Below are 137839 nucleotides of genomic sequence, written 5' to 3' on the forward strand. Positions count from 1 at the left end.
TCTCTAAGGAGACAGTTTGGTTTCCAAGGGGCGTGTCCTATGAGTTTGATGGTTTCTAGAGGGTGTGACCTATGGATTGATGACTTCTAAAGAATTGATTTCTAGGGGGCGTCTGTCTGTTGGAGGTGGATCTTGTATTTAAGGGACAGGGTCCCATTTACATGAGATTTAAATCACCTCTGATTTTAAAGGTTGTGTACTATCTAAAGGACTCGAAACTTCTCGGGAGGAAGTGAGGATCCGTTTCTTTTTCGAAGGCCTGTCTTAAGTCAGAGAGGGAGAGATCCCCACCCTCCTGGAACCAAGGATCAGAAAATGAGACGGCAGTGAACTGACAGGACAAGGTTTATTGGGGTCCTGGAGACATTGGGAGTGGAACGAGAGGGTGAGGTTGAGGATCACAGGGGGCAACCCCCTAGCCAAGTTCCCCCTTCCTCCCGGGGTTGGAACACAGAGACAGACAAACCAACAGAGATGGAAAGACTGACAGGTACTACAGTAGAGGGGGAGGGAAATCCCAATGTCCACCACCTCCCACTCAGACGAGTTCACAGGATGAGGAATGACGTAGACTGGTCCACACTCTACAGGAAAAGGAGTGTCTGCCCTATTCACTCTAAGGAGGGTGAAGCGCAACCTGGACCAGCCTGTTCCAAGTGGACAGGGGTGTGTGAGCATATGGATCAGTCCATCCTACTGGGCAAGGGGATTTTGGACCAGTCTATTCTAGTGTTTGGGGGTGGGAGAAGATCATTAGGGTGGATCCATTCTGCAGTAGGTGAGGGAAACCTAATTAGAGGGTCCGGGGAGTTGAGTGCAGGGGGCATCTAACCTGGTCCTCTTTCAGCATAGGGAATGAAATGGGGGAAAGGCAGATTTTGGCTATATCCATTTTCTGGGAGCACCAGTGATTCTGGTGGGTAGCATTTGGAGGGGATCCAGGAAAATTGGGGGTCATGGCTCCCCCCATTCTCCAGATCAAGGTCGTTGGGAATGACTGCTCTCTGGGAGTGGGGCAGTCTTCCCTTGGGGGTGTGTACATGCCCATCTTTTATTATTAGGGCCCTCAAGATGACAGGTACCTGTGGAGGCCCATTTCTCATTCCTAGGTCCCCACATCTTAGTGGCCTGTTGATTTGGAGGTGCCCACATGTATTCCAGGAGTCCCAAGTTCCGGTGTGTCTCCGTAGATTTAGGGGCCCACAACTAATATGTTCTTGGACCCCTTTGCTGAAGAGTCTCTCCGTTTATCTGTGGTCCTCCAGCTCAGAGGCCTGTATGGGTTTTTGGTGGCCCCCCTCTCTCCAGTCAGGGTCTCCTCATCTCAGGGCCTTTGTGTGGACTGGAAGGCCGGGGCCTCACTCACAGTCCTGAGGTCCCCTGGCCCGGGCCCTGAGTCCAGGTGGTTGGGTTTAGGTTGGGGCTTGGCCTGGTTGTGTCAGTCCATGCCCCGATGCAGCTTCAGGTGCCTCGAGAGGTTGCTGAGCGTGATGAAGCCCTTGCCGCAGATGTGACAGGGGAAGGGGCGCTCAGTGCCATGCAGCAGCCGGTGGCGCTTGAGGTAGCACTCGTGCCGGAAGAACTTGCCGCACTCGAGGCACGGGAACGGCTTCTCACCTGTGTGCACCAGCACGTGCCGCTCCAGGTCCCGTGGTGAGCGGAACAGCTTCTCGCATTCGGAACAGCCGAAAATCTTCTTGCTGCGGCCCGAGCCAGACGCGGGCTCCCCAGATGCTGGCTCTCCCTCCGGGGCCGCCGTTGCCTCCTCTTCGCCACCCTCACCGTGGCTGACCCTACGGTGCTCCTCTAGGGCCCCCAGTGCTGCGTACAGCGCTCCGCAGTGGCCGCAGCCATAGGTTGCTGGGCCCGAGTGCGCCTCCAGGTGGCTGGCCAGGGCAGCGGCTGAGGCGAAGAAGGTCCCGCAGTCGCACTGGTACAGGGTGTCTTCCGATGGCTCAGCTGCTGCTGCAGGTGCTGGGGCCTCCCCGCCGCCCTCAGGGAGCAGCCCCCCTAGCTCAGGCACGCTGCCCCCTGAAGGGCCCAGGAGCAGCCCACCGTCCCAAGCCGGTGGAGCATCAACCCCCTCTGCAGTGCCACTCTCACTGACTATCTCCGGACCAACGCCTGCCCCCGAGGCCCAGGCCTGCGCTGGGGGCGCACCCGCCCCTTGCAGGTCATGTGTCAGCTTGTGCCGCTCCAGCAGCGCAGGCGCGTTGAAGTCACGCTCACAGCGCGGGCACTTGAAAGGCTTCACGTCAGTGTGCGCGGCCCAGTGGGCCGCCAGCTCCCGGCCATGATCAAAGCGCCGTGCGCAGGCTCCACAAGCAAATGGGGGCAACGAGGCCGCGGCTGCAGCTGCCGCCTCTGCCAGCCCCCAGCTGCCTGGGCCTGCGCCTGCACCCTCTGGGCCCTCTCCACTGCCAGCCCCTGTACCCCCGCACACTGAGCAGGGCCCTACGTTGCAGCAGACGGAGCATGGCCCGCTCAAGGTGGGCAGGCCCGGGCCGGGCTGCAGTGGAGATGGGAGCACCCCGCGGTGCTGGCGCTTGAGGTGGCGGCCCAGACTGGAGCGTGAGGAGAAGCGGAGCTCACAGACCAGACAACAGTAGGGCTTCTCACCAGTGTGGACAACCTGGGAGCGCAGAAGGAAGAGCACAGAGTCAGAACTGAGGATTTAGCACGCACAAAACACTCCTGGACTCCCAGAGGAATGAGGCCCAAGCTTCCTGCCATGGCCTACAGGGCCACAATCTAGCTTCAAACCTCTCACACTTGCGCTCTGTTTTGACCACACTGGCATGCTTTCAGTGCTCAAAAAGGCCAAGTCCCTTTCTGCCACAGAACCTTTGCACGTTATTCCTTCGTGCTGGGAAAGTCTTCCTCCCACTCTTCCTGGATAACTTACTCATTTTCAACAAGCCTATTGAGGGGATTGTGACTCAACAGGAAAGTGGTTAAGGACAAAGGCTCCGAGCACTGGCAGACCTCGGTTCAAATCCCAGCTCTGCCTTCTACTCTGTGAAAGCTTGGGCACGTGACTTTGCATCTCTGGGCCTCTGCTTTTCTCCTCTGTAAAAGGGGCACCATAAGATGGGCTATCTCACATCACTGCTATAGGGGTAGAGTGAAATCATCATGAAATAACTACTCATTTCATGGAAACTAAAATTATTATTAACAAACTTTTCTGTGTCCCACTGAGGTCCTCTAAACCAAACCAGTGTGTATGTTTGTGGGGCGGTGCGGGGAGGCAGAGAAGGGCTTTAATAATCACCTAGGGTGGGAGGTGGCTTTTCAGGGTACAAGTTGAACCATCTAGAGCAGAAATGTCCAATAGAACTTCCTACAATGATGGAAATGTCCTATATCTGTGCTGTCCAATATAGTAGCCACTAGCTATACGTAACTATTGAGCACTTGGAAGATGACTAGTGCCACTGAAGAACTGAGTTTTAGATTTTATTAATTTAAATTGAAATCACCACCTGTGGCTAATGGCTACCATACTAGACACTGCAGATCTAGTCAGAGAAGCCAGCCCTGGGAGGTGGCATCTTCCCCATTCTCAAGCCCTGCTATCAATTATTGATAGCCCTCAGGTATAGCAGGGCAGAGAAGTGGTTCTGAACCAAATCTGGTTGCTTCTTTACTAATACAGATTCAGGAAATCTAGGGAATTTGAATCTCCAGGGAGGGAGTCCAGGAATCTGTATTTTAAAGGCATAGCCAGGCTTGCAGACTGGGTGAAACCATGCTTTACAGAGGTCTCTACTGATATTCAATCTTCTGGCTGACTTAGAGTCTTGGAATAGCAGAGTGAGATTTTGGAGTGTAGAGTACTATTGATTGGTAATGTCTGCCTGGAAGCCTGTGGGGAGAAGGGCTGTGAAGTTGGATGAGAGTGCAGTGCTTGATTAGTAATTTCTGCCATGGGCATGGACCTGAAGAAGGAACACAGAGTGCTAGCATTTGTCATTCTGGCTCCAGTCGTGGTGATGTGACCACATACAGTGTGGTTGCAGAGAACTCTGTACTCTTTGTCACTAAACTTATTTTCTCTCCACTCTTTCTAACACAATAAGGTTGTGCTGGTCTCAGGGACTTTGTACATGATGTTCTTGCTGCTTGGAATGCTCTTTCCAATGATAGGCACCTCCCTTGCCCTGTAAGTCTCCATTTATCTGTCAGCTCCTCAGAAACCATTCCCTGAATTTAGCCCCCGAGCTCATCATGTGATTCTCTCTTGTCCTCTCCCTTCAGAGTTTATCTCTCGAATCACTCGTAGTACCTACATCTAAGTTGGGTGTTATCTGTCTCCCCCGCAGGTAAGGATGGTGAAAATAGGGACTACATTGGTTTTGTTCAGGTGCCATGAGACCGGCAGACTCTCTGGCCTCCTCCAGTGCCATTCTGCCCCTGATTCTCTGTACTTCAGCCATACCAGCCTTCCTCCAGTTCCTTAAAAGCCTGCCTTGCTTCCTTGAAAGTGCACATCCTGTTCTCTGGACCTGGAAAGCTCTTTCTCTCTGCTGCCATTCCTTCTCCTTGTTAACACCTCCTCATTCTTCACAGGCAGCTCATTCATCACCTCTTTCTCAGGACAACCATCCCTGACCTCATCCCTGACCCTGACTATTTCAGATCTCTCTTGTATTAGCTTCAGAATACTATTACCTTCTCTTCTCACAAATCTTGGTTGCAGTCTGATATTTATTAACCTGATTGTTCAGTTAATGTCTCCCCGACTAGACTGTTGGCTCTGGGAGGCTATGAAAGGGGTGGACTGTGTTTTGTTCCCCTGATTTTTTTCCTCAAAGATCTAGCACTGTGCCTGCATGAATAGGTGCTCATTAAATGGTTCATTTGAATTATAACTTACTGATGAGCAGTGGTGAGGCCTCAGAGGGTTGTGAATGTCACATCAAGTTAAGGGGTTCCCCTGTCATTCTAATGATCAAGGGTTTTAAGCAGGGGTACCAGGTCACTCTGTTGACGGATGCAGCAGCTGGATGTGAAGGAGGGAAACAACACATAGGAAGACCACTTAAAAAGTTGGGGCAGCATCCAGGATGTGAGGTGCTGAACCAAGACAGATACCATAGGACAGAGTGTAGGGGACAAGCATGAATGAAAGACCATTGATAAACATCAGGTTTTACTTACCTTTGTAGTGTATCTGGCACACAGACATAGTGTTCACTTAGAACAAAATGCCAACTCCTTACAACAGCTGAAAATGTTGTATGTGACCCAGCTACTGCCTACCTTTCACCACGTCTCCTTCCATTCTGTCCCAAGTCTGCTCTACCCCAACCACACAGTCTCCCATCACTTCCTTGAACACACCAAGCTCCTTCCCACCTCAGGGCCTTTGCACTTACTGTTCCCTCTGCCTGGAATGCTCTTCCCATGGTGGTCTCTTTCTTATACTTCAGGTCTCAGCTGAAATATCATCCTGCCCTGAACTTCCCCATGCTGTCTGACATAGCCCATAGCTCTCCCCTCTTTGCTTCTACACATCAATTTGTTTTTCGTTTTTGAATTTCCTTCCCAACACTTCTCCCTTTCTAGAACATTCTTGTTTGTGTATTTGCTTTCTTGTTCATTGTCTGCCTGGCTACTGACTACTTCTAATGAAATATAAGTTCTCTAAAGGCATGGTCTTTACTGATTATACCTTGGCAACCCAGGTGTTCTATTCAGGGAAAGCATTCAACAGGTAATCACTGAATAAAGGAATTAAGTATACATGTGATAAACCTGTTTTTTTAAATGGTAAGGAAGGGAATGATAAATGCAAGATTGCAGATGCTAGTGTGCATAGGGACTATTAGCAGAGGAGTGAGAGAGGGGAGGAACATATAGGTGGAACATATTTACTATGAATGTTCTGGTTGGTGGGTTGGGTGGTGATTGAAACAGAAACACCACATGCTTAGACTGGTCAGGGCACCTTGGCAGGGAGGAGGGAAAGAGAAATTTTCTAAGAGGAGGAGGTGGGTGACTGGGCCTTGAGCTGGCTACTTTTTGCCCACAGTGAAGTAGGGCCCTGGGTATCCAAGGTGTGTCCAACCCAGGGAAGCCAGCCTGCAGGACTCACCTGGTGGTGCAGCAGGCCAGTGGAGTCACGGAACCCCTTGGGGCAGGCAGAGCAGCGGTAGGGCCGCTCCCCGGTGTGTGAGCGCAGGTGGTTGGCCAGGTTGAAGCTGTGCTTGAAGCCCTTGCCACAACGTGGACACGCGTGGGGTTTGAGCGCTGTGTGCCGGGCGAAGTGGCGCCGCAGGTCTGAGCGGTAGCGGAAGCTCTTGCCACATTCACTGCAGTGAAATGGGACCCGGGGGGCAGCCGCGGGCGGTGCCGGTGCTGTGGTTGGGGCCGGGGCCGGGGCTGGGACCAGGGGAGCTGGCAGCGGGGCGTCATCCATTGCGGCAGGAAATGCAGCGCTGGGTGGGGGCTCTCTCTAAACGTGGGAGGAGACACAGGAGCAGGTGAGGGGGTCACTCCTCACCGGTTCTCCCCTCCCAGGCCCGTTGTCACAGACCACCACTTGTCCCCTGGGAGATCCTCCACTATTAAGCCACGCCCACCCCTCCAAGCCACTGTTCTTTAAACTCCTCCCACTCTTACAAAACCTCTCTTTTCACTCATCTGTCAGCCTCCCTAATCACTTCCTAGTTGCTTCTACTCCATGGAGTGCTTTTAAGGCTCTCCTTCTCTTTGTGAATGGACGCTTGCTCCACTCTAAGCCCCTCCCACTCTTGCTTAGGTCCCGCTGACTTTCAAAGTCACTCTCACACTGTTCCCTAAGCATCTTGTATTCCTTGTGAAGCCCTTCCCCTCCTAAGCCCATCTCACTCCCCTCTAAACTCCTCCCACTTTTCTCTGAAGATGCTTAGTGAATGGGAAGACAAAGATTTGGGGCTAAGCACACTGTAGGCATCCTTTCAGGGAGACCAGAACTAGTCCTACAACCTCAAATAAAACCAGCTGAAACTCTTTTCATCTGCAAAATGGGAATAATAGTCCTTACCTCGTGGAGTGGGGTTGGGATTAAGTAAAATTGTGGCAATGTGTGCTATGTGCTTACTTAAGCCGGTGCACAACAAAGACATTACGATTATCATTCAAGTTCCTCCTAGTTTCCTCTTTAAGTCCCACCATGCTTTCTAAGTTATTGGACTTCTCTAAGCCCTTCTCTCCTCCACTAAGACTCTCCTCCAAAACTCCATCCAATTTTTCCTTTAAGTAAGCCCCATCCTTTCCTAGACCCCCCTACATTCAACTCCTGTCACCTTCTCGGCCCTTTTTTATACCCCTCCCCTCCAAGCCTTTTCCACCTTCAACAGAAGACCCGATATTTTCAATAAAACGCTCCAAATTACGCACCAAATCCGACCTCCTCACTATGCCTACCCACATTCTCTAAGGCACACTCCAGCCAAACCGCACCTCTCTTCTACTCTGAGCTCCTCCCGTCTTCTTCCTGAGCCCCATTTCCCCACTAAGCCTCTAAACGTTCCTTCTACCCTTCAACCTAGGACCCGCCCACATTCTCTTCTGGCCACGCCCTTTTACCAAACCCCACCCCTTTGCCTAGGCCCCCTCCATTTCCTACCCGCAGTCCCTCTCCCTCCACCAAACCTCTCCTATTTCCATCCTAAGCCCCGCCCCTACCAGGCTCCTCCCAACCCTGCTCCGCCCCAATCGCCACTAAGCCCCACCTCCTCCACCGCGCAGCCGGAGGAGCTGCACCCCCCCCCCCCAAGTCCGCTCAAGGACCCAGGCCCCGAGAGCCGGCCTTTTGTGCCCCTCCCCCTGTCCCTAAAAGGTGCAGCCCCGGGCGCCCGGGGCGGGGGTAGGTCAGGCGAGCCCCCGATCCGGTCGAGTCCACATCGCTCGTGAGGAGCGGAGGTCGTGGAGACCTGGGGCGGCCCCGGGAGGCCGGGGAAGTCAGTCGGCTTTCCTCTTTAATTACTTACACCTCCCTCTGGGCGCCGACATTTTGGGCAGCGGGGGTAGCGTCACTTCCACCCAGGGGGCCCCTCGACTTCCGCCTCGGCCCCCTTCTCCCTCTCGCACTCCCCCTTTCGCCCGCCCTCTTGGCTCCCTTTCCCCACCCCCACTCTTCTCCCTCTTTCCCTTCCCTTTCTCAGCCCTGTAGGTTAGAGAAGCCAGATTGGCACCATCTTGGGTGAGGGCAGAGGGCGGGGCGAGGTTTAAGGTTACCCACGGCGCCATACAGACTAAGGGCAATGAGCTCAGCGCGCCGCATTTTCTCCTGTGGCGACGCTAGTTGGTGCTAACGTAGATGAAGGCAGATATGATTATCTTTTTCCAGCCTCGGACTTCTCCCGGTAGGATGCAGAATTGCTTCAGGAGAATAGAGAGAAATTGAAGTGGCCAACTGCGAAATAGGGATAGAAAAGACCAGGCACCATCTTATCAGCTTAGCCCTGTTTTGGGCTTCGAAGCCTATCAAGCGCCATATTAGTTACGGGCAATGAACAGCCATTTTCCCCTTTCTTACCCATTCCGTACCTATCTTTGATTGGGTCACCTGGCTGAGTGCTTTGTGGGAGAAAAGACTTTTCGACGTGTTTGGGGATGTGGTGGTGGGTTATTTTCCTCTAGGGACAAACAAGGACAACTGGTACGCAGGCGTAGTTTGCTTGCGCAGAATGTGCGGGGTCCTTAGGACCCAGCGAGTTCCCTTTGTTCCCCGCAGGCGCGCGGACCCGGCGGGGGAAGGGAAGGGAGGGGCCTCCGTGCGTCCGCTCCGAGGGGCGGGGCCAGCCCCCGCGCGCCCGCGGCCGCCCCCGCCCGCCGCCGCCGAGGGGCAGGGCCCCCTCACCCCCACCCCTTCCCACGCGTCGGCCCCGTCGCCCCCCGCGCGCGCGCGCGCACACACGCGAGCCCAGGCGACATGCAAATGAGGTACCCGAGAGGCGGGGGGCCCGGGCGGGGGGAGGGGGACCGGAGGAAGGGGAGGCCCGGGGCCGCGCGCTCCTGGAGCGCGCCCCCCAACACCTGTTCCTTCTCAAGTGCTTGCTCCAACGCGCGCGCGCGCGCTCCGACCTCGCGCCCCGTGGAGCCGGCCCGGGCGCGCGCGCGCAGACCCCCTTCCTGGCAGCTCTCGCCGTCCTGGGCCCCAGCGCAGCTCATTGGCCGCCGCCCCCACAGGGCCCGCCCTGCGCGCGGGCTTAGCCTCTCGGGGGGCGGATGGGCGCGCGCCTGCATGCGGGTGTGGGGAGGGGTGAATTGAGGGATCAATCTCCCTCTTTACTCCTTTCCATTGACCTGGTTTCTGGTTAGGGTGCGCCACGGGAGCGAACCGTATGATCGTGGAAAGGTGATCGCCTCTTTCTGGACCTTAATCTATGTACCTGTTAAAAAGGGGTGCAGGGGCACCTGCAGCACCTGCTCCTAGCTGCATCTGTGCCTCCCCGCCCCCCCCGCCTTTATACCCCATTCCAGTGCTCCCAGGATCTGAGTGAGCACTGGGAAGGTGATGATGGCTGTAGTGGTAGTTTATCGAGTGCTTACTATGCACCAGGCAGTGTGCTAGGGGCATTGTAAAGCCCCTTATCTCATTTGATTCTCCCGACAACACTGGCATATCCATTTTAAATAGAAGTAAACCGGCTCAGAGAGGCAGAGTCACTTGTAAAGTCAGTTGCTAATACAGGCAGAGCTGGATTCAAACCCAGGATCTCATGATGTCCCCTTGTCTCTTTGGGTCCATTTCTTCTCATTCCCTGGGCCATTGGGTCAGCAAGACCTGGTTTGAGTCTTGGCCCTGCCACTTACTGATAGAGGGAACTTGACTTTCTTGTCCCTCGGTTTCCCTATTTGCAAAATGGGAATGATGTACCCTTCCATCATTCCCATTGAGAGCTGCCAGAGAGTTGGGTCAGAGAGTTGGGTGAGGCTTAACTATTCATGACGCTAATAATAGCTATTGTCTTCTAACTGCCTCTTTGTATGAACACTTTATGTGTATTGTCTTATTGGCATTTCTGGGTGAGTAGGTAGAACTATGAGACCCATTTTGCAAAAGACTTAACTGAGGCTCAGAGAGATGAACACCTTGCCCAAAGGCCACACAGAGTAAGTGACAGACTTGGGATTTGAACTCAAGATGTCTGACTCCAGAGCCAGACTGTTAACAACTCGGATATATTTTCTCATCTGCGAATCAGGGTCAAACATCACCTGGAACCAGTCCCTTTCTTCCAGCCCTGGACCCCTTCCCCACTTCTGCCAGTCGAGGGAAGGGGAGGACATTTCTGAGACTTCTATGGCTCTGAAGATTGATGGGTTCTCTCACTACCGGCCTGCACCCTCAGTTGGACTCTATCCCCCTAGAAGTTTTTTCTTTATTTCAGCTCACGTTGACCTTGAACTTCTAGATCCAGGGGAAGGGTTAGGGAGGCATGGTGGACACTAGTGGGGCTCAGGGCAGTGCCTGTTTACCAAGTGGTAGAAAGTCTTCTTGCTATTGTACCCACTAGCATGGCTATAGTTGTGCGTCTGAGTGAATGTCAAGAGACCTGGAGAGAGGGATGGGCAAGGTGTTGGGGGGACACAGGGGTGCTCTAGACCCTGCCTGCACTGACGCTGCCCCTCTCTCCTCATAGCCGGTTCCAGTGCTCAGACCCAAGTCCCCCACTGCTCAATGGACACCCCCAGCCCAGACCCGTTGCCTTCGCCTTTGCCTGGGGAGGAAGAGAAACCTCTGGCCTTACCTCCTCCTGTTCCCCGGGGCCGCCGAGGCCGACGTCCAGGGGGAGCCACTTCCTCGAATCGGACGCTCAAGGCCTCCCTCCCTCGCAAGCGGGGCCGCCCGCCCAAGTCAGGGCAGGAGCCCCCGCTAGTGCAGGGGGTGACAGCCCCAGTGGGCAGCGGTGCTGGCAGCGACTTGCTGTTGATTGATGATCAGGGTGTGCCCTATACAGTCTCTGAAGGGTCAGTGGTAGGTGGGCCTGAGAGCTCTAGCCCCAAGAAGGCCCCGCACTTCTGCCCCGTGTGCCTGCGGGCCTTCCCCTACCTCTCTGACCTGGAGCGCCACAGCATCTCGCACTCAGAGCTGAAGCCACACCAGTGCAAGGATTGCGGCAAGACCTTCAAGCGGTCCAGCCACCTGCGGCGGCACTGCAACATCCATGCGGGCCTGCGGCCCTTCCGCTGCCCGCTCTGCCCCCGCCGCTTCCGCGAGGCAGGTGAGCTGGCGCACCACCACCGTGTCCACTCTGGGGAGCGCCCGTACCAGTGCCCTGTGTGCCGGTTGCGCTTCACTGAGTCCAACACCCTCCGGCGCCATTCCAAACGTAAGCACCCGGAGACCATGGGGGAACCCCTATGTCCCCCGGACCCAGGGCCTGAACCGTCGTGGGACGACGAGGGCATCCCGGCCACAGCAGTGGCTGATGAAGACGAGCCGGAGGGGAAGGAACTGGCTTCACCTACACCACCGGCCACCGCTTCCTGGGCCAGGTTTAGAGCTGGGAATTCAGCTGGTGCTGGGCCTGGGAAAGGAGGCCAGGACACTCATGTTTCTGGCGGTCTTCCCGTTGTGGGAGGGGGTGAAGGGTGGGGACCTAAACTTCTGGGTCCTGCTGCCTTCTGCCATCCTTCCCCGGACTAATAGGCCCTTGGGGGCAAGGGCAATGGAAATAAATCTTTGCCTACTGGCCTCCTGTGTGTGTTCGGTGATGGTACTAAGATGACTCTCCTCTTCTGCCTTCAATTGTTTTCCCGCGGCTATACGGCCCCGGATGGGGGTGCATGGAATTTGAGAGGATCTCATGTCCTGTGCCTCAGTAGCGTGATGCCAAAGAATGGCTTGGAGGAAGACTTTGGCTCTCTCCTGTCGCATTGAACCTTCTATACAAGCTGACTCTAGGTCCGTTCCCCCTATATCCCAGCCAAATTCCCAGAAATTCTGCCGCCGACATTTTGCCCACCTCCTCTCCTAAGGACCCACAGTTTGGAAGGAAGAACCGAATGGAGGGGTTTCGTATTCCTGCACTGGCCAGCAGCCAAAAGTACACAACACAACAAAACAAAGCAAATTAAAGTGTGAGCAGGACTGACTGGACGGGTTTACAGAGATAAAGGGTGTGGCTTAAAGAGAGGGCGGGGCTTAGGCAGGTTTGGGGGTTGGCAGACCGAAAGCGAGAGCAGTTTAGAGGGAATGAATAGGGTTTATCTGAGGGGCGGGGAGAGCAGGGTATTAGAAAAGGTGGAACAAGGGTCAGCCCGTGGCTCACTCGGGAGAGCGTGGTGCTGATAACACCAAGTCAAGGGTTAAGATCCCTTTACCGGTCATCTTTAAAAAAAAAAAAAGAAAAAGGTGGAACAAAATTTAGGAGAAGGTGCTGAGGTGTGGGCATGACTGCTGTGTAGGCCATAGAGAGGAGGAGTAAATAACGAAAGTCTTTGAGAGGGGAGTTTAGCAGGAAAGGCTGAATAGGACTGGGCTTAGGTGCTTTGTTTGGGCGAGGTTTATAGAATTACTTGAGAGGGGCAGTGTAAAGTGTGGTAAAGCTGTGGTTTTCAACTTCAGCTTGCATCGCAATCACGTAAAGTGTATTTTAAAACACAAGAGATCCCTAGGTTCCACCCCCAGGGTTTCTATTGTAGGGCCTGGGGCAGGGAGCCATTGCATTTCTGCAAGTTCCCAGGTGGCGCCGATACTGATGCTGCTGGTCTCCTAACCATACTTTGAGAACCACTGATCTAAGAGAATGTTTTAGAGGCGCGAGGCAGAATTATCACTTAAAATTTATGAGAGTTGCAGTTTAAATGTTATGGGGCGTGGAGGCAAAGCTAAAATGCAAGGACCTTGGTTCAGCCTAAGAAGCGTCTAGAGGCGGGGCTTGGGAGAAAGAGGCGGGGCTGAGGGGGGCCCTAGAGGAAGGTGTGGAGTTCTAGGGAGTATGGGCTTGGAGACAGGGGAGAATCGGAGAAACTTCGTGGGGGCGGGATTAAGGACGGATTTTCGGGTGAGGGGAGGAGCTTATAATAATTAAGCTCTGAAGTGGGCGTGATTCAGAGCCAGGGGGCGGGGCTTAAGTATGAGACCTGAGCTAGGGGTATGGCTTAACCGGATGTCTGGAGCAAGTAGAAGGTGCCCCAAGAAGAGGCGGGCGCACAGAGCGCAAGCACGCCTGACTCAGTTCGCCCACCGGAAGCAGTCCAGGCGTTCCCCGCCCTCGTGCCAAAGCCAGTGCGCAGGCGCACTTCCCCGGCCCGTTGCCGCCGCCTTCTGTGTCCATCCTCCACGGCGGCGCTTTAGAACGGGCGCGACTTCCGCTTCCGGGCGGGCGGGAGGTGCGGGGCTGCCGGGGAGGGGGAGGGGGCGGCACTTCCGGTCGGGCCCTCGGGTCTCCCCGGACCGGCGGCGCCTCCTCCGCCTCCTCGGCCTCCTCCCGGCGGAGACCCCGGCGCCGGTGAGTGACGGGGCGCGTGGCCCGGTGACCCGGGTGCAGCGGGGGCGGGGGGCCCTGCTCTGGCCCGCTCTAGTCCACAGAACGTCCCTCCGCCAAACGTCAGTGCTTCTCCCTCTGGGCCCTTGCCAGGGGACCCCTAATCACTGCTCTCCCATCAGAACACTCCAGATATTTACCCCATGAACGCCCACAGGTAGGACGGATGCCAAAGCGGCTTCGTTTATGGCGATCCCCTAAACTGATGCCAGGACCCTCCACTAATGTTTTCTCATAGGATCCCTTCCACATAGCCCCCCATCATTGCTTCCTCCAGGACAGCTCCCCAAATGCCACCAGCATTGCCACCCCCATGTAAGGCAGCTGCTGTGAATCCTCTATTAGTACCTTCTACCTAAAGGATTGTCTCCAGAGTATTGCGTTAGTGCTTCACAGCAGACACCGACCCCATTACCTCTGTCCACACACAACAGCCCACTCCCAAAACTCCTAATCTACCCCCCCCACACATACCCTGCTCCTTGGTGTAAAAATACTTTGTATTCTGGGCAGCACCAAAAATGCCTTTTTTCCCCTCCTGCAAACCCCCTAGTGATTCCCCTTAAGAATAGCCCTTTTCACCCCCACCCCCATGGAACAGCTCCCTCTAGAGTTCTGCTTTCACGCTCGTAACCTCTCCCACTTCAGGTAGAAATATCTGCTGCTTAGGTCCAGGCTCCCATGAAATACTCCTGCTGGGCCTCCTCCCTCACCCTCATCCTGGTCAGTTTCTGCCTTCAGTACTTCTGCTACAGAACAGCTTCTGGTAGCCAGGCTGTGAAGCTTTCCCTCTGACAATTTTCCTCTGGCATGATAACCCTTGTCCCGACCTGTAACTTCTCGCCCAGCCTTCATGCCATCCTCCTGGACTCCCTAGAGAAGACCCCTAGCTCCACTAGGGTGTGACCTCTTCTTTCCTAGGCATCCATTCTTTTTTTTTTTTTTTTTTTGGCGGCTGGCCTGTACGAGGACCTGAACCCTTGACCTTGGTGTTACAAACACTGCTCTCTAACCAACTGAGCTAACTGGCCAGCCCCATTCATTTTTCCCTGGACGAATATTCACTGTTCTAGGTCCAGGTCATAGAGTTGTGAAGGAGAGAGATGCACACAGCCTTTCGTCTTGTGGGGTTTTACAGTCCACTTGAAGAGACAGATCAGAAACAAGTGAACAAATAAACAAGATAAATGCTGTTCTGTGGGTCCTCTGGGAGCCCGATGAGCTACTTCAGAGGTGAAACCTGAATTATGAGAAGTGACTTAGCCATGAAAGATCTGAGTGTACAAGCAGAGGGAACAGCAAGTGCAAAGGCCCTGAGGTGGGCCGTGACTGTGGTGAGTGGAAGAACAGCAGGGGAGGCCAGTGAGATTGGAGTGAAAGAATTGAAAGGAGGAAAGGTTTGATCTCAAAGGGCCTTGGAGGCGAGGGAATTGGGATAAATTATCTGTCCTTTGTCCACTCTACCAAGCCCAGAATGTTCTTCATTCATTCATTTCTTCATTCATAAATACTTATTCAACAACTGTTTAATAGGCACTTACTTCACACTGAGGATGCAACAGAGAACAAAACAGACAAAACTCCCTGTCCTCATGGAGTGGATATGCTAGTTGAGGGGATAAACAATTAAAACAAAATATATACGAATGTGTGTGTGTGAAGTAAAATACAGTGGGATAAGGGGATAGAGACATGGGCTGTAGTGAAGGCTCTCTCAGGAGATTCCTATCCCTTGCATCTTGTCTCTCCAAAAAGCCACACACCAAAAAGTTACATCTGATTGTAAATTCTCCTCTTTATGGACAACTGTGGCCCACCAGGGGACTGCTCTTAATATTTCCCCCACCTCAGGAGTGAAGTGATTATGAAGATGAGCCTTGTGTTCTACTAGAGTTCTTATCTTTGAGCAAACTACTCCCTCTTTTCCTAGCCTCATTCATTCACGTACTCAACAAATATTTGTTAAGCCAGGCACTGTTCTAGGTCCTGGGGATAGAGCAGTGAACAAAACAGATAAAAATCTTTATCTTCATGGAGGCAATGACCCTCTAGAGGGGGAGACAAGACCAACAAAAACAAGACAAACAATATATGATATATTAGATGATGATGAGCAGTAAGTAGAAGTATGAAGCAGAGTGAAAGAGATCAGGAGTGTGGGCCTGAGTGGCAAGTAATAGTGGTTGCTGAGAGCCTCACTGATAAGATGACAATTGAGCAAAGACAGGACGGAGGTGAGGGAGTGAGCAAGGTGGATATGTGGGAGTCAGAGCATTCTAGGCAGAAGCAACAGCCAGTGCAAAGGCCCTGGGGCAGGAATGGAGCCGGCACATTGGAGGGGCATCTAGGAGACCATGGGGCATTTAGATCATTTTAAGGACTTTGGCTTTTACTTGGAGATGGGGTCATTGCAGGGTTTTGAGCAGAGGAGGGACATGGTTTGGTATTAGTCCTGTCTGTGAAATGGGAATAATAGTAATACTTACGAATTTGCTGTGAAGTTTGAATAAGACAAGCCACCAAAGGCACGTAGCACAATGCTTGTTAGAGTTCAACAAGTGTTGGTGGCTTTTCTTGGAGTTGGGTCAAACCAAGAGACTTGGGGTTAGGTGGCAGGGAGGTCGGTGGGGCAAAGCATTTTATAGTATAAGGTGGTATGGGAGATCTTCCTTTAATTTGGAGGGTGAAATATTGAAAGACAGCTTGTTGTGGGGGTAAGAGCACGACTGGAGCCCCATCACCTGCTTTCAACTCCTAGTCCTGTTGCTTGTTAGTGGCGTGACTTGGGGAGATTAATTTACCTCTCTGGTCCTCAGTCTCTTCCAATGTATTTGAAAGTCGATAATTGTAACCATCTTCTAGGGTTATTTGGAGGATTCATTTAGTCAATACATGTGCAAGATTTAGAAGAATACTTCGCTTGTAGAAAGTACTCATTCAAGGGATGGCCTGTAGCTCACTTGGGAGAGCGTGGTGCTGACAACACCAAGTCAGGGTTTAAGATCCCCTTACCAGTCATCTTTTTTTAAAAAAAAGGTACTCATTCAGTGTTATATGTTACTCTATGTTACTGTTATTAACAGACTAGAATTTCATCACAAGGTAGCTTTATTGCATCAGAATGGCTCACAAGTCCTGAAATCTGAAAGTCATGGAATCAAATACCTGCTTTCCCTATTACTGGTTACATGATCTTGAAGGAATGACACTCCCCCACCCCCTGCTCCTCAGTTTCCCCACTTATAAAATGGGACCTTAATGATAGGACAGTTGTGAGGCATCAAGGCAATGGTGCATATCAAACTGGTCAAACAATAAATGTGAGCTGTTAAGACAGTTATTGCAGTTGCTGTGGGATTTCTGCCCCTCGCAGGGCATTGGAGGGAAGGTGTCTCTCCACATCATGTTTCTCTCTTCATAAAACCCTCCTGTGACTTTTCCCCTTAGAAAGACATCGTTTTAAGGCTTGAGTCCCCTGAAAGAGGAAATGTCTTATTTCCCAGTGGAAATTATCATGAGCTTGATCAATTCTCTTTCTCATTAAGACACCCCTTTCAGCATCTGACCACTCTGGCCTCAGTGCCCTCTTCATAACGTCACTGTCCCCAGAATTCCTTCTCCAGCGGGATACCCTCCCAGATGTTAGTTTCATTTCTGCTAAGTATCTTTCCCCCTCCCCCATTCTAGGGAGTTCTGTTCAGCTTAGTCTTATTCCTTCACTCATTCTGCAAATATTTATCAATATAGGCATTTCCAGCTATATATTTCCCTCTGGAGCACTGCTTTGGTGGCATCTCCTAGCTTTAGTATGTTGTATTTTCAGTTGTATTTATTGCAAAGCATTTTCTAATTTGTGATTTCTTTGTGGACCCATTGGTGATTTAGGAAGGTGTTGTTTAATTTCCACATATCAGCAAGTATTTGTCAAGCACTTGCTCCATGCCAGGCTCTGTGCTAGATGCCAGGAGCACAGTGGCAAACAAGATGGGCCAAGTCCTTGCTTTCTTAGTGAAGGGCCATACAGTAAACATAGAGCAAACAAATATAGTTGGTGGTAATAACTGAGATAAAAAATGCTGCTGCATGAGGGCCTAGACAGAGAGAGGGGGTGGGGGGTTATTTTAGCTAGGGAGTGCTTAGTAGAGACTTGAAGGAGGTTCAAGAGGGAGCCTTGTTGAAATGTGAGGAAGAACATTCCAGACAGAGGAGACATTAGCCACCATCCCCTCCCACCATGCCCCTTGTATAAACACCCCTCATAACCCAAAGAGCACCTACTCCAAATAAGGCTCCTACACCCACCTTCCTCTACTCTCAGAGAACAATCTCTGGTAAAATGCTCCTGTGGGAGCAGGATAAGAATGGGATTCAGGCAATTGATCCAGACCGTTGCTGTGTGACCTTGGGCAAGTCACTTGGCCTCTGTGCCTCATTTTTCTCATTTTCCCAATGGAGATAATAATTGTCCCTATCTCATAGAGTTGTGTTGGGTATTCAGTGAGTTAATATAGGTAACCTGCTTAGAACAGTGGCTGGCCTACAGGGAATGCCCAATCAATAATGGCTATTACTTATATGTGCTCTAATGGAGGTGAGCCAGGGCAGTGGCTCTTTCCCCATACACCTTCACTCCCCCACACCCTAGCACCCTAAATTGCTCCCCTGCTCCCTGCATCCTTATACCATGTGCTTTCTTCCCTGTCCACTCAGCCCCCTCCACAGCTGTCTGCCCAACTTAGGTTCCACCTACAGTCTTCTAGTTGCCACCCCAGCCATGCCTTTGCTCTTTCTGGAGATCAGATTAAATGGAGCGGGTGGGAAGGACATGGGATGTTGAGTTTTATCCAAGGACAAGGACACCCAGAGCTAGAGACTAAAAATATCTAAGTCTGGGGTGGGGGTTGGGGTGGAGGAGACACCTTTCACCTGTGGGAGGAGAGAACAAGCCAAATGGATAGAGGATGAAGGGCTAAGGCCTCAGTAGGCCTCCCTAACCTCCACAGTGGGCTGGGCCCTTCTCCCACTGGCTCTCCTCTGATTCCATGGAGGTGTTTCACAAGGCTCCCAGGTGGGTCTAAGAACTTAGAGATCAACGATGGGAGCTGAGGTATTGGTGGGGGAGGTGAGGTACAGACACAGACAGCTGCAATCTGGAACGAAAAGCACTCTAAAGGAGCTACCAGAGAATGACTGCTGGCGTGGAGGGGTAAGGAGAGTTCCCCATAGGGGCGAGGACAGGAATTCAGGCTCCCTGAGCATTTGTTGCTAGGCTTAGCCCAGGTGTGCAATGCCATTGATGGTAGAAATAGCTCAGGAGATTGAATTCACTGCGCTGATGCATGTTTTCATTACATTCTATTTCAATTGTTTTAAATACCCCTCCAGTGTAGGGGTTACCATCCCATTTTAAATATAGAGAAAATGGATCCCAGTGGAGATGGGAATTTGAACCCAGATCTTTCCCATCCCAGGGCCCATGTATTTTCTGTTGTATCAGGCTGTCTGTGACTAAATGCCAGCCACCTTGCTCCCTTGCTGTAATTTATTTCTCCCAGGCAAGCAGATTCTCATTCTACCTTGTATTAAAAGAATGCACCGCCTCCCAATACTGACTTCCTTTCCAGTTCTCTTGGCTTGTCCTGACTTCTCTCTTTCTACTATTAGTGGTGACAGTAATAACAATATAATAGCTTTTATTTATTGAGTGCTTACGGAGTGCCGGGAACCATCCACCTTAAGAGCTGTACACATATTAATTTGTTGGATCCTCACAACTCTGTGAGGTAGGGATGTACTTTGTTATCTCCATTTGTAGATGGGGAGATGGAGGCACAGAAAGATTCAGTGATTTGCCCATGGTCACACAGCTAGAAAGTGGCAGGCCTTAGATTTGAACCTGGCATTCTGGCTCCGTAGTCCACTCTCTTAATCACTCTGATATAAGCTATTATTATCCTCATTTTACAGAAGCAAAACCTGAGGAGATTGAGAGCAGAGCGCTGGTGTGTGTTTGGGGGGTGGTGGGGATGTCAGGAGTAGAGGGAGACACAGCAGAGGGCCTGGGACACAGCAGAGGGCCTGAGAGGGTTTGAAAGAACTGAGACCAGAGGCCCCTAGGGTGCTGGGAGAATTAGACTGAGAAGGAGAGAAAGTAGAAGGCCTGTAGGTGGTATTGAGGAGAGGGTCTGGGGATAGTTAGAGGAGGTGTGTCAGGACCAGAAAAGAGAGGAAGAGATGGAAGGAATTAGACAAAAGGGAGATGGAGGGGTGGGACTTGAGGACCAGAGAGAAGAGTTAAAGGTGAGTAGGAGAGGCCTGGGCCTAGTGGAGCTAAGAGGGAGAGCTGGCTGCTCTTCGGGGTGGAAAGACAGAGGAACTAGATGCAGAAGCCTAGAACATGAGGGAGTAGCTATCCAGCAAAAGGAAGGGGTATGAGTCTTGGCACACAGCTCCCTTTGCTGGCTAGGGAGATCAAGCGCCCTGTCTGGTTTCCTCAGCCCCATCCTCTTCTTCACAGGGTCTCCCCACCCGCCAGAGATGGAGGCAAACCCAGCGGGCAGCGCTGCCGGGGGTGGTGGGAGCAGCGGCATAGGGGGCGAGGACGGGGTCCATTTCCAGAGCTACCCTTTTGACTTCCTGGAATTCCTCAACCACCAGCGCTTTGAGCCCATGGAGCTGTATGGGGAACATGCCAAGGCGGTGGCAGCCCTACCCTGCGCCCCTGGCCCCCCACCCCAGCCCCCGCCCCAACCGCCTCCTCCCCAGTATGACTACCCACCCCAGTCTACTTTCAAACCCAAGGCAGAGGTGCCTTCCTCATCTTCGTCGTCGTCATCGTCTTCTTCCTCCTCTTCCTCGTCATCATCCTCCTCCCAAGCCAAGAAGCCTGATCCGCCCCTGCCACCTGCCTTTGGGGCTCCCCCTCCTCCCCTCTTTGATGCTGCCTTCCCAGCCCCACAATGGGGCATCGTCGATCTCTCGGGACACCAGCACCTGTTTGGGAACCTGAAACGAGGGCCAGCATCTGGGCCAGGGGTGACGCCAGGACTGGGCACTCCCACGGGGACTCCCGGGCCACTTCCCACCCCCTCGCAGACTCCACCAGGACCTGCCACAGGAGCCGCCTGTGACCCAACCAAGGATGACAAAGGCTACTTCCGCAGGCTGAAGTACCTGATGGAGCGGCGCTTCCCCTGTGGGGTGTGCCAGAAGTCCTTCAAGCAGTCCTCGCACCTGGTTCAGCACATGCTGGTGCACTCGGGGGAGAGGCCATATGAGTGTGGTGTCTGTGGTCGCACCTACAACCATGTCTCCAGCCTCATCCGCCACCGCCGCTGCCACAAGGATGTGCCGCCGGCCGCTGGAGGCCCACCCCAGCCTGGCCCACCGCTCCCACCGCTGGGCCTTCCTGCACCCGCCGCCAGTGCTGCTGCCACTGCCCCCACCAGTGTTTCTTCTGGCCCTCCAGCCACGTCCACGGCGCCCACCGCCTCCTCTGCAGATGGGAACGCGGCCCCTGCAGCCCCTACTGGTGTTGGGGTGCCTCCTCCAACAGGGGGCAGCGAGGGCCCGTTTGCCTGCCCGCTCTGCTGGAAGGTCTTCAAGAAGCCCAGCCACCTCCACCAGCACCAGATCATCCACACGGGCGAAAAGCCCTTCTCCTGCTCCGTATGCAGCAAAAGCTTCAACCGGAGGGAGAGCCTTAAGCGGCACGTGAAGACACACTCGGCCAACCTCCTGCGCCTGCCGTGTGGCATCTGCGGGAAGGCTTTCCGCGACGCCTCCTACCTCCTCAAGCACCAGGCGGCCCACGCCGGGGCGGGGGCCGGGAGTCCTCGGCCGGTGTACCCCTGCGACTTGTGTGGCAAGTCCTATTCAGCTCCGCAGAGCCTGCTCCGGCATAAGGCTGCCCATGCCCCGCCTGCAGCCGCCGGAGATGCTCCCAAAGACGGGGCAGCCTCGGTCCCGCAGCCCCCGCCCACCTTCCCTTCTGGCCCATACCTCCTGCCTCCTGACCCTCCTGCCACAGACAGTGAGAAGGCGGCGGCGGCTGCAGCAGCTGTGGTGTATGGCGCCATGCCGGTTCCGCTGCTGGGAGCCCACCCGCTGCTGCTTGGCGGGGCTGGGACGAGCGGGGCGGTAGGCTCTGGCGCCACAGTCCCCGGAAAGACGTTCTGCTGCGGCATTTGCGGGCGCGGCTTCGGGCGCCGTGAAACCCTGAAGCGCCATGAGCGCATCCACACTGGCGAGAAGCCCCACCAGTGCCCCGTGTGCGGGAAGCGCTTCCGTGAGTCCTTCCACCTGAGCAAGCACCACGTAGTGCACACGCGCGAGCGGCCCTACAAGTGCGAGCTCTGTGGCAAGGTCTTTGGCTACCCGCAGAGCCTCACTCGCCACCGCCAGGTGCACCGGCTCCAGCTGCCCTGCGCCCTGGCCGGGGCTGCTGGCTTACCAGCCACCCAGGGTGCGCCAGGGGCCTGTGGGCCAGGGGCCTCTGCCACATCCACGGGGCCAGCTGATGGGCTGAGCTATGCCTGCTCGGACTGCGGCGAACACTTCCCAGATCTCTTTCACGTCATGAGCCACAAGGAGGCCCACATGGCGGAAAAGCCATACGGCTGCGATGCCTGTGGCAAGACCTTCGGTTTCATTGAGAACCTCATGTGGCACAAGCTGGTCCACCAGGCTGCCCCCGAGCGTCTGCTCCCGCCCACACCTGGCGGCCCCCAGCCGCCAGATGGCTCCAGTGGCGGCGATGTGGCCAGCGTGCTGGACAATGGGCTGGCTGGAGAGGTGGGGGCGGCCGTGGCGGCGCTGGCAGGAGTGTCTGGGGGTGAGGATGCAGGCGGGACAGCGGTGGCTGGGGCCGGCGGGGGTGCCAGTTCCGGCCCCGAGCGCTTCAGCTGTGCCACGTGTGGCCAGAGCTTCAAGCACTTCCTGGGTCTCGTGACTCACAAGTACGTGCACCTGGTGCGGCGGACCCTGGGCTGCGGCCTCTGTGGTCAAAGTTTTGCTGGCGCCTATGACCTGCTCCTGCACCGCCGCAGCCACCGGCAGAAGCGGGGCTTCCGTTGCCCAGTGTGCGGGAAGCGCTTCTGGGAGGCAGCCCTGCTGATGCGCCACCAGCGCTGCCACACAGAGCAGCGGCCCTACCGGTGTGGCGTGTGTGGCCGAGGCTTCCTGCGCTCCTGGTACCTTCGGCAGCATCGCGTGGTGCACACAGGGGAGCGCGCCTTCAAATGCGGCGTATGCGCCAAGCGTTTTGCCCAGTCATCTAGCCTGGCGGAGCACCGGCGGCTGCATGCTGTGGCCCGGCCCCAGCGCTGTGGCGCCTGTGGCAAGACCTTCCGTTATCGCTCCAACCTGCTGGAGCACCAGCGGCTGCATCTGGGCGAGCGCGCCTACCGCTGTGAGCACTGTGGCAAGGGCTTCTTTTACCTGAGCTCGGTGCTGCGCCACCAGCGCGCTCATGAGCCACCGCGGCCCGAGCTCCGCTGCCCTGCCTGCCTCAAGGCCTTCAAGGATCCGGGCTACTTTCGTAAGCACCTGGCGGCCCACCAGGGCGGCCGGCCCTTCCGCTGCTCTTCCTGTGGTGAGGGTTTCGCCAACACCTACGGCCTCAAGAAACACCGCCTGGTGCACAAGGCTGAGGGCCTTGGGGGAGCTGGAGCGGGGGCAGGCACCTTGGCCGGGAAGGATGCCTGACCAGGGGGGCAGGTTCCTATCTGCCACTTCAATCAGATGTCCTCTTCCAGACTTACCCCCTTCTGGGGCTGCCATTTAGACTCTTCCGCTCCTTGTCTCCCCATCCTTAAGAACGTCAGACGGACTAGTCTCCTTCAGGGCCCATGCCCTACAAACTCGAGACTGAATCACTCCCATCCTGGACCTCTCTGGCTCTTCCCTCATCCCCTCATCCCCTCAGACACTGAACTTGATCTTCCGTCCAACCCTTTTTTGTAACCCTCATCAGCGTCCTCCCCCAGCCCCCAGCAGCATTCTGTTCCCAATAAGCTTTGGTGAAGATGGGTCTGAAATGCCTTTCCCCCTTCATTTGTAATCGGGCTGGACAGTGGAATATGAGCTGAGTTGGGAGGGCACAAGGTAGGGAGGGGGAGCTGGGTGCTCCTTTGGATCGTGGGGTGGGGGGTGGGGTGGCAGACGCGGCTTGTACAGAGCGGAGAATAATAAATCTTATCAACAGGGCCCTGGAGACCTTCCTTGTATCCCAGGAAGAGTGAGGATTAAGAGATGCCAAAACACATGGTTGAGAACTTTTGTTTCCCTTGGGAGTTTGATTCCCCTGCACCCTCTGTTTCACTCACAATCAACCCATATTTACTGAGGATTTACCATACTCCAAGCGTTAGTCTATGAGTTGGGCAAATGGAGAACAAGATAGGTAAGTCTCTGCTCTCAGGAACTGACTTAACATGCCCAGACTCCCCTTCATGATGCTTTTTGTACACTCGGCCACCATTTCCTGAAGCTTCCTGTCTGCCAGGCCCTGAGCTGGGCACTGGGTAAACCAGTGAATTGGACGTGTCCCTCGCCTTGTCGAGCCACTGCTGTATTGCAGCCTTGTGCAGACTTGTGTTTATTATACAGCTCGCTCATATCGCCTGACCCTCCAGGATAGTAATTTGAGAGATTCAAAAGCCCTTTAACAGCTCTCATTTTAGTTCTTGGAACAGTGAAATATATGCACTGCAACGTGTAATTAGTTTTCCCATTTGTCAGAAGAGGAGACCTGGGTCCTGGAGAACAAAGGAGCTCCAAGAACACCTAGCAAATCCACAGTATAATTGGGACTCCAGTCCTGGGGTACCTCAATACTGAAACTTGGAAGATGAAACTGGGTAAGAGGGCACTGCCTGGGCAAGTCCAGTGTGCCCCATGGAAGGGAGGCAACCCAGTGTGGACACTGTCCTAATGCTGAAGACTCAGTGTGAGACAGATGTTGTGCCAATGCCCCAAGGTTCAAAAGTTACATGGAAGTCACTGGGGGCTGAGGGAGCACAGAGGGGTCACCCTATCAGACGGGTGGGTGGGGACTAGGAAAGCTTACTGAGGAAGATGATGATACCTGAACAGTGACATAAAGCAACAGGAACTTGCCAGGTAAAGAACTGGGCAAACTAGATTTCCAGGTGGAGGATTTGGCGTGTCTAACTAAACCTAGATATTCTGGAGCATTTCAAATAGATTAGTATAGCTGGAGGTTGGGGCTGAGGGGTTGGGGCTGGATCCTGAGAGGTCTTGAATTCCAAATTATGGAATTCGAATGATTTTATAGGCCAGAGACTGGATATGGCCCACTGACTCATTTCATTGAGTTTGTGCTTTCAAAAAAATAAAGTTTGACTTAGTTGCCAACATTGGAAAATCAAAAGATTTTACATAACATGAACTAATGGAACGTCTGAAAAATTTGGAGGATCTAGCAACCCAATCTAAATGCCACCCCCACCAGAGTAGCCATTACCCTCTTCCAAGGGGTGTGCACTCTCCAATTTGCCACCAAGTCTCACCTCTCCTTGTTGAATCCCAACACTGAGCCCAACTATCAGTCACCATTTCACCTCACTGGTATTTTTCCTTCGAACTTGGCCAACTTACTCATATATTTACATCGCCACCCAGCTCCTGTAGACATTTGCATTTGTGATCCTTTGTCAAAGCCAGAAAGAGCTGTGGGTTGATAACAAGGATCCATGTGGCTGCAGTATGGAGAATGAAGAGGGCAGGGCCTGGGAGTTGGGATGCTGTACAGTTATCCAGATGTTGGCTCGAACTACAAGAGTTCAAGAGTAGTGGTGACAAAAATAAGTGTTCAAATTCCAAAGACATTTAACTGGCTCAACAGGGGGACATTGATAAGGGACTAGATATGTGGATGAGGGACAAAGAAGGCTTAAGGAATCTGGCCAGGTTTCTAGCGTGGGTAGCAATGCCAATGAGATAGGAAACAGACATTTCTTTGGGGGAAATGGAATGAGTTCTGTTCACACTATGAGTTGTCTATGGGTTATCTCATGGGGAATGTTGGGTAAACATGAAGGTGTGCAAATCAGGGACTCTCCCTCCTCAACGAGCATGCCAATCACAGGAGTCCCTTCATTTTGCTAAACTTCCTTGACCACCTCTCCCACAGCTGAACCACATAACATCTCTGAATAACCACAGCCTATTCACCTCCACTCTAAAGATGAGGAAACAGAGGTCTGGAGAGAGGTATGATGCAACTCACTATTGGTGGCAAGACAACAGTGTGGCTCTTTTTCCCCCACCTCCCAAAAGCAGACAACCCAGGTACAAGACTGACATAGAGAAACCCTTCAGAAAGTCCTTTAATAGGAATAGAACTGGAGATTTCCCATCTCCAGCTCCCAAGTCCTCCTCTTGCCCCTCCCCACCACAGTGACTCATTCCACACTCCATGGCCAGCCCATCATGCTGCCATCAGCCAGTCCGTCCTTGGGATTGCCTGGGACTAGGCAGTAAACTGTTTGCTTCAAATCGGGACTGGAGGGAATTAAAAGAAACCTGAGGCTCCTATGTAGATGTGGGGACCATAGACTCTGAGCCCAAAGAATAAGGAAGGGGATATTAGGTGGCTGCTTGCTGTCTGTGTTCTAAGCTGCGTTAGAAGAGGAGTCTAGATGGGTTAGAGGGACTGCCAAGGGGGCAGGGGAAGCAGCTCTTGGAGTCAAGATCCTATGGTCAGGCTTACATCCTTGAGGCTCAAGTGCTCTCAGCAGTGACTTGGGGACTCCGGCTTTGAGGTGATGGGATCCCAGAGTCTCTTTATAGACGACCTGGGGGGCGTCTTCTGCCTGAGGGTGGGTCAGCATCCCAGGTCCAGTGCAATCCAGTGAGGTAGGCAAAAGATTCCATCCTGGTCAACCCTAGGGAGCCCCCAAGATAGTCCAGAGTCCTGTAGATGAAGGACTAAACCAGGAACACTATGATGGACCCTGATTCTCTCCCTTCCACACAACCTTGATCCCCACTCTGTAGCACCCAGGCTATGTTGTGACAGGCTGTGTCTTGCACAAGGATAACCCAACGAGGAGGCAGGTAGGGTAGTGAAATCCAGCCCATAGCCATGCATTTAGCTGGGCTTCCAGAGGGCTGCATATGTCCCTTGCTCTGAGTCTCACAGAAGTGGTGTGTGGGTCTGTGGGAGTTCCAAACCTGGTTCTCTCCCTCTGCTCTCCAACACTAGCTGTGTATGGTAATCTACCCCAAACTCCCCTCATATGTCCCCTGCCTTTTTCTTTCCGCCACCCCCGTCCCTTGCAATCTACTTCCTACATCCCTGTTAATTTCCCAATGTCCCTGCTCTTCCAGCCTACTGGTCAACCTCCATCTTCATCTTGACTGTCTTCCCACATCCTTCCATAGTGTTTCCTGCCCCACTCTCTGACCCTTCAGTCATTGATGATCCCAGCTGGCCTCCAGAGTCTCCCAACCCAGGCCCCGGCCCGTGAAAATGGGTGCGCTGGTGCTTGCGGAAGTTGGAAGAGTTGTTGAAAGTGCGATCACAGAGCGTGCAGCGGAACGGGCGCTCGCCTGTGTGGATGCGAGCGTGGCCGCTCAGCACCGAGGACTGGGTGAAGCCCTTGCCGCAGATGCTGCAGTGGTATGGCCTTTCGCCTGTGTGCACCCTCTCGTGGTCTCGCATGTCTGAGGAGCGGCGGAACGGTTTGGCGCAGAACCTGCAGGCGAAAGGCTTTCCCACTGCTGCGCCTGCCGCCGCCGCTGCCATCACCACCTCCGACCTCTCCTGGGTAATCCCAGGCCTCTGTTCTCCAACCGCGACTGCCTCCGGAGACCTCCGAGAGGTCGCCGGCTCCACCCCATGTCGGTGCTGGTGCCGGAGCAGAGGGGCTAAGGCCTTGAAGGCCCGGGGGCAGAGAGGGCAGCGGTAGGGCCGCTCTCCCGTGTGCAAGCTGTAGTGGGCACGGAGGCTGGCGGGACCCGGACAGCTGTGGCCACACACATGGCACCGGCTTGGGTCCCCACCCTGCTCGCTTCCTTCAGCCCCTGCCAGGTGGCCATGTTCGTGGAACAGTAGCTCGGAAACCAGCCGGAAGGCAGCTGGGCACAAGGCACAGTGAAAAGAACCTGGCTCCGGGGGCTCAGGTACTAGTGTGGTGTCTGTCACCTTCACCACCTGGATCTCGATGAGGTCACCTGGGGTCGTGGTGGAGCGGCCATCATCAGGCACCAGGACCTGGAGAAGTGGGAGAAGAAAGAGGAGCCTGTGGACCCTGCCTCAAGACCTCTCCACATGTCCCCATTTATTAAAACACACAGCTCCTTTGTAGCCTACTAGGCCCCTCGATTTAGAACCTGTTCTCCATACTCCAGGATTCTGAAGTATCCCCATTGACACTTCCCCTCCATCCAAAATATATCATGGATTCACACTTTTCTCCTCCTAAAGGGTGTTCCTTTTAGGTAACCTCCTAAATCTCTGTTCCTACTCTTGCCGTTTTATAAGCCACCTCCCTAGAGCAGTTTGAATGGTCTTTTGAAAATGTAAATCAGATAAAGTTATTTTTTCCCACTCAAAACACTCTAATGGTTCCGACTGCACTTAAAATCCAAAATCGTCACTGTAATGTCCACCACGATCTGGATCCTGCTTATCTCTCTGACCTCAGAGTAAATATAAGCCTGCACCCAGCTGACTTCTCTTATCTAAATTTAGCTCCCCTCCACCTTCACTCTATCAGCTCAATTTTTATTTCCTTTATAGAACATACCACAATAAATCTCGTTTATTGTCTCTCTCCCTTCATGAGACTGCAAGCTCCAAGAGAACACAGTCCTTATCTATCTTGGTCGCCTCTCTATTCTCAGAGCCCAAGTAAGAGTTCAGTAAATGTTTGCTGAATGAATGTCCTTAGTTACCTCTCCAATCCTGACTGGGGGACGTGGAGGAGGTTCCAAGGTCACGTGGAACACTCATTTTTCCCCTAAAATCCTCCCTTGGGCATTCAAAACTCATCCTTTGCAGAATCATCCTCCCACCCTGGATCATAGCCTTGCCACCTTTCCGGGTCATCTTCCCAACCTTCTACCCGAGTTCACAAGCCCCAGAATGGCCTCTCTGAGGCCCCGTCCCTCTGAAGGATCCACCCTCTAATTATGCAAACACAATCCCCGGGACTCCTCTCCCTGGACCCAACCTCACCCCCATAGACAACTCCGTCCTCAGGCTCCGCCCCTACCTATGGCCCTCCCCTCCCATAGGCTCCTCCCAAAGCCCCGCCTCCCGCTCAACCCCAAGAAGCCCCGCCCCCTGGGCCAGAGTCCTAAATACCTCCTCCGCCCAAACCTTATAGGCCCTGCCGCACCCCCGCCACCTTCCCTGTGACATCCTCCTTCCTCGAACCCTTTGCCCAGGACCCTTCCTCGCCCGCACCAGCTCCGGCGGCTCCGGGGATCGTGACTCCGGTGTTGGTGAGCTTGGACTCGGGGGTTCCAGGCGCGCTGCAGCCATCTTGTGCTCAAGCCCCGCCCCCGAGGCCAATGGTCACTCTGGAAGGGGGCGGGACTCGGGCTGCGTGAGAGCTACTACGCAGGCGCACTGCAGGGCGGTTCGGGGGAGAGTCGTGTCGAGGAGCGTGGCGGAGGCGTGGCGGAGGCGTGGCGGAGGCGTGGCGGAGGCGTGGCGGAGGCGTGGCGTTCCCAGGGAGCCAGAGCCCTGGGAGAAAGTGATCGATTCTCTTTTCTGATTACCTGTCGGTCCACCGCGAGGAGAGAGACTCAGTTCGGCTCTGGGATGTCTGTAACGTCCTGGGATCAAATTCGAATGTTCATTTTTAAACCAACACAAGCGGCTTGGCCAAGTGGCTCAGTTGGTTAGATCCTGGCGTTTGATAACCCCAAGGTCAAGGGTTCAGATCCCCTCACCAGCCAATCCCCCCCGCCGCCCCAATGCAAAGGTAAGCCAGTACAAACAGACCCGAGGCTCTGGCAGCCAGTGGAACTTCACCAGAAACGAAGAACCTTTCCTTTCTTCACAGTAAACGTAACGTTTTTGTCGTTACCTTCTCTGCATGGCTTACGATAACGCAGTGATGCGAAGTTTATAAATGTAAGGTTTTTGAAAAGTCGGTGTGAAAAAAAAAAAAGTAAACAGCAACACGGGAGGGTGCAAAAATTCTCAAGAAGGCGTGATGTTTGGGAGGAAAGAGCTCGAAGATGAGGGTTTTCGGCAGCACCAAGGACAGGGTTCTTCTTGGCCACCCAATTTATTCATTCCATGGATTAGTTGTGTGATCTTGGATGAGTCACACACTTCTCTGGACCATTCCCTTTTCTTCTGTATGGAACTGTAGAAGTGTTGTGAAAACCCAGTGTCAACAGAGATATGGAAGAGCGTTGGAACATCCTTATAAATTGTTTTTTTGGAAGAGCAGGGTAGGAGATGCCTAAACATTATGATCATTTGTAAATTTTCTGTTTATTCTGGAAACATGATAGGATTGTACTTTCCTTTGAAGTTAGGTGTGGCCACTTGATTTTCTTTGGCCAATAAAATATAAGTGAAAGTGATGTGATTCACCTTCAGCACACATTAAAAGCCATTGAGCCGTTCACAGCCTTCCATTTCTAACTTTTTGTGATGGGGAAACATTAATTGAAGTGAAGTTTCCATCAGCATGAGTTCCAGGGTGACTGCAATAAACATAAACATGGTTCTGGCCCACCTTGGACAAATAGCATTTAAAATAAACGTTAGTTGTGTTGAGCCACTGAGCTTTGAGGTTGTTTGTTCCTGAAGCAAAACTTATCTTGACTGTCACACATAGGGAGTCTTATTTATAAACCTGCATCGGTGCTGATCTGAATTGGATATATAGCCTTTAAAATAAATTTTTGTTGTGTTAAGCCACTGAGCTTTGGGGTCATTTGTTACTGCAGCATAACCTATTCCATATTAACTGATACACATGGAGAGCCTTTATTTATATTTTTAAGTTACAAACTATTTCTCTAAACAAAAGGTATACATAATAATGTAAATAACTCCTTGTACTCATAAAAAAATCCTTAAAATATACATTACAGGTAGAGTCTAATCCCCTGGTGTACCCCCTTCCCTTCTCCTCCCTCACCCAAGGTTATTAGATTTTGTATTAAAAGCAAATTCTTTTTAATTTTGCTTCATATATAAAATGATATGATGTTGTTCTGCATGTTTTAAAATTTTATAATAAATTATATCACTTCAATGTGACCTTATTTTTCCTTTTGACTTGTTTTTATATTTATTTACACACACTGGTACGTGTAGTCCAGTCACTCATTGGCAAAGCTGATGTGATATCCCACTGACGATTATGCCACATTGCATTGATTTATTCTCCTATTGATGGACATTAGGTTGTTTTCAAGTTTTTATTATTGCAAACAATACTGCTGTAAACATTCTTGCTTATGCCTCTTTGAACCCAAAGGGAGTTTTGTCTTGACTATATACCTGGGTGTCAAATTGCTGGATTAAAGAATTAAAACATCTTCAATTTAAATCTTAAATTTAGTAGATATTGCCCAATTGCTTTTATAATAACTCGACAACTTACTAGCTGTGAGAACTTGGGTAAGTTATTTAACCTCTCTCTGTCTCCAAGGTTGCATTGTGACTTTCGTGGGTCCTGGCACTTATGACTTTGTGGGTTTTTCACCATAAAAATATACTAAAAATTATGTTTTGTGACTATATTGGTATAAAGATGAACACAACAGGCTGGATTATATTCTTTTTTTTTCTTCTAATTTTAAAATAAATAAAAGCATTTTTGTGGGTCCCTAAGAGTATCACGGGCACTAAACATTGCATATATCTGATGTGTCTATGAATAACTCAGCCCTTTCTTTCCCAGTTTTCTAACTTACAAAATGACTCTTGCTCAGACCATTCTTGCCATGTGGTACCCTGGTCACCACTGGACTCTGTAGAGAATTCCAACTGAGAAGAAGGCCCTCACTGGATTTCCCCCCTGGACTGTGGATGTCGCAGCCTCCAAAATTGTAGTCGTCATGGAGTGGAGGATGAAGAGATACCTTCCAAGCAGGGTGTTTCTTTCTTTCTTTTTTGTAAATAAAAGATGACCGGTAAGGGGATCTTAACCCTTGACTTGGTGTTGTCAGCACCACACTCTCCCAAGTGAGTTAACTGGTCATCCCTACATAGGGATCCTAACCCGTGGCCTTGGTGTTATCAGCACCACACTCTCCTGAGTGAGCCATGGGCCCTGAAGCAGGGTGTTTCTGAGGAAGGAGTGTCACAAGTCCTCAAAGAAGGTCCTTCCACCCAGAAGACCCACCCCTGTGATATGCGTGGTCCGATTGTGAAGGTCATTTTACATTTAGCTGAGCACTGAGAAGTAATACTTGGCTAGAAACCATACATATGTGGGTCCTGTGGGAGAGGCTTGTAGCTCAGTGCAAAACCTCATCAGCACCCATCCTTCAGTAATAATAAATGTTAGTAACCATGACAGTTAAAAAGAAAAGTACCTACTTCACACAGTTCCTATGATAATTAAAGCAGTTATTATATGTAAAGTGTTCTGAACAGTGTATAACACAAAGTAGGTACTATGTGTTAGCTATATTTGTTACTGCCAATTTACACTTCCATCAGAAATGACTAGGGGTTACTTTTGCTCAACATCCTTATCAATAACCAATAGTCAAACTTTTAAATTTTTGCCAATTTGTTGGCTATAAAATGTTTTCTCATTGACAATCTTTTTATTAAATTAGATTCATGGCACACACATCTCATTATCTGATCTCCCTTTTTCGAGGGCTAGGACAATTGTAGCCTTGCATCTCTACAGAGAAGGCATGTAAATGCCTCACTGAATATATGCTGAATGAATGAAAAAAAGAATGAATGAATGAATGAATGAATTCAAATAGAAGAATTGGGTACCAGAGCTTGAGACTATTAAGTGTTTGAAGAGGAGAGCATTGTTCAGTATAAAGACCATAGCTTTCCATTCAGGGAAACGTGAATCCAGATCCATTTATCCATTTGCTATGCACCTTTGGGCAAGAGATGCCCCTTTCATTTTCCAGTTGACATTTACAAAATGGGCACCATAGTGACATTTGGCAGAGTCATAGTGAGAATGTCACAGACTGAGAATGCTAAGGATCTAGCATAATGCCTGGAACCATGTGGAGCTCAATAAATGGGGTTCCTTTCCTTTCTCCCTGTTCTCTGTTTGCCTGAGTCTCTCAGGATCTGGCATGATGCTCTCAGTCTATTGTACAACCTAAGGCTGGATGTCTGGCTACACAGAGCTACTAGAAAATAAATGGTAGAAAGAATCCTGGACTTAGAATCAAAAGATTTGGGACCTATTTTTGCTTATTTCTGTCCCTACCTTGCTGTAAAACCCTGAGCACATCACCTCGCCTCACCAGGCATGAATCTGCTGCCTTTTAAAAATTAATTGGTTGACAGAGTTACCATATGGCCCGGCAATTCCACTCTTAGGTATGTACTCGAGAGAAATGAAAATATGTGTCCACAAAAAAGGTGTAAACAAATGCTTATAGCAGAATTTTTCATAGTAGACACTGTGCAGAAACAACACAAGTATCCATCAATTGACGAATGGATAAACAAAATGTGGTATATCCGTACAATGAAATATTGTTTGGCCATGAAAAGAAATGGAGTACTGATACCTGCTACAACATGAATGAACCCAAAAATATATTAAGAGAAAGATGCTAGATACAAAATAGCACATATTATATGGTTTTATTCATACTGGATGTCTAGAACAGGGAAATCTATGGAGACAAAAGTAGATTAGTAGTTGTTATGAGTCAAACATGTCCCTCTATGTTTTGGAAATTTGCCCCCCACTGTGACAGTGTTAAGAGCGTGGGAAATCTGATTATGATATTTGGAAGGTGGGGCCTTTGAGAGATGATTCGATCATGAGACTGTGCCCTTATGAATGGATTAATCACATGGATTAATGGAATAATGAGTTATTATGGTAGTAGACTGGTGGCTTCATAAGGAGCACATGAGAGAGCTCTTCTGACTTCCTTGCCATGTGATACCCTATGTCACCACAGGACCTGGTAGAGAGTTCCTACCCAGAAGGTCCTCAGCAGATAAGCCCCTTGGACCGTGGACTTCTCAGGCTCCAAAACTGCAAGAAATAAATTGTATTTGTTTATAAATTACCCAGTTGCAAGTATTATATTATAAACAACAGAAACAAACTAATAAAAACTGTGGTACCAGAAATGGGGTGTTGCTTACCATAAATACCTGAAAATGTGGAAGTGGCTTTAGAACTGGATAATGGGCAGAGGCTGGAAGAATTTGGAGGAGCAGGCTAGAAAAGGCCTAGATTGTGGTGAGGGCTTAGAACTGTTTTTTTTTCATTGTTGTTGTTTTGTTTTTGTTTTTTGCAACTGGCTAGTATGGGAAACTGAACTCTTGACCTTGGTGTTGCATTTCCCCCCACGGATTTGTCACCCCACTTCCCCTGGGTGATGGAGCAACAAGGGATTACTCAAAGCCCATCTCTTCTGAGCAGTGAGAAGTCCCGAAGTGGTTAACTTCCCCGAAACCCTTAAGCGAGAGGCATCCCTTCCTTGGGAAATTAACCACGAATTGGGGTTCTCTTCCTGCATTTATTTTCCAGACCAGGAAATTATAGGAAGAAAAATAGGTGGGGTGATAGTTTAACACTGTTAAGTCTCAGTGAAACAAGCCAGATGACATTCCGTTAAGGCAATTAAGTGGTCCTATCAACAAAAGCTTGATCTCAGCAAACATTCCCTTCTTACAGCAATTTCTCAGTATCTTTACATCTCAACCAGTAACTTGTCTGTCCTTGAGCCAGCAACCTTGCTGTGCCACAAATCTTTATCTTACACCAGAGACTTTATAGCCTGAGGAAAACTTCCAGTCCTCTGCAAGGTCAATATTTGAAACTGCAAGGCTTTGGAAAACCAGGCCCTGTGAAGTACATTTGCTTTAAGAATCCTCTGCACTTGGCATTATAAGGCCACACTCTAACCAGCTGAGCTAACTGGCCAGCCCTATGGTGAGGGATTAGAAGACAACGGAAATTTTGGAACTTCTTAGAGATTGGTTAAATGGTGGTAACCAGAATGCTGATAGAAATATGGACAGTAAAGGCCACTCTGAGGAGGTCTTAGATGTAAATGAGAAAGAGCTTATTAAAAAGTGGGGACAGCCAGTTAGCTCATTTGGTTAGAGCACAGCATTATAACACTAAGGTCATGGGTTCAGATCCCCTTACAGGCCAACCACTGTGGGGAAAAAGAAAGAAAACTGGAGCAAAGTTCACTCTTTACTCTTGTTATGATCTGGTGAAGAATTTGGCTGCATTGTGTCCATGCCCAAGGGTTTTATGGAATGTGGAACTTAAAAATGATGAACCAGCATATTTGGTGGAAGAAATTTCTTTCTTTTTGTTTTTTGTTTGTTTTTGTTTTTTTTTTGGTGTCTTGCTGGTATGGGGATGAACCCTGGACCTTGATGTTATCAGCACCATGCTCTAATTAATTGGGGTAACCAGCTAGCCCTTGGTGGAAGAAATTTCTAAGCAGCAGAGCATTCAGGCAGCTGTATGGATACTTCAAACAGTCTATGCTGAGTTAAGGCAGTAAAGGCATAACATAAAGGCAGAACTTATATTAAAAGGTAAACAGAAGGACTGGAAAACTTTCAGCCTGGCCATATAAAGAGTGAAAAAGTGTGTTCCAGAGAGAAAATCAAGTGTGTAGCCCAGTGAACATTTGCTAAAGAGATTGGGACAGAAAGAAGGAATCATCAGGAGAATGGAAGAAACATTTAAAAGCATTTCAGAGATCTTTGAGGCTGCTTCTTCCATCCCAGGCCCAGAGGACTAGGGAGACAGAACAGTTTCAGGTAAGAGGCTTGGGGTGCCCTCCGTGATTTTGCTACCCAGGGCTGCTTCAGGATGCTACTTCCCACACACCAGCTGCTCCAGCTGCTCCAACTGTGACTAAATTGGCCTCAGGTGTGGCTGCACCTTCAGCTTCAGAAAATACAAGCCAGATGCCCTGGCTGTGTCTATGTGATGTTAAGTCTGTAGGCTTGCAGAATGCAAGGAGCTGTGGAGGCATAGGCAGTCTCCACCCTGATTTCAAAGGATGTACGGAAGAGCCTGGGGATCTGGGAAGAGATTTGTTACAGGAGCAGAGTCACCACAGAAAGTTTTCACTACAGCAATGCTGACCAGAAATGTGGAGACAAAGTTGCATCAGAAACACCCCATCAGGGCCATGCCTAGAGGAGCCATGGGAGTAAGACTATCACTGAGACCCCAGGATTGCTGAGCTACCAGTGTGCAATATCAGTGCATGGGCTGAACCCAGGAGAGCCCTAAGATTAGGGCTGCCCAAGGACTTGGGGGCCCAACGCCCACACCGGTGTGCAGAGGATGCCAGACATGGAGTAAAGGGTGATTATTCTCCAGCTTTTAAGATTTAACACCTGCCCTGCTGGTTTTGGACATGCTTAGAACCTGTCACCCCTTTCTTTTGGCCCATTCCTCCCTTTTTGAACAGGAATATGCACCCTGTGCTTGTCCCACCATTGTATCTTAGAGGTAGATAACTTGTTTGATTTAGGTGAGACTTTGGACTCGAGCTGAAACAAGTTAAGACTTTGGGGATGGAATGAATATATTTACATGTCAGAAGGACGTGAAATTTGGGTGCTGGGGCAGAATGTTATGGGTCAAATGTGTCCCCCCAAAGTTCATTTGTTGGAAACTTGACCCACACTGTAACAGTGTTAAGTGAGTGGGAAATCTGATTATGATATTTGGAAGGTGGGGCCTTTGAGAGCTGATTGGATCATGAGGACTGTGCTCTCATGAATGGATTAATCCATTCATGAAGTAATGAGTTATCATGAGTGTGGACTGGTGGCTTTATAGGGAACCCATAAGAGAGCTCTTCCAACTTCCTCACCATGTGATAGCCTGCATCACCATGGGATCACTGTAGAGAGTTCCCACCCAGAAGAAGGCCCTCACCAGATAAGCCTCTTGGACTGTGGACTTCTCAGCCTCCAAGACTGTTATACATAAATTTTATTTCTTTATAAATTACCCAGTTTCAGGTATTCTGTTTCAAGTGACAGAAATGGACTAATAAGAGTGGTTCCTTGTGGAGATGGAAGGGGGCAGTGGGGAAGGGATGGGGGAATAGGGGAATGATAGCTAAAGGGTAAGACATTTCTTTTTGAGGTGATGAAAATGTTCTAAAACTGACTATAGTGATAATTGTACACATCTATGAATATACTAATAACCATTAATTGTACATTTTAAATGGGCAAATTGTACAGTATGAGGATTATATTTCAATAAAGCTGTTTTAGAAAATGAATTGGCTGAACACGATGATCTTTTAGGATCAAACTGTAAATGATATTTGAATTTGGATCCCTGAAATGGCCAGCTGCCAAAAAAAAAAAAAAAAAAACCTGCTTGGTAGGTATATAGATAATCATATGCAAGTCTTTCAACTTTTCTCTATGTTTGAAAATTTTCATATTTCAATGTTGGTGTGTGTGAGCCTGTAGACAATTTTTAAATCTAATTTTTGAAAATCTCAGATCACTTCCATGTATAATTCTCATCCAACTGTAAGCTCTGTGAAGGGAGAGACCATGTCTATATCATTCTCTGCTTTATCTCCAGCACCCACACTATTGGTCTGGGATATTACATGTATTCAATAAATACTTATTGAATTAGTGAATCAAAGCCAATAAGTGAATGAATAAGTAGCTGTTTACAATACCTGTCTGAACTCCTTAGCCAATAGTGATCCTCAAAGAGTAGATCATCCTCAAACTTTCCTGTTGGTTCTACAAATGACAATAATATTAACAATAATAACTAACGTTCATTGAGAGCTCATTGAGTGTGAAGCATTTGTGTCCCATTTGGTTCCTGGCTGAGTAGTTTTGAGTGAGTTCTTTCCCTATTCTGGGCCTCACTGCGTGAAAGACAAGAATGAAGCTTGTACAATTAAGAAAAAGAGTAAAAAATTGAAAATACAAAATAAGATATACACGTGAACATTAGTTAGTATGAGAAAATATATTTCAACCAATTACATTTAAAGGGTGATAATTACCACATACAAACCCCAAATTTTAAAGCATACAAAATATTTTTATTAATTTACTGCCTGACACAGCTCTATAATTTTTCTTCAGCATTTTTTGATCTGCTTTTCGTTTTTTTTTTTTTGATCGGTAAGGTGATCGCAACCCTCGGCACGGTGTTGTCTGCACCACGCTCAGCCAGTGAGCGCACCGGCCATCCCTATATGGGATCCGAACCCGCGGCCTCGGCGCTACCAGCGCCGCACTCTCCCGAGTGAGCCACAGAGCCGATCCTGATCTGCTTTTCATACAACCATTTTGTAATACCATTTTCTATAGAGTATAGAAAATTAATTCCATCTTTCCCTTCGTATGGTTGATCAAAACTTTTGATTATTGATAGTTTAGTGAAGTTTTATTTTAGGTTCATAACTGTTGTAGTTTTAGTGTTGTCAAGTTTGGGGAAATCCTGATGAAACTTCTTTCACGTATGAATTTAAGGTTACAGGGCATTGCAAGGTTTTTTGAGCAGTAACTAATCTTTACTTTTTGAATTGAATTGTTGGCACTCATTACTCAGGGAGGGGCCTGTGCCAGTGAGGAACATCCAAAGCTTAAGCTTCATTAGCTTCATGGTAAAACCACCTTAACAGTTACCCTTGACTACTTTTTTTTTTTGTCTTTTTCGTGACCGGCACTCAGCCAGTGAGTGCACCGGCCATTCCTATATAGGATCCGAACCCGCGGCAGGAGCATCGCTGCGCTCCCAGCGCCGCACTCTCCCAAGTGCGCTACGGGCTCGGCCCACCCTTGACTACTTTTAAGGGACAGAATAATATTCACTTTGTTGCACATAAGGCAGAATCCTGATAGATAAGGCTGGGACTCAGACTGTAACCTGGTAGGGCCCTGCATGCTCCTTAGGAGCCTTCCTGTTACTATCTACTTCAGCTATTTTAACACAGGAAAACACTGAGGTTCTAAGAACTGAGAATCCAGAACTGAGACACTTCTGTCTCATTTGGATCCTGGCTGACTAGTTTTGAGCGAGTCCCTTCCCCATTCTGGGCCTCATTTTCCCCAGTTTGTGTAATGAAGTGGGCATTTCCCGATCTTCCTGTCTGTCCTTGGCAATGTCAGAACAAAAATGAAATGAGAGGGCGTGGCAGGTTAGCTCAGGTGGTTAGAGCTGGTGTTGATAACACCAAGTTCAAGGGTTCAGAACTGGTACAGGCCAGCCGCCACAAAAAAGAAAGAAAAAGAGAGACAGGAAACTACTCTGCGGAGAGTGATCTTTTCTGGGGATCTCACTTATGAGAGGGGGTGGAGCAGCCCAAGGGGAAAGCGGACCCTCGCTTTCTGTGTCTTGTTTCCAGCCGGAGCATATTCGCAAAGGCCCCCCCCCCCCCCCCACCGACACGCCTCTTCTTTCCAGGGTCTCTTCCTAGAAATTACAATCACTCTTTCACCTGGACCTTCTCTGAATGCGCTCTTTTACTGACCGCTGTTTCCGCTCCGTCGGACCAGAGAGGTAGCCCAGATAATGTATAAACGGGCGCAGGAGGCAGATGGCCCCAATATTGAGGAGCTCAGAAAAGGGCCGGATATAGCAAGCCAGGGAGTGGGAATGGAAAAGGGGGAAACCATAGAGAGGTTGGCGGCGAATAGAGGGAACAGGGTGGGAGGGAAACGAGAGGAAGCGTGTGAATAGATAAGTAAGGACGAAAACCATAGAGGGGCTGGAGGCAGCTAGAAGGGCCATCGTGGGCGGGAAAAGGAGGAGTCGGGAGGGAAATTGGCTTCAGAATGCAGGAACGGAAGAACTGGTTGGGTTGAGGCATGAGTGTGTTGGAGGGGCTTTCGTCTTGGTCTGCGACTACCAGCGTGCCTTTGAGCAGTAAAAGCCCTATCTGCGCCTCATAGTAGTCTCATCTAAAGAAGGAATGATTCTGTTATCTCTCAGGGTAATGAAATAAAATCATGTATGAAAGTACCAAGCATAATGCCTTTTTATAATATATATAAAAGAGAGAGGGGGAAAAAAAGCAAGCATAATCTCTTTGCACAGCCAATATGGAACACATGAGAACTAGTGCTATTGTTATTTTCTTATGTTGAAGTTATTTCTGCAGGCCTGAAATTCTTCAGGACATTAAAATCAGGCAAATAGTTCGTTAAAAAAAGAGATCTGAAGATTCCCCATATAATCGCTCTTGAGGTCTCTCAATCTCCACCACCCCTTCCTTAGCTCAGACCTTTCTCTCTCATCTGAGTTACAGCACTAGCCTCCTACCTAGTCTGTCAGCTCCACGAACATATGCAGACAAGTTTTCTAAAACTTGAATCAAATCCTGTCCTTTCCCAGCTCAAAATCTTTCTACAGCTCCCTCTTGACTCAAGCCAAAAACTCATTTCCTCAGCCTAGCGTTTGAGGCCCTTCATGAGGTAGTGCCAGCCAAACTCTCCAGCCTCATCTCTCACCACTTTGTGTTTTGGCCAAATGCTACATGACACACACACCTCCCTGAACATCCTCCAACTTTCATATGTCACCTGCTGAGTCTTGGGCTGTTCCTGCTGCCTGGAGTAACATTTCCTATGTAACCTGTCCAGTTTTTCAGGACTTATTTCCTCCAGACAGCCACTTCTGACTCCCGCCTACATCCAGCTTCCAGGCTGAGTAAGGCATCCCTTTGGCTTCTCTCCTTTGCTGTCTTTAGGCCTCTAGTCCCAGAGGAATCCTTCTGATGCCTTCATGTAATTGCATCCTTGTGCAGCTCATCCCTCTCCCTCTCATGATGTTCTAGTGCCTGCAGCACAAAGTACAAGTTCCTCAGTCTGGTACCTGTAGATGACTTCAGCCAGCATCATCCCTTGCTGGACACATTGTGTATGCTCACATGTTCTGGAAAATGAACAGTTCTCTGTGCTCTTTCAGTCTTTGCTTTTACATCCACTGTTCATTCAGCTTGGAACTACATTCACTGTTCCCTTACCTAGCTAACTCTTGTGCGCACTCAAAGACTTAAATGTCACCTCTGGAAAACCTTTCCAATTCTACTTCCCCTCCTCCAGTTGGGTTGTGTGCCCCTCCTGGCCTCTTGGAGCTATCATTGCACTTATGACCCTGAAGTATAATTGCCTGTTTGTTTACCTGTTTCTTTCTATAGACCTGTATGTCCAATATGGTAGTCACTGGCCACATATGGCTATTGGGCACTTGAATGAGGTTAGGCCAAATTGAGACATGCTTTAAGTGTAAAATACACACCAGATTTCCAAGGCTTAGTATAACAAAAATGAATGTAAAAATATCTCAGTAATTTTTGTACTGTCAAAATAATAATATTTTGAATAGATTGGGTTAAATATGATGTTATTAATATGCATTTAATCTTTTTATTTTACTTTATTAATGTGGCTACTATTAGACAGAAATAGTTATATGAGAATATGCATATTTACACTAGTATATACATAGGTTAGTCACATACGTATATTTCCTTGCTCTGTCAGCTGAAAAGTTCTAGAAGTAATGACACTCCACTAGCAACAAGCACACCCAGTGCCCAGATCTTGGTTTCTAAAACCATTCTCCAATAAAAGGAACCAGGCCTCCTTGGGGAAATGGATGATTCTAGGACTGGGGCAGGAAATATACAAAATGAGCCTGAACCATCTTTTTTTTCCCAAAAAGTAAGGAAGTTCTCAAGTAAAACCCCGAAAAGGATGGAAGTGTGTCAAAGAAGACACAGGAGCCAACTGCAAGCCATCCCAGTGGCTAAAGCTGGAACAATTTGAAGAACAAAATAAATAAAGTAATACCTAATTATAATACAAAATATAAAAGAGATATCCAAGGGCCGGCCTTTGGCTCACTCGGTAGAGTGCGGTGCTGATAACACCAAGGCCACGAGTTTGGATCCCATATAGGGATGGCCAGTTAGCTCACTTGGGAGAGCGTGGTGCTGACAACACCAAGTCAAGGGTTAAGATCCCCTTACCGGTCATCTTTAAAAAACAAACAAACAAAAAAACCAAAAACAATAGCCAAGATATAGAGTCAATCTAAGTGTCTATTGACAGATAAATGGATAACAGAAATATGCTATATATACACAATGTATACTTTTATACTTAGCCATAAAAAAAGAATAAAATCCTGTCATTCATGGCAACATGCCTGAAAGACATGTTAAGAGAAATAAGACAGGCACAGAAGGATAAAAACCCTATGTTCTCATTCATACAAGTTTGTGGAAGCTAAAAATGTTGAGTTGATAGAAGTAGAGAGTAGAAGTGTGGTTACTAGAAGCTGGAAAGGGTGGCGGGGGGGAGTAATAGGGAGAGGTTGGTTAATGGATACCAATTTACAGCTAGAGAGGAAGCACAAGTTCTAGTGTTCTACAGTAGTGCTAGGCATCTATAATTTACAACAATTTATTGTATATTTTTAGGTGACTAGAAGAGAGGAGTTAGAATATTTGCAACAGAAAGAAATAATAACTGTTTGCAGTGATGGATATGCTAATTGCCCTGATTTGAACATCACATATTGTATACATGTATTGAAATATTACTCTGTACTCCATAAATATGTATAATTATTACATGAAAATTTAAAAAAATTAAAGCTAAAAAGAGAGACTCTTCAACTTAAAAATGAGCAAAAATATTTCAATAGACATTTCACGAAAGAAAATATTAAAATGGCCAATAAGAGCAGGCAAATATAGGTTGGACATCATTAGGCGTTAGAGAGATACAAATTAAAAGCACAATGAGATACGACTTCACTTTCAGGAGGGCTGAAATTAAAAAGAATATCAATATCGAGTGTTGGACATGGTGTGGAGCAAGTGGAACTCACATACACTGCTGACAGAAAGGTAAATTAGAACAATCACTTTAAAAACTGTTAGTACCTAGTAAAGCTAAGTAGGCATATATTACTAGTATCCAGCCCTTCCTTTCACAGAATAAATAAAGTGCTTATATCCAAGAAATGAGATGTGTAAGAATATTACTAATAGCTTTTTCATAATAGATAAAAACTCAAAACAAATGTCTATCTATAGTTATATTAATAAAGATACAAACAAATAAATTGTGGAATAGTCATGCAATAGACTCTATACAACAACAAAAACTATTGATACACAACAAAATGGGTGAACTCATAGACATAATGTTGAATGAAAGAAATCAGACACAAAAGAATACCTACAATATAATTATATTTGTATGAAATATAAAACTGGGCCAAAGTGATCTTTGGGAGAAGTCAGAATAGTCGTTGCCTTGGTGGGGGTTAATGATTGATAGAAGGCATGAGGGATCCTTCTGGGGTGCTGGAAGTATTGTCTAGCCCAATCTGGGTGCTGGTTATATGGTTATGTACATATGCAAAAATTCATTGATCTGTAATATTAAGGCTTGTGTACTTTAATCTATGTAACTTATATCTCAATATATAAAAATAAAATGGGGGGGGGAAAGAATGATGGCCTTTACATGACAGATGGGGAAACTTAGTCACCAAATGGGGAATGAAGTCACACAATGCTTCTCTGATCCACCTGGAGAGACTTGAGGTCTGATTCTTTTGAGACCAGAATCAGGATTCTATCATTTCTTAAGCTGCTTCATTACAATCTGATTTTTGCCATGAAACCCTGATGGAATGCCTTCCCCTTCAGGACAGTCAGCAATGAGGCAACAAGGCAGCCTCTTCATAAATTTGCAGGGTTCTGGGTGAATGGAAACTTAAAGGTCCCATGTTCTGGCTTCTCCTTGACTTTCTTTGCCAGCACCCACACCCAGCATGTTGCTGACCAGCCCCAGACAACTTTCTTGAGGGCTGGGAGATTCACCCCCTCTGGGGCCTCTGTTTCACAACTCTTTTTCCCTAATGAAGCTCTCCTAAACTTTCTCCACAGCTTAACCCCTTCTACCCCTGAGGGGCCATAGAATAATTTTTTTTTTCTAAAATGAAGATACTGGGATGAGAATGTGTAAAGACCTCCTCAACTTTGGGTTCCAACCCTGACCCTGCCATCCACTGGCTGTATGACAATCAACATTTCACTTAAATGTTAACACTTCACTTAACTCTCTGGACACACAACTGCCTTGATTTGCAGAGAGAAACACACAGAGACCCTGGAGAGTACAGAAACCCAGAACAGCCAAATAGTGTACAAGAGAAAATTCCCACCACCAACCCATCCCCCAACCGAGGGAAGCAAGGACCAAGGAGAAGCCTCAGCCTATAGGAATGAGGAAAAGGAAACTACACCAAGGGTTACCCATTCAAGTGGAGGGGACCCAGTATACCCCACTGTACCCCTCAGGGGCACAGGACATTAGATAGGGAGCCAACAAGCCTGCCAAGGGTCACCCATCCCAGCAAAAGAGTGACAAAGCACCCAGGCACTTCACCCAAGAATGTGAGATCTCACCCACATCCACATGACCCAACATGGAGTCATTCACCATAGTAAGGAACCAGTAAGTGCCCCAGTGACTAGGCAATAGAGACACTCACATACAGCTCCAACACTGAGTATCCACATGGAGACTACACTATTGTGTCTACCCAGAACCCATACTAAAACATCTTACTCAATGGCCAATACAAAACACATCTACAGGAGGGAGTCTCTCTCCTTAAAGCCTACTCCAGAGTAACAGAAGCAACTGCTCTACCAGATGAACAGACATCAATGTAGAGATACTAGAAATATGAAAAACAAGAAAATATGACCACCAAAGGAATACAATAATTCTCAAGTACCAGATCCCATAGAACAGAAAACCCTTGAAATGATTGAAAAGGAATTTTGAGCAATAATCTTCAGGAAACTCAATGAGATGCAAGAAGACTCAGTTAGATGACACAATGAAATGAGAAAAACTATCCAGAATGTGAAGGAGAAAATTTACAAAGAGATAAGTACTGTAAAAAAGAACATAACACAATTCCTACAACTGAAAGATTCATTCAATGAAATTAAAAAAAACAGAAGAGCTTAAGAAGCAGGCTACAGCAAGCAGAAGAAAGAATTCCGGATCTTGAAGACAGTATTTTTGAAATAACCCATGTGGGCCACCTCCCCCCCCCTAAAAAAAAAAGAGAGAAAGAAAGAAAAAAGAATAAAACAAAAGAAGAAAACCTATGAAAGCTATCAGACAACACTAAGTGCACAAATGGAAACCAAAAGTGAGAAGGAGCAGCTGTTGTTACATTGGATAAAATAGACCTTAAACCAAACACCATAAAAAGAGACAAAGAAGTCCATTATATAATGATAAGGGTATATATCCAGAAAGAAGACATAACAATCATAAATATATATGCACTCAAAAGTGGAGCACCAGATATATAAAGCAAACACTACTAGACCTAAAGAATTAGATAGACCCTATTACAATAATAGCTGGGGATCTGAACACCCCTCTCTCAACATTGGACAAATCGGGCCGGCCCATGGCTCACTTGGGAGAGTGCGGTGCTTATAACACTAAGGCTGTGGGTTCGGATCACATATAGGGATGGCCGGTTAGCTCACTGGGTGAGTATGGTGCTGACAACACCAAGTCAAGGGTTAAGATCCCCTTACCAGTCATGCTTTAAAGAGAAAAAAACCAACAAAAAACAACATTGGACAGATCATTTAGGCAACAAACCAATACAGAAACACAGGATTTAAACTACACTTTAGACCAACTGGACTTGGCAGATATCTACAGAACATTTCATCCAACAATTACAGAATATACATTCTTCTCATTAGCTCATGAAACACACTCCAGAATAGACCCCATGATAGGTCACGAATCAAGTCTTAACAAATTTAAAAAATTGAAATAGTTTCTAGTATCTTTTCAGATATATGGATTAAAACTAGAAATCAATCATAAGTGAAATTTTGGAAACTATACAAATACATGGAAATTAATGCTCTTGTAGGTCCACAGAGGAAATTATACAGGAAATCAAAAAACTTCTTGAAATGAAAATAAAGACACATTATGCCAAAACCTATGAGATACTGCAAACTCAGTACTGAGGGAAGTTTATTACAATAAGTGCTTACATCAAAAGAATAGAAAGATTTCAAATAAACAACCTAATACTATACCTCAAAGAACTAGAAAAACAAGAACAATCCAATCCCAAATTTAGTATATGGAAAGAAATAATTAATACCAGAGAAAATAAATAAAATAGAGACCCAGAAAATGATACAAAAGATCAACGAAACAAAAAGTTGGTCTTTTTAGAAGATAAGCAAAATAGGCAAACCATTAGCTAGCCTAACTAAAAAAAGGAGACAACACCCAAATAACAGAAATCAGAAATGAAAAAGGAGGCATTACAACCAATACCACAGAAATACAAAGAATCATTAGAGACTTTATAAACAACTATATGCCAACAAATTTGAAAACCTGGATAAAATGGATACATTTCTGGACACATACAAACTACCAAGACTGAACCAAGAAGAAACAGAAAATCTGAACAGACCACAGCAAGCAATAAGATTGAAGCAGCCATTAGCAGTTTCCCAACAAAGAAAATCTCAGGATTATGAAGCTATAGTAACCAAAACAGCATGGTACTTTAATAAAAACAGACACTTGGACCAGTGGAGGAGAAGGGAGAACCCAGTAATCAAACCACATGCTTACAGCCAGCTGATTTTCAACAAATGTACCAAGAACTTACATCAGAGAAAATACTGCCTCTTCAATAAAGGATGCTGGGAAAACTGGACATCCACATATAAAAGAATGAAACTAGAAACATACCTCTCACCATATAACAAAATCAACTCAAAATAGATTAAAGACTTAAATATGAGACCTGAAATTATAAAACTCCTAGGGGAAAACGTAAGAGAAACAATTCAGGATGTAGGAGTGGGTGAAGACTTTATGAATAAGAACCCAAAAGCACAGGCAACAAAAGAAAAAATAAACAAATGGGATTATATCAAACTAAAAACTTTTAGACCTCAAGGATAAACAATAAGAGGAAGAAAGAAGCAAAGGATACACAGAACGATCAGAAAACAACTAACAAATTGATAGGAGTAAGACTTCACATATCAATGATAAACTTGAATGTAAATGAATTAAATGCCTCAATTAAAAGACATAGATTGGATGAATGCATATAAAAACGACCCATTCATATGCTGTTTACAAGAAATGCATTATACTTACAAAGACACTCATGGACTGAAAGTGAAGGGATGGAAAAAGATATTCCACACAAATGGAAAACAAAAGTAAGCAGGAGTAGTTATACTTACATCAGATAAAACAGGCTTTAAATCAAAATCTGTACTTGAAATATAAGGAAGAGGTATAAATAATGATAAAGGGATCAATACAGCAAGAGGATATAACAGTTATAAATATATATGCACCCAACTCTGGAGCACCCAGATGTATAAAGCAAATATCTGTAGATCTAAAGAGAGAGACACCAACACAATAATAGTTGGAGAATTTAATACTGCACTCTCAGCATTGGACAGATCATCAGGACAGAAAATCAACAAGAAATATCCATAGACCAGACGGACCTAACAGATATTTACAGAACATTGCATCCAGCGGTTGCAGAATACACACTCTTGATCAGCACGTGGAATTTTCTCCAGGGCTGACCATATATTAGGCCACAAAACAAGTCTCAATGAGTTCAAAAATATTGAAATCATATCAAGTATTTTCCTGACAGCAATGGAATAAAAGTAGAAATCAATAACAATATGAACTTTCAAAACTCCACAAATATATGTAAATTAAACAACATGCTACTGAGGGACCATGGGGTCAAAAAGGAGACTAAGAAGGAAATCAAAACATTTCTGAGACAATTGAAGACAGAAACCAGCATACCAAAACCTGTAGGATACAGCCAAGGCAGTATTAAGAGAAAAGTTTATAGCAATAAATGCCTACATAAAAAGAAAGAAAGAAAGAAGAAAGGAAGATTTCAAATAAATCATCTAACAATGCACCCCAAGGAACTAGAAAAGCAAGAACAAACCAAACTCAAAATAAGTAAAAGTAGAGAAAAAAAAAATCAGAGCAGAATGAATGAGACCAAAAACAAAAACAAACAAACAAACAAAACACAATACAATACAAAAAAACACAATACAATACAAAAAAACACAATACAATACAAAAAAATACAGTACAAAAAAAATACAATACAAAAGATCAATCAAATGACAAGTTGGTTTTTTGAAAAGGTAAAATTAGCCAATCATTAGCTTAGACTAACCAAGAAAAAAAGAGAAAAGATTCAAATAAATAGGATCAGAAATGGGGCCAAGGGCCTCAGTCACATCCTGCTGACATCTGCATCCAGCCCAGCCAGACCAAGTCACTGCTGGAACGCTGGGATGGGGGTGCTGACACAGGCCTTGGCCACGCCCCCTCCCCTTCCTCGTCCTCCCATCCTACCGCCTCCCTCTTCTTCTCTCCCCCCTCCACCCCAACTGCTCCACAGCAATACCTTAGAATGTAAAATAATAATAACAATTAATAAATTAAAAGAAATCATAAATGTAAAAGCAGACAGTACAACTGATACCACTGAAATACAAAGGATCATTAGAGGCTATTATGAGCAAGTATACACCAATTAATTTGAAAACTTAGAGGAAATGGATAAATTCTTGGACACATATGACCTACCAAGACTGAACCAAGAAGAAATAGAAAACCATAATAGACCAATAACAAGAAATTAGATTGAATCAGTAATAAAAATTCTCCCACCAAAAAAAAGCCTACGACCAGATGGCTTTAATGCTGAATTCTACCAAACATTTAAAGAAGAACTAATACCAATACATCTCCAACTATTTCAATAAAGTTGAAATGGACAGAATTTTTTCAAACTCATCCTATGAGGCCAGCATTACCCTGATACCAAAACTGGGCAAGGACACAGCAAAAAAAGAAAACTACAGGCCAATATCCCTGATGAACATAGATGGAAAAATCCACAATAAAATACAAGCAAAGCAAGTCCAACAGCACATCAAAAATATTATACACCATGAGCAAGTGGAATTTATCCCAGGTATGCAAGGATGGTTCAACATATGCAAACCAATAAATGTGATATATCAGCAACAAAATAAAAGGAAAAAAGCCCCATATGACCATCTTGATAGATGCAGAAAGAGCATTTGATAAAATCCAACATCCCCTCATGATAAAAACTATCAACATATTGGGTGTAGAAGGCAAGTATCTTAATACAATAAATGCTTTATATGGCAGATTCACAGCTAACATCATACTGCAACAAGACAAGGATGCCCAACTCACAACTTTTATCAACTTTTTTTTTTTTGAAGGAGACCCATAAGGGGATCTTAACCCTTGACTTGGTGTTGTCAGCACCACACTCTCCCAAGTGAGCCACGGGCCTGCTCTCAAATGAACATTTTTAAAAAGAAGACATACAAATGGCCAACGGGTATATGAAAAATTGCTCTATGTCACTAGTCATCAGAGAAATGCACATCAAAACCCAAATGAAATATCATTTCACCCAAGTTAGAATGGCTATTATGAAAATGACAGAAATGACAAGTGCTGGCAAGGATGCGGAGAAAGGGAAATTCTTGTACATTGTTGGTGGAAATGTAAATTAGTATAACCATTACAGAAAACATTACGGAAGTTTCTCAAAAACTACAGATAGAGCTACCTCACAATCTAGCAATCCTACTACCGGGTATATATTCAAAGGAAAAGAAACCAACATGTCAAAGGGACACCGGCAGTCCCATGTTTATCATGGTTCTATTCACAGTAGCCAAGATGTGGGTCCAACCTAAATGGTCCATCAATGGATGACTGGATAAAGAAAATGGTATATATGCACAATGGAATACTACTCAACCATCAAAAAGTATGAAACCATAAAAAAGTGCTGCCATTCACAGCAACATGGGTCAGCTTGGGGAAAATTACAAGTGAAATAAGCTGGGCATCTATAGAGAAATACCACATGTTTTTACTCATATGTGGAAACTAAAAAAGCTGAGCTCAGAGAAGTACAGAGTAGAATAGTGGCTACTAGAGAGTGGTAAGGGAGGAGAGAAGGGGATAAGGAAAGGGTGGTCAATGGATATGAAATTGTAGACAGAAAGGAAGAATAAGATCTAGTGTTCCTCATGGTGCTGAGAACACCAAGGTCAAAGGTTTGTATCCCATACTGGCAAGCCACCAGAAAAACCAAACCAAACCAAACCAAACAAAAAAACCCCCAACACCCCTAGTATTCTGTAGCAATATGCAGAGACTACAATCAACAAAAAATTACTGTAGGGCCGGCCCGTGGCTCACTCGGGAGAGTGTGGTGCTGATAACACCAAGGCCACAGGTTCGGATCCCATATAGGGATGGCCGGTTGCTCACTGGGTGAGCATGGTGCTGACAACACCAAGTCAAGGGTTATGATCCCCTTACCGGTCATCTATTAAAAAAAAAAATTACTGTATAACTTCTAGTAGCTAGTTGAGAGGATTTTTAATGTTCCCAGCACAAAGAGGTGACAAATGTTCGAGGTGATGGATATGATAACTACTCTGATGATTATTTCACACTATATAAATGTATGGCAATATTACATTGAACTTTATAAATACATACAATTATCATGGGTCAATTAACAAAAATAAATTAAAAAGAAAAAAATATCAGAAGTAGGTTAGATGTTACCAGAAACAGAGCAGAAGGAATCATAAGTTATTGGTTAATGGGTAAAAAGTTTATGTTTAGGATGACAAAAAAATTTTGGAAATAGATAGAAGTGGTGGTCACACAGCACTGTGGATTTAATTAACTCCATGCAATCATATGTTTAAAAATACTTAAAATGGGGCTGGCTGGTTAGGTCAGTTGATTAGAGTTTGGTGCTGATATCACTAAGGTCTAGAATTAGATCCCTGTACACTCCAGCCGCCAAAAATAAATAAATACACAAATAAATAAATAAAATTAAAATGCTTAAATTGGCAAAACTTATATCTGTGTGTGTGTGTGTTTGTGTGTGTGTATAACCACAATTAAAAAAAAATGTAGAGAACTATTAAAAAAATCTTTAAAGGGCATCCATTTTTCTTAATAATGTAAAATAGGATAGCTGTTTGGCTTGGTTGGTTAGAGCTTGGTGTTATAACACCAAGGTCAATGGTTGAGATCCCTACATTGGTCAGCTGCCAAACAAACAAACAAACAAATAAGTAAATAGGGCCAGCCCGTGGCTCACTTGGGAGAGCGTGCTGATAACACCAAGGCCACGGGTTCGGATCCCTATATAGGCATGGCTGGTTAGCTCACTTGGGAGAGCGTGGTGCTGACAACACCAAGTCAAGGGTTAAGATCCCCTTACTGGTCATCTTTTTTAAAAAATTAAAAAATAAAAATAAATAAATAAATAAATAAATAAAATAATGTAAAAAAGACTGCATTATCAGGGTTAAGTTTCCAGGACCCTCAGTTCTTTAGGGATGGACTAAATGGCTGCTATGATTGCTTACAAAAGTGTCTTTAACTTGATGGAGGTTATGTTGAGAAATAAAGTTTATATTTTTAATTATTTTAATTCCGTTTTTGCACTAACTTTTTGAAGTCTCCTTGTAAGTTTCCTTTGTGAAACTGAATGTATCCTTGGCCATCTTTGAATTTGAGTTTTTGCAAGCTGGAGGAAACATTGTCTTACCTACCTGCTTGTCCCTGGTGATGAGGTGCGGTGAGACATTTTGATAGTATGGTCTTTGTCGCCCCCAGAAGGCCTAGGAGAGTTTCTTGTCACAGCAAGTATCCAATAATGATCAATCTGTAAGTACTATGGCCTCTAAGAGGAAGGAAGGCAGGGACTTCCTAGGTCTAGATCTCTCACTCTTTCATCCCCAGAGGCTGGGATTTAGGAAACACTTAATGAATATCTGTTGAATGAGTGACTGATGTTTGCACATGAATACCCTCCCTCTCTTTGCTGGTGGGAACCCGATGGCTTCTCTAGGACCCCTGCTCCTCAAAGGTCTGGTCTCAATGCATCCTCTGTCCCCAGGAGCAAAATTCTGGGCGGCTGTTCCTCTGCCTGCATGGAAGGTAAGGGCTATGCTTGGAGTAGTGATCCTGGAACACGAGGATGGTGCGCTGAGAGGGGAGGGTCCTCCAGAGAGCCTGGGGCGGACATCTGGGGTGGGGATGGGTGTGGAAAAGACTGAACCTGAGGTGTAATAGCCTGAACAGAAGTGACTCCATTTTGTTAAGCCTTTTAATTTAAAAACTTCTTTCCTGTAACCCAAACCAGAGAGCCTGCAGCTAATTGCCAGAACACAGTGACTTGTATTCTCACATTGTACACAAAATAATTAGAGAAAAATTATTAACCAAGCTGAACCCATGGAGAATGAAATATGACACTGGTCAACTCCCACCCAGGAAGTTCCATGATGATTATTTAAAACACTCAGGCATGTCTGCACCTCCCTGCTTGGTCACCATGAATCAGCTTTCCACCACAGACCCCTATAAAACCCTTTTGCAAACCTGGAAGAGGTGGAGATGGTCTTTGAGACATAAGTCAGCCATTTTCCCGGCTGCCAGCTTCCTGATTAAAGGCTACTTTTCCTTACACCAACTCTTGTCTCTTGATTATTGTCTATTGAGTGGCGAGCAAATGGACCTTTGGGGTCTTGGTTACATATGGACCCATTGGGGGTATGATTGGAAAGAATCTGTGGGAACACAGAAGGGGGTGGAAACCAGAAAGGACTTGGGGAGACTTGGAAAGGGAGGATTGGGAGGTGATGGAGTGGGTGGGATATGGGCTGTGGAGGCGAGAGACTTCTGGGGGATAGAAACACTAATTCATGTTGCAGGAAAAACATGAAAGGAAGAGATCTTGAAGTTGGAGGAGAAAAAGAAACTTGGGGAGTACGGGGAGATCCTAGAAGAGAGGAGGGTTCCCTGATGGACAGGAATAGAGATTCTGGGAAGAGAAAACTCCTTAAGGGCACAAGAAAGGAGCTGGAGGTCAAGATAGTAAAGTAAAGCATGGGCTACACAGATCTTAGAGGAGTCTAAGAAGACCTTCAAGGCACATCTTAGGAAGTGGGTTGATAGATGCAAGAGATTCGTGCAAAATCCTGGGTAAAGCTAGAAAGTGTAGGATTTGGGCACATAGAGAGAGGGCCGTGGAAAATCCCCCAGCCCCTTGGAGAGATGAGGGCTTTAAGGAGGAGAGTGATGGAGGATGAAATCAGTAAGCAAAGATTGGGGAATACTGAGAGTTTCTTTGGTCACCTCAACCCTTAGCTTACCTCTTACCACCTTTATATTTCTTTTTTTTTTCAGCAGCTGGCCGGTAAGGGGATCAGAACCCTTGACCTTGTGTTATCAGCAACACACTCTAGCCAAGTGAGCTAACTGGCCAGCTCACCTCTTGTCACTTTTAGTTAATGCATTTCCTCCTTCCTTTAGCTGCTCCTCTGGATTCAAGAATGATTCTGACTTTATCCTTATTAACTGAGGTTTCTCCTACCCCATCATGAACTCCTCACCTGAGTTGGGCCCCTTCTTTTCTTCTCCCTCTGGAACTCAAGGTTCATCTCCTACCTCATTTGTCAAGGCCAAAACCTGGTTATAGACGGTAAGGGCATACCATACACCCACACATACACATTGTGAGTGGAGGAGCCTGATGACAACCTGAAAGTCAACAGAGCTGACTCCTGCCTGGCTTACAGCTGTTTTGGGGTGCCTGCAGTTCTTCAAGATGCTTTCTGTTTCACGGCCCATCATCTCTCCCTTGTTTGGCACCTTGTGAGGCATGTGGCAAGACCTTCAAGTAATCCAGCAGTCTTTGTGAGCACTGGGCCATCTACTGGGCTACTTACACCTGTTCCTTCTGCCCCAAATGGTTCATGAGTACCAGGAGCTAGCTCAGCATGTCCTGGTACATTAGGGCAGACTAAATCTATTACTGACATGGGCACAAAACTGATACCTTTAGAAAGCTTTGAAGATATCAGTAGCAGAGCTTGGCTCTGGTGTCACTAATTAACAAGGCAGCACTCTTTTCTGAGTGGTCAGTCCAATATTGAGTATTCTTCAAGTTCAGGATATGCTGAGAGTTTATGGGTGTCAGAGAAAGAAGGAAAAGGAAGTGAGAAAGATTTACTCATATCTTGGGGTGATTCTGGTCTCTATTTCTCCTTTAGCCTCACTCAAGAGGCAGAGATCCTGGGTTTTAACTCTGCACCTGCTGGGCTTTGTGACTAGGGAATTCACTCTTTGGACTCAATAGCCCCATCTATAAAATGGGAGTGAATTATCTCCTCCCTGTCAATAGCCAGATGGTGGTGATTTGCCATGTCTGCTAAGATACCTATTTTCCCACCTTCCTCTTCTTTATTTCTTCCTTTCAGCTTTAAAACTTGTAAAGTCCCAGGACTTGTCCCATACCAGGAAGAGTTGATCACCTCTTTTGCCCTCACCTGTGCCCCTGAGGTCAAACTGTCACTAACTTATTGACAACCCCAGGGTGCTGTACACATATACTACTGCAGCTGAAGAAAGCTGCTCAGGAGGAGGCAAAGGGATATAGGCCAATTTCTACTCTTGCCCTGAGTACTTATAAACCTTGAAGAACCTGCTCTACTTCACCCAGCATCATGTCTGACAATCAGAACTCTGGCCCTAGGTATGTGGCCCCTGTGAAAAAGCCTTCAACTGCTTCAGAAATTTCTGCCAGCACTGACTAACCCACCTGGGTAGGATGGGTCCTTGCACTTCTGCCTGCTCTGCCCCCAGCATTTTCAGGAGTCAGCTCAACATATCCTGGTGCATTAACCAGGGGTTTCCTGGATGGCCATGGAGGCTGGGGCCAAGGAATTAATCTAGACCCAGATATCATTTCTCTCTACTACTCCAGCCCTGTGCAAGGATATGACAACCTGCTAGCCAGCCCCAACTAGGTATGTGACCCAGGGCCAATGACTGCCCCTCTCTGGCCTTGGTTTTACCACCTAACCAATAGAGAAATGCTACTGACTCCATTTTCTCTTTCTTTTTTTGGTGGCTGGATGGTACATGGATTGAACCTTGGACCTTGGTGTTATCAGCACAACACTCTAACCAACTGAGCTAACTGGCCAACCCTGACTCCATTGTCTACCAAGTGTCAAGGCCTGGGTTTCCATAACTGTCTGATGGGTTGAATAATTCTGGCCCTTTGCCTTTGCTGAGTAGTAACAATCATTAGCCCTGTCAGATTTGGGTTCCTACCTGTAGAGAGACTTTCTATTGTATTTCCTATGGCATAAAGTCCTTCATATCACAGAAAGACTGGCTCCTTCTCAAGCCCAGAAGGATAACGTGACTTGTAAAGAAACATCATGACTTTTTGGATGAAAGTCACCCCTCTTGCATTCACTCCCTCTGCATCCAGCATGCCACCAAATCGTGACTTTATATTGACTTTTCCTCCCTCCTGTTGCAGAGAAATGAGGCTCACAGATGTCCAGAACTGTAGTTTGTGGTGTTTGTTTCCTACTAGGGTAGATTTCTGGAGACCAATCTGACCACCAAAGTGGTGGGAGCTGGAGAAAGACTCCTGGTTCTCCTGATCCATCACCACAGCGCAGTGGGCAGCCCAGGGCTGGCCCTGGAGCTGGTTCCCACCACTCTTGGACCTGAGAGGCCCCCATAGTGCAAGGCAAAGCTGGGAAGTAGGTGCTGAGCCTGGGGCCACAAGAGGAATTTGTGTACACCACAGAGACTCCCAGAAGTCGCGGGGTTAGAGGGGCCTGTGCCACAGAGGCATGTCCTCAGGGTGGCTAGAGAGGCCCCCGGGTTGCATTAGCCCGGTGGTAGAACCGTGGGGAGGCTGGAGGGAGACAGGCATGTCTTGGGATATGGGATACATGGGTTCTGAGTCGTTGAGTTTTTGAGAGAACTTTATCCTTAATCTCTTCTCTCTTTCCTTCAGGCTCAGGATCCCAAAATATATCTTGCCCCTGATTCTCTCTGAGGAGGCCATGGACCTGTTCTCTCTTGGCATGACCCCTGCCCCTGAACTGGCCCCTTCCTTTTCCTCCATCTTCTCGGCAGCCTTTGTTTCCTCTCAAAAGGACTGTTACCCATTCACTGATGGAAATGGTGTCCCCTACTTGTACATAGTGGGGGACCCTACCTCCCATTCCTACCCCTGCTGGAGTGGAGTCCTGAGCCCGAACCTGCCAAGGGCTTCACTTGCCACCAGTGTTTGCAGGTCTTCAAGAGCTCCCCGCACCTGATGAACCACAGCACCTCCCACTTGGATCACTGGCCCTATATCTGTGCTCTCGGAGGCAAGGCCCTCAAATGCTGCAGCAATCTCTCCAAGTGAGAGATGTAATTGCTTCATACGCCAGCCCTGGTTAGATCAGGATCACACCTACCTGCTCTGTCCCTGGCACTTCCAAGATGTCCAGTAGCTGGCCCAGCACATCCAGATCCACTAGGCTGAAAGGTAGAGAGGCAACAGGGGCTCCATGGAGTTGTTACAGGGGACACTCAGCTGCTGGCTGGGGCTCCCCAAAATTGATATCAAACTCACAGGTCCAGCTGCCTTCCCCCAGACAAAAGAAAACCACTCAAAAGTCAAATGTTGGTGAAAATGGAAGTCAGCTTTTATTCAGGAATACTGGTGACCTGAGGATAGATGTTAGGCTAACCCATCTCTCCGGTAAACCTGAAGGAGAATGGTCAGGCTAAAGCCATCTTCCAGACTCAAGTTTACTGAGCAGTTTTTCAAAGGGGGATGAGGGAATAGAATGTGGGAAAATGAAAAGCAGGAGAGAGGGGCACGTTAGCAGTGAGGGCTTCATGCAAGATCTCAGGTGCAAGGTCTCGCCAAGACTCCATCTAGTTTCTGCTCCTGTCCTTATCTCAGGGTATGAGTAGTATGTACAAGTCTGCAGCTTCAGGCTGGCTGGAAAACAACTTTACTTTCATGTAAATAATGTCATCTTGCCCCATAATGAAGGTCCCAAATACCAAATAACCATGGGAAAAGAGGGAACTCAGAGCCTTTTAAAATTTGCTTACAGCCCACGCAGTTGTAGGTACCAACATGGCTTCAGTCCTGCTCACTCCAACAGAGTCTGTTGCTTCTGGTACAGAGAGGAGAGGCCTGGGTCCTGGCCTCATTGATTGCTTGCTGTATGGCCTGAGGCAAGTGACTCCCTTTCTGTGCCTCAGTTTCCTCATTCATAAAATAAGGAATGGCTTGTGGTCCTTGGACCTTTCCTCCCCCAGCCACCCTGGCCGGAGCTGGGAGGTAGGGGTTTCTTGTTGGATTCCTGAGTCTGCCGTGGCCCATTCTTACAGACTGGAATCAACCACTGCCTCAACCAGGAACTCGGTTTCCATTCCCTGATGCATAGGATGAATTGAGACATCAGAGTGTCAGGTGTGATAGGCAGTGTACAAAGGTCAGATACTGTACAGAGGTAGCGCATATCGCTCCATTACTTCTTTGTAGAAACTCACGGTGCCCGCTGTGACGGGCTTAAATAAATATTAGTTTTGGTTTGTTTTCGATGGCTGATGTAGGTAGGAACCTTTCTTTTGCGTGTGTGTGTTTCTGACCGGAGTTTTTTCCTGCTGCTCTCTGAATCCCGAAGCTGGTTCGTCCCCCACTCCCGCTCGGAGGTTGGAGCATCCCCGGAAGTCATCCCTGCGGCCACTTCCGGACCCGAAAGTTTGCTGCGCCGGGATATGGAGGCGGGTCGGGGCACGGGAGAATGGGAAGGCTCAGAAGCGGCGGAATTCTTAAAGTCTTGCCTAATGGAGCAGTGAGGACTTGGGGTGTGGGAGGCAGCGGCCCCCAGGGCAGGGGCGTTGGAGACTGAGAAGTCCTGCGAGGGACGGTTGGGCAGGGGCTGCGGAGATCAGGGTCGGGGTATAGAGATAGGAGGGAAGACAGCCCGGGGAGTGGATTACTTTGACCGCAATTGACCCAAGGGCACAGGCATGGGAATTACTTTATTCCCCAGTGGGGAGAAGGGGTTGTTGTATGGGAAAGCAAGATGAAGTAGGACGCATGGTGGACACGTTGAGAAAAGAGGGTAGGACAGGAAAGGTTCCTGAAGGAGGCAGGGCTTAGTCTGCAGGCTGGGGAGGGTATGGGCAGCCAGAGAGAAGTGAGGGTGCTGGAGTGAGTGAGTGAGTGAGAGAGAGAGAGAGTGTGTGTGTGTGTGTGTGTGTGTGTGTGTGTGTGTGTGTGTGTGTGTGTCTCACTCTGTCACTTGTGCTGGAGATCCGAGGCAAGTCTTTTGTTCTCCCCGAGGCGTGTGTGTGTGTGTGTGTGTGTGTGTGTGTGTGTGTGTGTGTGTGTCTCACTCTGTCACTAGTGCTGGAGATCCGAGGCAAGTCTTTTGTTCTCCCCGAGGCCAGTGGAGTGCCCCTGCCTGCCTGCCTGCCTGCCTCACTGGATTCTTGAGAGGATTAAGGGAGTCCCTATATATGAACATGCAGTGTAAACTGGAGTTTGGGGGGCACAGGTAATCAATTGTTGATGAGGAGAGAGATTGCTGAGGACCAGGGTGTTTATTTGATAGCATTGGAGACTAAGAGGGGAATCCCAAACAGACCATGAGCAGAGGCACTGTGGCCCAAAATTTGAGGCATGAATGGAGAAGTCAGAATGATTTGTTGTGGCTGTCTGGTCTGAGTCGGGTGAGGGCAAATTGTGAGAGGCCTTGAATGCCAGGCTAAGGGCTTTGTACTGTAGGCAGAGCCATGGGAGGATTATAAGCAGAGTAGGTGTTAGAAAGATCCTTCTGGGGCTGGTGGACTGGTGAGCAGGGCATACAGGAGATGCCTAGCCAGCCTGGGAGGTCAGAGCACAGTATTCTGGAAGGTTGAGGAGGTTGCCAGCAGAGGCAAGGAGAAGAATTCTTAGGCAGAGGAAAGCACATAAGCCTTTGCACACGGAGCTTTTCAAGTTCAGGATCTGGCTAGGGGGCTGTGAGATGCCAGTGTGGTTGGAGCACAGGAATGAGAGGTGAGGTGTAGAGGTGGCTGGGCCACCTTATGAAGGCCCTTAAATTCTAGGCTGAGGGACTTGGACTTGGTCCTGAGGCTAATGGGGGCCATGAAAAGGTTCTGAAAGGGGCAGAAGTCAAATTTGACACAGCTGTGAGAAGAATCTGTTGGCCAATGTGGGAGGGGAACTGGAGGATAAGATACCAGAGAGAAGGTAGGTACTGGAGGCCAGGCAAGAGAGAAAGAGGCCAGAGCTGTAGCTTTGAGAATGGAGGAGAGTGCTGGCTCTTTAGCTCAGTTGGTTAGAGTGTGGTGCTGATAACACCAAGGTCCAGGGTTCTATCTCTGTCAGCCAGCAAGAAAAAGAGAGAGAGGGAGAGAGGGAGAGAGGGAGAGAGGGAGAGAGAGAGAGAGAGAGAAAGAGAAAGAGAAAGAGAGAGAGAAAGAGAAAAGATAGAACTTGGTGCCTGTGTGGCTTTGGGAAGTGATGGAGGGAGGGAAGGAAATGAGGATCTGGATGGTGGGGCTTCATCATGATCATGTCCCAGAGGGTGAGCAGGGTCTTTTTGAGGGGAGAAGAGAGATAATGCTTGACTTTTGGATGGGGTGATCACATTCATTAATTCAACTAATACTGAGTGGAGACCCTATCCTCTCTCAGGACATTTGCTCGAGTCTCAAGATAGTTTTGGCTAGGACAGAGCTGGGCTTGCCTTCTTGGAGAGCAGGGAAGACAGACAGTAAAATGGAATAAACAAGGCTATCATAGATTGTCATACAGGATGGGAAAGAAATAGACTGATGAGACAGAGCAGGGCATTACCTACTTGAGCTAACACAATCATTGAAGGTTTGTACCATGAAGTGTTACTTGAGCTGAGACCTGAGTGGCCAGAAAGGATCCATCCTTGTCAGGGGCAGAAAGGAACATTGCAGAGAGGGGAGAATTTGGCAGCATTAACAATGGAAAGGCAGCACCATGGTCATCAGGGCTGGGAAGGGAAGGTAGCCAGGGGCCAGTCTACACAAGGCCTCGAAGCACTTTTGTGTTTTATTCTAAGTGCAGCAAGGAGGGTTTTAAGTCAGGAAATGACATGATTTTATGGGTTGAAGAAACATTGCTCAGATATGCCACAGAGAGAAGGGACTGGAGGAGGCAGAATGGTAGATGGAGAGGCTGTTTCTGTAAGACAGGGTAAACAGTGGTGGTTTGCATTGGGGTGGTGGTAGTGGTGGTGGGGTTGGAGAAAAGTATCAGGTGCTTACGTACTGGGGTCATGTGCCCTGACTTAGGTCAGGCAGAAGCAGGTGCTGTCCTGGCTCTCCCACCTATGGATGTATGACCTTGGGCCAAACACACAACCTCTCTGAGCTTCAGTTTCCTCATCTGTAAAATAGGGATCCTCATGGCACTTACTTTGTAGGTCTGCTCTGAGGATGTGGTGCATTTAGCAATGGCTGTCATCAAGCCAGGGCTCAATAAACATTGGTCATTGTTATTATTTCTGGGGATAGTGGTGAGGGTGTCGTGTGGTGAGTGTGAACATCATGGAATGCAACTAGTTATATGGGTTGAAAGTCAAGAGAGAGATCAGGGTGGGAGATTCAGATTGGGTTGTCCATGTGGACCAGTGATTCTCAACCAGGAGCAATGTTGCCCCTAGGTAACACTGGGCAATATCTGGAGACATTTTAGGTTGTCATGACTGGGGGTTGGGGAGGATGCTACTGGCATCTGGCAGGTGGAAGCCAAAGGATGCTATTCAACATCTTACAATGCACAGGACAGCCCCTGACAATGAATGATCCATCTCCAGATGACTAATGTCAAATTCGAGAACCCCTGATATAGGTAGAGGGTGTAGCTGAAGAGATAGATATAGGAGAATGGTGACGCAGTGTAGGAAGGAAGACAAACTCAAATGCCTTAAATGTGCAGGCAGGTGACCACAGCAGGGACAGGCCCTTTAGACTAGGCATGCCCTCTGAATTCACCAGGGCCTACTTCCTCTCCCACCATAAAATTACTAGAGGAAGAAAGGGCAGCACTGTTTGGTAGAAACAGAACGAAAGCCACATATGTAATTTTAAATTTTCTAGTAGCTACGTTAGAAAAGTGAAAAGAAACAGTTGTTAATTTTATTAGCATACCTTACTTAAACCAGTATATTTAAAGTAGTATCATTTCAAAATAATTCAACATACACATTTGTAAAATAGCTTACTTTTTTTTTTTTGGCGTTTTTTGTACCAAGTGTTCAGAATCTGTTGGGTATTTTGCACTTACAGCACATTTCAATGCAGACCAGACAGGTGTCAAGTGCTTAATAGCCTCGTGTGGCCAGTGGCTACCATTCTGGACAGCATAACTCTAGGGAATCTTTAATTTTAGCCTAATATCACAATTGTTGGATCACTTGGAGGTTGTCCGGAGAAGGCAGATGCTTTCTCAGTTCCAGCTGGTTGTTGCCACATCTAGCAATTTTCCAAGTTTACCTGAGAATTTTGCATTTTTGTGTGCATTTTTTGGTTTTTAAAATATTGCCCGGTAAAATGTTAAAAAAAAAAAAAGTTGTGGTCCAAACCAAATATAACTGTGAGCCCTTTTTGGCCTGTGGGCCTCCAGTTTGCAACTGGTTGAGGGTGGTCTACAGAGCTGTCCCTCATGGTAGGTAGCCTCTAGCCATATGTGGCTATTTAGATTTAAATTAAGGGAAATAAAATACAATGTAAAATTGAGGTCTTCAGACCCACTGGCTACCTCTCAAGAGGGCAATAGCCCTACGTGGCTAGTGGCTGTCGTTTGGACCGAGCGCAGCTCATAGAACATTTCCACCATCGAGGAAAGTTCTTTTTATTTTTAAAAGATGACCGGTAAGGGGATCTTAACCCTTGACTTGGTGTTGTCAGTACCACGCTCTCCCAAGTGAGCTAACCGGCCATCCCTATATGGGATCCGAACCCGTGGCCTTGGTGTTATCAGCACCACACTCTCCCAGGTGAGCCACCGGCCGGTCCACCATCGAGGAAAGTTCTGTTGGACAGCTGTCTAGGATGTAGTTTTGTCTATCCCTGGGGTCCTGGGGCTGGGCGCGACAGTAACTCCCCTTTTCTCCTTCTGCCGTCTGAAGCTGCACCCCCAGATGCTGCTGCTGCCGCTCTGACCGCTGGTCCCCTTTCAGGCCTGCCGCGAGGCCATAGCTCCGCCATCCCCCCAGGCCTCCCCTTCGTCTGCATCGCCCTCCGCACCACGCCACGATCTGCTTATCGACACGCACGGCGTGCCCTGCAAGTACACAGCACAGCTGGAGAACGAGCTGCGGCCGCCGGCCAGCGAGCTCGGTCCCGGCGAGGGCTGCAGCTGCCCAGAGTGCGGCCGCGTGTGCAGCTCCCCCTCGCAGCTGCAGCGCCACTGCGTGTCACACTCGACGCTCAAGCCCTTCACATGCATCGCCTGCTCCCTGGCCTTCAAGCGCTCCAGTGATCTGGCGCGGCATCGGCGGCCGGCTCTCGATCCCCCGCGCCGCGCCCGCGCTGACCGTCCGCACGCCTGCTCACCGTGCCCGCGTCGTTTCCAGGACGACACGGCGCTGGCACAACACGCGCGCCTGCACTAGGCTTGGTGCGGTGACATTAAGCCATGGCCGCTGCCCCTCCCGTGGGAAGTGCCACCCTTCCCCACCCCCATATCTGGCAATGTCTGGCCTCTGGGCTTCAGTTCCCCTATGTGACCACTGGGAAGTATCACACCTTCCAATCTCTATATCTGGCAATGTCTGTCCTTTTCTGGGCCCCGGTTTCTCCATGCGCCCAGTGGGAAGTGCCACTCTTCTCTATCTTCCTACCTACCAATGTCTGGCCTTCTCTGGGCCTCGGTTTCCCCATTTGCTGAAGGGGAGAATCATGGCTGTGCCACATCAGAGCAAATGGCTGGCTTCTGGATCTGTATCTCCCCATTTGCTCAACCGACAGAAATAACCCTTCTCCCCACCTTCTGCACTGTTGGGTGGCTTCGACTGAGCCCGCAGGGATGGTCCAGTGGAAAGAGGACTAACCTGGGCTCGCCAATTCCTTGTGGGACTTCGGGGAGACTTAACCTAGCTTCGCCTCAGTTTATGGGTCTGTCTCTCAAAGCGACTGAACTATTCCTGTTCGGAAGGTGGGAGGGGAGCAGGGGGAGTGGCTTCTTCCGGCGCCTCTGGGGCTGTCCCTTTCCCCGCTCTTTGAAGACTGGCGGGCGCGCCGGCTCAGAGGCGGCGGAACTTTCGCGCGGGTCGCGCGCGTTTCCGTCCGGCGCCCTTTCCCAGGGACGCCACGGCCCCTCGCGCCCCCTCGCCTGTGCTTTCTCTCCCCGCGTCCCCGGCGCCGCCGGCCCGGACTGCCCGGAAGTCTTAGTCCAGCCGCCGGCGCTCGCCAGGGGAATCCCGGGGCCGCCCGGGACCTCGGCCTGCTCTTCCGGACCCTAGAAGCTGCTGCACCGGGTACGGGGCCGGAATAAGGGAGGAGCCTGCTCTGGGACCGCGCAGGGGCCGGGCTGGGGGAAGTGGGCTGGAGCAACCCGGAGTGGGGGTGGGTTATGGCGTGGAAGGATACGATGGGGTCCGGGTAGACGGACAAGAGAGGAAGTAGAGGTGCTAGGGCTTCTTATGGAAGTGAGTGGAGTAAGAGGGGCCCCGGGAGTTGTAGCAGGATAGAGGGCGCCCGAGCTTTGGGGTTCACAGAAGGGAAGGGGATCAGAGCGAAAGAGGAGGGGTGGAGAAACCATGCTGTGTATAACAGATAGAGGAATGGGGCCCCCGAAGAGGTAAAGAGGAGGAGAAATAGAGATGCCAGATGTATGTAGAAACGAAAGACTAGCGGGCTTGGGAGATGTAGTGTGGGAAAGGGAATCCAGAGGTCCTAGTGTGTATAATGGGGAGTGGAAGGAGGCCGCTGGGGGGTATAGAGAGAATAAGTTAAGATGTCAGTGTTTTATATATAAGGGCGGGGTAGGGAGGGGGGCCGTTGGAAATGTAACAGGTAGCAAGATACGGGGTGGGGGCTGGGGTATATAGAAGAAAGGGATGAAGTAGATACGATGGGTTTAGGATAGTGAAACCTTGAGGTGATAAGTGTAGGAACAGGATAGAGGAGCCCTGAGTGAAAAGCGGGGAATTGGGTTAGTGGGGCTCAGGGGAAGTACCTGGAGAGGAAATGAGAGAGGCCACGGATGGAGGCGGAGATGGGGAGCCCCTCCGGGCATCTAATAGGAATGGAGATCTAGACGGGCCTGGAGGCTGATGCAGGGGGCTGGGGGAGAGGGTGCGGCCTGAGCTGGGGCTGAGCGGTGAGGAAGAGAAAGCGACAGTTTAAGAGAAACCCCTGAGGCGATAGGGCCGATAGGGCGGGCAGTGTGAGATACAGGAGGCCGTGAAGATGTAGAGAAACAGATTTGGAGACTGATTGCCTTTGGGAGTGGGGGGAAGGGACAGAATGTGGTCGGAAGGCGCCCTCGTACCTGACCTCGGGGCCGAGAGGAAGACCCTGGAGGAGAAAGGTAGGTTGTGGCGAGATTTTGCTGAACTTACTTGGAGGCGTCCTTGAAGCAGCTTGATAGAATCTGGGAGATTTGGGCTTGAGTCAGAGTTTTAATTTTGTAGGGAAGGTAGGTCAATGGCGCAGAACGGGTAGCAGACAAAGAATGGGAACGTTTTCCCTTTTAGGAACCTTTTCCTATAAAGAAGTGGCGATTTTAACTTCTCTCTCCTCCGCTACTCCCAGCTGCTGCTCCAGATGCTGCTGCTGCCTCCGCGGCCACCCCACCCTCGGTCCTCCTCTCCAGAGGCCATGGACCCACCGCCCCCTAAGGCTCCCCCTTTTCCCAAGTCGGAAGGTCCCTCCTCCACTTCTTCCTCGGTGGCGGGCCCCCGACCCCCGCGGCTGGGCCGCCACCTGCTCATCGACGCCAACGGGGTCCCCTACACGTACACCGTGCAGCTGGAGGAGGAGCCTCGGGGCCCGCCCCAGCGGGAGGCGCCCCCGGGAGAGCCCGGCCTTCGCAAGGGCTACAGCTGCCCAGAGTGCGCCCGTGTCTTTGCCAGCCCTCTGCGGCTGCAGAGTCACCGTGTATCGCACTCGGACCTCAAGCCCTTCACCTGCGGCGCCTGTGGCAAGGCCTTCAAGCGCTCCAGCCACCTGTCACGGCACCGCGCCACACACCGTGCTCGCGCCGGCCCACCTCACACCTGCCCTCTCTGCCCTCGCCGCTTCCAGGACGCCGCGGAGCTTGCGCAGCACGTGCGCCTCCACTAAGCTGGAGACCCGGCCTGCGCTGCCCTGCCCCTTTCTGGGCCACCACGTCTGACCCACACAGCGTTATTCCTACACATTTCCCTGGCCCTGCTGAGGTTACTGCCTTAACCTGGGTCTTAGTTTCCCTATCTATTTAAAAGGGAGAAGCATCATTCCTCCCCCCCCATCCCCCCATTTTTAGCTGTGTGATGTAGACCAAAGTCATTGCCCCACCCTGGGCCTGCGAGCCAGTCGGAACTGGGTTCTGGTCCAGCCGTGCTGTGTGAGCCTTTGCAGGTGACATGACCTCTCTGAGCCTTGGTTTTCTGCTCTGTGAAGTAGGGAACGGTTATCTGCGTTGAAGAGATGACAAAAGAGCATGGACACGGTCTGGTTCATTTCTGTATCAACTCTCTTCCGTCCACGACCCCCACTCTTTGCTCAATAAACATTCCGCACTCCATTTTCAGGCTCTTGTGTGTGTTGGGGGGACAAGGCGGGTGAAAACTGGACCAAGACCACCTGGGAACCTTCCTCTCGGAGTGTGTTTCCAGTCGGAACCATTTTCCGAAGGCCTAGGCGCCCCGCCCCCCTTCCTCCCTTGGACCCTCCTCTCTCCCCGGGTGCTCGCTCCCCTTTCCCATCTTCGCCCCCTCCTGGGAGACACCTAGAGGTCCCGGTCCAGTCGCTGTCTACAACTGCGAGGGTAGCCCGGAGCGGTTCGGAGTCGCCGGACTTGAGAGGCTGCTGCACCGGGTACTGGGGCTGGGAGCTGGCCGCGGAGAGGGGCGGGGCCGGGGTGGAGGGGTACCTGCGCGCCGGGCGGGGCGGGGTGGGGTAGGCGTCTAGGGAGAACTGTTCTGGGCGCCGAGGAGACGCTTCCGAGAAGTTACATAGAAAGGCTTAGAAGACGAGGGCCGGGGACCCAGAGAAGTACTCCTAGAGAGCGCTAGGACCTAGAAAGGGCTGAGGGATGGGGTGGATGGGAGTGGACGAGAGAGAACTGGAGGTAGGTGGGTGAGAAGAAGAGGGCACAGAGACGTTCAGGGACTTGGCTAGAGGGCGGGTTATCACTAGGATTCCTAACGTTGCAGCCTTTTTGAGAAGGTTTGGGAGTATACAGAAGGTAGAAAAGGCTTCTGGGTGAAGTGTATAGGATGGGCCAACACCTAGATCTAGGTCGGGGCTATAGAGAGGGTAAAGAGGCGGAGATTTATGGGATGAGGCCTAGAGATGCCCTACGGGGTGACTACAGTAGAGGGGCATGGAGTGACTTGAGAACACAAAGCGGGAAGATAGAGCGAGGTGCTGGTTGTGGTAGAGGGTAAAGAGATCCTGTGAGTTCAGTGGGTGGTGGAGCACAGGAGATGAGAAGTTTTCAAAGGACAGGCTTTCTAGGAGTCTTATAGTGGGTCACAGAATTCAGGAGTAGGTAGAAGGACTGGAGAAGACAGATTGAGAGGTAGGAGGGTGCAGAGGTCCTGGGCAAGGTATATAGTGGAGAAAGAATGTTGAGCTTCCCCCTACTATGTAACCTTCTCATACTCTCTCCCATCCACTAGACCTCAGACACCCCTCCGGATGCTGGTGCTGCCATGCCCCTGCCCCCAGGCCCTGGTGTGTTCCTTGATTGACGCCATGGAGGCCCCTCCCCCTCGGACAGGCCTGTCACCAGAACCTGGACCTTCCGCCTCCTCAGGATCTCCCCAGACTTCTTCCCCTCCAAGGCCCAACCACTACCTGCTTATTGACACCCAGGGTGTCCCCTACACAGTACTAGTGGATGAGAAGTCACAGAGAGAACCTGGGGCTGATGGGACTTCAGCCCAGAAAAAGTGCTACAGCTGTCCCGTATGCTCACGGGTCTTCGAGTACATGTCTTACCTTCAGCGACACAGCATTACACACTCAGAGGTAAAGCCCTTCGAGTGTGACACCTGTGGGAAGGCATTCAAGCGGGCCAGCCACCTGGCACGGCACCACTCCATTCATCGGGCTGGTGGTGGGCGGCCCCATGGCTGCCCACTCTGCCCTCGCCGCTTCAGGGATGTGGGTGAGCTGGCCCAACATAGCCGGGTGCACTCAGGGGAGCGCCCCTTTCAGTGCCCACACTGCCCGCGCCGCTTTATGGAGCAGAATACACTGCAGAAGCATACTCGATGGAAGCATCCATGAGCTGGATTGCTGGGTATCCTAGGTACATAGGACTCTGTTGGGAGCGTGGACTCTTGTTGCCCTCAGAAACCTGGCCAGAGCCTGAGGCTAGCTTTCAGGCCCTGGACACAAACATAGACCAGCCTCATCTCAGAGACTGAGGTCTGCCTGAAGGAGGAGCCCAGGAGTAATCTTTAGGTTTTGGAGTTATGATGTGAATGAGCCCTAACACAGCATGGAGTCCTCTAGCCTCAAAAACATGAGATATTCCATGGTGGAGCCTTAGCTGGAGGGATGGGGGAGTGTGCTGTGTGTGGAAATTCTCCAGCTTCAAAAAAGCGGCTGGGGGAATGTGCACCATCTTCCTGAGGCCTCCTTGCTTATGTCGGGGAAAGGGCCCCAGATCTGCCTCCCTCTCCCCAACCAAGGCCTGAGACTGGACAAACAATAAACAGGTTTCCCATGTTGGGCACTCGAAGTTTGTTTTTGGAGACAGTGTTTTGGATCAACTCTGCCCGATGTCTAGCACGGAGACCTTAGTAAGTGCCTGGCCCACTTGGGCTTCACCTTGCCTGGCTGGGGAGTGGGAAAGTTGGCCTGCATTGGGGTTAGGCCTCCCTTGGCTCCTGACAACCTGTGCCATCTGGGAAGAGTGTTTTTAAAGCTTTTCGAAAAAAATGCATTTTATGGGGCAATATGGTATACATACACAGAAGATAAATCTGAAACAAAAGTTTTTCATTGACTATTTAACTGCCAATTCTGTCCTACCATATTGAACTCTCTGCCCATGAACCTGTAGTTTGAAAAAGAGTAGTCTGCCCAATCTAGGGCAGGTGACTCCCCCTGGACTTTTTGGTCCAGGCTACAATTTATCTGTCAAGTGAAGCGGGGAGTGGAGGAGTGGAGTGTGGTCACAGCTTTCTAGGTGGCACAGACATTTAGATTCTCTCTACAGGGTTAAAACTGTGCTTATAAGGGCTGGCAGAATTCCACAGCATGTATGCTACTGGTGAACAGAAGGAGAGGCAGGTGGAGCTGAGCCTCAAGCTTAATAAATATCTGCTTTCTTAATTCATTTTCCTTGTCTCTTTTGTGCCAGGCACTGTGCTAGGCCTCATTTCCTCTTCTGACCTCTTTTTTGGGTGGAGGAACAAATTTCTCATTCACATTTCCCAGTGGGAAAGAGCCTCCTGGAGGCTGTGTTCATACCCTATCATCTGACCTCAAATCACACTAATGGCACTCTGATCTTGAACCCTGACTGTGGCCAGGTGCTGGGTTGAGCTTTTTGCGTGTCACAAGGAACCAAAAAGGGATTATAATCTCCCCACTTTACAGGTGAGTAAACTGAGGCTGGGGAGGAATAGGAGAGATCAGGACTGGCTGTTCCAAACCCAGCTCTTAGTCATCAACACCGGGATGGGGGGTGGCCTGTTCCTGGCCCTCTTTTACAGATAGAGAGGTAATTCCCACAACCCCCACCTCCCACCCTGGCCCCCACGTCCCTGAGAACCTTGGGGTCTTGCTGCGGGAGTTTGGGCCAGTCGTGGGAGTCCATACAGGCCAGTTCCCCCAGATCGTTAAGAGGTGATTCTTCCTTCGCGTCAACTTTCCTGGCTGTCTCAACAATCCCCTGCTTTCTCCCGGGCCGACTCAGCGCATCGCCACCTACAGGAGCCGCGCCTGTCGTCCAGGATGGGAATTTTGTGACGTTCCCTTCTTAGCTTCGGGTCGGGCGGGGGTTAGAGTGATCCAAGGGGCCATCACGCAAGTGCGGCCCATGGCATCCGCCGCAAACGGCGGGCTTCAGCTGGGTTCGGGGCCTCCTGGAGGAGGCTCGCCGGGCTGGCTGTACCTGGCCAGTCCCCATGGCCTTCCCCACTCAGCCGCCCAGTTCCAAGACTTGTTCCCTCTGCCGCCCCGCCCGCTCACCGGTGGGTGGGCGCTTCCCTCCGCTCCCCTTGACACTTTGCAGACGCTCCCCGGCGCCGGGCATGGGCGCCACCGCTGCCGTCGCTCCCCGGGCCAGATTCCGCGCGCGGGTGGGTGAGAGTGGGGGGCCCCGGTCCCTCGGACCCTGGGTATCCGCGGGGGGGGGGATGGTAGCCGCGTTTGCATCTCTGGCCTGGTGCATGCCCCCGCTGGGACCCCCTTCCACGACCGCTCCCCCTCCCACTCGCGGGACAAAGGGCGGGGGCGGGGGGTGCATCCCCACGCATGACCGTCCCCCGCACAGCGCACGCGCCCAGCCCCTCCCCACCATGGGGGAAGGGCTCTGCTCGCCCACTCGAGTGCGGGGGAGAGGCGTGGGGGCCCCGGAGGTGCGGGATGCACTGTCCGTGGGCTGGACTCCCACCCTGTGCTTGGAAGTTGAGGCACTGTTTTCCTCCCCCTCCACCGCTTCTTTGGGCCCGGAGGTGGCCTGAGAAGAGGTTCCTTCCCATTCAGGCCAGGGTGTCCCTGCGCTGTCTACCCCAGGAGGAGCCCAGCAGTTTCAGGCCAGGGTGTCCCTGCGCTGTCTACCCCAGGAGGAGCCCAGCAGTTTCAGGCCAGGGTGTCCCTGCGCTGTCTACCCCAGGAGGAGCCCAGCAGTTTCAGGCCAGGGTGTCCCTGCGCTGTCTACCTCAGGAGGAGCCCAGCAGTTTCAGGCCAGGTGTCCCTGCGCTGTCTACCCCAGGAGGAGCCCAGCAGTTTCAGGCCAGGGGCCCAGTTCTCTCTTTCCTCAATATCCAGAAGTCCAGGTCTCCAGCCCACTTCTCCCCCAGGACCTAGATGTCTGGGCCCCTAGCGTCCTCATTCCCTACACTCCAGGAGTTTGAAACCTCAGCACGTCTATCAGCCCTGGAATGTGGGTCCCCTCCTCCCTCAGACCCAGGAGTCCAAGCCCCCAGCCCCCTTCTCCATCAGATCCAAGAGTCCAGGCCTGCAGGTCCCTCCTCTCTCACTTCTGAGGAGTTGGGCCCCCACTATCCTCAGAATGGACCTGAAGAGTCCATCCATGTCCCTCCATATGTGGTCCTCCATTCTGTCCAGTGCCCTTGAGGCGCTCAGCTGCCGGGATCTACAGGAAGCAGAGCACCATGAATGACCGAAACAGCCGGAGGCGGACAAGTGAGGAAGCTTGGGTCCCCTTTCCCATTCTTGGTCTGCCTATCCCTGCCACCCCTTCCCTGGGGTTACTGTTTGTGGGGTGGTCCCAGGAGCCCGGGGACTTCCCTGGGGTGACCCGGGGCCTCTCCTCTCCAGTGAAGAAGGACGATGAGGCCTTCGAGATCTCCATCCCCTTCGATGAGGCGCCCCACCTAGACTCACAGATCTTTTACAGTCTGAGCCCCTCTCAGGGAAACTTCGAGGGTGAGCTGAGGTGGGCACGGAGGGACTGGAGTTAGCTGGGGTGCCAGGCCCCCAAGTCCTGGGGTGTGACCTGGGTCCCTGATGTTCCTAGAGCTTCCGGAGGCTGCGTCCCCCACCCTGGCCCTGATGAACAGTGTCAAGGCCCAGCTACACATGGCCCTGGAGAGGAACTCATGGTTGCAGAAGCGCATCGAGGACCTGGAGGAAGAGAGGGACTTCTTGAGGTGTCAGCTGGACAAGTTCATCTCCTCTGCCCGGATGGATGCAGGTGTGGGGGGTGGAGCGTAGCTGATAGGGTGCCCTCCCTGTTATATTCCTGGGTACCTTGGCATCCAGCTCACCCTGAGTCTTGAAGCCCCACCCTTTGGTTGGTTTGGTGGAGACCTGGCATCTTGACCCTCTCTGTTATTCCCATGCCTGTTTCAGAGCTCTCAAGGCTGGCTTCCTTTTTGCTTGATGTCCAAGGTCTCCCATCTTCATGTACAGTCTGCTGGGACTCCTCCTTCTGCCTTCCCCATTGGCTCTCCCAAATCCTGTCAGCTTCAAGTGCAATGACTTCCGTTTCCTCAGCCCACAGTATCTTCAGGGACTCTGAGATCTGGAGTCCAGGTTTATCTCTTCTTGTCTCCTAGTGAGACCCTCCCTTCATCTCCTTGGCCTGGAGGCCCACTCTGGTCCTTTGGGTTTCCTCAGGGGGCCCCTGCCCCTCATCCCAGACTTGTCTTCTCAAGGATCCAAGAATCCAAACATCTAGCCTCCTCCAGCCACCCAGTTTGACTCCTCAGGGGACTTATCTTCCCACCTACTCTGACCCGTACCTTGGTTAACTAATATTTCTTCCCCATCAAAGATGTTAAATTCTTGTTGGTGGATTTATCCCCTTCCATAGTGGTACCTCTTTGGATGGGGATCTCAGCATGTGTTGTATCCCAAATCCTGCCTCAGGGTTCCGGGCAACCCCCACCCCCTTACCTTGCTCTGCTTTAATTCATTACCAGTAGTAGCCCACTGAGCTTCCACGGCTGATATTCAAGCTGCCCTAAGGTCTAGTCAGTTCACAATAAGCATTTCCTCTGATTGGAAGGACCCTTTGCCCGGTTTGCTAATAGATTTTGAACACTACCCCATCCCCTTCCACAGGCAGTCAGGGCTTCCTTTTGCCAATTCTTCAGCCCACATCTTGGAGAACCCAACCTCTACCCCTCTGCCTCACAACGTGCAGCTCCCAGCTGGGGCCCTTGCAAGCTCCCTGTCTGGTAAGACCTCTCAAAGGCTCCCACATCCCTCTCTGTGAATTCAACCCTTCCCACCAGAAGCCTGGGCAAAGGGCCTGTGGCTTTTTCTGTCATCTACAATATTGGGGACCCCAGCATCTACGGATCTGGCTGTACCTCTACTCTGGAACCACCTCTGGCCTGGGTTGCCGTAACCTACCACTGTTTCCCCACACTGATGGTTCCATCCAGGCAACTCAACTCCTTCCCCTAATGGTTGAGCTCAGGGGCCTCCGGACTTCTCAGTGGGGGCCCCAGCACCAGACCTCTCCCCAAATCTGCCTTGGTAGGACCCTGTGGCTGAGTCTCAGCTGGCTCCCTCTGTCCCACCACACCCAGAGCCCCTGATTTCTCTAGGGGTCTGACACTGCCCTAGTCTTGTTTGCCTCCTGGGTTTCCATACTTCACTCTCTGGAGGTCCCACTCAGTCTCCAGAAAAATCCTCCTCCCCTATGGGAAGCCCATATAGTCACAAACCCTCCTGAGGTCGCTGATCCTGTCCTGGTCAACTCGGTCCCCTCCCCCAGACCTCTTGCCATCAACTTTAGGAGGCTGCTGAGCTTCCTCAACCCAGGACCCTAGGAAAATGTTCCCACCTATGATCAGCTCCCCTAGATCCCAGCTGTTTCTATTCTTGTTCAGCCACTGCCAGCATCTAGACTGCACTCCCAGTTCATCTGTCTTACTGGGGGCCCATCCCTGGTTGGTGGCTCCAGTTTTGGGGACTTCAGCCTCTCATCCTGGGAACCTGGCCTCTATGCACCCAGGCCCTCTTTTTCCCTTGGGGTCTTGGATTGATATCTGGTCCCACAGTTCATGCGTATGTTTCTCTCTCCCCAGAGGACCACTGCCGGATGAAGCCTGGGCCCCGGCGGGTTGAGGGGGACAGCCGGGGTGGGGTTGGGGGCGAGGCTTCGGACCCTGAGTCGGCAGCCTCCTCACTTAGTGGAGTGTCTGAAGAAGGCAGCGCCAATGAGAGAAAGAGGCAGAAGCAGAAGGGAGGTGCCAGTCGGAGGCGTTTCGGGAAGCCCAAAGCCCGGGAGAGGCAGCGGGGTGAGTGGGGTGCATGAGGTTGAGGTGTGGAGGGGTCTGGGCCATGGATTTGCTGTGTGACCTCTACAGATGCCTGCCCTTCTCCTTTCCAAGCTTCAATCTCCTCATCTGTAAGAAAACCAGCTTTAACATGTGGTCCTGGGTTTACTTTCTTTAAATTTTGGTTCGCCCTCACTGGCAGAGTCACCTTTGGGCACCTACCTCCTTAACTCCTGAGGCTCAGTTTCCTCACCAGTAAAAAGGAGGAGGATATCAGGACCAACTTCATAGGGTGGAGTGAGGCTTGAATAAGTGATTTCACATAAAGTAGAAGGCGGGGGTGGGGTGGAGGGGATTATGGCTCAGGTGGGGGCCTGGAATCTCTACCGTTTAACACAATGTCCCAGCTTAGTTTCTCTCATTCTGTTTCTGGGTCTGCCTTCTTCAATTTCTCCTGTTCCAACTTCTGTTCCATTTTCTCCCATCTCCTCTTTCACCTTCTCCCTATTCTCCATTTTTTTCTCTTATCTTGTCTTGCATTGGGCTCCTCATCTGTCTTTGTCCTCCTTCATTTTTTCTTTCCCATCTCCATTTTCTTTCCTCTGTATGTGCCCCCACCGTATCTGTCTCTCATCCACCATTTTTGCCCTCCTGTTCCTATTTGGCCTCCTCCATATCTCTGCCACGCACCCCTACGTGTGTCTATTTCTTTCTCCTATGTCTGTCTTTCTGTCTCACCTTTTGTTTCCCCCATGTCTGTCTCTCTGTGTCCCCCATGTCTCTCTCTCCACCATGTCTGTCTTTGTTCCCCGTCCCCGCCTTGGCCCCACAGTAAAGGATGCAGACGGGGTCCTCTGCCGCTACAAGAAGATCCTGGGCACCTTCCAGAAGCTGAAGAGCATGTCTCGGGCCTTTGAACACCACCGCGTGGACCGGAACACAGTGGCTCTGACCACGCCCATTGCGGAACTGCTCATCGTAGCCCCCGAGAAGCTCGCCGAGGTGGGAGAGTTCGACCCCTCCAAGGAGCGCCTGCTCGAGTACTCTCGCCGTTGCTTCCTGGCTCTGGACGAGGAGACGCTCAAGAAGGTGCAGGCCCTCAAGAAGAGCAAGCTGCTGCTCCCCATCACCTACCGTTTCAAGCGATGATCCCGTCCCTTCCTCCCTCCTCTACCCTGCCCAGCTCCGGGGCCTGTGTGCATGAGTGGGGTGCTCCTCCCAGGCTTCCCCACAGGGTGGGCAGTGTCTCTGTGTGTGTCCCCCTCCTCCTGCAGATCCCCGTTCCCACCCTGAGTTCCCTTGTGTATAGATCTGCCCCCTTTTACCCCTGACAGTCTTATCTAGCATACTTCTCTTCCTCATTCCTTGGGTTGTGGGGGGGGGTGGGATGGGGGTGTCTAACATATCCAGGCTACCAAGAACTACTGCCCACAGGCCGGTTGCTTCCCTTTCCGAAACACCTGCGTCTCTGCTTCCACTTAGGCTGCAGCCGCCCTACCCTCACCTGGCCCTCTTCCTCCTGGGAAAACCACGAGGCCCTCTCTCTCTGGGGCCTGGGAGGGGAGTACTGTATATACCCCATCTCCACCCCCAACTCCGAGGAGACGCTGGCCCGCCCTACTTCCCCCGCCAGGAGCTGCCCACCCACATTCTGGGAACTCCCCCATTCCACGTGAGACAGAAAATTATTCAAATAATTTAAATTAAAAAAGAGGTGAAAATTTGGAATAAATTGGGCCCCGGCCTCTTCCTAGGAGGGGAACGTGCCTGGGAGGGGGAGGCCGTCGTCACGGTTTCCAGGGAACGGACAGTCAGTGGGGAAGCAGGGAGTTTGGGGAGGATAGGGTGTAATTAGACCCCTGGAGACAGCGGTGGGAGAGGGAGAAGCAGCCGTGCCCGGAGAATCTCGGAGAGAGCAGAGCTCCGGAAAACAGGCGTGGACACTACTCTCGGGCCTATCGGCCTAGAGAGAGGCGTGGCGACAGGAGGAGAAACTCAATGACCTGCAGTGGAGGCCGCCACCTGGGGGACCAGGAGATGTCTGGACGAATGCTTCTGTCGACCCACCAGGGGGCGGTAATAGGAGATTACCATCTCCCGGAAGTGGTATTTCCACGGCCTCCTGCACTTCTGTGACAGGAGGGGCGCCAGACCGCTTACGCGGTTGCCAAGGCAACCAGGAGGAAGGCCTTAACCAACGGTCAGGAATTTACTTTCACTCTAGGAAGGGAAAATTTTGCACACGCGCACTGGGGACTCTGCAACCCGTTCCCACTCCCAGAGCAGAGAGAAACCTCGCTTCGGACCGACTTCTACGCAGGCGCAGAAGCTCGTATCGGCCCCCTCCTCTTCTACCCGGCGCAGGCGCACAAAGCCGCGTTGACAACCTCCGCAGCGGCCGCGCGCACCCTTCACCCTGCTGGCTGATTTTGTCTCGCGCAAAGCTCTCAGGCCCTCCGCTAGGTCAGCCCTTCTTTTGTTACACTAACCCCACCGGAGAGCCAAGTGCCCAGAGCTCGGGCTCCGCCCCCTTTTCGTATTCCTTCCCCTGACCCACCTTGCCTCCGTCCTCCCTCCCTTTTCGGTTCCCGAAGCCGAGAGAAGTCGAAACGCCCACGGAAAAAGCCGAAGCTGTCCCTTGTGAGTGAGGCTTTCCCGAAGCGGTGGCGGAAGGAGCCGAAGTTCTCCAAGAGGGGAGGAGTGAACGAGTGGAATCTCCGGGAAGAGCGAAATTTGGAATCGAGCTTAATCTCTGGAGGGGCCAGAGGGCAGGTGCCGGAAACCTTCGAAAAGGGCCGAAGACCGGGACAGTTAAGATTGTCGAAGTGGCCGATTGCTTGGACAGGGCCGGCTGAGAAGAGCGGGGCGAGTCAGCGGAAAGAGCCAAAGACAGACGGTTTGGATTGTCGGAAGAAGCCAAACCCTGAGAGGGGGCTGGGCGCAGAGAAACTCGAGGACCCACGGAAACCGCCGAACGTTGGTGCGCTAATCTCCGAAAAGTTACTGAAACCTGGGAAACCGGCGAAATCCTCGCTTCGGGTTTTTTCGGAAGCAGGCGTAGCCACCGCCGGCCCATCACTTCGTCCACCGTTCGGAAATAGCCGACGCGCTTTGGAGTCAGGCTCGGGGGGTGGAGGAGGGGTAGCTCACGGGCGGGTGGGCGGAGCCTGGGCGGGTCGGGTCGGGGCGGGCTGCCCAGGGCTTAATTAGGTAGGAGGTGCCTGAGCGCCGGCGGCGGCCGGAAGTAGCCGAAGCCAGCGGCGGAAGTAGCCGAAGCGGTCGGAGCGGGCGGGCGGCAAGGCAAGGCGAGAGCTGCACAGGGCCCTACGCGGCCGCCTCAGCATGTCGGACTTCGACGAGTTCGAGCGGCAGCTCAACGAGAATAAACAAGGTGAGGGCGCCGGGGTCACGGAGCGGCGGTGGGGGCGGCTCCTCGCCTCGCTCCTTATCCCGGCCACTTTTCCCCTCGCTTTCCACCCCCCCGTGCCGCGCGGTGCCCCCTTCTCCGTCCTGCGGCGCGCGCCTCGCTCACGTGACCGTTCCGGCGTTCTGCCGCGCGCGCGGCGAGGGTAAGGGGGTGGCCAGGCGCGGACCCGTGACGCATGCGCGCGGCGGCCTTTTCCCCGCCCCACGTGGTCTCGGCGGAGGCGGTTAGGGAATGGGCGCGAGCCCGCCAGAAGTGCCGTCGCGAATTCTTTATTCTCTTAATTTTCTCTTGGAGATTATTTTAGGTCCCGCAATGCCTTCTTTTTCTCTCGCTGCCTTGGCACTTCCGCTTCCGGTCGGGCTTTTGGCTCCCATCTCCACGCCCCCTTTGTTTCCAAAATGGCGGTTCTGAGGTTGGGGCCCTCCCGTTCCCCCACCTTCACGTGGACGAGGGCAGAGCAATCTCGTGGGGCGCGCGGAGTACCTCTCGCAGCCTTTTGCTGATTTTCTATGAGCCCTCCCCAGGGCGTTTTGTCCCGGCCACTGGTCGTGGGGTTCCTCACGTAAACGCGTTCGACTCCTGTTCCCTTCTAAAAGAGAAAAGCCGTGTGCATTTTTTGAGTGTTTCTCCTGCATGCATATATCCTACTTACACGGGGACTTTTCGCGCTCCCAAGAGTCGCGTTATGAAGGGTTTGTCCTATCACTCCCAAATCTCAAACTAAATCCTTTGCGATCCCAAGGTCAGGGCACCTAGACTCAGTCTCATACATTTTCTAAATATAGAGATAAGGGAACTGAGGCTTTGAGCGAGGGAAGAGGGAACTGGTACTAATGGGAAAGGTGGGAGGCAGATACCCTCAGGTGGTGTCGTGGATTGTGGCGGGTCAGAACAATACCCGGGTCATGCTGGTGTTGATCAGTTTAGGAACAAGAATGTTAGAATTGGGTATCGTTCGACGTTTAAAAAAATCTTTCTTGTCCCTGTATTTCGGCTTGAGAGTGAAGAAATATGAGTAGAGGAAGTTGGGGACTTGAGTCTCTTGGCGCTTGAGGCTTAAACTGCTCATGCTGATACGTGGAGTACGTGGGATGGAGTGAGGGCTGAGGAATTCTCCTTTGAATTGGATAGAATTGGATAGGGGAGTGGTTGGATTAGGAAACAGTTCTAGGGGAAGAAGTAACATTTATTGAGTGCCCACGATGTGTCTCATTCTGTTTTAGGTGATCTACTGCCTTAATGAGCATACCTGGGTTCAGGTACCTGCTTTGTTCTTTAGTAGTTGTGTTACTTTAATATTTTTGTATCTTGTGTTTTTTCACTTGTAAGGTGACCATCGTTCTTTTGTCACTGGGTTTTTGAGAGGATTAATAAGGATGATAGTAATGATAGTTGTAGTTAAACTTTGAGCGCTTACTATGTACGAGGTACTTTGCTAAACTCTTTGCACCGTTTTTCTAAGTGGACCCTTGTTACAGCCTTGTGAGGCCAAAATGATTTCCAACCCATTACCAGGGAAGATGAGGGCTCAGAAAGTTTAAAAACTTTCCCAGGTCTCAGCTGGTCAGAGGTAGAGCTGAAATTAAATGGGGTAACATATGTAAAGTGTGTGGCATGTGGCTTGGCATACACTAAGTGCCCAATAAGCGATATCTGTTATTGTGAAGTCGTATATTTAGAGAAGAAGTAGAGAGGCAGGTCTTTGGCTCATGTAGAGATGGTGTTAGAATTGGGGAAGGGCAGGGAAAAGTGCTTTCCAAGTGTCATTCTGCCAACTCCTCACAACTCCTGGGTGGGGTAGACATGGTGACTTATGTTTAAAGGAGAGAAAACTTAGTCTTAAGGGTTAAGTTGGCTTTTGCATGGTTTCATGCAGTTGTTAAGCAGAAAAGCTGATACTGGTACTGAGCTCTGGCTGGCTACAAACAAGGCCAAGTTCCACTAGGCTGTACTGCCAGGTGGAGGTGATTGAGCCGTTCTTGGGGCTCTCACAGATGTGCTGCTCCGGTTTTTCTGGGGTTGACACTGGTGCTGGAAAGCCAGAGCCTGAGACCTGACATGGCTCCTGGGTTGGTGGAGCTGCTTTTGCAAGGTGACCATGGTATTTTGAGCAAGTGAAACTCCCTTTTCTGTTCTTATCTGTCCAGCATCAGTGTGTGGGAGAGGGTTCTTGCGCTAGGGAAAGCTCTGCCCACATGTCACCCTACCTGTGGGTCTTTGTCTCTGTAGGCCAGCCTCCCTGCATCTCTCCCAGCTTCATTCCCTTCCTTCCTCGGCTATATGTGTGTACAGGGAATTTCCTTGTCTGTGTCACAGGCAGCTAGCAGATGTCACTGCTTTCTCTGTGTGGGTCCCTCTCTGCCTCCTTGTCAGTTTCAGAGACTTAGCAGGAAAGGCTCTTGGTATTCACAGCCTGTCCATCTTAAGAGTGTGGAGCCAGACCTCCCAGTGCCCAATGCCATTTGCCCCACTACTCCATTTCCACACTGTTGGCCTGTCTTGTTGACTCTCCTCCTGATTCTGGTCTTTGATTTTTTTTTTTTTTTCTTTTCTGGCTTCTGTGAGGACAATTCCATTGTCATTAGTGGTTCTAGGCAGACTCTGGAGTATTTTGCCTGACCCGCATTCAGAAGTATGGCCAGTGCTTCATAATATGGTGTTAAAATTCAGGCTTTACCATTTTCCAGCTGTTTGGCCTTCAGCATGTCGTTATCTCCCTGTGCCTCAGTTTCCTCATCTGTTACTTAAGCCCTCAGCTGTGTTTTTCCAAAGCAATAATGAGGAGTTAGTGCGAATAAAACTATTTCGTGTAGATTCCGCTTGTAGGAAGCATCTTGATGTTTGTTACTAATATTTTTTCCTCTTCCGGATGCATTTTTTTTGTGTTAATGGTTCTGTAATTGAGATGCATTTACAAAAAACTCATATGTAATTGTATCAGAAAAAGATATATGACAAAACATTGTTGGTGAGGTTCAAGTCCACTTTGACACCCTTTTCTCATTGCCTTTTCCTCCTCTTGTCCCCAGAAATTATCACTCTCAAGAAACACATGTTAAACTATATGAATATGATAATATGTTCGTCTTTTTTGTGTGCCTGATGGATAGTTGAGAAATCAGTGTCTTTGAATTAAAGAAATATGTACAGTGGTGCTCATAAGCATCCCTCAGTGCCCATGGTTTAACTTCCACTTCCAAGGGCCTGTTTCCCTTCTTCAGAGGGTGAAGGGTCTGATGGGAGCAGAGGTTTTTGTGGTTTTGCTAGCAAGGCCTCCAAGGCAAATGAAGGGAATTGAGGGAGCAGATTGGAGGCTCGGGGAGATACAAGCCTCAGCTCTAGCCTGTCCTGTACTTGGCTTTAAGGCAAAGTGGGGCATCTTTCCCTTTCAGTCTGCAAATTCAGAGAGAGGCCCCTCCCTGCCAGGAGGGTGCTCCTGCATTATTCACCCGATTGGGAAAGGGCTGGCTTGAGTTTCAGTGCTTCCTGGGGGTATCAGATCCTGCCTGGCACCAGACCCCAGGGCCTGATGGGGCTGTGGGTGCCAACTGGTTGCACAGGTCTTTCCTGAGGGGTCGTTGGGTCCCTTCAGGAAAACATCATTGGGTCTCTTGATTCCCCAGCCTCTAGCCCTGCCCCTCTCAGGGACGACCCTGGGGTCAGGCCCCTCAGCCCTCGAGGGGGACCAGGAGCCAGCCTCCTCTGTCTTCTCTGGCTCCCCAGCTCCTCCTGAGCATCCTCAGGTATCTTACTTCCCCGGGGGCATTTCCAGGCCCGTCCCCCTGGTCCCCTCAGGGTCCCTGGACTCAATTGTGGACCCAAGAGGCCTCTTATTACCCTTCCTCCATCGAATCCCTTCCCTTTGGGGGTGGCCTCCCTGGGGCTTAGGGCATAGCCACCAACGCGCAGGGTGGGCTGGGTCTGCATCCTTCCTCTGCTCAGCCCACCCCCTTCTCTCACCCTTGCCTAGAGCGAGACAAGGAGAACCGGCACCGCAAGCGCAGCCACAGCCGTTCTCGAAGCCGGGACCGCAAACGCCGGAGTCGGAGCCGGGACCGGCGCAATCGAGACCAGCGGAGCACCTCCCGGGACAGGCGGCGACGAAGGTACTAGGGCTCGGGGACCCCCGGCTGGGCCAGCCTGGGAGTGGGGAGTGTTCGCCAGCCCATGGACTGCACTCAGTGGGTAGCCTGTGTGTTTCTGTGCCTGTGCCGTCTGTGGCTCATTCTCTCTTTGTGTATATTTGAGGGAGGGAATCTGCTCTTTGGTCTGTCCTGAATTCAGTTTTTTCCCATTTCTGGTGTTTCTTTCATTTTTTCTATCTGTGGTGCTTGTGGGTTGCTGGGGGCGGTTGATTCTTTATCAGGAGATAGGGAATCATTTTTTGCCTTTTCTTTTGCAAGGGGGTGTTCTCTGTCCCTGACTCTGAGGGCCCGTTTCTTCTTTTCTCCTCTTTTTCTGTGGTTCTCTGTGGGATTGTCTTTGAGGGGGCTGGTATCTGTCTCCAGTTCCTTTCTTCCCTGCTTCCCAAGAAGAGGGAGTTCTTGGATTGGGGGGATTGGGGCGGTATCCACAGCCTGGGCTTATTACTTTCTAGCTTAGGGATGTTGGTTTTCTGTTATTCTAATGCCTCTTCCCTCTCTAGCCTCTCCTCTCTGTTCTCTCTGCCCCTCTTAGGTGAGGAAGGGCGGGATAGGTGGAAGTCCTCCTGCCTCCTCCCATCTCAGTTTCTCCAACTAGAGAGTGGTCTGTCCTGGCCCCTACCTCCTTTCCTCACTTTTTCCTGAGGGTGGGAGTGTTTGGGGGGGCGGGGAATGGCAGGGCCGAGGGAGGTCTGCTTGCCACTTGTTTGCCTCGGTCCTGCCCCAGCCCTGGGGCTCAGTGCCCTTGGGGGGGAGTGGCATGTGGGGGAGACGAAGGTCCCCAGTCACCCCTCCCCATACCTTTCCCTCCCACCCCCCAGCAAACCTTTGACCAGAGGCGCTAAAGAGGAGCACGGTGGATTGATGTGAGCTTCTCTTCCTGCCCCTTCCACCCTGATGTCCATTCCCTTCACCGCCTCGTGCCCTGTACACCCTGCCCCGCCCACATCCAACCCTGCCCCGAGCACTGGGGAAGAGTCTTATCTGCCTTGAAACCAGCACCCTCCCCAGGCCTGGGCCTGGCCCTGCCCCAGATCCTCTCCCTCCTGGAGAGAGCGGAGCTTAATGGTGGGGGTGTTGGGGGGGATCCTGAGGGGGGTTTGCAGGCCCACTGTTGGTCAGACTGAGGGTTCCCTGCCCCGCTTTCCCTCCCCGCTTCCCCAGTCGTTCCCCCCGCCATGAGAAGAAGAAGAAGGTCCGTAAATACTGGGACGTGCCACCACCTGGCTTTGAACACATTACTCCGATGCAATACAAGGCCATGCAAGGTAGGCCCTTCCCACCCCTGGCTGCTCCTGAGGGTGGAGGGGGCAGGAGGGTGACTTGAGATTTCCTCCATCATTTGCTCTCCTGTGTGTATGCTTTGGGGGGTGGCTTGAAGTTGAGGAATCAGGTGGAGGATCGCATCCCTGGGACCCTTTTGATGCCCCGGCTTGAGGAGATGATCTGAGACACCTGAGGTTGAGTGGGGGAGGAGGCCTTTATCTGGATGCCCTTAGGAGAGGAGGCTTTTTAGGAGCAGCAGTTACTGGATGGGGGGATCTGATGCTGTGAGAGGGTGTGGTGGTGATTCTGGAGAGTGCTGCTGCTGAGTGTGTTGAGAGCTTGGAGAAGCATTCAGCTCTGAGGAGGGGGGCTTCTCAGGGTATGTGGTGGGTGGTCCTTGAGCTCTGGCCAAGGGTTGCCTAGATGTGGTTTAATCCTGTTCCCATCCCTTTTGAAGCTGCTGGTCAGATTCCAGCTACTGCCCTCCTCCCCACAATGACCCCTGATGGTCTGGCTGTGACCCCGACGCCGGTGCCCGTGGTCGGGAGCCAGATGACCAGACAGGCTCGGCGCCTCTACGTGGGCAACATTCCTTTTGGCATCACTGAGGTACTGCCCTTCCCCTGCCCATATCCTCTCCCCAATTTCCCCACCCCTTCTCCCCTTCCCTCCATTCCCTCCCCCCAACCTGCACGGGTCAGACTCTGCTCCTGCAAGACCCCCCGGCCCCCTCCCAGACGGACCGATGGAGTTGAGCCAGCCAGGGGCCGGGCTGGGGGTGGCCCTCTCCCTCCTTCCTCTTCCCCTCTCCCGTCTCCCCTCACCTCAACCTCCTCCAGCAACCCAGGGATCAAGCACACACATAACGTACCTACCTACTAACCTACGTGTTGGAGAGAGACAGAGAGGGAGACTCGGGGACACACACAAACACACACACGCGCACATGCACACGCACGCTCCCCTCCTCAGTTTTTTTCTGGTACACCTCTCGTTCTCTGCCGCCTGTCCCCCATCCTCTCCCCGACATCCCTCCCATGGTCGCTGCTCTTTTATTTTTGATCGCCCCGACCTCCTGCCCCCACCTTCCCCACCGCTCCTCTCCCCCTCCCCCTCTCCCCCACCCCTTCCCGTGGCACCCCCTGAGAATCCCGAGATCAAAGAGTTGTTTCCATTTCTCTTTAAAGTGAAATATTGTGGGGCTGAGATCCCTCGTAGCAACAAAAAGTTTGCTACCATCGTCGAAGGCAAGTAAGGTCCATTCTGACTTTCTCATCCTGCACTTTGCTACATTTGATAAACCAGCCCCCGGACTCCAGGGCCAGATCCCTCCACATCACTCTTTTCTCCTCCCCTCCCATCCCCGCCCCTTCCTTTCCCCACTCCTTCCTTCTTCCCCACTCCTTCCTTCTCTCCCGCCCCCTGCACTCTGGACCTCCTTCTCCTTGCTCTGTCTCTGTCCTGGTCTTTGTCCTGTTTTCCCTTTGCTTGTCTCTTTCTCTGTTCCTGCATGCTGCTTCCTGTCTACTTTTCCTACCATTTTCGTTATTTTTGTCTCCATTGGGTGTGTCTGTCTGCCTGTGTGTTCTGTTTCCTTGTTTTCTTTGTTTTATGTTTTATTTTTTATCCCTTGTCATGGTTTTCTCTATCTTTTCTTGAACTCTCTCCTTTTCCCCTGATTGCTGGGGCCCCCTGTGGCTCTCACCCCGTATCCTTCCTGTCTCTGTTCGTTTGCTCCCATTTCCTGTCCCTCACTGTCTCTTGCTCCTTGCTTTCTGTCCTTTTCTCTCATTTACTTCTTGCTTTTGCTCCTTCTATTGACTTCTACACCCCACACCCATATTTCACTGTTTCCTCCCCTCCCCTTTCTCCCTCCCCTTGTCCCTTCCCCCTTATCCCCAAACCCCTCTGTGTCTCCCTCTCTCACCCTTCCCCTCCTCTCTCCACCTCCCTTCCCCGGCCCCCCCCTGTCTCCTATTCCCTCTGCAGGAGGCTATGATGGATTTCTTCAATGCCCAGATGCGCTTGGGGGGGCTGACCCAGGCCCCTGGCAACCCCGTCTTGGCTGTGCAGATTAACCAAGACAAGAATTTTGCCTTTTTGGAGGTGAGCTGGGCAAGTGATGGGGTCAGGAAAGTGTGTGGTGTGAGGACCTGTTTCTTGGTCCCTTTGTGTGTTGTGCTTCCCGGCACCTCCTGTTTTCACTGCGCATTCTGCAGTTAGTTCTCTTCCTAAGAGAAGAGAACTAACTTCTCTTCAGGTTGCTGAAGCGAGCTCAGTAAATGCTCTGCAAATCTGATCCTGCCTCCCACCTTCCCTTTGCTCTCCATGTGGCCTGGGAGGCCTGTTTGGCCTCTGCAGACCTCTTTGGCCTTGTCCAGACCATTTGGGCCCAGTCCTCTGCTCTGGCCACACTGGTCTTCCCAGAGCACAACCGTACTCCTGCCCTGTCTCGTTGTGGTTGTTTACCCCAGCTAGCTAATGGTACTAACTAACCTTCCCTGTCAGTGTTTTTCGAGTTGTTTGGTAAAGAACCCTGAATTTTAACTTTCAACTCTTGGTAGATTAATACTCTTGCAAAATACAACATAGATGTTGAAGTGATGTTAGATTTCTGTAAAGGTTTCTAAAGGTGCTCTCTCAGTCTCTGTACATGCCTCATGTGGTCCACTTTGAGTTGCACTGCTCCAGATTTCAGCTTAAATGTCACCTTATCAGAAAATCTTTAATGCCATCACCTACCTCTCCAATTAAACTTCCCTGTGGCATTTTCTCTCAGTATTTTGTCCATTTTCAGCATTGTTACAGCTTGCTGTTGTGTGTTTACCTCTGCATTTGTGTTGGGTACTGGTGTTTTTACTCAGTAGAGTATGAGCTCCTGGAAGCAGGGACATGTCTATTGTTCTCCCAGTGCCCAGAAAAGGGCCTGGGATGTCGTATTTGTTCACAGGAGTGAAAGGGAAGAGGAAATCCTGATGACAGAGCAATAGGGACTGGGGGCTGTATTAGTCCCTGACTCCCCCCACCCCCTTCTTTTTTTCAGTTCCGCTCAGTGGACGAGACTACCCAGGCCATGGCCTTCGATGGCATCATCTTCCAGGGCCAGTCACTGAAGATCCGCAGGCCTCACGACTACCAGCCACTGCCTGGCATGTCGGAGAACCCCTCTGTCTATGTGCCTGGTGAGTAGGGGATCCATTGAGGGCTTGCTTCTCCCACAGCCCCACTGTTTTCTTCTTTAGCCCAGCTGGAGCCACTTAGAAAGCTGTGTAAGTTCTTGGGAATGTATGTCTTCTCCCTGCCTCCCCCAATCTCTGTGAGTTGGGTATTCTCCCTGCATGGCAGAGGTGGTGCCTGGGTCCCAGAGAGGGTGAGCTGTGATCTGCTTGAGGATGTACAGCTAGTAAGTGGCAGAGTCAGGACCAGACTAAAGGTGCTGAGGAAAGTGAAGGTGTTGGGTTCCGGGCCTCATTCCTGGCTGTGGGACCTCAGAAGGTTCAGTGTGTGCATGTCTGTGCACGTGTGTGTCAGCAGGCATCATCAGAGCCCAAAGTGTGTGGTCTGGTACCTGAGTATTCACTCATGTCTTGTCTCCCAGCATTTGGCTTGAATTCTGTGTTCTGGGCCCTACTCAGTCTTTTTAAGAAAAAGAAAAAAAAGAGATGGAAACAAGGAGCAGGAAGAGCCAGAGGCTATGATCTTTCAATTTGTGAATTGGGCCTAGCCCTGAGTCCCTGCCCTGCACCAGGTATCCCCCTCAAGGGTCAGTGTTGAGTCTGACCCTGCCCACTCCTTCAGTGGGATTTAACTGTGCCAGGCCCAGCAGTCAGTGCTAGGGACATAGAAGGCTCCTGCCCAGCAGGAGGTGACACTATTTGTAAAGCATAAGAAAAGATTGCTCTGGTTGTTTGGGGTCCAGGGTGATCTTCAGCGGGGAGGTGAGGCCATAGAACTGAGTTCCAAAGGTGAGAGATGAGAACCAGGTGACACCTTTGGGAGATAACAGGTGTGTGGGGCAGGGAGGAGCCCAACAGCTTGTGTGTTTGTGGGGAATCTGTTCATCGTGTCAGGAGATAAGGTGGTTAGGGCCTTGACTTGGAATGACAGAACCAATCTGTGACCTTGAATAGGTTGTTTTCTCCTGCTTCAGGTGGTGCCTCTGAAGAGAGGCTAAGGGTACTTCTCTGAGGAGTTAACTTTCACAACTGAGTGTATGCAAAGCTTACCATGCATTGGGCCTGAGGAGTCAGGCAGGCCTGGGCTAGAACCCGGACCCGTCTATCCCTCCATGCCTCCTCGTCCTCCTTTGCACCTTGGGGAAATGCAATGCCTCCTTTCTGGTTGGGGGTATGCGGGGTGTGCAGTGAACCCTGGGGTGTAGGACAGCAGGTTAGGGATCTGTTGCCAGGCTGAGGGGCTCAGTTCTGTTCTGAGGAAAGTAGGGTGCTCTGGCAGAGACTGAGCCGAGGATGACATAGTGATGGCAGCAGCTGTTGAGCTCCTCTGACAGTGCTCATGTGGGCCGAGCTAAGCCACACAGATGAGGAAAGGACGTCGGGGCGGTGGGGCCAGATCCTTGCTGGGTGTGGCTTAAGTCCATCTCTAACCCACACTATATCTGCTCCACCTGTGATGCTTTCATTTGTGATCCCTGCAGAGTCAGTTTGGCTTCCTATTTCCTGCTTGACTCTTGGAACATCCTTGCTATGTGTGGCTTATTTTCCTCATTGACTAGAGGAACATGAGGCTCTGAGAAGATTTCTTTGTAGTTGTCATGTAACAGTGGCTCATGTTGTCACTGATTAGTGACACCAGTGCTTGTCTGGGCCAGGTTGGCCCTGCCCTGCCATTGGCAGTTAGTCCAGCAAACACCCCAGCTGTGGGAGCTCCTGTGCTGTCCTCAGGCCCGGTATTAAGTACATACTTGGCATGAATTATTCTCACGCACATGTTCTATGTGGGGGGTGCTAGTGTTCTCCTTGTTCTGCACATGGAGACACTGAGGACTGAAGAAGCCTCCCACGGCACAACCACAACTTGAACCCAGAGCCCCCGATTTTTGTGCCCTCAGCCCCGTGCTGCCTCCCTGAGATACAACACAGCTGTTACAGATCAAGTCCTGGCTGCTGGGGTGACCCACTGTGTTGCTCAGCTGTCCAAGGGGCCCCAGGTGGAACCCTGAGCCTGCTGAACTGCCTGTGAAGAGTCATGGTGTAGTGTGGACTTTGGAGACTGCCTTTTTCTTGCCTTTGTGACGTCAGTCTGTGCCTCAGTATTCTCCTTCTGTATTGTATATAGGACTTTTTGTAAGGTAATAGATTTAAAGAGTTTGACATGGTACCTGACCTGTGGTGAATACGCAGTATGTATTCGACTCCCAGGATGCGTCTATTTGTCCTGGTGGCTCACAAACTGGGTCTCCTGTGGTATACGTGACCCCACTTTGCTGGGACTCAGCTCTGGCAGTCAGAGTGGCTGGATTGGTGCCTGCAGTTCTACAGGGATAGCGTTAGCATGGGCTGAATGGGCTGGGGTGGGTGGCGGGAGAGGGTGCATTGGGGCAGATGTGACCCTGGAGGGTGGATGGGCACCTCCCCTTCTTCCACAGGCACAGTGGCTCAGTGTGAGACTCTTTCCCATTCTTCATCTTGTTTGTTCCTCCCCAAGATCGGGATGGAGGTGGGATGGGGCCACTCCCACTTGGTGGAAGGAGGCTGCAGAGGAAGGAGAGACTACACAGCTGGGCTTTATGAGTCTGGCTGGATTGGTTCTGAGGCCTAACCTAGCTTACTTCTGATGGGATGGCTCCAAGAATCAAGTGATAACATTTTCAAAGCCTGTGGAATGTCAGGTTGAACTATCAGGCAGGAACTTGTCAGTGAGTCCAGAGTTCTGTGTAGAGGGGCAGGGCTGGGGGCTATAAAACTCACACAGAAGATAATGACCACACTGACATTTCAGTCTTCATGGACGCTGCAGAGAGTATCCTGGAATCAACCAGTAGTTATCACTGGGATAACAGCTGATACTGAGGACATTGTTCTGAGAACCTTAGCAGCTGTGAGTGTGAGGGTGGATGCACCCCTGAAGTATGGCAGATGACCTGAGGCCAAGGAATAACCTGTTCTCCTGAGTACAGGACTGTGAAGGGAAAGGACTGAGGGATTTAATGGGAAACTTACCTGGGCAGTTGTCAGTGAAGGGCTCTTGAGTTGAGGCCTGAGGGGTGAAGAAGGGGTGTGTCGTTACTCACCAGTAGGTACAGGGCCAAGGTGACCTGCCAGGGTCACACAGCAGCAGGTGGCAGATTTGGGGTGTGAATGCAGGTCTTCGTGCTCTCAGGGCATCCTGGGGGATGCTAGTTTGAGGTTCTTGTGAGGCTGGATGTGTCTGGGGGAAACAGTGCTTTCTCTTAATGGGGAGCTGTGGCATGCTATTTCTCATATTCCTCAGGCTGAAGTGGATACATGGACTAGAGGAATGTGTGGTGTGTCCCCCATCTTACCCCCATAAGGCAGGGAGTGTCTTGGTCAAGGCCCCTTAGGGGCTTACTCTATAGATCTTCCCTCCCAAGTATTGGGGAGATAATCTTATACTGGAATTGAATTCCTTTTTCTTCCCTCTCCCTGTAGGAGTTGTGTCCACTGTGGTCCCTGACTCTGCCCACAAGCTGTTCATTGGGGGCTTACCCAACTACCTGAATGATGACCAGGTAAACCTCTTTTACTCCTTCCCAGCCCTTCCCCACCTCAGCCTTAACCCAGCCATGATGGGTTCTTGGCTCGTTGCAGGTAAAAGAGCTGCTGACATCGTTTGGGCCTCTCAAGGCCTTCAACCTGGTCAAGGACAGTGCCACAGGGCTCTCCAAGGGCTACGCCTTCTGTGAGTACGTGGACATCAACGTCACAGATCAGGTGAGTCCTGAGTCCCTGACCATTTGCTGTGTCTGCCCTTCCTACCCTGCACTGTTTCCAAGCTGAGATCTTCCTTCCTCAGGGGTGGGGTGGGAGGCGGCCAGCCTGGAGCAGTGTCCTGTGTGGGGCTTGTCCCTTTTACCTTGGTTTTGGCTGTTTCCAAGCCTTCAGCCCCTTTTCCCTTACCCTCTTCCCCAACTAGTGCCCCGTCTTGGGGGAGGCATTGGGCTCCTGGCTCCTGACTCGTACCTCTCCCCTGCACCCCCTCCCACCCTCATCCTCCAAACACAGGCTATCGCAGGGCTGAATGGGATGCAGCTGGGGGATAAGAAGCTGCTTGTCCAGAGGGCGAGTGTGGGAGCCAAGAATGCCACGCTGGTGAGCCCCCCGGCACGTCATCTTCCATTGGCTAGAGGGACCCTGGGGGTGGGAAGGGGCTGGCTGGGGGTAAGTTCTCCTAAGCTCTGCTCCAGCTTTCATGGGAAGGGGTTTGAGGGACACTTAGGGGCAGTGCTGGGGACTGGAATGCATAGGTGTTCAAGTGGAGGGATAGTCTTTCCCCTGGGTGGGTGTCTGAGGGGCACAGGCTTGAGTGGAGGGAGGCTGGTCATGGGCCCCCCATGACACCCCCACCTCCTCTCTGGCCCCACAGAGCACCATCAACCAGACACCTGTGACCCTGCAAGTACCAGGCCTGATGAGCTCCCAGGTGCAGATGGGCGGCCACCCGACTGAGGTCCTGTGCCTCATGAACATGGTGCTGCCTGAGGAGCTGCTGGACGACGAGGAGTACGAGGAGATTGTGGAGGATGTGCGTGACGAGTGCAGCAAGTACGGGCTTGTCAAGTCCATTGAGATCCCCCGGCCTGTGGATGGCGTTGAGGTGCCCGGCTGTGGAAAGGTCAGGGCGCCCTGGGCTCGGCATGCTTCTCTTCGCCTCTCCCCTCTTCACTCTCCCCCCCTCCCCCCTCCCCCTCCTCCCTCTCTCTTCTCCCCTCCCCCCTTTCCCCCCTCCCCCATCTTCCCTCTCCCCACTACCCCTCTTCACATATGCACCACTGCTGATTGCCCCCTCTGGGCCTGGCCACAGGAGGTGTTGCTGACCCAGAGAAGGGGTGGTGTGTGGACATGTAGGGGCCCAGGGCCCACAGACAAGACGGCAGACAGGGAGTGCCTCTGCTGTGGATGAGAACTTGGGCTCTATGTTTAAGCAACTTTGATTCAAAACTTGGCTCTGCCTCTTCCTTGTTATGTGACTGTGTGCAAGTGGTTTTGTGTTGTCTGAAGTGGGGGGAAAAGTGTAGGTATAGTTACAGCACCACCCACTTGTGTCTCCGATGTGCCAGGCACTCTGCTAAAGCTGTACCTCTGTTAGTCATCAGTTTTCCTAGCCTGAGTACGTTCATGGAAGGAGACAATGCAAAGAGGTGATGTGTCAACACACACAGGTTTCAGGTTCTTACAGTCTGATTTCAGAGCCCACTAAGTCACATGGGCTCTGGCACTGTGCCAGGTGTAAACACCTCACATTGTCCACCTTGTGAGGCAGTGGTGAGAGCATGTGACTTACATTCACTAAAGAATTTTTATGGTGCCAGGCTCTAATTTAGATGCTGAGAGTGAACAGAAGCCCACTGAAGTTCTGGGACATGGTTGTTAGATGACATGTATGCCATGTTGGTTAGTAGCAGGGAAGGGTGGGGAGCAGGATTGCAGGCCTGGTGTTTGGACAGGGCGGTCAAGGTCAAGAAGTGCCAGTTAAGCAGTGAGTAGGTGAGGGAGTAGAGTTGTGCTTTGCAGGCAGATGGTGTTGTGAGCAGAGAACTCTGCAAGCACAGAGCCCCCAGGCAGAGCTGTACCTGATGTGTTTGGGGAGGAGGCTGGCATAGCCAGAGCCAAGTGAAACAGAGAGCATTGGGAGACAGTATTGCAGAGTTGGGGGTGGTCTTGGAGGGCCCTGTGGGTCCTAGTGAGAACGTTGCGTGTTCTTTTGAGTGAGATGGAAAGGAAGCTATTGAAAGGTCTTGAATGTGGTCATGCCTGACAGATGGAGATGGCCCCTTATTATAATGAAGTAAGTGAGGGTTAGGCATAGTGTGCAAAGCAGGCACTTAACCTGGCCCTAAAGAGCTGAGCCCTGCAGGATGGTAATATGGATGAGTAGGAGGGCAGAGGGGCAGCCATGGGCATCTGGAGCTTGTGGGGAGTTGAATGATCAGTGCCACTGAAGTGTGGTGCAAGAGCAAGATTTATCAATTGAGGCTGGCTCCTCAGGGCCAGATTGGGGAGGGACTTGTTTATTCATGGAAGAAGCTTTGGCTTCTCCCTGGAGTGGTGGGTTTTTAAGGAGAGAGCAGGGCTGTGACCACATTTTTGAGGTGATTTTGGCTGTAGTTTAGAGAACAGATTAGCAGGGGTCTAAGCATGAGTAGGGTGACATGTTAAGAGTCTCTTGGCAATAATCTGGGTGAGAGATGGTGACCTGATTTAAGGTAGTATCAAAGGATGGAGAGAAGTAGTTGATGAATTTGACAGTTGAGCCTGTAACATGGCCAGACCTTGGTGACTGGTTTGAGTGTGCTCGGAGGAGGATGGAGAAGGCCAGTGAGATGCCCAGATTGGTGGCTCTCTGACTGGTGGGGAATGGCAGGCAAGAAGCAAGGATGATGAGCAGGTTGGCGGGAGGAGGCGGTGGCCATCAATGTTGGGCCAGCTGGCTTTGAGGTTCCTGAGACACCCCAGTAGGGATGTCTAGGAAGCAGTTAGCTGGACAGGTCTGTATTTAAGCGTGACAGCTGATAAACACTTGGGTGTCATTGAGAAACTGATCCTGCCTGGTGTGGACTGGACTGGATGAACTTGCCCAAGGAGATGAGCCTGCCAATTAATTCCTTAAGAGGGTGGAGAGGGTGGCTGTAGAGAGGAAGAGCGTATCAGGGGAGGGCTTGAGGAGGGGGGCCTGTAGCCCCTAGCTGGAGCTCCTGCTCACTTGTGTGTGTGTCCCTGACGTGTGTATTGGTCAGTTTTGTTCATTTCTGCTGTCTGGCACTGTAGTGCGGCTTGGCTTAAGGTAGGGGTTGAGTAAACATTTGTGGGAAGAATGAATGGAGAGACCCTGGCCTCTGGGCTCTGCTGACTTGTTTTTTTATTTATTTATTTTTATTTTAAAAGTTATTGAATCCTGTTTTGTTCTTAAATTCTTTATTACAGATCTTGCAAACTTAAAAGTAGAGACTATGATAGAGATACATTATTTATATCATATTATAGTATATGTGGTATTATAGGTCACACATCACCCAGCTTCAAGTTATCAGTATTTTGTTATTCTTAATTTCTGTGTTCAGCTTACTTTCCTCACCCTCCTTTTGTTTGCTGGAATATTTTTAAAGCATATCTCAGATATGTTTCACCTGAGATCTTAAGTAAATTTCTCTAATTTCTTAACTGACATGACATATTGGGCCAGATAACCCTTTGCTGTGTGGGTCTGTGCTGTGCTTTGTAGGATGTTTAGTTGCATCCCCAGCCTGTACCCACTAGATGGCAGTAACACTACTGCCCCCTTTGTAACAACCAAAAACATCTCTGGACATTATTCAGTGTCCCGTGGGGACGTTAGCCCCTAGTTAGAACCACTGCTTTAACCAGGTAATCCTTTTTAATTTTAACAAATCACAATACCATTATTACATTAACAAAATTAACATTAATTCCTTAGTATCTACCTAATCCATGTTCAAATTGCCCTGTCTCAAAAATGTTTTTTACAGTAAGTTTGTTTCAGTAAGGATACAAAGTCCCCACCTTGAATTTGGTTACAGACTTTCTATTTATCAGTTGTATCTCACACCCCCCTCCTTTTTTTGCAAGCCATTTTATCTGTTGAAGAAATAGTTGGTTGCTGTATAGAATTTCCCATGTTGAAGTAGGCTCATTGTATCCTCCACTCCCTCCATTTCCTGTAAACTGGTGGTTCAAGCAAGATTATAATCTTAAAGAGATCAAGGTTCAAGTTTTTTTGTTTTTATTCAACCTGGGTTTGAATCCTAATTTTTGAGCTTTCCTTATTTCATCCATTGTCTGGGGAGAACAGTGCTTGGGCAGGCTTAAGGAACATCCACCATGGTGGCTGGTGTAGAGTAGACACTCAAGACAAGTAATCCCTCTCTTCCAGGGAACTTGCTTCTGTCCCCCACCAACACCTGCTTTGTGTGGCTCAGTTGACTCAGGCATGCTTCTGTTCCTTCTCTATGCCAGTGATGTCTCTGCTCTGTGATCTCTTGTTCTTTGATCCTGGAGGATGTTTGGGTGAACACCCTCAAACCTGCACCAAGGGTCTCTTTCTGAAGCCTGTGGCAAGGCTCTCTTTCCCTACGTCTCACTTCCTTGAGTTCTGAGGCTTGGATACATGCTGTGTGGTTGCTGGGAGTGAGCCTTGTTCACATACCTGCCTTTTGTTCCCCACAGATCTTTGTGGAGTTCACTTCTGTGTTTGACTGCCAGAAAGCCATGCAGGGCCTGACAGGCCGCAAGTTCGCCAACAGAGTGGTTGTCACAAAATACTGTGACCCCGACTCTTACCACCGCCGGGACTTCTGGTAGAGGCGGGTGGGGGAGGGTGGGGGCAGGGATGGCTGGGGGCTTCTCCCCCCACCCTCCTCCCCCTTTTCCCCCTCTGAAGACGATGGGCAGAGGAGTGACAGCCGAATGACAGCCGGCAGCAACTGGAATGGCAGCAATTAAGGGTGGGGGGGGTGGGGGGTTGGGGGGTTAGGGTAGGGAGGGACTGGGGAAGTGTGCACACAGGCCCACACCGACACATGCACCCACACAAACACAGAGGGAAGGGGTTGGGATGAGGTGCACAGCAGGGTGGGGTAGGACGCCCATGGCCCCTCCCAAAATAGCCTCTCCTTCCTTATACCTCCTTTCTTTTCCCCTTCCCCACCGTAGGAACATAGCGTGTTTATATTTTATGGCCAAACTCTTGAATTTTGTTGTCCAACCTTCAGTACCCTGCCCTCTTTCCCTTTCCAGGACCACAGCTCCCGTCCTCTGGTCCTCTCTTGTTCCCTCCCTGGTTTCTTAGGTAGTTGATTCTCTCCTCTTTAGTCTTCCCCGACCTCCCCCCAACCCCGTGGTCCCTGACCCTCTCCTACTCTCTGTGGCAGTTTCATATTTGCTAAGACGAATTTGCTCATTAAACATTTTGTTGTATTTTACTTTATGTAGCTGCTCTGTGTCCAGTGTGTCTGACCCCCCTTCTCTTTGGTTCTGGGTGGGGGTGGTTTCCTTAGCGAAGTGCGGGTGCCTGGCCAGGTTTCCTTTTCGGGGAGAACCTTTAGCCCCTGGTACTGTTACCAGGTGCCCTTGGCACCCCCAAGGGCAAATCCTGCCTGTGTGGCCCCACTCCTTGGAGTGGGGCACAAGGTGTAGCCCCAGAAGGCATGAGGGGTGGTGGGTGGCCTCGCGGAGCCGCGAGTGGGCTGGAGCAGGTGCGGCGTGGGCGGGTCAGGGTCTCCGCTGTATTTCGCCTCCCTCCCTCAGTGACCGACCGAGCTGGGGCTGTCCATCTGCGTTCCCAGACCCCCGCATCTTTCACTCCGTCCCGCGGTAGCTCGCGGAGGCAGGCGGAAATGACGTGACAGCATCGAGCGACTGGGGGCCCGTGCGCCGGAAGTGAGGCCTCCCTGGCGGGTTTGGCCACGGAAACGGGAGCTGCTGGGGTCGGGCGGGTGCGGAGGGCGGGGCTCGCGGCAACATCCGCTTCCGGTCCGTCGCCTCCTTCGGTTTCTTCCCGTCCGCTCGGCGGTTCCCCCCCCCGCCCGGCTCTCCGTGCCCCTCCCGGGCGCCGGGGCGGCGGGGTCGTCACTGTGCGGTCCTCCGTGAGTCCGCGTGTGCGCCCGAGCGCGCCTCCGCTGCCCGCGGCTCGGCGCGCGCCCCGTGACACCGAGGCCGAGCGGGCGCAGTGGGCTGACCGCCATGACCCCCCGGAGCCCGGCGTGAAGGGGCCAAGGTGAGCGAGGGCGGGAGGCACCGGCCGATCCAGTCCCGGGCCCTCGGGCCTGGGTCCCGGCGCGCGCGGCTCCGGCCGGGCCTCGGGCGTCTCTGTCGCTTCTCGTTTTCTGGTCTTCTTTGGCAGCTTTTGTGCCTCTGTTCCTGAATCGGTTCCTACTGCCCCCGTGTCTGTTTTTCTGTCTCTCGGGTGTGTGTGTCTGTCTCCGTCTCTTATGTCCTGTGAGTCTCTGCCTGTGCCCTTTTGCTCTATCTCTGTATCAGTTTCGGTGTTTTTACAAAAGGGTTTGGAGATAGGAGTGTCCTTGTGTGGTCTCTTTCTGCCTCTGTCATGTCTCTGTGTCTGATTCTCAGCGTTTTGTTCATGTCTCTGTGGGTTTGTGTGTCTTCATTTCCTCAGATTTCTCCAGCCCTCTGTTTCTACCTCTGGTGCATATCCCCCGCCCCCGTCTTCACTTATCACTTTTGCCCCCTTACCTATCACCTCCAATCCCGAAGTTTCTATCCAGGAGAATGTTGCTTGGTCTAGGATCTGCCCCTTCATCCAGGTTTCTGAGTTTCTGGTGTGGTGGTGAAGAAGAGCTCTGGCTCTGGATTCCGAGGGCCCTACTGCTTGCTAGCTGTGTTGTATTTGGCAGGTGACTTCTATATCCAAACTTAGTTTTCTAGTCTTTAAAATAGGGGTATTCATAGTTCCAACATCACAGGGTCGCTGTATATATTAATTAAGGTGATGCTTGTAAAGTGCTTAACAGTGTCTGGCACGTAGTAAGTGTATAGTTACTGGGAACTCTGGTTTTTATTATTACTTACAGATTTTCTGTTTTACACATTAAGTGTTTGATATGGGTCATTTGAGTACCCCTTGGAGGATTTTGCTATAACATTTGTACTCTTTTAAATCTAATAATTCTTTTTGAATGAACTTAATTTAAGAAACAGCATCACTCTCAGCAGTATCTGTGAAATCCTAGCTTTGATGTGCTAGCTGTGTATATTTTCTAATGCACTTTAAATAAGTACACGGTATTAAGATAGTGCATCTTCTGATGTCACCCTTTTGGAAATGTTCTTTGTTTTTTCTCTCATAATAATGTTATTGAGTGCCCACTATCTATGGAGCCAAGCACTTTATGTAGCCATCTTTTTAAATCAACAGCCTGACAGGTAGGAATTCTTTCCTTCATTTCAGAGTTCAGCAAACTGAATCTCAAGGAGGTTTACTTTGCTGGTAGCTGATGTGGTTGGGATTCGAACCCAAATTTTATGTTCTTTTCCATTTTATGCCATTTTTCTTCTCTCTTATTTCTCAGTCCCAGGACTTTTTGTTTCAGGGCCTTTGTCATTTCTCTTTTGTCCTTTCGCCTCACTATCTTGCCATGTTTCTATGTCTGTTTCTTTTTGTGTCTTTGTCTGTCTCACCATGTCTCTGGGTAGCTCCCTGTGCCCAATTTTCTGTTTCTTTTTTTCCTTGTTTCTTTCTCATATCCTTTCTTGTCAGTCTCCTCTGTATTTGTTACATCATCTCTTCAACTTAGTGTCTCTGATTGGGCCTGTCTTGGGACCCTGGCTGCTTCTTTTCAACTAATTACATCTTTCTTCAGGTACCTGGCTCCCTGGCCTGAGTTCAAGGCAGAGGCCAGCCTCTCTCCCCTGTCTCCCCCAGGACTAGATTGTGGTAGGCTTGGTAAGTCTCCCTCCATGGCTTGTTGGAGAGGCATAGACTGTGATGGTCAGAGCCTGCTCTGGAACCAGGTTGCTCCAGAGGTGAGGTGTGTGTCCCTGGGCAAGGGAGTGAACCTCTCTGTGTCTCAGTTTCCTCCCCTGAGGTGGTTATGAATCATGGAGTTGTGAGGATTAATTGAGTTAGTATGTGTAAAGCACTTAGAAAAGTGTCTGGCACAAGAGAAGAGCTGTGTAAGTGCTTGCTGTTATCATCATCGTTTGATTCACACTCTTCTATTTCTCATCTGCTGCTCTTGACACAGGTTAACTTGATTTAGGTTAATTTAAAAGTATAAGTTTTGTAGTTCAAATCGGCCTTGGGTTGAGTCTGCCCTACTATTCCTAGTTTATAACCTTGGCTGGATTATTTAATTTCCGTGAGTCCAGTCTCCAAATGCAGTGTTAAATGAGAAAATGTACATCTTGTGCTTAGCGAGTGCCTGACACACAGCTAGAATCCAGTCAGCGGGGCAGTTATATTCCTTATCTCTCCTCCTTTGAGCTTTGGGTTTCTCCACCCTTGGGATGCCTAGTCCCCCAGCATCCCCTATAGTCTCGCTGCCCTGGAAAGGATCTTACCTCTCCTGCCCATCTCTTTAATTCCTTCATTGGCCTCTTCTACCATGTGTCCTTATTTCTGCTGTGGATTCCTGCCTCCCTCCCCGCTACTCCAGAGGTCTTTCCTGCCCCCGCCCCTCACACTTCCTTCCTGAATGTTTATTGAATGGTTTTTCTGGGCCAGCTCCTCTGTTGGGAAAAGCCACATCCAGACAAATGTGGTCTCTGCCCACATGAGCTTGTGGGTTGACCTTAGCCACAGAATCAGACAAATGAATATAAAATCATGAGTGCGACTGAATGTGCAGACAAGGCTCCCAGAAAATGGTGACCATGGTGTTTGGGTGCGGATCTGGGAAGTTCAGGTGGAACTCTCAGGGTGAGTAGGGTTCCCCAGGTGAAAGAAGGAGGAAGAGCACGTGGGCAGGACAGAGGGTTTCCTGATACTGCTGACTGGTGTTCACAGAGTGCTTTCCATTTACGAGGTTCTCTCAGCTCCCTGAAATATCACATGGAGCCCCATTTTATGGAGGAGCAAACTGAGGTGCAAAAGTTCCTGGCCTGTGCAGGGTGGTCCAGCTAAGAAGGGCTGAGTTGGGGTGTGGACCTGTGATCTGCCATTGCATATTCTGCCTCACTGAGCAGGGGCCCCAAGCAGGAAGGAGCTGGGCAGGTTTGAGGAACTGAAAGATGCATGGAGGAACTTTCAGAAGGAGGTTAACAAGGGTCACAGCCTTCTAAGCCACTGCTAGGAACTCATCTTCTACCCTGAGGGCAGTCAGGACCCCAGGAATGGGACACTTAGACTCTGGATGGTCGATGTTTAGTTTGTGTTTCTGAAAGTTCTCTCCCCTCTTCAGATGTGGTGACCTGCCGGTGCCTCCTGCAGCCTCCCTCTGCAAGTCACCCTATCTCTTCACATCCTGGGGGCCCCGCACCCCTGGCTGCCACCGCCAGGCAACATGTCGACCTCTTCACTTCGGCGCCAGATGAAGAACATCGTCCACAACTACTCAGAGGCAGAGATCAAGGTCCGTGAGGCCACAAGCAACGACCCTTGGGGCCCATCAAGCTCCCTCATGTCAGAGATTGCCGACCTCACTTACAATGTTGTCGCCTTCTCGGAGATCATGAGCATGATATGGAAGCGGCTCAATGACCACGGCAAGAACTGGCGGCATGTCTACAAGGTCAGCTCCCTTCCCCTGGGTGTGGGTATAGGGGCTCAGGTGGGAGGATGGGGACAAACCCTGTGGGTCCCACCTCGGTAGGCTTCCCAGCTCCCAAGAGGAGCTGGAATACTGTGTTTTTATGTAAAATCACTCTTTTTTGTTTGTTTGTTTAATGAAGGCAACAGTATAACGCTTTTAAGAAGTTTTAAGTCTTATGATTTATATCTGTTTTTGAATGAGTGGTATATTTGTAAGATTGTATAATCAGAAGGCCTGAGAGGGTTCACAGTGCCTAGACTCCTAGTTACTTTTCTCAGCAGCTGAGTCTCAGATTCTAGGGATCATCTGTGGGTGCCTGTCCTGCAGATGTGTGCTCCCCTTCACACAGATGACTGTGCTGTGTGCATATGTTAGAGTGGCACAGGTACATCTCATGTGCTTTGTCCTAAGGGAGAGATGTCAGCCTCAAAGGCTGTGTAATGTTTGCTTCCATTCATCTGACACTCTGGGAAAGGCAGAGCCATAGGGACAGAATACAGATAGCAGGCTAGTTCTTACCACGAGTGGGGTGTGGGTGTTGACTACAAAGGGGCAGAGCAAGGGACAGTACTGTTTTGTATCTTAATGGCAGTGGTAGTACATGCCATACCTATTTGTCAGAACTAAGAGAGTGAGTTTTACTGTATGAAAATTAGACTCCAATTTATAAAAGGAAAATGAGACTCTATCTTAGGGAACATTCCCTATCAGGACGTAAAAGATTTGTCACTTTCTTTTTTTCTTTTACAACCGCAGAATATTCCAGTGTATGTATTGATCATAATTTAACTAGTTTCCTGTTGGTGGACTTTTAAAAATGTGCTTTGCAGTGTTTTGCAAGACTGTTGTGAATATCCTTGTATATTTACCATTTTCAAGATCTGGAATTGCTGGGTCAAAGGGCACGTGCATATGTAATTTTGGTTAATGTGGCCAGAGTGCTCTCCGCAGAAGTGGTCTGATATGCTCACCTTAATCCACTGAGCAAACACACACATCTCAGGCTTTGGGAATGCGTCTGGGGGCAGGACTTAGCAAGTGGGTTTCCACTTTGACTGCTGCTCTGGGGGACCGGGGGCCTGGTATCCCCTCCTTGGATTGCTCTGTTCTTCATGTTACTGCAAAATGGCCCAGGGCATGGGCTGGGGCCAGGCGGCTGGATTACACTCCTGGTGGTGGAACCTCAGGCTAGTCCCTGGACCTATGTCCCTGTGGGTCCAGGATGTCAGTGTGAGGTCTAGCTCTCAGGGTAGGGGCTTGTGAATGTTGGAGAGTCCTGTTGTTGCCATTTCTTTAGCAAGCATCTGTGGAGGACCTGCTCTGTGTGTCTTTATGGATAAGATAATGAGGCCTCTGTTCTCAACGGTCTTAGACCAGGGCCTTCTGTGGCTGGGCTCTCTGTCCTAGCTGATCTTCGAGACTTTGCGTCAAGGCGGGGATGTTATTCTTTGCTCAGAGATGAGGGACTAGAGACCAGAGAGGGCACACCATCTGTAAGTTGGAGCAGGGAATTGAGGCTTGTTTCCTCTGGCTCGTGTTCATGCCCATCCCAACATGTTGGTTCATGGTTTGGGTTGAATAATAGATTGAGTCAGTTATTGGTTATTTATTGTGAAGGATTGGGTGGCATTTGTCCAGCTGAGAAGTGGGGAAAGGGCGAGTGTTGAGGTAAGGACGAGGGACGGGGCTGGTGGAGCTGGAGAGAAAGGGTGTAGAGGGAGGTGAATCCTAATGACCCCTGGACAGCAGATGCTTCCTAACCATGGCTGGGTAGTGCTGCTGCAGGCATAGAACGGTGAGGCATGGGCGGGGGTAGTGGACAAGTGCTGTGGTCTAGGAGTCTGGAGAGTGTGCTGTGCTGGTAGCTGGAGGTAAGCATGCAGGGCAGGGGAGTGGCAGAGAGGTGGATGGGGCCTCTGATGTCAGGAAGGGCTTGGCCTGCTTCTTGAAGGTGAAGGGGAGCTTCTGTGGGGATGGGAGTGTCTGTGCAGGGAAGCAGCTAGATTTCTTTGTTCATTTCACACCTCTATTCTGAGGCATCCTATAGGCTGGCCCCTTGCTGATCAGTGATGGGAACCCAGCCCTCAAGCAGCTCCTGGGTGGTTGGGGGTCTGGTATGGAACAGTTAGACGGGCTGGCAGGTGTGCCATGAGGAGGGAACACAGCAGAGGATTTGTCTGGCTTCAGGCAATCGGGGCAGACTTCCTGGAGGAGGTGGTCAGGCTGGTCACAGGTCCCAGCCACCTTTTCCAGCCTGGTTCTTTTTAAGAACTTTTTAAAGGTAGATTTGTTGAAGTGTAATTTGTATGCAGTAAAATCCACCCTTTTTAGATACAGTTCTCTGGTTTCTGATTGATGCATATATTTCATAACTATCACCATAGTCAAGAGGTAGAACGTTTCTGTCACCCCAAAAAGTTCTCCTGCAATCCTTTGCAGTCTAACCCTGCACTGGTCTAGGCACCTCTGCTCTGTTCTCTGTTCCTGCAGCCTCTCCTGATTCTTGGGGCTTCCATTTCTGTGCTCCCCATGGCAGAACCCGTAGAGTGCTGGTCTGTGAGTGCTTGGGGGTCCCAAGCCCATGTGGGTGTGGGGTTCCTGCTCCACACTGAACCTCCAATTTTTGATGCCAAGGATGGGATCCAGTCTCTGGTCCACCAGGGGAGGGTTCATGGTGTCTGTGAAAAACGGCTGCCGTTGGAGCTTGTGCTGCCTACTGAATTCTATCCTGAGAGCGGGTGTGTAGGGCAGGCAGCACGTGTCACCCTTGTCTCTGCTGTGGTGTATGCGAAGAGCTGAGTACAGGGGCTCAGGAACAGTCCACGTCCTGCCAGCGCCTCCCCTTCCTCGCTGGCCACCTCCCTCAGGCTTCACAGTCCCCTCCTGGAAGTGTGGGTGATGAGGGTGGAATTCCCAAAGCCTAGCATCTGTGATGACCTGTATGGGCACGAGGGCAGGTCTTCTGTGTTCCCATTGTCCTTCACCATTATGGTGTCGTTTTCTTCCTTCAGCCCTAAGTGGTGGGTCGGGCAGGAGTGATCTTTCTTCTTTGATGGATGGGGAAACTGGGGACCAGAGACGGGAGGTGGCTTGCTCAGGGTTGGTGGGGAGCTGGGGCTTGGGCCCATCTCTCCAGGGCCTGAGCTTTCCCACTGTGCCGGCTTGCCTGGCTGGTACTTTGTGGGTCTTATGGTCCCTGTGGAGAAGGAGATGAGTTTTGGGGGCCCAGGAGGCCTAGTTTCTGCGCATCCTCCCTGCATGTCATTGGGGACAAGTCTCGTTGATGAGTAGGGTGCCAGAGTTTATCTGGCACCTTGTGTGTATGGCCCTGTGCATCACACACAGGTTCTCATCAAGTCCTCACAATTACTCCGTGAAGGAGGTACTTTTCTTCCTTTTTCTCCATTTTACAGGTGAGTAAAGAAACTGAGGCACAAAGAAGCTCAGGACCATCCAGGCTATGGTAGAGCTGGGAGTGGAGACCTGTAGCCCACCCTCTTGACCCTGGGCTGTCACCTAATTTCTCTGAGGAATGCACAGTCTCAGTCTTTATTTTAAACCAGGGGTCTGCACACTATGGCCCATGGGCCAAATCCTGCCCACTGCCTGTTTTTGTAAATACAGTTTTACTGGAACATGGTCAGTCCCATTCATCTGTGGCTGCTGAATAGTTGAGACAGAGACCATATGGCCTGAAAAACCAAAATATTTACCGCCTAGCTCTTTACAGAGAACATTTGTTGACCCTGTTTTAAACATTTATTCTGATGTAGCAGTACATCCATGACAAAGCTAATTTAAAAATTAACAAAGGACTATTTTCCAGTTGCCCACTTTGCAGATAAGGTTTTAGATTTTTTTGGAGGTGTTGCATACAAACAGATCCTGTGTATACAACCCAATTAACTTTTACATACGTGTACACCTGTGTAACCTCACCCAGAGGGAGATGGAGGATGTGTCCTGTCCCCCAGGGGGCTCCCGCACCATACCCCTCCCCCAAAGGTCTGACTTCTGTCTGCCTAGACTGTTCTTGAACTTCACATGCATAGAGTCATGCTCGTGTGGTCTTTCGTGTCTGGCTTCCTTTTGCTCACCATCATGCCTGGGAGGTTGACCTGTGTTGTTGCCTGTAGTGGTCATTCATTTATTTTATTTTTATTGCTGTGTATTTGGTAGTCCCACTGTGTGAGTTTACCACAGCTTATAAATGCTTTCCATTGTGGATGGATATTTGAGCTATTTCCTAGTCCACAATCTTTTTAACTGCAATTCCAAAGTCCAAAGAGCTGTAAAAACAAAGTTTTTCATAATTCTTTTGGCACAAAGGCTGACCCTGTCTGAGGTGAGGTCATTTATGTAGTGTTTATCGGTCCTACTTAGTGTGACTATTGGCCTAACACTCTGCTGGGAGAGTTTTTTTTTTTTTTTAAATACATGTGATATGTACACTGTCTTAATGGTTTGGAAAATTTTGAATTTCAAAACACAAGGGCTCAATATCTCCCGGAGTTCTGGTCTTGTGGCTGCTTCTCAGGCATGGCGTGTAGTAATAACACATAGAAATCACTTTCCTTCATTCCTTTCTCCTCTGATGCGTAAACACCTCCAGGGCTAAAGGGTCCATTACAGTTGTAAATACTGTTAACATACTCTCAAAAAGCCTTGCCAAATTTAGATAGCCTACCTCAAAAGGTTAGGGAGATATGAATGGCCCACAATACTGTGTCTTGGCAAATTTTACCTCTGTTCAGATAGAGAGCTTAGCTGCAATGGTGACTCTCCGTTCCTTTTTTTTTCGGTCTACTCTAGACCTGAGACTCCTGGATGGGTTTCATGGGTTTCATGGGCTCCATGGTGTCCCTGGAATCACCTGAAAAATGTAAGGCATACCTTTTTCTGAGGATGGTGGCAGAGTCTTAATGGGGCCATGCCTCCTCACCTTGCTGTGGAGGACGGGGCTTGAGCCTGGTCTAGGAAGAGCCACAGAGACCTTTCCTAGGCACAGTTTCTTTTTCCCATTTAATTTTAACTTGCCGAAAATAGAATTTGTTCTCATGTTATAAAATACAAAGATACCAAACGGTGCAGATTGAACAGTAATGTTCCCTCCACCCTGTCCTCCTATTCTGGTGTTCTAGTGTGTTGCATGTCCTTCACAAGAGCCCAAGCTGGACAGTCACCTCAGGCCTATCGCTTCCCTTCGTACAAGTGGTGATAAGCTCCCTGTCCCCCAGTAACTCTCCACTTTGTTATCTTCAGGGCTGTCCCATATCAGTGCGAGTTTTTACATTCAAAAGTGGTGACACAATTCAAACTTATGAAACAATAGAGAAAACAGTCTAAGCTACCCTTTAGCATGATTTAACAAATGTAGTTTTTTTGGCCATGTTACTTTAGATTTTCATCTTAAAAAAATAGAGCAGACTCTGAGACACTCAGGGAAACCCAGGTTGAGCTGTAGTGACTGCAGCTGCTTTTTTCCTTTTTTAAATTTCTACTGAGATAGGGTTCACATATCATGCAATTCACTCTTTTAAAGTGACAATTCAGTGGCATTTGGTACTTTCGCAATATGTGCAACCGCCACCTATCTCTAGTTGCAGAACTTTTTCATGTCCTGAAAAGAAACCCCGTACCATTAAGTGGTTCCTCCCTACTTGTCCTCCTTCCAGCCCCTGGCAACCCATAAACTACTCTCTATCTCTGTGGATTTGCTTATTCTGGATGTTTTACATCAGTGGAATCATATACTGTGTGGCCTTTCATGTCTGGCTTCTTTGAGCAGTTTTTGTGGTGTATCCACTTTGGAGTACAGGTCAGTGCTTCATTCCTTTTTGTGACTATATCATACTCCATTGTGTGGACAGCTGTGTATCCACCCACTGATGACGTAGATTGGGGGACTTGAACCCCGCCCACCTCCCACGGTGCCCAGCGTGAGTGATGGGTGTGTCTTTGACCTGCAGGCCATGACGCTGATGGAGTACCTCATCAAGACTGGCTCGGAGCGGGTGTCACAGCAGTGCAAGGAGAACATGTATGCCGTGCAGACACTGAAGGATTTTCAGTACGTGGACCGTGATGGCAAGGACCAGGGTGTGAATGTGCGAGAGAAGGCCAAGCAGCTGGTAGCCCTGCTGCGTGATGAAGACCGGCTGCGGGAGGAGCGTGCCCATGCACTCAAGACCAAGGAAAAGCTGGCACAGACCGCCACTGGTTAGGCCCTGCGCTTCCCTTTCCTTGCCTTATAGCCCCCATTGGCTTAGAGTCTGGTCCTCTCCTTCTGAGGCAGCCCTCCTGCTTCTCTCCTCCCTTCTGGCCATCAGGGACTCAGACTTTCCTCTCTTCACCTGGGACCTGGTCCTGCAGGCTCACCTGGGCCCCTTCTTTCCCCTTGTGTCTCCTCTGCCACTCTGAGATCCTCTCGCCCCAAGCCCCAGGGACCTAGAATGGAGAAATTTCATTCTGCTCACTCACAAGTGTTAGCCAAGTGCCTCCTCAGGGCCCAGGTGTGTCCAGGCCCCAAGAGAGCAGGCAGAGGCCCTGACCTCATGGAACTGCAGCCTGGGCCCTGGAGTTTCCAGGCAGGTACACCCATGGTCTTGTCTGAGAGCAGTCAGTGCTGGGGATGGGGGTTCCCCAGGATGCGGGGTCAGAGATGGCCCTCTGAAGGGAACATGCGTGCTGATACCTGAGGGAGCTGTCCTTCCATCTGTGCCAAGATGAGGGAGGACGTCATTACAGGCAGAGTGTGGTGCAGAGTTCCCCAGGTTGGCCTAGATAAGACACAAGGAAGACCAGAGTCAGCTTGCATGTCACCGCAAGTCCTTTGGGTCTGCTTTTAAAAGTTTTAAAAATGTCGTTTGTAGTTGGTGAGCTCAGTTTGGTCGGTGGTGACCAGCATTTTAAAAAAAAAAAAAAGGACCCATACTGGCCAGCTGACCCCCCTCAAAAATAAAGAAAATCAGAGTGCATCCCAAATTGTAAGGCCAAGATCTGTCTCAGGAAACAATTTTGGGTAGGTGCGTCCTGGATTGTGCTAGGAAATACATTTTATACAGACGGGGGAGCGGGAGGACTCACAGCCACGGAAAGATTAGTCTGGCTGCTCAGGAACCAGAGCAGGGAAAGCTGAGAGAACATTTAGGAGACTGCTGCTATTTTCTGGGTAACAGGTGGAGGTGTCTTAATTAGCAAATGGTCAGGATGTGGAGAAGACTGAGCCGTGCATTACCCTGGAGGTGGGTTGACTGGACCTGCCAGGGGAGATGGAGCAAGGGGGAATCCTGTGATCACCAGGGGTCTGGCTGGAGGGATTGGCTTATCTGGAGGATATGAAGCCTTCTGGATGCATCACATTTGGGGTCACTGTTCTGCACCCACTTGAAGACATGGGGACATAGCAGGTATGCATAGCTGAGCCAGGGACCCCAGAGTTGGGATTCTTTAGCCTGCAAATGGCATTTAGGGTAGAGAGAAAGTGTGAAGTAGAGGGAAGGAAGCCAGGGTGATGTGAGATCAACCAGAGCCTGGGGAGGGAGGCTGAGAAGGGTCTGTTGGCTCATGGACAGTACAGGATGGGGTTGAGGTGGAGTGAGGAGGGATGTTGGATAATAGCTGGGAGGGAACCTGGGTGCCTCAGGGAAGAGTTTTTAGCAGTTGAGGATCCTAGAGCAGAGGTTGTCAAACTTTTTCCTAGAGGGGCCAGAGAGTAAATATTTTCAGCTTTGCTAATCATGCGATTGTTGCAGCTACTTGACTCGGTCTACACCTAAATGAGGGAGCTGTATGCCCCTCAGACTCACATCATGGACTCTGAAATTTGAATTTTGTGTAATTTTCAAACATCTTGATATATTATTATTTTCATTTTTTTTTTCAACCATTTAAAGATGTGAAAACCTTTCTTAGCTTACGGACTGGCTTTGGCTGAGAGCTGTAGTTTGCCAACCGCTGTCCTAGAGTGAGCTCTGTGCAGGGGGTGGGCTGGGGGAGAGAATGAGGGCAGTTATGGAACACATCCCTGAAACTCTGAGAGGGGCTGGGGAGGGCTGGTGGCCTGCAGGGAGCACCAAGACTGGTTGCTTCTGTGATGGTAAGGCCAGGGTGTTGTTGGCTTGATGTCTTCATTTACTTGTGAAGTGTGAGGTGGGGCCTTTAGGCTCAGTGCAGGTCAGGGCAGCTCAAGGCCACAGGGAGTTGGTTGTGTTTAACCACCAGGACAGGGGCTTAAGGGTGTTTGGCAAGGCAGAAGTTTGGCAATGAGGCGTAGGTGCCCTGGGAGCTCAGGAGGGAGCCATTGGGGTAAGAGGATGGTAGGAGGAGGCCACAGAGGTGTTGCCCTCCCCACATGTTAGCCTTGCCTGTATCCCTATTCTCTGTCCCTCCCAGATGGTCACTTACGCCCCCATCCAGTCAGTCCCCATCCCGTTCTTGCTCATTCGTCACCACAGCTGGTCACCCCAGTCCCACCCACGTGTGCCACCATCCCTGTCCACATGCTCACTGGTGACCCTTGCTAGGGACACCACGCTGGTCTGGCCCAGGGCTTCCGGGACTGAGCGCAGGTGGGGCCACGGGACAGCTGGTAACCACAGTGTGGGATGGAGAAGCCAGGGGCCTGGTCATGGGTGAGAGGCCTGGACCCAGGTAGTGGGGGTGAGTGGGGACAGGAGCCCAGGACACAGGTGCAAGGAGTCTGGGAGGAGCTTGAGCAGACAGAACTTGCCTTCCCGCCTCTTGTTGGCCCCAGGAGACGGTCTGTCTTGGCTTTGTGTGCCCTGTCCCTCCCTTTTCCTTGTGCTGCTCCTGTAACCAAGGGCTCCTCCTCAGTCCACTTCCCTCCCCTGACTTGCCTTTGGACCCCACAGTCTGAAGAGATGCTGTCTTTCCTCTAGATTCCAACCTTTCCCTGCCAGAGTTATAGTTCTCTACAAGCCCTGGAAACTGAGGCCTTGGCCTCCTCCCTGAGCCATGCTGGCAGCTTTCAAAGCCTGAGAGACCAGGGAAGGAGGCCCCAATATAGACACCAAGGCCTTAGGCGTCCTGCAGGAGCCCTGGTGACAGTGCTCAGAGGTTCCTGAGGCACCTACCTTTCCTTATCAGCAGACTTCTGCTCCTGTCCTTCCCTGGTGCCTGCCCCTCCCGTGGGGGTGCCTACCCTTCACCCATCTCTAGCCTCCCTTGGCCTTCAGAAGTCTTGGGGTGGGGGGAGTTGGGGGATTTTGGAAACAGAAGCCCCCAACTGTCTAGGCCATGGGTTTTCTTGTCTCTTGCCTCGGTGTCTTCATCTCACTCTACTTCTCCCCGCCTCTCCCAGCCTCCTCAGCAGCCGTGGGCACTGGGCCCCCACCTGAGGCAGAGCAGGCATGGCCGCAGAGCAGTGGCGAGGAGGAGCTGCAGCTCCAGCTAGCCCTGGCCATGAGCAAAGAGGAGGCTGACCAGGTACCGGCTGGTGTGGTACTGCACCAGGGGGTTTGACTTTTGTTCTGCCATCCCATTTCCATGCGTCACCCTCTGCCACCACCTGCTCCCCTCATTCCCAGGCCTCCCCCTCCTTGCTCTTTCTGAGGGCTGACCCTCCCTGAGACCTGCGCCCATGCTCGCTCTGCCTCTCTCTGCTGCTCCACTTGCTCTCTGACCTGGTCTTCCTCCCCAGTCATGTCCTCTGGCCTGTCCCTCCTCCCTTCCTCTCTGGGTGCCTGTCTTGCCCCTTCCTTTCCCCTCCCACTCTGTCATCTTTCTCTCTGCCCATCCCTCACTGGTTTGGGGGACAGACTGACTGACCACCCCTCTGATTCTTTGTCCTTGTCCAGCCCTGGCTCTCCATCTGTCCATCCCCCCCAATCCCCTGCCTTCTTGGCCTGCCTCTGTCTGTGATTCTGGCTCTTGCTTCTCATCCCCTCTCCCCGCCCTGTCCCCCTCACACTCTCTCTCCCCCAGCCCCCATCCTGCGGCCCTGAGGACGACGTCCAGCTCCAGCTGGCCCTTAGTTTGAGCCGAGAGGAGCACGATAAGGTCAGAGCAGCCTCCCTGCCCCTCCTGGGGCTCCCCCAGACTCCTTCTCAGGTCCTGTCCCCTCACCCCTTCTTGAAGTGCCCCCACGTCTCTCTCCCTGGTCCTGCCTGGCCCCCAGTCACAGGCTTACATGTGTTCAAACCTCAGCATCTTTAGCCGTGGACCTTGGGTCAAACAGAACCTGTGAAGCGGGCCTGCTGTGGCTGCTCTGGGTGATGCCGGGAGCCCTTCCTCTCCCTCCTCCCAGTGCAGGAAATACCACCGAGTCAACTGCTCTGGAAGGAGGCCAGGATGAGAGGGGCCACTCCGTCTTCCCCTGGATCCAGTCTCCTAGCAGGGCGAGGCCTGGGCCATTCCCCAGCACAGCACTCCCCACTCGTCATCCCCCCAGACCACATGCTCTTCCCCGTGTCCTATCTCGACCTTTGACCCAGGTGTCCCACTCCCATTCCATACGTTGTTCACATCCCATTTTAATTTTTCAGTTGCCTTTGTCAAGGTGGGAGGGAATTGTTGGGGGCCTTACAGGATGGGGGGAGCAGTGCTCACCTCTGCGTTAGCTTTCTGACCCCTCCCCCCTGGCCGCTACTTTTGTGCCCCAAATAGGAAGAGCGGATCCGTCGAGGTGATGACCTGAGGCTGCAGATGGCGATAGAAGAGAGCAAGAGGGAGACTGGAGGCAAGGAGGAGGTGAATGTGGTGGGGGAGCTCTCTCCGTGCTGCCTGCTTCTCCCTTCACTGCTATTTCCTGTTGATCTGCTCTTGATAGCTCCTGTGAGCATCTGTTCATTTGGTCATTCATCCCAGCTCTGGCCAGGTCCCTGGGTGGCAGAGACTGAAAAACAAGACCCTGGAGCCAGGAGCTAGGTTTCCAGTACTGGCCTGGCTCCTCCCTTCCCACCAGAGCCTTGGGCCAGGGACTGACCAGGCCTCTCTGCAGCCACCTCTCCTGCAGTGGGAGCCAGGCCCTGCCACGCCAGGTGCTGCTGCTGCTGTTGCCATCACAGCTAGATAAGAGAAGTCCCAGAACAGCTTGACATGTGCCATAGGAGGAAGGCATAGGGCTTGTCCTTCATCCCATTTTCTCAGGCACCTCCTAAGTGCCAGGCTGTGCACTAGACACCGAGGACCAACTGCTGAGTGAGAGAGGTGTGGTCCCCACCTTTCCTGGGCCTCCTCTCTGACAGTGCAGAGGGACAGTGTTTCCAAGCTCTGCAACTGTATGGCAAACCTTCCCAGAACCTCTCGGCCTCCACATCATGCTTTGTTATTTTTCTTGGCTCTGTGGATGGGGCTCGGCTTCACAGTTCTGCTCCATGTGCCAAGGCCAAAGTCACTCATGTGGCTGGGGCTAGAATATCCACACTAGCCTCATTCTCTGGCTGCCTCCTGTGGCCTCTTCCTGGTCGGTGGTTTGTCCCAAATGTCTTCACAGCATAGTGGATACTGCTGCCACCCCCCGAGGGCAAGGCCTGAAGCTGGCCGGCATGTGCCACATGCTGTTGATTGAAGCAGGTCCCAAGGGCAGCCCAGATTCAAGGGATGGGGACACAACCCCCTCCCCATGGAAGGGGCAGCAGATAGCTTGTGGCTGCGGGTGGGTGGCCACAGTGGGACTTTATTGATAGAAAAGCCTGCTCAGGCTGGCCTTAGCTAAGGGTCTTTACTAATGCCCAGCACAGCTCAGAATGATCCACAGTGACTGGAGGAAGTTAGTCCCTGTACCACCCCTTCTCTCCCCCATCTCTTCCCTCTGCTCCTTCCATTTTGTGCACAGGGTGGGGAGGATGGATGTGGCTACTTAGGGTGAAACTTGGCTCTTCTCTCCCTCTGCCTCCCTCACGGATGATGATTGGGGGTGTGTGTATGTGTGTGTGTGGGGGTACCTCTACTTTCAGAGATTGAGAGCTCTGCTTAGCTGGGCTAGAGTTGTGTACCCACCCCCAGAACACGGGGATATTACTTGTCTACATGCGTGTGAACTTGTGTCTTTGTGTGCATGTGCATGCAGATGTGTGTACATGTGCATGTGCATCCCTGGAAAGCCCACAGCATGATGGTGACTGCAGGGTAGTGTGTGGGCATCAAGAGAGAGGTGCTCAGGGTGACCTGGATGGGAGATTTAGTGAGGGCTTCCTGGGGGAAGGTGTGGAGCGTGAGTGGCCAAGGCGTGGTCGGAGGGAGGCATCGAGCTTCTGCCTGTTGAGGGGAGGGCTTGGCCTCTGTCCTCATTCAGGTGACCTGGGGGGTCAGATGGCCTTGAAGGTCTGCTGGGCTGCTGTGGGAGAATGGACTGAGGGGCTAGAGTGGGAAGGCGACCAGGTTGGGGGCTCTTTGGTGGTGTATGTGTAGGCAGAGGCAGGCAGACCCAGGAACTTGAGAGGAGGAGAGGATGGCATGGGCATCTGCATCCCTCTCCTATGTCTTCTCATGGGTATCTCCTGTGTGGATGCTCAGGGCCCTGGCTGCCTTTCCATGACAGGGCCCAACTCCACCCTGGCCCACTGTCCTCTTCTTGCTTCTTGAGAGTCTTTCCATGATGATTTCCAAGGGCCTATCCTACCTGCCCTCTCATGCTCCTTTTTCTTCTTTTTCCCAACAGTCATCCCTCATGGATCTCGCGGATGTCTTCACAGCCCCGGCTCCTCCAGCAGCCTCAGACCCTTGGGGCGGCCCAGTGTCCATGGCTGCTACCATTCCTGCAGCCATCCCCACCTCAGACCCATGGGGGGGACCCCCTGTCCCTCCGGCTGCTGATCCTTGGGGTGGCCCAGCCCCAACGCCGGCCTCTGGGGATCCCTGGAGGCCTGCTGCCCCCACTGGGCCCTCTGTAGACCCTTGGGGCGGGACGCCGGTCCCTGCAGCTGGAGAGGGGCCCACGCCCGACCCATGGGGAAGCACCGATGGTGAGTGCCCCTGCCTGCTCAGCCACAGTCCCTTGTCTGTGTGCACCTGCCATTGGCTGGCTGTGCCCTCAGGTGGTGCCTGGCAGCAGTGGGGGTGCGCCCTGGGTGCTGTGGGGGCCCCGAGAAGGAGACTTGGGTGTGGTTGGGGGTCAGATGAGAGGGCTAGAGAAGGGTGTGTGAGATGGGTGGCTTGAAAGACTTGGGAGGGGATACCAGCTCAGCTGTGGGACTTGGAGAGACTATAGCCAGGGCAGAGTCTAAGCATGATGTGGGTATCTGGGGAGGATGGCTGGTGAAGCTGGGGTGGGGGCAGGCTGGACAAGGGACAGAGCTGAGGGAGGGCTTTGAGCAGCATGGGCAGGTCTGGGTAGGTAAAGAGCAGGCTGAGGCTCTTCATTCCGGCCAGGTCTCAGGGGCTTCACAATGAGGTGAGGACTCAGGGGTGAGGAGGGCTTTGCCAGGAGTGGGGCACAGCAGGAGAGGCCTGGTGGTATGAACACCCATGGCTGGAACAGAGCACATGTGTGGGAAGGCAGCTGGTGTGTGCTTGTGGGAAGGCAGCTGGTGTGTGCTTCTGGGAGCAGGACCTGGAAGAGGTGCTGGGGGGAGAGCATTTTTGTGCAAACAGCCACAGATTCAGAGGTGACAACCCCCCAAATGCCCGGGCAGGTAAGTCCTCCAGCCCCTCATGCAATGCCTTCCTCACCCAGGTGGGGTCCCGGTTAGCGGACCCCCAGCCTCTGATCCCTGGGCACCAGCCCCAGCCTTCTCGGACCCCTGGGGGGGGTCACCTTCCAAGCCCAGCACTAATGGCACTGCAGGTATTGGGCAGATGCTGGGCCTGGAGACCTAGGTGCTGGGGTGGGGGCAAGGGGCGGGCAGAGTCTCAGGTGTGTGTCGGCGTGAGTCTGGGAGTATAAGTTAGTCTCCTAGAAGATACCTGAACTAGAGGAGGTGGGTGGGGGCAGGGCCCCCTGGGTGGGCGCTGAGTAGCACATCCTGGCCCCCCCTGCCATAACCCTCCCCACAGCAGTTGGGGGCTTTGACACGGAGCCTGATGAGTTCTCTGACTTCGATCGACTGCGCACGGCCTTGCCAACCTCTGGGAGCAGCACAGGTGAGCTGCTGCCCCCTTTCCCTGAGCCCACAAGCTTGGTTCCCCCATTCCTAGGGGCCAGAGGGGAGGCCTCCTTGGTTCCTCATGAGCCCTGTCCCAGTTGTCTGCCTCCCTCCAGGCTGGGTTGGCTGTGCTTAAGGGTGAAGAGTTCATTGGATGGAATGAGCCAGACCCACCCATCCATCTTTTGAAAAAAAATGTGTAACTTTGTTTTGGAGTAATTTCAGACTTAGAGAAAAGTTGCAAAAATAATAAAGAATCCTCTTTTGAGACTTCGCACCTAACTGCCCACCTCTGATCCCTCTCTGCTTCTGGGTTGTTTTTGAGCATGTTGCAGACTTCTGGGTGTTTCTGGGGTGTTTCTGTGTTTGTCTCTAAAAACACGGACATCTCTATTCTGTGTAACAGACAGTGTAGTAACTGGAATCTGGAAAGTGGCACCGACAGACTGCCCTCATGTCTCAGGGCCCAGGGTTGGTCCTCAGCAGGTGTTATTTAGCTATTTTGGCTCTTCAGCAGCTTCAGCCTGCAGCAGGCCAGTGCATCTGTTTGGGTTTGTCTGAGGTCTCCTCATGCAGATAAGATCCTGTCTCTGCTTCTTGGGCAAGAGGTGGTGCAGGTCTCACCAGAATGTCTCATCAGTACCCACTGGTATCTATTTGCCCATGACAGGTGATGTCAGCTTTGATCACTTTCATTTAAAAATTTTTTTTGAACAAAGTAAACTTCTGTAGAAGTGCAACTAGTGGTTAAGTCAGGCACCACTGATTAAGTCAGGAACCACCAAGGGAGAAAGTGTGGTCTTGACACTTTCCCTTCTCTTTCCTTCTAGGATTAATTTAGATTAACTGTCCAGTGTGCAGTTTTTATTCTGCTAGGCCTTCCCCCCACCATACATATTTGTGCATTTTTTTCAACATTAGATAGAGATCTTTAATATATTAAAAAAAAAAAATCAGACCTCAAGCCAACAAATGTCAAAAAGTCTTTTGGGATCATTGGTGACTGCTGTTGTTTCTCTACTATAAAGTTCCTATTTAGGACTGTGTAATTAGTTTTTGTGGGGGAAGCTCCTTTGAGACTGGAAATACCCTGTGAATAGTCCTGGAAGGTCCTGCTTTGACCTACTGGGTGTAGACACCATTGATGGTTCTTCATGAAACAATTCCAGCTCTGTGGTTGTCATATAGTGACACCCTAACTCCAGCATTCCTTCTGCATCTGTTAGTTGGAATCAGACTCATCTAGGTTTTTTGATTTTTGGTTTGGCGGCTGGTAGATAAGGGGATCCGAACCTGTGACCTTGGTGTTATGAGTCATTTAGTTTTGAAACTGAGCTCTGCCACTGACATGCTGGCCCTGAGCAGGCGATGCTCTCTCTCTCTGCCTCATTTCTTCTTTCTTGAGGCCTCTGGGCACCAGACCCTCTAAGGGGCACCCATACCAGTCTGTCTTTCTCAAGTCTAACAGGGACCTCAGCTCCTGCCCCATCTTCCTCTGCTCCTGGGTTGGAGCCCCACTGCCATCTGTCCCTTTCTGAGCACCTTTCCCTGCCTCTTCCAGGAGAGCTGGAACTGCTCGCAGGAGAGGTGCCCACTCGCAGCCCTGGGGTGTTTGACATGAGTGGGGTTGGGGGGTCTTTGGCTGAGGCTGTGGGGAGCCCCCCGCCTGCAGCTGCCCCAACCCCCACACCCCCCACACGGAAGACGCCAGAGTCATTCCTGGGGCCCAACGCAGCCCTCGTTGACCTGGACTCGCTGGTGAGCCGGCCAGGCCCCACGCCGCCAGGAGCCAAGACCTCCAACCCCTTCCTGCCAAGTGGTGAGTGTGGCCTCCCTGAGGCTCTGCCAGAGTAGGCACCTCATGGGCAGGGACACTTGTCCCCACCTGCCCACATGACCCAGACACTTGATGGGGTGGCCCCACTGACTCTGCTTCGTGTCTCTGTCATTTTCTCTCCCTGCAGGAGCGCCGGCCACCGGCCCCTCCATCACCAACCCCTTCCAGCCAGCGCCCCCTGCGACCCTCACCTTGAACCAGCTCCGTCTCAGCCCCGTGCCCCCGGTTCCTGGGGCACCACCCACCTACATCTCTCCCCTTGGTGGGGGCCCTGGCCTACCCCCCATGATGCCCCCGGGCCCCCCAGCCCCCAACACTAACCCTTTCCTTCTATAATCCAGGGCAGGAGGGGGACCTGGCTTTGCCTGGATTCCTCATTCCTGCTCCCTGGGAGATCAGTGTTGTGAGTGCATGTGAAACAGGGGACCCCCTGCCCTTACCCCAGCGCCCTTCCCCCTCCTGGGGCCCACTCACACTACGCCCTCTTTCCATGTCCCCCACCCCACCTCCCCAAAGAGAAACTGGACATGGGGGATGGGGAGGGGAGCTGGCCAGAGGAGGACCCCTTTCCTGTGGCATTAGAAGGGGGAGGGACAGCTGGGGTCTCCCACCCATTACCCTCCTTCCAAATTCCTCACCTTTCCCAATCAGTGTTTGAGCCTCCGTGTTCCCCTAACGTACCCCTTGGTGAATCCTTGGTGATGATTTTGGCAACTTTGGGAATAAATGGCAATTCTCATGGGTGTGGCTCCCCCAAATTCCCATCTATGATTCATGTGTCCCTCAGAAGCTCCTTGACCTGGGGCTCCAGGGGCTCAGAAAGGGACAGATGGCAGGGGTATCCAGGGCTTGGATCTTGTTTACCTTTGGGGCAGCTGGGAACCAGCTCTTCTTTCTCAGAAGCATTGATTTCCCTGACCCTCCCAGATTCTGTGGGGGTGGGCTTGGTTGAGTGTAGAGGGGCCCACAGGGCCTTGAAGAGTTGCAGCCATGCAGGTCCAGATGCTTGTCCCTTATGAGGGCCAGGAGTCAGCCACTCAGGGTTCAAGAAGCCCCACACTGGAGATTCTTGGGTGCAGGGGCTTCAGACAGATGCTTGTGGCAGGAGATCCCAGGATGAGGTTAGTGATATCCAGGGTTTGGTGAGATGGTAATGATATTAGGGATTCTTACTGAGAGAGGACCCATATTCAGGACACATGTTGCCATTGCCATCACCTGTGCCCACTGCAGGCAGCACTAATCCATCTCGGCACTCCTTGGAAACTGCTGAGTCAACCTCTACTGGCTGAGCTGAGTGGACCACCAGGTGCCACCTGTTTGCCATCTCCATATGTCTTGCTTTGTACTGGACCACGTCTGATGAGAATCATTCCAGTGACTCCTCGGGCCACCCAGCGAGGTGGGTGCAGCTGTCATCTCCATATACAGGTGAATGTTAGCTTGTCCCAAGCCCTGCAGCCCAGGAGTCTTAGTGATGTGGCACCCACCCTCCCCCTGTGCATTTTATGCAAACAGGCTTCCCTTCCTGTGTGGGGTCTTCTTCCATTATTCCCTGGAGTCAGGTCCTGTCTGCTGGGTTTATTCCCTCAGTGACTCCAACAACAGCTCTGTCTTGGTGACCCTGTAGGTGAAGGCTGTGTGGGAGCCAGGCACCCGGAGAGCAGTCAGGCTTCATTCTTGCCCATTTGCCCTGGAGATTCTCTGGGTTCAGGAAGAGACAAGACAGTCCCACCACAGGGGCATTTGCTACAATAGGGGAGTACAGAGGAAGCACCCAGGCCAGCTGGGATGTCCGAGAAGGCCACTGAGAAGTGATGTGACTGCCAGTCTCCAAGGTGGCCTATAATGCCCTTGCCCCCTTCAGTGGACAGGGCTGACCTGCATCACCGGTGGAGATTGCAGACAAGAGGGTGTGCGACCCCTGAACCTTGAAGATGATTATAGGCTCAGCACCTCAGATGGGCTGTAGAGTAAAAGCGAGTGTCTGTTGGGGTGATATGAGGATAGGGTTTTCTTACTTGCTGTAAAGTGGGTTCTTGCCTGTCAGTGTCAGGGAGTGTTTTCTGGTCCCCAGCTCAGAAACTGGCCCTGGCTCTCTCCTGCAGACCAGGGGTTTGGAGGGTTGTGGGATCCTTGATGGACAGAGGAATCCACCACATGTAGAAAAGGGCAGGGGCTCATGGATGCTGGAACTCTGTCTAGGATCAAGGTTCAGTCCCAGGAGAGGGTTTCCTTGGCTCAGCCCTAATAACCCCCTCTCATGCCTGGACTGGATGTATTGGGGTGAGTTGATTCCCCAGGAGAAAATGGGGGCCATTACCAGAGGAAGGGGGTGCCATCGCTGGGCAGCAACAACTGCCCCTTGTACTTGGGCTTCCTGAGATTCTTCCTGCTCTAGTCCCTGGGGTGGAGGTGGCTACAAAGGGCATAGAGAGTTCTGGGTTGGGCTGCAGGGGAAGGTGGATTCTCCCTCTTGCAGATCTTGGTCTTCTACAGTGCAGCTCAGCAGCCTTTCACTTATTTAAGTCAGACCCTCCATTCACTGAATTAAGGATGGTTTGCATTATATCATGCCTCTGAGCCTTCACACTGTTTCTATTAAAAAAAAGTAGAAGAGGAAGGCAATAGATAAAATGTCACAGTCCAGCTTAATGCAGTGGAAGGGCGAAAGGTTCGAGACTTTAATCTTCTTTTCTGTTTCCTTATTTGTCAAGATAGAGAAGACAGGGCTGTCTGGTTAGCTCAGCTGGTTAGAACGTAGTATTGTAACACAAGGGTTGGATCCCCATGCTGGCCAGCTGCCAAAAAAAGACTGTAAAAAACAAGGCAAAAACCCAAACAGCAGCATGGCACATAAATTAGGAGCTTAATTATATTATCTCTTCTGCATCATCTCTTTTTGTTCCTTACAGTATGAAATACAAAGTAGCACCAAAGATCTTGTGTCTCCTCATTTATTCGTCTTTCTAGACTATTCCAGCCACCAAAGTTTTCAGTAGGAGCTGTGATGTAAGTCCTCCCATGAGGCTGGAGCACCTGGGTTTGAAATAACCTATCCATGATTGAGTGAATGAGTTTATTCATTCATGACTCAGTGATTCACTCCTGCTGTATGTAGCCAGCCCTTGTAGTCCACATCTGTGGTTGACTGAATCTGCAGACTCAGAACCTGTGGATATGGAGGGCTGCCTGTAAGGGATGTGAGCATCTATGAATTTGGTATCTGTGGGAGGTCCTGTAACCAATCCCCCATGGATACCAAGGGATGACTGTATTTTACTGTTTTCTTTCTATAGCAAATGCATCTCTAGTCCTGTGGGTGGGATGTTGCATTTGTTAAAAAATTATTCAGTGACATTTGTTAAAACAAGGTAAGGAAGACTTCAGGACCATCGTGACCGGTCCAGGGACCACTGTACTGGGATCTTGCAGTGGGGGAGAGAAATTGGGCTCAATTCTGGATACCTCATGGACAAGTGGAAATTTATAGCCAAAGAGCAAGGTGGGGGTCAGTGGATGGAAAATTACTGTAAGAAGAAATATCAGGGCTAAGGAGCATTCTAGATAAACTGACAGTATTAGTCCGTTTTGCGTTACTGTAACAAACATCTGAAACTGGGTAATTTGTAAAGATCAAAGGTTTATTTGGCTTACGATTGTGGGACAGCTGCATCTGGCATGGGCCTCAGGCTGCTTCTGCTCATGGCGGAAAGTGGCAGGCAGCTGGCGGGTACCAGCAGATCACATGGCGACAGGAAGCAAGAGAGAGAGAGAGAGAGAAGGTGCCAGGGTCTTTTTAAGCAACGAGCTCTCATGGGAACTAATAGAGCGAGAACTCACTCACTACCCTCCTCCCCCAGGGAGAGCATTAATCCATTCATGAGGGATCTGCCCCCATGACTCAAACAGCTTCCAGCACTGCCACATTGGGGATCAGATGTCCCCATGAGTTCTGGCGGGGACAGCACATCCAAACTCTATCACTGACCTAATAGAATTTTTGGCTGAAGATAGGCCGGAGTGATCAGACATGTGGGGATGGTGGAGGATGGGGAACCTGGTCAGAGACCAAGAGTGATCAGACGTTGAGGGTTGGGAGTTCTTGCTAAACTGACCTAACAGTTCTTTTTCTAAGACTGGATTTTATAAGGAAGTGCACAGATGGGTCTATGAGAAGGTTCGTGAGCCTGAAAAAAGTGTGGCCAAGCAAAGAGTCTTTGTCATGCAGGTTCCTCTGTGCATGTTGGAGAGGGCCAGGTTGGTGGGCTTGTGACCTGGGTATCTGGAGGGGCTGGAGTGGACAAATGCCCACCACAGAGCTTTTCTTTGAGGCAAGTGGGCAGAAGGGGCTCCTCAGTTTTGACTCCTTTGAGGGTCTAGTGGTCTGGGCTTGGAGTGCGCTTGAGGGGATCTTTTTTGGCCTGTGGGTTTGTCACCTGGGAGGCAGTGCCGGAGACTCAGGCCTGGGCTGTGTCTGGGAGCTGTCTGGTTGGCACATAGGCAGTTCTGACAGGTGCTGACCCATGTCCTTAGCCTTAGACACTGCCACTTGCAGGATTCACTGGTCTCACATGAGCCTGCGCTTCCTCATACACCCTCTCTTGTACACTCTCACTGATACCTCCTCTTCCAGCCACATGCTCAGGAGTTTCCTGCCAACACGCAGCTGTAGACATTAACATGGCCCAACATTTCTCACAGAGACACTCCATTTCAGACACACAGACCTCTCTCTGCTAGCCTCCACCTTTGCCTTACGTTCCTGTAGAACAGAAATGCTTTATTTCCTTCAAGGCTTTTCTGTCCTTACTATGATGTCTGCCTGTCTTCTGTTGATCCTCTCTTGCCATCCGTCCTTCCACATTGGACCCAACACCCCCCTTTTTGTGCCAATTTGTTCTATAACTCTCCCTTTATTGTGCCTGTCCCCACCCTGTCTCAAAGCCCACAGTGCTCCAGCCCTAGGGACAGCCACACTCTTAATGAGTTTACAACATGCTTTCCACAGAGAAATTGTTTCTTTTGCTGTCTTTTGTTTTCTGTTGACTGTGTCTTTGTGTTTTTATTCTACCTTTAGGGATAATTCTTCAGTGTTAGGTTTACCCACATTGTTTTAGTTTGGACATTTATAACCTCAAAGAGCAGTATTTAATGATTGCTCCCTAAATACATGCTTTTTAATGGGTGATTTCAGGCATGCAAAACTATAAACAGCATCGTAAACCCCTTCCCAGACCTGTGAATGCCCTGCCTAGTTTCAACCATCATTTACATCGAGCCAGTTCTGTTTCTTCTATAATCTCAGAGCTCTCTCCTCTGGAGCATTTATTAAGTGATAATTATTCTAGCTCTAGTAACAGTTGTGTGTTACTATAAAGAGACATAACTATGATTTATAGGGGAAAACCCCCTGCAGCAGTTAACCCACTGTGTTCAGAGTAATGAACCATAGGGGAGAGGTTCATGATGTGACTGTTGCAGAATCGCTTCTCTGTTGTCCTGGGGAATGTTCTGATGACCATTTCTATTCTGACTCCACACTTAACCCTAATTAAGCATTATTAACTCCATCCACACCTGATGGAGGTGGGCTCAGGGACCAGTCCAGAAGTAGCCAGATGAAGATGTCATAGGGAGCCAAGGCTGGGGTGACCTCCAGGTGGCCAGGGTGTGGGTTTGCAATGGGAGGGGTGAGACTGGGCTCTGAGGGACATCCTTGGGTTCCCATCTTACTTAAGATGTGGTCTTGGAGCTCCAGAACTTAGTTCTTGGGAACACTATTTAAGTTAGGCCTTCCCTACTTTTACCACCATAACCAGTCTTTTTATTTTGTGTCTTTTACTATTCATTCTATTTCTCTTAAAAGAAGCAGAAGAAGGTAATGGCAAGATGTTATAGTTTTCCTGAATCCTGTGGAGGAATTGAAAGCCAAAGACTTCATGTTTTCCTCCATTTGTGAAAAGGGAGAAGACAATATAGTTGTCCCTCATCATCATTGGGGGATTGGGTCTAGGACCTCCCCTGGATACCAGCATCCATTGATGCTCAAGTCTCATATAAAATGGTGTAGTGTAGTGGCCAAGGGAAGACATCCCCTTCAACCCCCTGAAGGTTCTCTGAAAGGTCATCTGATAAACACAGATTAATATGAAGAAGAGGCATAACAAATTTTATTATATCGTAGTTTCATGTGACACAGGAGCCTTCAGAATGAAGACCCAAAGATATAGGGGAAATTGTCCATATTTATGCTTAGGTTCTATGAAGCAGGCACAGCCGTGTGGAGTGTGACTGAACAAGAAGAATACGACCTAATGCTAATACACTGGGGAAACCCAGGAAGGCCTGTCCGGAATTCTTGGCTTCTCTGTGTAGCATGCATTCCTCCAGGGTATGGGGCACGACCCTCTCTGGAATGGGGAATCTCATGACTTAAAATCAGACAAGGCAGGTCAGAGGAAAACTCTGCTGTTGAGGCTGCTTCTGAGGCCTTTGGGTTATTGCTTTCTGGGCCCCAACAGTAGTATTTGCATATAATCTACATAATTCTTTCCATATACTAGATCACCTCTAGGTTACTCAATACCTAGTACAATGTAAATGCTGGGTAAGTAGTTCGTATACTGTATTGTTTAGGGAATAATAATAATAAAAAAAGTCTGTACATATTCAGTGCAGATGCATTTTTTTATCAAGTATTTTTGATCCACAGTTGTATCCATTAATGTGGAACCCACAGATATGAAAGGCCAACTATACAAAAGTCACCTAGAAAAATAGCCATGTAAAAAAGGGGTTAGAAATGGTATTATTTCTTCTTCACCTTTTTTCCCCCTTTTTCTTAGGATCTAAGAAATATGAGGGCACTTCAAAAAGTCTGTGGAAAAATAGGGTTCAGATCCCCATACTGGTCAGCTTACCCTCCCCCCCCAAAATTTTAGAATTAAAAGATAAAACGAATATTTCCATGAACTATTTGAAGTGCCATTATACATTAGTTGACCAGACCTTATGTCTGTTCTCCACTTTTCTGGAGCATTCTGACCATAATAGTTCTCAATAGGATCTGACATTTGATAAGACTTCTCCCTATTAGATCCTTAAAAGACTGAGCCTTTGGGGTCCTGCCTGGCTATAATTTCAAGTAGGACGAATGAATACATTTATTTTCATCCAACCTATATTTACTCCATTTTTTTCCTTTCACTGTTTTAGTAGCAAATATCTCTTGCGTCCCTGCATCACACAGTGAAGTGGACAGCTCTTGGCCAGCCATAGATGCAGGGGAGGGGTGCAATTGTGTCTGTGTCTGTGGTCTGTGTGTTTGCCCTGGATAGCATTGTCCTGAGGGGCCAAGGTGGGAAATGCCCCTTACCAGCCCTGACATTGATGCTGGAAGTTACCAGAGCTTTTCTGTTAAAGTGTGTGTGTATGTTGGGAGGTGGGGGTGGGTTGGAGAATTTTTTTTTTTTTTTTTGCAGATAATTAATGGTCACTGTCAGGGCATTTGATGAAACTTTCTGAGATGCTGAAAATGTTCTCTGTGTTGTACAAAATGAGTGCATGCCACTAGCCACGTGGTGCTGTTAAACTAGCCACAATTCAAATGCTTAAGAGATTTTAATCATGCTAAATTTTAATGGACTTATATTTAAGCACCTACACGTGGGCAGTTACTGTATTGGAAGGGATTAGAGAAAGCAGAAAAAAGCTTTCCCTGAGTTTTGTCAGAGTTTTGAGTTCAGCAGAGGGTGCCAGAGGTTGTGGATGGAGCTCCCGACTGGAGCAGGCAGGGTTTGTTGGGAAAGGGATGGGATCCCTTCCCATTCTCGTGCTCCTAAGTGACACACACAGACTATTCAACAAAGGAATTTAGTTTCTCACAAACGCATTTCCTCTGTCTCCAACCTTCTCTTCATCACAGAGACATGCACACTCATTTACACATACCCTCTTAGATAAGCGCCAATGTCCACTCACATGCTTTTACTTGGTCATTTCCTCATCACCACTCTACCTCTAAGCCCAACATGCACACTCTCCTCCCAGGGCCTTCTTTCTCCCCCATGACAGACATGTGTGCTGGTGCATCCTCTCAACATGTACATGTGTAGTCACTATTATGAGCTGAGTTGTGTCCTCCCAAAATTTATATGTTGAAGCCCTAACCCCCAGTACCTGAGAAAGTGGCTGTATTTGGAACTAGGACTTTGAAGGAGGTAACTAAGCTAAATGAGACCATTAGGGTGGGCCCTAATTCAGTATGGTATCCTTATAAAAAGAGGAGATTAGGACACATACAGGCACAGGAGGATGACTGTTTGTGGACACAGGGAGAAGGCAGCCATCTACAAGCCAAGGAGAGAGGCCTCAGAAGAAACCAACTCTGCAGACCCCTTGATTTTGGACTTCTGGCTTCCAGAACTGCGAGATAATAAATTTATGTTGTTTAAGCCACTCAACCTCTAGTACTTTGTTATGGCAGCCCTAGCAAACATACAGTCATCCACACTGTCTATGGAAGTGCATATATACTTTCTCTTCATTATACACACACACACACACACAACACTCTTGCTTTATTTCAAGATAATGCACAAACATACTTGTCTCTCTCCTAAGTTCCTGGAGTATCATCACCTACATCTGTCTCCTTGGTGCAGGGCCTCACCTGCCACCTGTGATGCTCCTGGGCCTTCAGTCTCAATACTAACCCCTTCCTCCTATAACACAGATGACAGGAACCCCATCACCAATGACTTGGCCTGGCCCAGCTTTCCCATTTGTGCTCCCTGAAAGATAAGTATTGTGAGTAACCCATAGAAGGACTGACATTAAAAACTTTCCAAACATCTTTGGTTGACTACTGTACTACATGCATGTGGGAGACCTCAGGGAGCGCAGAAGAAATGAGAAGGCTGAACAGACTTGTGAAAGTGCCACACTTTGAATATGTTCCTCAAGCCGTACATGGCTGGGTTTGGAAGCCTTACTGCCTAAAAGTTGAGTATAACCTCTGACCAAATCACTGACTGAATATTAAATTTCACAGATGCATAGAGACCACTAAGGAGCCAGTCTTTGAAAGAGCTTAGCATAGACATAGGTAGCTGCTCACTTCAGGGAGATGTGTTTTGTAAAGTTGTCCAGGAAAGTATTTTTGCATACTAAGGCAATCAAACAAATAAAACCAATGAAAAAACCTTCTCAGAAGAACAAAACAGTTACTGTAACACATTTTCTATTAGTGTCCTGTTTCCAACCAAAAATAACTAGACAAGCAATGAAGCAGGAAAGATGGGCCATTAGTCAGCAAAAAAGTAATCCATAGAAACTGATTTCAAATGGACCCAGATGTTGGATTTAACAGATACAGATTTCCAAACAACTTTTATCCATATGTTTAATGAAATAAATAGGTGTTCAAAGAATGAAGAAAAGTATGCTAAGAATCAGTAAAAATTTAAAAAAAAATTGGGAATTGAAAATAAAGAAAAGCCAAGGAAATTCTAGGGCTAAAATTACAATAACCAAAATGAAAAGTTGGGCTTGTTGTCATATTTTATATAGCGAAAGAAGTGTCACTGGACTAGAACAGTATTGTTATCCATTGAAGAACAGTTTAAAAAGACAAAAAATAAGAACAGTCTGTGAGACAATATCAACCATTATGACATACATATAATTGGAGTTTAGGAAGAAGGGAGGAAAGCAGGACAGAAAAATTGAAGAAATATGGGCTGAAAACTTCCATATTTGAGTGAAAAACATCACCTTACTGATCCAAGAAGTTCAAGAAAACCTAAGTAGATTAAATGCAAGGAAAATGATATCTGGACATCATCATAGTCAAAATAATGGCCAAAGGCAAAGAGGAAATCTTGAAAGTAGTAAAAGAAAATTACATATTCACAAGGTTGGTTGGTGTATTAGTCCATTTCTGTTGCTTATAACAAAATGTATGGAACTCGGTAATTTGTAAGAAGATGAAATTTATTGCTTACAGTTTCAGAGGCTGTGAAGTCCAAACTCCAGGGAACACATCTGGTGAGGGTTTTCTTTGGTGCTGGCTTTACAGCAATACAGGGGTCTCACAGGGCAGAAAATGGTGGAGCAGAAAGAATGAACTTCTCATGTGCTCTTCTTTTAAAGCCTTCAGGACCATGCTCACGACTGCCATTATTAATCCATTCACTGTGGTACGGTCCTACAATCTAATCACCTCTTCAAGGCCCCACCTTTCAGTGATCATAACAGGATTTCCCATCCTCAACAGTTACAGTGGGGATTTAAACTTCACTGAGGTTGGGGGGATATCCAATCTACAGCATTCCGCCCCTGACTCCCCCAAACTCATGTCCTTTTCACATACAAATACATTCATTTCATCCCCAAAGTCTTGTTTCAACTCAGAAGTCCAAAGCTGAAAGTCCCCATCTGTGAAATCACAACAAGTTATCTACTTCCAAGATAAAACGGTGGGACAAACATATGGTATATATTCCCATTCGAATAGGGAGCAGTAGGCCAAAAGAAAGGTGGAACAGGTCCCATACAAGTTTGAAACCCAGCAGGGCAGGTATTAAATCTTAAAGTTGGTGAGCCATGTTTCTGGACTTTATGTTCTACGTCCTCTGCATGCTGGTGTGGGAGTTGAGTCCCGAAGTCCTTGGGCAGCTCTGCTCCTATACCTTTCCTCATCTCAGGTAATGCTTTAGCTCTCACAGGCTGATGTTGCATGCTGGTAGCTCTATGAATCTGAGGTCTCCATGGTGGTCCTACTCCCATGGCTCCAGTACGCATGGCATTGGTGGGGTTTTTCTGCTGCAACTCTGACCCCACATTTCCTCTTGGCACCACTCTGGTGAAGACTTTTTGTGGTGAATCTGCCCCTGAGACAGACCTCTTCCTGGGCCCCCAGGCTTTTCCACACATCCTTGGAAATCAGGATGGAAGCTCCCAAGCCTTCAAAGCTCTGGCATTCTGCAAGCCTGCAAACTTAACACCATGTGGATGCAGCCAGGTTCCTTGCCAGTTCATACCATTTGGATGCTGCCAAGGCTTCTGGCTTGTATTTTCCAAAGCTGTGGGCCCAGCCACACCTGGGGCCAATTTAGCCACAGCTAGAGCAGTCGAAGCAGCTTCCCGAGGTAGCTCTGGGCATTGAGCCCATGGAGGGCATCTCAGGCCTGTTCTCTGAGACCATTCTGTCTCCCTTGCCTCTGAGCTTATAATGGAAGGGTTGGCCCTAGAGGCTTCTGTGATGCCTTCAGGGCTTTCCTGCCTTCTCTTGATAATCCCTTTCTTTTGTACAAATCTTCTTAGCACCATTGCATTTTTCTTATGAAAATGCTGTCTGCTCTACCACTTGGCCAGGCTGCAAATTTTCCAAAATTTTATGCTCTGCTTACCTTTTAATTATAAATTCTGACTTTATGTCTGTAGAGAAAGTGAAGGAAAATGGTCAGGGTCCCTCAGATGTTCAGAATCTTGCTGAGCATTTGATGTAAATATGCACATGCACCCAGGTATTCCTTGGCTTGGCTATTGTCTGATGTAGATGCATGTGGGCACCCAGGTGTTCCCAGGTTGTCTGACTTGCCCTCAGGTGTCCTGGGTTATTGGACTTAAGTATAAAGGATGAACAGCTCTGATCCACAGAGCCCCTGCCCCCTGCTCCTGGGATGCTCCTGGGGGGGGGGGGCGGTGCATGGGGAGGCAGCGGCAGTGGTGGCTGCGGCTACTGCTGCTGCTGAGGACTGATGACTGAGCTCATGTCACCTGCCAACAGCTCCTGGGATCTTTCCTAATTACCTAGCTCGTGGACCTGTATGTGATAAGTCTGATGACCCTGCTGGACACATGAGAGGTCTGTGACCCAGTCTGTACAATGGGTTTGAAGGATCTGTGAGCCTTAGCCCTAGCAAGACAATGTCATGCCTTTGCTGCCATAATTCAAGGTGCTGACCCAGAGTATTTGGTGGAAGAAATTTCTAAGCAGCAAAACATTCAGCACAGGCTGTTGCAAGTAGCCCTGCAGCTTCCTGAATGTTTTGCTGCTTAGAAATTTCTTCCACCAAATACTCTGGGTCAGCACCTTGAAGTTCCACATTCCATAAAATTTTGGGGTATGAACAGATGCAGCCACGTTCCTTGCTAATTCATAGCAAGGGTGATCTTTGCCCCAGTTTCCAGTAAGTCCCTTCTCGTTTATACCTGTGATCTTCTCAGAATGGGCTTTACTCTCTATTTCTATCAGCATCCTGGTCACCACCATTTAATCAGTCTTTAAGAAGTCCCAAACTTTCCCTGATTTTCTTGTCTTCTAAACTCCCATCAGCAGCTAGGCTTTTTCTAATCTGCTCCTTCAAATTCTTCCATCCTTTGCCCATTACCCAGTTCCAAAACTGCTTCCACATTTTCAAGTATCTGTTATACACAAGACCCCACTCCTTGGTACCAATTTTCTGTATTAGTCCATTCCTTTTCTTTTCTTTTTTAAAGTTGACCAGTAAGGGGATCTTAACCCTTGACTTTGTGTTGTCAGCACCATGCTCTTCAAGTGAGCTAACTGGCCATCCCTATATAGGGATCCGAACCTGTGGCCTTGGTGTTAGCACCACACTCTCCCACGTGAGCCAGGGGCCGGCCCTATGTATTAGTCTATTTCTGTTGCTTATAAGGAAATACCTAAAACTGGGTCATTTATAAAGAAAATTAGATTTATTGCTTACAGTTTCAGAGGCTGGGAAGTTCAAAGTCCAGGGAACATATCTGGTGAGGGTCTTCTTTGGTGGTGGCTTTACAGCAATTCAGGGGTCTCACATGGTAGAAAATGGCAGAGCAGAGAGAGACTCTACCATGCCCTCTGAACCATGCCTGTGACCACCATTAAATCATCAACTTAATCATCTCTTCAAGGCCCACTTTTCAATTACCATAATAGGATTTCCTACCCTCAGCAGTTGCAGTGGAAATTAAGCTTCTAATATATGAACTTTGGGGGATACAATTCAATCAATCCACAGCAGTTGGGTTCTTCAGCCTTAGTAATACTGACATTTTGGCCTGGAATATTTTTTGTTTTTGAGGGCTGTCCTGTACCTTTTGTGATTTTTAGTAACATCTCTGGACTCTACCCTCTTGTTTTCTCTTATTTTCCTTTTGACATCTATAGAATCTGTAGTGATTTCCCTTCATTCATTCTTTGTACTCCAGGTAATTCTCTCTCTCTCATTGTAACTAAAGACATCAATTTTTCTGATCTTGTTAAAAAAAAAAAACTTTGGTATTTAAAAAATTTATCTAATACTTGTCCATTTCCTATTTTATTTATTGCTGCTGCACTCTATTTCCTTCTTGCCATTTACTTTGCAGTTGAATTGTTTAGTTTATTACCTTACAACGGAAGCTTAGATCACTGATTATGGTACTTTTCTCCTTTCTATAGAAGTATTTAATACTATAATTTTTCCTCTAAGTTTGCTTTAGTTGCATCTGCAAATTTTTTAAGTTGCTCTTTTATTTTCATTCAAGATGTTTTGTAATTTCCCTTATAATTTCTTTTAAAATCTATAGTTTTATTTAGAAGTATGTTGTTTCATTTTTACATACGTGAGGATATTCCAGATTTATTTCTGTAATTTTTAATTCTGTTGTGATTAGATAACCAAGTGTACATTATTTCAATTTAAAAATTAACGAGTTTTATCTAATGACTACATATGTCTATCCTGGTGAATGTTCATGTATACTTGAAATTAATTTGTTTTTCAAAGTTGTTGGATATAATTGAATACATACACATATATATTTTTAACTGTTTCTATAGGTCTTGTTTTCTTATAATTTAGAAAAGCACTTAATCAGTTGGGTCACATCCAAATTTGTATTTACTTTGTAACTTCTACAACACAATAAGTTGATATTACAGAAAATTCAAAGAAAAACATTTGGAAATTGATCTGAAAGTTCAGAACATACTAACTGGAACAGAAAGATAAACATACATACCAAAAAACCAACCATGACAATACCTTATATTTAAAAAGTAGTTTTCCATAAATAATATAATTTTTATGATTCATAAATGCTCCATATTGTTTGCAATATCTTTGTACCATATATGTGCCAAGAAGAAAAGTCCTTAGCTATGGTTATGAGCACAGCAATTTTCTCTAAATGTTTCTGTAGTCAACGGTTTATTTGCCTTGCCCAGGATAAATCTGGGGCCTGGTAATACCTGAATTCATCACAGGACAGATTCTCAAATAGCCTTGATCATCATGAATTGCACTTGCAGGAGCAAGAAATGGACGCAGTGGCTCTGCAGCAGAAATTGTAGTGAATGTAAAGATATGGGATCCATCAGTAACATCACAAAAGGAAATGATCCCCATAGCTATGTCCAGAAAAATCCCCACTCGGTTTAACCGGGGGTTCACCGAGAGAGCAGTCAAAGGTATAGTGCTGGCAGAGAAGAAGTCTCCATTTCTCAAACCCACGGTCCAGAAGCCCAGTTCTGAAGAGAGTAGAATTACCCCTTGTCGATTAACTGATTCTTTGCAAACACCCACGTCCCATTCTTTGCTTGTGCCCATGTCCACCTCCCAGTAATGGCGGCCAGAGGTGAACCGCAGGGAGCCCAGGACACACAATGCATAGTTGAATCTCTCTGCACACTCTTTCTTATTCTGATTGAAATACCCACAATGGACATTCCTCAGGTCATCAGAAATTATGAGATAATTGTTGGCTGTGTCCACATCTAAGGTCATATCCACTGTGGAAAGAAAAATTAGTTCAGCAAAGGCATACACTATAAACTCAGTCTCCACTTCTACTGCAAAGGCCCAAATATCTCATTCGCTTTCACTTGTTTTGTACTAATTTTTTTTCCTAAATCAGAATTGTCCTGGGGAAACTGCCATGGCCTTCTGATGGTTCACATTTACATATAAAAATGAATGAATATAACTATAACAATCCCTTTTATTCATAGTAGGACTTCCTTTTATATTGTTATTGAATTATTTGATTAAAGATTTGTTTTTCCCTTTAGGGCATAAAATACATGAAAGGAAAGACCATGATTGTTTTACTCTCAAAATTATTATACAAATTAGCACAGATTCTGTGAAAATATAGATGTCTAATAAATATTCGAATGATGGAAAATGTTACTGAGTGCAGAATAATACTGAAATATTAAAATTTGTTTTTCCTTTGTGATTACCTTTTCCTTTTAATCTCATTGACTAGGCAATTGCATTCTAGGCTTTTGCTTTCCTTGAGTTATTAAAAAAAAAAAGAAGAAATAGTGCTTGGACTCCTGAGATGAGATGGGTTTACTCTGGATTAATCAAGATAAAGGGATTCCTAGGGACATTAGTGAGGGTGTGTTGGGGTCTTGACAGCAACACAGACCCAGAACTTGCATGGGTTTAGAGGGTTGGGTAAACTTGGAAAAGAATGGCTTTGTGGATTACCAACGTTTCTAAGTAAACCTAATTATGAGAATCTAGAAGAACTGCTTGTCCTAATGAGATCCTGAAATGGAGCCAATGTAGACCTCAGAAGTGAACTTTCTGGACCAAAACCAAATTTGTTTGCTTGACTCGGTGGAAAAAATTAGAACTGTCTAATAATTGGAAAAGGGGTTGTCAAGGACAAAAAACTTTGGGAGTTTTCAGCATCTTAAATAAAAGTTTTCAGGGAGCAATAAGTAAGCTCAATTAGAAAACAAAGTAATTCATTTTTTTTCACAATTGATATTATGGATGGAGAGATATGTACGAAAGTACACTCATTGGATTCATACCGTACAAGGCCATCATTGATGATATGACACATTGTAAGACACAGGAAATAGAGAATGGGCAAGGACTTGGCACATTCCAATGAGTCTGAAATGTGGAATGAGGAATCTGGTAGGTCTGGTCTAGCATCCCGACTTCAGCACACCATACATGCAGCTGAGCTCACACAATGCACTTTAACTGTCTACCTTTCTTTAAGCTACATCACAATGATGCAGAGTTAACATGGAATATGGATATGGAATAAGGCATTGTTTTCTGAACACCAGGGTGGTCAGTTTGGAAGCACATGCTGCAGTGCTCAGGTTCAGAGTCTGCAACTGGATTGTTCCTATAGGAACAATCACCACACGCACTTTTACCACTCTTTGGCCGGTGGGGGGCGGGAGGGACTGAGCACTGGAATAATTTCATTCATCATAGTGGTTACATGCACTAACTGTGGATTAGAATCACCTGGGGGCTTTTAAGCATTGCAGATTCCTGGGCCTCACTGCCAGAGAGGGGTCAGATTCAGAAAGTGCAGGATCTTGTATTCAGCAAGTGGTCCATGAAAAAGCAACCTCTATACTACCTGGATTTGTGTCAAAAATCCAGATTCTCAGGAAATCCCAGTGCTGTGTAATCAGAATTTGCATTTAACCAAGATCCTCAGGTAATTTACATATTTTCAAATTTGAGAAACCATATTCTAGGCCTGTGTTGTCCAAAAGTATATCATGTGAGCCACATGAATAATTTTAATTTTTCTTGTAAACACAAAAAGTAATAAGAAACAGGTTTGATTAATTTTAATATATTTTATTTAATATTTTCATTTCCACAGGTGGCACTAGCCACATTTCAAGTGCTCACTAACTACCACTGGTCACATATTGGACAGCATGATTCTGGGCTTGACCTAATTATATGTCCTTAAAAATTTCCAGGTGGTTCTAATCTATAGTCAGAGGCAAGAACAGTCATTCTTTGGGGAACATACAAGTTTCCAGTGCCTGACTTCAGGTAATGCCTGTTCTGACAGAGAGATGTTTGAAAGCTGCTTCTCTAGGGCCCTTTTTGCACTGGGGGCATATTGTACAGATTCCTTACCTCGAAATTTCATCATCCTCGGGTTTATCTGTAGAACAGTTCTCAGCTGGGGCTCTAGTTCCTTGATCTTGGAAACCAGTTTCCCCAGCTGGGGAGTGGGCCTGATATCTTTCTTCTGAGAGACCGTAGAGCAGGAGGGGCACAATAAACCTTCCCCATGGGGCTCCTTCTGCAGTGAGTGGATGCATTGGAGGCAGCAGACATATCCACATTTCAGGTACATGGGTTTTTCAAGATAAGATAAGCAGGTAAAACAGCTACTCTCTTCTTTAAAGTGTTTAGCCATGGTTGCTGTCTGGGGAAAAATGAATATGATATTGAAGTTTCCATGAGTTAAATGACTAATTCGTCCTTGGGACACTTTCATCTTTACATGCATAAGGATAGCATGTGCCTGCTATTTGCTATCACTAGTACTAGGTAATAAAGACATAATGTAAGAACAAATATAAATGTCTCGTGGCCCTAAACTTTTGACATTTGGAATGCTTGTTAAAATGAAGGACATGATTCATCATAAGGCTTTGAGTTGAAGTAGTGAATGTGTCTGTACCTGGGCTGTTCAATATGGTAGCCACCAGCCCGATGTAGCTATTGAGCACTTGAAATGAGGCTTATCTGAATTGAGATGTATTGTGAGTAGAACGTGCACACTCAATTTGGAAGACAATTAGAAAAGAGAATGTAAGCTATCTCATTAACATTTAAAAATTGATTACATGTTGAAATGATTGTGTTTTGATATTAAAATAAATTGTTCCCTTTCTCTTTACTGTGGTTACTAGAAAATTTATCATTGCATATGTGGGTCCTGTTATGTTTTTTATTGGAAAGTGCTGGTCTAAACCCAAAAACCTTTCAACTCCCTCAGTTGGACCAACTTGGATATGGCAAAAACTCTGACAGAAACTGAGAGGTTGAATAAGTCAGTGGGGAAAACACATTTCACCATCTTGTTGAGTTGGTTGAGCTGTGATTTGACTCAGGAAAATAAAGACTGTAATTTCTCCAGCCCGGACATTGAAAATCTAAGTTCTACCTACTGTTGCCAGAGTAGAGAGCCCAGAGGCTCTAAGTGCACTCACTGTTCCTGGCTTGGAGTTGGCCTCACACAACACTTGCTGAATTTACAAATTACTCCATTCCCCAGACCTTGTTCTGCCCATTGCAGAAATCTAGGAAATTAAAAAAAAAAAAAAAAAAAAATCATAAGATTGCACTCACCTCTCCTCTAGTAGATTCTCTTCTGGTCTTCAACTGCTTCCACTGACAGCTCAGTTCTGGAGTGAGTGAGATTCATGGACAGGGGCTTTTATTGAAGAGGATTTCCCCACCCACCTTACTCATATCTTACCTCTCCTCTTTAATCCAATCAGATTTTGATTTAGTTCTGGCATAACTGAAATTTTAAGGACGTCATAGAAAGACTACCACAAAGGAGACAATTGTATCATGAAAGTGGTACTTAAAAAATTAATATAAAAAAATATTGTGATACTATCATTCTACATTAGAACTTGAGTATTATGTCTGTTGATAAGATTTTTAATTAGGATGATATTAAAAATATTTTGTATCATTATTAATCCTTATAAAATAAATACAGCTAGCTTCAAATAGTTTTTGATCACTAAAGTAAAATCTCATAATTTTGTTAAGGAAATTTATTAAACCTACTCAGAAGTCTTTTCTAAAATCGCACTAACTAGGTCAAACTCACTCCTTCAAAAGAGCTTTTTGCCACAATTGCGAAGAACATCGTTTAGAAGTTTGGTAAACAATTCCCAAAACTGTCCCATCAGTCAGCCAGTGAAGTTCCGGTTTTTTTGTTAGTGTCAAAAATAAAGGATATTTTTTATAATCTTACTATTTCCCTTACATCACAACATTTATAAAATGAGATACATTCTATTTTTAAAGAAAATATTCAAGAAGTGTTCCTCGTGGGTTTAGATAACTGACTGATGACCAGGGTTTGAGGGATGAGAATGAAAAATTGGGAGACTGTAGGGACTGGAGGTAAGGATGAAAGGGGATTTAGATTATATTTTGGTGATTAAATTACAATCTTTCATTTAATCATTTCTACAGTAACCGTTTGCTGGTGTTTGCTGGATAACCTTATGTTGGGAAAATATAGGAAAAATGGTCAGGGCCCCTCATGTTCAGAATCTTGCCAAACATTTGATGTAAATAGGCACATGCACTCAGGTGTTCCTTGGTTATCATCTAGTGTAATTGCGCATGTGCACCCAGGTGTCCTGGGTTATGGACTTAAGCATAAGGATGAGTGGCTCTGATCCATGGCGCCTCCCATCCCCAAGATGCCCCCCCCCCCCCCGTGGGGTGGGGCATGGGGAGGCCACTACTGCTATTGGAGGCTGCTGCTGCTAGTGCCCTTGGGACCCTCTGCAAGGCCACTGCCACTGCTGAACCTGTAAGTTGCTGCCACTGAGGACTGAGCTCATGTCATCTGCCAACAGCTCCTGGAATCTTTCCCAATTACCTAGAATTGACCTGCGTGTGAGGGGTCTGGGGACCCAGTCTGTACAATGGGTTTAGAGGGTTTGAGCCCTAGCTCTGACAATATAAATGGAACCTAGTATAACTAAAATAATAACTAAAATAATGAAACATTTTGGCTTTAGTTTTGATTTGCCTTACTTTACACCTTATCATTACGCATCCAAGCACAAGGCACAGTCCCAGCTCTCAATTCCTTTTGTCTCTATAAGGCAAATGGAAAAACACACTACCTGTACACAACACTACCTGTAAATTGTGACCCATATTTTATAAGAAGTTCTTTCATGCTGCATTTCTCCACTGATGTGGCTACAATAATGTTTATGCTGTATGATATATATGACTGTTTTTACTTATTATTTTAAAGTTTCAACTAATTTATTTTATAGCTCTTTTTAGAATATCTCTACACTTAAGGGCATAGAAGTATTCTTATGTTTGTAGTTTCATAGACTCTTCTCATGGAGTATTTATTCCTAATGTGTTTTCTATTGTATTATTTTGAGCCAGTCACAAGGAGGATTTATGTTCTCTTTGAGAATCAGGTAGCATCAGTTGTGGAAAAGACCAACCCCAGTAGTTTGATTTGCCTCTAGCAGGTTCTCCCAAATAACCATTAGCCTGGAATTGCATTTATGTAAATTCCTGGGGTTAGGAATTCTTCCATTAAGGACAAGAAAAGAGCAAATTAAGTTTCCTAGCATACTAATAGAGTTGACTTTGGATGATAGTTACTTACTATATTTATTATAAGCATATTATTATTATTACAAGTCATGATTTTTCTTTATGCCCTTACTCAACCTGTCCCTTCCCAAACTCCCCGCCCCCTGCCTTCTCCCCACCTCCTGTATCCTTAGATTTGTTTTCCCCTTCTGAAAGTTCAACAACTTTCTTCCTTTTGTCCTTCCTTTAATCCTTCCTTCCTTCTGTTCTTTGTTTCTTTCTTTCTATCTACCCAGTTATAAATGAGAACAATGTGGTATTTCTCTTTTCTTGTTTGGCTTATTTCACTTAACGTAATTTTCTCCAGACTCATCTATGTTACCGCAAATGGCAGAATTTCATTCTTTTTTATGGCTGAGTCGTATTCCATTGTGCAAGTATACCACATTTTCCTTATCCAGTCGTCTGTCCATTGACACTGTCCAATGGACACTTAGATTGGTTCCATATTTTGGTTATTGTAAATAGAGCTGTGATGAACATGGGAGTGCAGATATCCCTTTGACATGATGATTTCCATTCCTTTGGATATATGCCCAGTAGTGGGATTGCTTAATCATATGGTAGTTGTATCTGTAGCTGTTTGAGGAAGCTCCATACTGTTTTCCGTAATGGCTGTACTAATTTACAGTCCCACCAACAGTGTAGAAGAGTTCCCCACATCCTTGCCAGCATTTGTTGTTCTCGGTCTTTTTAATAATGGCCAGTCTAACTGGGGTGGGATGATATCTCAATGTGGTTTTGATTTGCATTTTTCTGATGACTAGTGATGTTGAGCATTTTTTTATATACTAGTAGGCCATTTGTATGTCTTCCTTTGAAAAATGTCTATTCATCTCCTTTGCCCATTTTTAAATTGGATTATTTGTTTTTTTACTGTATAGTTGTTTGAGTTTTTTATATATTCTGGATATTAATCCCTTGTTGGATGTATAGTTCACAAATATTTTCTCCCATTCTGTAGGTTGTCTTTCTGCTCTGTCGATTGCTTCCTTTGCTGTGCAGAAGCTTTTTAGTTTGATATAATCACATGTTTTTATTTTTTCTTTTGTTGCTTATGCTTTTGGGCTCTTGTTCATAAAGTCTTTGCCTAGTCTTACTTCCTGGAGTGTTTCCCCTTAGTAACTTTATGGTTTTGGATCTTATATTCAAGTCTTTAATCCATTTTGAGTTGATTTTGGTATATGGTGAGAGGTGAAGGTCCAGTTTCATTCTTCTTCATATTAAAGTCCAATTTTCCCAGCACCATTTATTGAACAGGCAGTCTTTTCCCCAATGTATGTTCTTGTTGCCTTTGCCAAAGATCAGCTGGCTGTAAGCATGTGGGTTGATTCCAGGTTTTCTATTCTGTTCTATTGATCTGAGTGTCTGTTTTTATGTCAGTTCCATGCTGTTTTGGTTACAATAACTTTGTAATATAATTTGAAGTCAGGTGGTGTTATGCCTCTAGCTTTACATTTCTTTGCTCAGGATTGCTTTGGCTGTTCGAGATCTATTGTAGTTCCATGTGAATGTTAGGATTGCTTTTTCTATTTCTGTGAAGAAAGATATTGGTATTTTGATGGGGATTGCATTGAATCTGTAGGTTGGTTTGAATAGAATAGATAGTTTCATAATGTTAATTCTCCCCATCCAAGAGTATGGTATGTCCTTCCATCTTTTTGTGTCATCTCTAATTTCTTTCAGTAGTGATTTGTAGTTTTCATTGTAGAGATCTTACACCTCCTTGGTTAAACTGATTCCTAGGTATTTTATTTTTTCAGCAACTTTTGTAAGTGGGTTTTCTTTCTTGATTTCTTTTTCTGCTAGTTCGTTGCTGGAATATAAGAATACTATTGATTTTGGGGTGTTAATTTTGTATCCTGCAACATTATTGAAATTATTGATCAGCTCTAAGAGTTTTTTAGTATAGTCTATAGGTTTTTTAATATATAAGATCATGTCATCTGCAAACAGGGATAGTTTGATTTCACCTTTCCTATCTGAATGCCCTTTATTTCTTTCTCTTGCCTGATTGCTCTGGCTAGTACTTCCAATATTATGTTAAATAGGGGTGGTGAGAGTGGGCATGCTTGTCTTGTTCCTGTTCTTAAAGGAAAAGCTTTCAACCTTTCCCCATTTAGGATGATATTGGCAATTGTTTTGTCATGAATGGCTTTTATTGTGTTGAGATAGTTTCCTTCTATACCTAACTTGCTGAGAGTCTTTTTCCTGAAGTGACGTTGTATTTTGTCAAATGCTTTTTCTGCATCTGTTGAGATAATCATATGGCTTTTGTCGTTGATTTGTTGATGTGATGTATCACATTTATTGACTTGTGTATGTTGAACCATACTTGTATCCCCAGGATGAATCTTACTTGGTCATGGTGTATGACTTTTTTGATGTGTTGCTGTATTCTGACTGCTAATATTTTGTTGAGGATTTTTGCATATATGTTCATCAATGATATTGACCTATAATTTTCTTTTTTTGTTGTATCTTTGTCTTGTTTTGGTATCAGGGTGATGCTGGCCTCATGGAATGAGTTTGGGAGAATGGCTTCTGTTTCAATTTTTTTGGAAAACTTTGAAGAGAATTGGTACTAATTCTTCTTTAAAGGTTTGGCAAAATTCAGCTGTAAAACCATCCAGTTGTGGGCTTTTCTTTTTTGGGAAATTGCTAATTACTGCTTCAATCTCTTTGCTTGTTATTGTTTAGTTTTTCTATTTCTTCTTGGTTCAGTCTTGGAATTTTATATTTGTCCAAAAATTTATCTATTTCTTCCAGGTTTTTATATTTATTGGTGTAGAGTTGTTTGTAATAATCTCTGATGATTCTTTGTATTTTTGTTGTGTCAGTTGTAATGTCTCCATTTTCAATTCCAATTTTTGTTATTTGGGTCCTCTCTCTTCTTTTGTTTTGGTTAATCTAGCTAATGGTTTGTCTATTTTATGTATCTTCTCAAAAAAAATCTTTTTGTTTCATTGATCTTTTGTGTTGTTTTTTGGGTCTCTATTTCATTTAGTTCTGCCCTGATCTTAATTATTTCTTTCGTCTACTACTTTTAGGATTGTATTGTTGTTGTTTTTCTAGCTCTTAGAGGCAAGTTGTTAGGTCATTTATTTGAAGTCTTTCCATTCTTTTGATATAATCATTTATTGCAATAAACTTCTCTCTTAGAACTCCTTTTGCAGTATCCCACAGGTTTTGGTATGATGTGTCTTTATTTTCATTAGTTTCAAGAAATTTTTTGATTTCCTGTTTAACTTCTTCTTGGACCCATAAGTCATTGTGTAGTCTGTTGTTTAGTTTGCATGCACTTGTATAGTTTCCATAGTTTTGCTTGTTATTGATTTCCAGTTTTAATCCATTGTGGTCTGAAAAGATACTTGGAATGATTAAAAAACTTGCTGAGACTTGATTTGTGACCTAACATGTGGTCTATCCTGGAGAATGTTTCATGTGCTGATGAGAAGAATGTGTATTCTGTAGCTGTCGGATGGAATGTTCTGTAGATGTCTGCCAGGTCCAGTTGGTCTAATGTGTTGTTTAATTTGTGTGTTTATTTGTTGGTTTGTTACCTAGAAGATCTGTCCAATGCTGGGAGGGAGTTGTTGACATCATCCACTATTATTGTACTCAGGTCTATCTTTGTTCTTAGGTCTAAGAGTATTTGCTTTACATATCTGGGTGCTCCAGTGTTGGGT

General features: G+C 49.0%; 11 protein-coding genes across 24 annotated transcripts; 8 read left to right on the top strand and 3 right to left on the bottom strand.

Annotated features, from left to right (window-relative positions):
- Nucleotides 1-327: 327 nt before the first annotated feature.
- FIZ1 (FLT3 interacting zinc finger 1) lies at nucleotides 328-8065 on the bottom strand. Of its 2 annotated transcripts, none has more exons than XM_063090479.1 (3): nucleotides 7980-8065; nucleotides 6101-6460; nucleotides 328-2632 (listed from the first exon to the last, which is right to left on the bottom strand). In XM_063090479.1, the coding sequence occupies exons 2-3, from the start codon at nucleotides 6422-6424 to the stop codon at nucleotides 1439-1441; spliced, it is 1518 nt and encodes a 505-aa protein (XP_062946549.1). In that variant the 5' UTR covers nucleotides 6425-6460; nucleotides 7980-8065; the 3' UTR covers nucleotides 328-1438. The 2 variants fall into 2 exon arrangements, with proteins under 2 accessions (XP_062946549.1, XP_062946548.1); XM_063090478.1 differs by lacking the exon at nucleotides 7980-8065 and adding an exon at nucleotides 7031-7526.
- Nucleotides 8066-8792: 727 nt separating this feature from the next.
- ZNF524 (zinc finger protein 524) lies at nucleotides 8793-11692 on the top strand. The gene is made up of 2 exons (XM_063091104.1): nucleotides 8793-8934; nucleotides 10638-11692. The coding sequence occupies exon 2, from the start codon at nucleotides 10676-10678 to the stop codon at nucleotides 11642-11644; it is 969 nt and encodes a 322-aa protein (XP_062947174.1). The 5' UTR covers nucleotides 8793-8934; nucleotides 10638-10675; the 3' UTR covers nucleotides 11645-11692.
- Nucleotides 11693-13361: 1669 nt separating this feature from the next.
- On the top strand, nucleotides 13362-23596 carry ZNF865 (zinc finger protein 865). Of its 2 annotated transcripts, none has more exons than XM_063089850.1 (2): nucleotides 13362-13451; nucleotides 20005-23596. In XM_063089850.1, the coding sequence occupies exon 2, from the start codon at nucleotides 20025-20027 to the stop codon at nucleotides 23190-23192; it is 3168 nt and encodes a 1055-aa protein (XP_062945920.1). In that variant the 5' UTR covers nucleotides 13362-13451; nucleotides 20005-20024; the 3' UTR covers nucleotides 23193-23596. The 2 variants fall into 2 exon arrangements, with proteins under 2 accessions (XP_062945920.1, XP_062945922.1); XM_063089852.1 differs by lacking the exon at nucleotides 13362-13451 and adding an exon at nucleotides 14465-14821.
- A 2241-nt stretch (nucleotides 23597-25837) lies between these two features.
- Nucleotides 25838-29001, bottom strand: ZNF784 (zinc finger protein 784). 2 transcript variants are annotated; one of them, XM_063091120.1, is made up of 2 exons: nucleotides 28924-29001; nucleotides 25838-27726 (listed from the first exon to the last, which is right to left on the bottom strand). In XM_063091120.1, exons 1-2 carry the CDS (start codon nucleotides 28999-29001, stop codon nucleotides 26842-26844), a joined length of 963 nt encoding a protein of 320 aa, XP_062947190.1. In that variant the 3' UTR covers nucleotides 25838-26841. The 2 variants fall into 2 exon arrangements, with proteins under 2 accessions (XP_062947190.1, XP_062947192.1); XM_063091122.1 differs by lacking the exon at nucleotides 28924-29001 and adding an exon at nucleotides 28837-28912.
- Nucleotides 29002-59294: 30293 nt separating this feature from the next.
- Nucleotides 59295-62372, top strand: LOC134372403 (zinc finger protein 580-like). Its single transcript, XM_063089922.1, has 2 exons — nucleotides 59295-59306; nucleotides 61938-62372. Exons 1-2 carry the CDS (start codon nucleotides 59295-59297, stop codon nucleotides 62370-62372), a joined length of 447 nt encoding a protein of 148 aa, XP_062945992.1.
- A 689-nt stretch (nucleotides 62373-63061) lies between these two features.
- On the top strand, nucleotides 63062-65488 carry LOC134373496 (zinc finger protein 580). 2 transcript variants are annotated; one of them, XM_063091366.1, is made up of 2 exons: nucleotides 63062-63236; nucleotides 64516-65488. In XM_063091366.1, exon 2 carries the CDS (start codon nucleotides 64528-64530, stop codon nucleotides 65044-65046), a length of 519 nt encoding a protein of 172 aa, XP_062947436.1. In that variant the 5' UTR covers nucleotides 63062-63236; nucleotides 64516-64527; the 3' UTR covers nucleotides 65047-65488. The 2 variants fall into 2 exon arrangements, with proteins under 2 accessions (XP_062947436.1, XP_062947437.1); XM_063091367.1 differs by lacking the exon at nucleotides 63062-63236 and adding an exon at nucleotides 63814-64291.
- A 153-nt stretch (nucleotides 65489-65641) lies between these two features.
- ZNF581 (zinc finger protein 581) lies at nucleotides 65642-68212 on the top strand. Its single transcript, XM_063091794.1, has 2 exons — nucleotides 65642-65781; nucleotides 66588-68212. Exon 2 carries the CDS (start codon nucleotides 66607-66609, stop codon nucleotides 67198-67200), a length of 594 nt encoding a protein of 197 aa, XP_062947864.1. The 5' UTR covers nucleotides 65642-65781; nucleotides 66588-66606; the 3' UTR covers nucleotides 67201-68212.
- Nucleotides 68213-68968: 756 nt separating this feature from the next.
- Nucleotides 68969-74550, top strand: CCDC106 (coiled-coil domain containing 106). Of its 2 annotated transcripts, XM_063091076.1 has the most exons (6): nucleotides 68969-69224; nucleotides 70216-70293; nucleotides 70429-70536; nucleotides 70628-70804; nucleotides 72651-72863; nucleotides 73675-74550. In XM_063091076.1, exons 2-6 carry the CDS (start codon nucleotides 70263-70265, stop codon nucleotides 73989-73991), a joined length of 846 nt encoding a protein of 281 aa, XP_062947146.1. In that variant the 5' UTR covers nucleotides 68969-69224; nucleotides 70216-70262; the 3' UTR covers nucleotides 73992-74550. The 2 variants fall into 2 exon arrangements, with proteins under 2 accessions (XP_062947146.1, XP_062947148.1); XM_063091078.1 differs by lacking the exon at nucleotides 70429-70536.
- Nucleotides 74551-76032: 1482 nt separating this feature from the next.
- On the top strand, nucleotides 76033-93339 carry U2AF2 (U2 small nuclear RNA auxiliary factor 2). Of its 4 annotated transcripts, none has more exons than XM_063090903.1 (12): nucleotides 76033-76233; nucleotides 80240-80375; nucleotides 81233-81277; nucleotides 81576-81679; nucleotides 82135-82286; nucleotides 83667-83783; nucleotides 84721-84859; nucleotides 88310-88389; nucleotides 88469-88591; nucleotides 88883-88981; nucleotides 89244-89492; nucleotides 93062-93339. In XM_063090903.1, exons 1-12 carry the CDS (start codon nucleotides 76185-76187, stop codon nucleotides 93194-93196), a joined length of 1428 nt encoding a protein of 475 aa, XP_062946973.1. In that variant the 5' UTR covers nucleotides 76033-76184; the 3' UTR covers nucleotides 93197-93339. The 4 variants fall into 4 exon arrangements, with proteins under 4 accessions (XP_062946973.1, XP_062946974.1, XP_062946975.1 ...); XM_063090904.1 differs by having other exon boundaries at nucleotides 88883-88969; XM_063090905.1 differs by lacking the exon at nucleotides 81233-81277.
- A 1019-nt stretch (nucleotides 93340-94358) lies between these two features.
- Nucleotides 94359-114743, top strand: EPN1 (epsin 1). Of its 6 annotated transcripts, none has more exons than XM_063089307.1 (11): nucleotides 94359-94610; nucleotides 97753-98082; nucleotides 104073-104322; nucleotides 107426-107550; nucleotides 108049-108123; nucleotides 108730-108813; nucleotides 110726-111029; nucleotides 111740-111850; nucleotides 112060-112146; nucleotides 113710-113967; nucleotides 114113-114743. In XM_063089307.1, the coding sequence occupies exons 2-11, from the start codon at nucleotides 97855-97857 to the stop codon at nucleotides 114319-114321; spliced, it is 1731 nt and encodes a 576-aa protein (XP_062945377.1). In that variant the 5' UTR covers nucleotides 94359-94610; nucleotides 97753-97854; the 3' UTR covers nucleotides 114322-114743. The 6 variants fall into 6 exon arrangements, with proteins under 6 accessions (XP_062945377.1, XP_062945378.1, XP_062945381.1 ...); XM_063089308.1 differs by having other exon boundaries at nucleotides 112063-112146; XM_063089311.1 differs by lacking the exon at nucleotides 111740-111850.
- A 13446-nt stretch (nucleotides 114744-128189) lies between these two features.
- LOC134373548 (ret finger protein-like 3) lies at nucleotides 128190-131184 on the bottom strand. The gene is made up of 2 exons (XM_063091456.1): nucleotides 130899-131184; nucleotides 128190-128770 (listed from the first exon to the last, which is right to left on the bottom strand). Exons 1-2 carry the CDS (start codon nucleotides 131182-131184, stop codon nucleotides 128190-128192), a joined length of 867 nt encoding a protein of 288 aa, XP_062947526.1.
- Between the last annotated feature and the right edge of the window lie 6655 nt (nucleotides 131185-137839).

Source organism: Cynocephalus volans, chromosome 3 (genome assembly GCF_027409185.1).
Source record: "Cynocephalus volans isolate mCynVol1 chromosome 3, mCynVol1.pri, whole genome shotgun sequence".
NCBI lineage: Eukaryota > Metazoa > Chordata > Mammalia > Dermoptera > Cynocephalidae > Cynocephalus > Cynocephalus volans.

What these genes read in the sequence shown, in the direction of transcription:
- FIZ1 (XM_063090479.1), bottom strand. Translation starts at nt 6,424, where the DNA reads ATGGATGACGCCCCGCTGCCAGCTCCCCTGGTCCCAGCCCCGGCCCCG. An exon ending in CTGGCCTGCTGCACCACCAG is followed by an intron (nt 2,633 to 6,100) that starts GTGAGTCCTGCA and finishes CTGCGCTCCCAG; the next exon opens with GTTGTCCACACTGGTGAGAA.
- ZNF524 (XM_063091104.1), top strand. Translation starts at nt 10,676, where the DNA reads ATGGACACCCCCAGCCCAGACCCGTTGCCTTCGCCTTTGCCTGGGGAG.
- ZNF865 (XM_063089850.1), top strand. Translation starts at nt 20,025, where the DNA reads ATGGAGGCAAACCCAGCGGGCAGCGCTGCCGGGGGTGGTGGGAGCAGC.
- ZNF784 (XM_063091120.1), bottom strand. Translation starts at nt 29,001, where the DNA reads ATGGCTGCAGCGCGCCTGGAACCCCCGAGTCCAAGCTCACCAACACCG. An exon ending in CCCCGGAGCCGCCGGAGCTG is followed by an intron (nt 27,727 to 28,923) that starts GTGCGGGCGAGG and finishes CCACTTCTCCAG; the next exon opens with GTCCTGGTGCCTGATGATGG.
- LOC134373496 (XM_063091366.1), top strand. Translation starts at nt 64,528, where the DNA reads ATGCTGCTGCTGCCTCCGCGGCCACCCCACCCTCGGTCCTCCTCTCCA.
- ZNF581 (XM_063091794.1), top strand. Translation starts at nt 66,607, where the DNA reads ATGCTGGTGCTGCCATGCCCCTGCCCCCAGGCCCTGGTGTGTTCCTTG.
- CCDC106 (XM_063091076.1), top strand. Translation starts at nt 70,263, where the DNA reads ATGAATGACCGAAACAGCCGGAGGCGGACAA. An exon ending in AAACAGCCGGAGGCGGACAA is followed by an intron (nt 70,294 to 70,428) that starts GTGAGGAAGCTT and finishes TCTCCTCTCCAG; the next exon opens with TGAAGAAGGACGATGAGGCC. An exon ending in CTCTGCCCGGATGGATGCAG is followed by an intron (nt 70,805 to 72,650) that starts GTGTGGGGGGTG and finishes CTCTCTCCCCAG; the next exon opens with AGGACCACTGCCGGATGAAG.
- U2AF2 (XM_063090903.1), top strand. Translation starts at nt 76,185, where the DNA reads ATGTCGGACTTCGACGAGTTCGAGCGGCAGCTCAACGAGAATAAACAA. An exon ending in CGGGACAGGCGGCGACGAAG is followed by an intron (nt 80,376 to 81,232) that starts GTACTAGGGCTC and finishes CCCACCCCCCAG; the next exon opens with CAAACCTTTGACCAGAGGCG. An exon ending in AGAATTTTGCCTTTTTGGAG is followed by an intron (nt 83,784 to 84,720) that starts GTGAGCTGGGCA and finishes TCTTTTTTTCAG; the next exon opens with TTCCGCTCAGTGGACGAGAC.
- EPN1 (XM_063089307.1), top strand. Translation starts at nt 97,855, where the DNA reads ATGTCGACCTCTTCACTTCGGCGCCAGATGAAGAACATCGTCCACAAC. An exon ending in ACTGGCGGCATGTCTACAAG is followed by an intron (nt 98,083 to 104,072) that starts GTCAGCTCCCTT and finishes TTTGACCTGCAG; the next exon opens with GCCATGACGCTGATGGAGTA. An exon ending in CAACCCCTTCCTGCCAAGTG is followed by an intron (nt 113,968 to 114,112) that starts GTGAGTGTGGCC and finishes CTCTCCCTGCAG; the next exon opens with GAGCGCCGGCCACCGGCCCC.
- LOC134373548 (XM_063091456.1), bottom strand. Translation starts at nt 131,184, where the DNA reads ATGGCTAAACACTTTAAAGAAGAGAGTAGCTGTTTTACCTGCTTATCT. An exon ending in GAGGATGATGAAATTTCGAG is followed by an intron (nt 128,771 to 130,898) that starts GTAAGGAATCTG and finishes TTCTTTCCACAG; the next exon opens with TGGATATGACCTTAGATGTG.